Source organism: Microplitis mediator, chromosome 7 (genome assembly GCF_029852145.1).
Source record: "Microplitis mediator isolate UGA2020A chromosome 7, iyMicMedi2.1, whole genome shotgun sequence".
Taxonomy (NCBI): Eukaryota; Metazoa; Arthropoda; class Insecta; order Hymenoptera; family Braconidae; genus Microplitis; species Microplitis mediator.
Window position 1 is genome coordinate 435,408 of NC_079975.1, and position 144,179 is coordinate 579,586.

The 144,179-nt window shown below is 33.4% G+C and overlaps 4 protein-coding genes, 1 long non-coding RNA gene and 1 other non-coding gene across 11 annotated transcripts; 3 read left to right on the forward strand and 3 right to left on the reverse strand.

The window, feature by feature from the left end:
- Positions 1-4,836: 4,836 nt before the first annotated feature.
- LOC130671019 (frizzled-2-like) lies at positions 4,837-72,637 on the reverse strand. Of its 3 annotated transcripts, none has more exons than XM_057474694.1 (2): positions 72,486-72,637; positions 4,837-10,361 (listed from the first exon to the last, which is right to left on the reverse strand). In XM_057474694.1, the coding sequence occupies exon 2, from the start codon at positions 10,310-10,312 to the stop codon at positions 8,000-8,002; it is 2,313 nt and encodes a 770-aa protein (XP_057330677.1). In that variant the 5' UTR covers positions 10,313-10,361; positions 72,486-72,637; the 3' UTR covers positions 4,837-7,999. The 3 variants fall into 3 exon arrangements, with proteins under 3 accessions (XP_057330677.1, XP_057330676.1, XP_057330675.1); XM_057474693.1 differs by lacking the exon at positions 72,486-72,637 and adding an exon at positions 47,408-47,906; XM_057474692.1 differs by lacking the exon at positions 72,486-72,637 and adding an exon at positions 25,709-26,072.
- Positions 72,638-90,596: 17,959 nt separating this feature from the next.
- LOC130671481 (kelch-like protein 17) lies at positions 90,597-104,407 on the forward strand. 4 transcript variants are annotated; one of them, XM_057475399.1, is made up of 9 exons: positions 90,597-90,759; positions 91,793-92,011; positions 97,868-97,988; positions 98,101-98,266; positions 100,497-100,690; positions 103,221-103,390; positions 103,471-103,732; positions 103,888-104,066; positions 104,184-104,407. In XM_057475399.1, the coding sequence occupies exons 2-9, from the start codon at positions 91,818-91,820 to the stop codon at positions 104,386-104,388; spliced, it is 1,491 nt and encodes a 496-aa protein (XP_057331382.1). In that variant the 5' UTR covers positions 90,597-90,759; positions 91,793-91,817; the 3' UTR covers positions 104,389-104,407. The 4 variants fall into 4 exon arrangements, with proteins under 4 accessions (XP_057331382.1, XP_057331381.1, XP_057331383.1 ...); XM_057475398.1 differs by lacking the exon at positions 90,597-90,759 and adding an exon at positions 90,839-91,137; XM_057475400.1 differs by lacking the exon at positions 90,597-90,759 and adding an exon at positions 91,199-91,695.
- On the reverse strand, positions 92,995-93,483 carry LOC130671484 (uncharacterized). Its single transcript, XR_008990525.1, has 3 exons — positions 93,452-93,483; positions 93,268-93,389; positions 92,995-93,184 (listed from the first exon to the last, which is right to left on the reverse strand). It is a non-coding gene; the product is annotated as an uncharacterized LOC130671484 (long non-coding RNA).
- LOC130671483 (probable small nuclear ribonucleoprotein E) lies at positions 99,633-100,290 on the forward strand. Its single transcript, XM_057475402.1, has one exon. It carries the CDS (start codon positions 99,741-99,743, stop codon positions 100,023-100,025), a length of 285 nt encoding a protein of 94 aa, XP_057331385.1. The 5' UTR covers positions 99,633-99,740; the 3' UTR covers positions 100,026-100,290.
- A 4,598-nt stretch (positions 104,408-109,005) lies between the features above and the next one.
- Positions 109,006-119,509, reverse strand: LOC130671480 (knirps-related protein-like). The gene is made up of 3 exons (XM_057475397.1): positions 118,576-119,509; positions 114,323-114,400; positions 109,006-110,792 (listed from the first exon to the last, which is right to left on the reverse strand). The coding sequence occupies exons 2-3, from the start codon at positions 114,398-114,400 to the stop codon at positions 109,725-109,727; spliced, it is 1,146 nt and encodes a 381-aa protein (XP_057331380.1). The 5' UTR covers positions 118,576-119,509; the 3' UTR covers positions 109,006-109,724.
- Positions 119,510-121,696: 2,187 nt separating this feature from the next.
- Positions 121,697-121,768, forward strand: Trnap-cgg (transfer RNA proline (anticodon CGG)). The gene has a single exon. It is a non-coding gene; the product is annotated as a tRNA-Pro (tRNA).
- Positions 121,769-144,179: the final 22,411 nt, after the last annotated feature.

The window sequence follows — 144,179 nt, forward strand, 5'->3', positions numbered from 1 at the left end:
AGTCGATGAGAAAACATCGCTCGTGTGGAAGTTTATTTATGTGGTTTTAATAAAAATTTTTTTTCGCTTTAATTTTTATAAATAAATCCAGCAGTAAAATAATTATAAATAATAATTGTCATTATGATTTTTTAATACTTTTTTTATTCCTTAAGTCACGTTATTCGCTGAACTGGTTCCTATATCTGTGTTTAATGGATTTGAGAGACCCTATTGAAATATCTTGTCAAAAAAATTTTAAGTGATTATAAATGTCTAGTTAAAATAAAATAAGAGATAAATTTAAGTTTTTTGACGTTTATTTCCTCCATAAAGTTAAATAAACTTAAAGAAAATTTTAGACGGCTTAATTAACTTGGAGATAAAATTTTTTTGATCAAGTCACTTTCAGAAATTTTTTATTTTTGCCACTAAATTAATTTTATATAAGTTCTAAATTATTACTGAGATTGACAGTAAGTAGAGAAAACTTGATTTCTCATCAGTAATTCCATAAATCACGTAATCCAAAAAGAGCCATAACGTTTTTGGGCCTGTCAGTGGTCAAATATGGAAAAAATTTTTTTCTTTTCAACGAATTGACCTGGAATGGATTTTATTCCATTCGTGAGGTAGAAAATAAATGGAATAGATTGTCGTAGGTGACCTCGGTTCCTTATCTATTTTACCTCCAGCCCAGCATCCTTCTATAGATAATCGTGATTCTCACTTTACCACCAGCCTTCTCTTTGTTATCAGCTATCAATAAATAATCGCCTGGTAAAGTTCCTCCCCCAAGCATCATTCACCAGATTAAAGATATATCTATCCACATTAATACAATATGAGCATTGAAATAGAGCTAAAATCTGGCATAGAAACACAAATATACTAAATTACCAGACGCTGATTCGAAGCACTGTCCACGGGGGATTATCGGAAATCTCTCAAGTCCACTCTCCATGGCATACACATATGTTACTACATGTTATATATATTTATGTGCACAGTGGACTTGTGTATAATATTCAGTACTCTGGCAATATTAAAACACAAGCTCTTGAAAAACAATGCAACAATCTCAGATCGGCTGACCCAGCGTTTGATCCCTGGACTTAAATATTAAAACATTCTCTTCACTTACTCTTTACTTGCATGTACTGTAATATACCCAGCAAACCACTTGCATCAAAGCCCAATGATTTTATAGTCACTTTAATCTTTAGATTATTCTTAAGTATTTCAAAGCAAGCGGACTTGAGATTTCTCTCTATCGATTATATTCTTCCTTGGTACTCAACAGACACGAATTAACGGTTTATTATGTAGTAGTCGTTGTCGCAGTCGTAGTTGTGATAAAATTTTACAGCATCAAAAAATAGTTCAATAGATATGTGTATTTGTAACAAAGATGAGTTTGTATTATAGATCAGTTGCATTATGAATCTGTTGGGTTCAATTGCCGTCGAGTCAATGTCCGCATTAAAATCCACCCGTGCTTCAAAGTCAATTGATTATTTTGCTATACGTTAATAATGATTTATACATTCTTTTTTTTTTAAATTAGAAGGCGCAGAAAAAATATTGTCCACAAATTACAAGAAGAAAGGGGTGGAAGTTACAAGCACGAGGGTTGTAGGGGAGACCGGGGCAAGACGGCCCACCTAAACCGGTTATTATTATTTGTGGCTTTTAATCATCAAGTCGATTTACTCTTGTCCAACTTGAACTCAATTCACCAAAATTTTGGTGAAGCTCCTGAAAAAAAATTTTTTTTTTTTGGGACAAGACGGCCCCCTCCGAAAAAAAATGAAAAAAAAAATTTTTTTTTTTTAATTGTAAAAAAATTTCCCGCGTAACAAATGTTTATATTTTTCTCGTTAACAACTGTATTTACTTTAATATTACTCGAAATAACCTTTTTTGATATAATACGAGTCATTTTTTCACTTCTGTAGAAAATTGATTATTGGTTTTTTTAACTTTTTCAAATGCTCTACTTTAATCCAAATCCATATAATTAACCAAAAAATGATATTTCTATTAAATTAATCATGACTAGGTTATAATACTATGAAATACATTTTCTTTTAGAATTTTTGAGTGGTTCATTTTGCCCCAAGTTTCACGTATCGGGCTAAAAATGAGTAAATAATCTAAATTTGTGATAATCAAAAGAAAACAAAAAAAAAAAATTTTGGTTAATTTTTGAGGTGGGCCTTCTTGCCCCAGGTGGGCCGTCTTGCCCCGGTCTCCCCTAGAGAATTTGAAAAAAGAAAAAAAATAGGGCTAGATGAGAATGAGAGTAAGATCATTAATAAGTCAGCGGGGAAATAAATAAATTTAAAATAGTTAAGTGTACCCCTGAATAACCTTGTCTTGGGAATAGTCTGGGTTTAGTCTAAATACGTCACGGTTAGGTCATGTCTTGCACTCGTTTTATCGTTAACAACAAACATTTACAAAGATATCTTGTCTTACTTTTACTTTACTCTTTTGTGGAATGCGAGAGTAGACTTTAAGGTATTTGAGAGGCTGTAAATTAAGTTTAAATTGGTATACCAACAAAATTTATTAGTTAGGAGAAAAAATATATTGAATTAGTGATTTTTATTTGTCTGTTTGTTTTATTATTAGCTGAATGGGATTGGTGATAGCGATAATAGCTAAGTATTAAAATATGAAACGGTAGTCGTACGAGTGGATTGTAAATGGTGCGTGGAAAAAAAATCAGGGATATTTGTTGCACAAATCCCCGGGCAGCCTATAGCCCATGCACACTAGGACCCCTTGAATTTTTTTTATTCCTTTCATATTCCACTCTTTCATTTATTTATTTCTTCCCTTCCCATCTCTTTTTTTTTCAAATACTGCGCGAATAGTCCAGGGATGTTTGCTCTGCGCTCAACTTCCCTCGTGTGTGAATACTAATTAGCCGACCGGCCACTGAATTATTGTGGGTTTTTATCATCATTATTATTATTTTTTTTTTTTAGTTTTAAACAGTTACTTTTTCTAAGGTAAAAAAGGTATTAGGGGAAGGGGGGGCAAAACGGGATACTTAACGAAAAATTTAGTTTTTAGGGACATAATTATCGTAAATTGGCTTCATTTTGATTCTATTTGAAATAAATATAACGAATTTTAGACTGCCATCAGAAAAAAAATTTTTATTTTCTGCGGGCAAAATGGGATACCCCAAAAAAAAGTAAATTTTTTTTTTTTTTTTTTCAAGTGAATAAAATTGATGTAATAATGTCTTTCTAAATTGATGTAAGTAATAAAATTTACTCTCAACATATTTTTAAAGAAGTTTTTCCTTGTTATTTCTTTTCAAAATTTGAAATTGGCGCCAATATTATACTTTTCGCAAAAAATATAAAAATGTTTTTTTTTAGCTTTTAATAGTGTAAAATGATACTAGATGTCATTTTTGACCATTTTCGAAAGTTTTTCGAAAAAAAAAAAATTTTTACGAAATTTTGAGGGTATCCCATTTTGCCGGCCTATCCCGTTTTGCCCCCCCCCCTTCCCCTAAATATAAATTATGTAATTTAAATTGTTGTATAATATTTGTGGTTAATTGATTAGGTGATAAAATATATGAAATGACAATTAAAAATAACTTGTGAAAACTACTACATCAATATCATTATTTTTATTGTGATTATAATATGATAGTGGTTAGAAAACAGTTAAGTTAACGAGCATATTTATCTATATATATGTATATATTTATAATAGGAATGAGAATGACTAAGAGAGAGATTGGTATCTGGTCTGTTGGGCCAACTGTGGGCGGTAAACGTCAGACTGCCGTGCGTATAAGTTGTTTATGGCAACGATATAGCAACTATGCTATAAAGTAATAGTAGAAGTAGTAGTAGTAGTAGTAGTAGTAGTTGTTGGTGTATGACTGTATAGTGTCAGAAGACAAGTAGAAGACCCATTGAATATATAAACTATATAAGTATAAGTCGAGTAACAGGAACCGAATAACGAAGAGAAGAAAAGAGAAGTAAAGAAGAAGAAGAAGAAGTAAAGTATAGTAGAATGAAGTAGATAGAGGAATAGAGGAGTATAATATGGGATGGAAATGTAATGGAAGGAGTTAGGCAGGAGAAAGAACAAAATATCCTGTGGGCTATAAATTTGATCCGATGTCTTATAGTCTTTGTCCTTGTTGCTCTTACTTGTGTCTGCAGACCCAAGTATGCTCCCTGTGAGGGTGGTTAAAGCTGATTTAAACATTTCTCTTGGCTTCCACGTAGCTTGTGTCCTTGATAAATTTCCGAGACTTAAGGACATGCCTGAATTTATTTTTGAATAATCTTTGATAAATATTCCCATTACTTACCCTACCACTTTTAACATTTTTATTTTATAATTTTATTTGTTTCAATAAAAAAAAAGTGTAGCTGGGATTCGAACCTGCGACCTTAAGGTCTAAATACATAACAAGGTATTTTTATTGGAAGCATCAGTTGAGTTAAAATTTTTTTGAATACTTGTTACATCCTATGTCTATAAATTTTATTTTTAAACAGACGGTTACCTACCTCATGGTAAAATAATATATTTAATACTTTACACTCATAAAAATGTTTTGGTAAAAAAATTTTTAAAACAAACTACGCGATAAACTATTATATTTAATGACATCATGACCTAATAAATTCTACACTTTACTGCGTTACAAAATATAAAATAAAATTATAATATTCGCAACAAAAAGTAAACCGTCAAAATTTATTCTCCACTGAAACTAATTTTTTTTTTCCATTATGTTTATTAATAATAGGAAGGATAATTTAAAAAACTGCAGGATAGGGTTAAAATAAAAGTATAACAAGCATGTATAATTAAATAATAATAAAATGTATTAAAAATCGTATACAATTTTGATTTACGTATGGTAAAAAATCCTCGGCCTCAGCCGACACTTTTTAATTATTATTTTTTTCTCAATAATAATAATTAATTATATCAATTATTTTGGGACAAACGAGAGAAAAAAATGGCAGTTGGGTAGTAGAGAGCGAGAGAGTTTTAAAAAATAATTACATAAGTTAATTAAACTTTTTTTTTATTATTTTTAATTTTTTTTATCAATCGTGACAAAAAATTTTACAAATTCAAATATGCGTACATTTCTCCCTCGTCTCTACGAATATCTACTCCTCTTATTTTTTTTTTATTCCATTCATTAATCTTTTTTTTTTTTTTTAGTATTTTCCTCTGAAATCTATTCGTCTTAATATCTAGTTAAATTGTTATTTATATTTTTAAAAAGTTTATCAAGTACGAGAATTATATCCTAGTACTTATTTAAAGTTTTAATCTGATATGTGAGACTAATTCTCCGTGACTTTTTCCTACTCTATACGTTGTTCTTAAATTTAAAATTACAAATACACATTTAATTATCAGTTAATTAATTTTATTTTTTCATTTACTCACTCAGTTGCGTGTTATTATTTCCTCTTTACTTTTATTTAATAATAATAATTGTTTATTAAATGATTTTTCTGCATTTGGCAAGTAAGAGTCTAATGACAAGACGTTTGCATTGAGGCAGGTATCGGTTAATTCAATTGTTTTATTACTCATTCATTTTTTTTACTAATAAATTTTCGTATAAATTTTAATAATGCAATTGAAAAATTATTTTGTCATTGTAAAACACACGCACTTTTTTTTAGAATTGACTTTACACACTTGGCAGTTACATGAGTCAAAATATTATTGTTTTCTATTTTTGTCACTTTATTGTTTATTATTATTATTTATTTGTAATTTAACTGCTGACTTAAATGACTTATTTATTTGATAATTGCATTTTGGTCTCTACAACTACAAACTCTTTTATTTTTTACACGGAAAAAAAAAATTTATTTAGAGTCGAAAATCATTTTTCAGTTTGGCTTCACTTATTTCGGCCCGAAAATTGTTTTATTGGTCTTATAAATCAATTTTTTTATTTTGGTCACTTTATTCAGTCCCCGATAGTTCGGATTAAAGAAAAATATTTTGAAAAATATCAATTATGCTGATTCAAAAACCACGGAAAAGTCTTTGAATTTTTCGCGTATAATTTGATACTCAGACCGAAAAAAAATAATTATTTATTTAATAATGAAAATAAAAAATCTATCACATAGTAAAATTAAATAAAAAACAAAAGTAATTTCTTGATAAATTTAAATATCCTTGAAAAATTTTAAAGGTAATAAAGACTGATAGTCCGAACGTGACAAGTACTTTAAGCATAATATATTAAAGCGAATTTTTTTTCCGTGTACTCTGCGGAGATCATAAAAAAATCATTTTACATTATCATTATTATTAATAATTATTTACCATTATATTATTATTATTATAATTATAATTATAATGTCTCCAAGACTACAGATCTCACGCATACACGTTACATAGAGTGTGTTAACTACGGTGCACGTGATAAACGTTTTTATATTTTTATTTAATATTCAATAATTTAAAAATCAATCTCTTTCTCTCCCTGTCTTTTTGTCAACTATTATTTTACTTAATCATAAGTGGAATTTAAAAAATTTTAAAGTACATCGGAGAGTAAAGATTTTATTTAAAATTTTTTTATCATTTCTATGGAATATGAAACAATGACCAGTTATCTCATTAGTTATTAATCTCATGGTAAAAAAACTGCTCTACCATCTTTATACTTATATATTTTTTTTATAATAATCACACTTTATTTTATGATAATTTTCTCACCAATTATCTTGCCAAAGATTTCTCCCTTAATGACTCGAATTCTGTACAAAAAAATTTCTTCCTCGTTTATTACTTTTTTTATTTATCATTATTATTATTATTACTTATTTATTTATTTATTTACAATGACACTATACCCTAAGTTATATATTTATATTTATATATACTTTTGTTTCAATATTTACATAATAATAATGACAGTAATATTAATAATTCTTTTTTTTACTTTTCGATATTAAAATCTACCCTATACATCCTTACGTGACCAACTTTCCTTCTATAATTTAAAAAAAAAACTCCGGAAAGTTTAACTCCTCATACTAATCAGTAGACCAAGTAGCTATATATATAGATATATATATATATATTTAATTTAAATAGAGACGGACATGCACTCGAGCCTAGTGTTTAATAAAATATTAGAAAGACAGGAGAAATCTTAGAGCTTAAAATTAAAAAAAAAAAAACGGTATTATATTATATCTTCATTCTCACTTTACATTAAATATATTAAACATACAAAGCATACAAAATTTTTTACACTCTCAGTGTACTTAGTACTAGCCAGAGACAAAGTCGTGCCATTTTATCAATTTTTTTAATTTTAGTTTTTTTATTTTTTGTTTTAATTTTAGTCTCACGCGGACGGTAAAACTTTCCCCGGCGTCGATAAAAAAATAAAAGTAAATATTTATATATATATATATATTTTTTTTAATATATTATCGATTAAAGAAAAATAAAATGAAATAATAATAATAATAGTAAATAAAAATCACTGCTACATTGACTCGATAATTATCGCAAGTAATCTTGATAAGATAAATGCATTTTTATACGTATATGCGGCAATAGTATATGGCAATATTTTTTACACCCACTGGATTGTTTGTTAGTTAGTTAGTTAGTACGTAATGATAATTAGCTACCACAATTGCTGGTTCGAATAATAATTATTTATCGTGGATCAGACGTCGGTTGCTTGAGTATAAGATGGCGCAAGACCGTGAGCTGGAGTGAGAGGTCCCGTAGTTGAAGCTAACGAACGTCTTGAGTAGATGGTGGCAGCACTGTGGGGCGTGTGTGGCGCAGTGTGTGCGGGTGTATGCCTCCGGGACGAGGCTGAGGCGAAGGGCTAAATGGGTCCGTAGTTACTGAGGGCGGAAGGCCTTTCATTGTGCTGCTGTTGCTGTAACTGTGACTGCTGTTGCTGCTGTGGATCGCAACCAGCTGAATTCATGTCGCCTCCCGCCGACTGGTGACGTCATACGTGCGATAAAGGAGGTTGTTTGAGTACGTGATGATGCAAATGGTGTTGAGAAGCGCTGGCAACGCTACCAGGTGGCAGTAGAGCACTTCCGGGTCCAGATGCTGCGTAACTTGGCATCATTGACCGCCCGACCCCTTTCATGCTTGCGCTCCCGATTCCACTGACACCCGTAACTCCAGCAAGTCCAGTATTGCCGCCGGCAGCGACACCACCACCAAACAAGCGTCTCCACAGTCGGCGCCACGAGTCGAGAGTTTTTCCACTCCAGATCCACACACCGGAAGTTATTCCCACTGCCAATGCCATGAAGTATTTTAGCATAAGAATCGAGTAAATGGGCTTTGATTGAGGCCTGCATGGACACGCTAGATGGGCAATCCACTCGTCACGCTGCGTTGATTCATAAAGATAACATCCCAAGACTGCGCTTGCTGGTACTGTGTATAGTACAGAGAATACACCAATACGAATCATAAGTTTTTCCAATTTGTCAGCTTTAGCGCCTGGCTGACGTTTTATTACCGAACGTATCCTAAAGAGACTCACAAATCCGGCAAGTAGAAAACTTGTGCCGAGTAGTAAGTAGACTAGAAGTGGTACGAGTATGAATTTTTGAACACCTTCGGGTGCTACAGTGCAAACTCCTGCGACTGGATCACCAGCAATTCCACCGGCCAACAAGGCCCAAACGGTTTGCGCGGTCGGTGCTAACCAAGCGGCTAAATGGAAATATTGAGAGTAAGAAGTGATTGCTTCATTTCCCCATTTCAAACCGGCGGCCAAAAACCACGTAAATGCCAATATTACCCACCAAACTGACGAGGCCATTCCAAAAAAGTATATCATCAAAAAGACTGTGACACAAGTGCCGGGCCCTTGGGCGCCAGATCTCAAAGCTGGTCCATCACACGCTATCTCTTCGTGACCCAAAACACTTCTTGCCAAGTACCCCAAAGACACGACAAAGTAGCAGGCGGACAAGAAGACAATTGGCCGTTCGGGATACTTAAAACGCTGCGTGTCGATGAGAAAGGTGATGACGGTTGTTAGCGTGCTTGCGGCGCACAGGCCGCTCCAGAGAGTTAGCCAGACCGCTGCGAATCCTCTCTCCTCGGGGGACAGGAGTACTCCGTGGCACGGCAGAGCGCAATCTCTTACCCCGGCAATTCCCGGATAATTCAGATTGTTGCTGTTGATTGTCATCGTGTCCAGTCCGATTGGTGGAACTGGGACCCCGACGATGTGGGTGCTTCCGGCCCCCAGGATTCCCGCCGCGTGGCCGCTTGTGCCTATGCCGCTGCTTGTTACCCCCAGAGGCACGAGGGGAGCTTTGCATCTGCACAAGCAATCCCTTGCCCTTTCCCCTGGAGGATGCTGACAGTTTTTTGAGTTTTTACCTTTGCAACGTGACGGCTGAGATGTTTTTGTTGGACGTGTGGGACGAGGTGGCCCCGGAGGCAGTGGTGCCATGCTCGCGGAACCACCAGCACCACTACCGCTGCTAGTATGATTATCTTGTTCCATGCATAAATTCTCGGGATCACCGTGATTAGGTAGACGTTCACAGGCCATACGCTCGGGCCATGAGAATCCGTACTGCTGCATTAGAGGCGCACAACCCGCACGTGCCCTTTCACAAACACTGCGACACGCCGGCAAGGGTTTGCTATACTCTGGCAAACATATCGGCGTGTACATTGAACACAAGAAAAACTTCAAATCCGGGGAACACTTGATCTCAACCAGTGGCCAAAATTGATGCACTTCCAAGCCTGCTTCATCTTGTGTATCATGATTTAGCTCATTGGGCATCGCTGTCAAATTATAACCGATCCCGCGACACATCGGTATCGTAATGTCCTCACATCTGCCATTTCCATTAGAACTAGAGGCCAATATCGATGACGAGTGTCCTCCAACTCCTGACAGACCATCCCCTAGACCGACACCTGGGCCAGGAATAGCGCCGATTGTGCCACTCGATGAAGTTGATGATGAGGAAGATGACGAGGATACTGCCGATGATATGGATGACGAGGCAGAACCGGCTGAGGGTGAGCCCGACGCGCCGGATGAGGACAAGGATGAACCAGAAGAGCCAGAGGAAGAGGCGGAGCCCGATGATGGAGCTCCCGACAGTGGATTGACACTATTGGCAGGTCCCGTTGCTGATTCCGATCGTACATTTGGTACAGCTAGCACTACTGTGGATGTCGTTATACTGAGGAGGACTAGGGGGAAGAGAATGATGAGCAAAATTGCTGGCATTCCACCACTGGTTTGCGGAACAACTCGTGTCCGTACCATTGCGTCCTCCAAATAGTTTATACTCTCGACGATGGCATCACTGCTCTGTCTGCAACACATACAAAAAATACCATACATTAAATTCCATTAATTGTTTCCACTCTCGAGGTGTTTTTAATTAAATTGCACAATGTTTTTTCGGGTTTATGACGTGTGGACGTTATTAAAGTCTGCTTTGGAATTTTTAATCGGGTAAAATATATATATGTACATAAATATTTATTTATAGTTGTTATATTTTCTTAACGATCGAGTCTTAAAAACTAAACGGCGGATGACGATATTATTAATAGTCCCATGCACGAAGCACGAGTAGAGGTTATTGTAATAGTTGTGCTTGGCACACGTGACACGTGACCGTAGCCAATGAGATGTTATTATTGTAGGAGGGCTCGGTCGGCTGGGTTTTTGTTAGTTTAACCGTTTGTTAAACTGACTGACGACTGGCTTAATATAATAATGTTATTCAGTATTAGTCGATTACCAGCTTTTTCATCATCACGCTAAAGTATTTATAGGGCGTAGGATGCCACGCCGCGCCTCGCCTCTACTCGCCAAACATTAAACAGTAAGTAACCATGTATTTATAATAAGCTTGTGCATATGCAGCGTGTGTGGTTCTATTGTTGATTTAGGAGTTTAAAGTAATTAATTTGAAGAGGAAAAAAAAACACCATGACAGTTGTATGAAGACGAGTATCCAATGAATCAAACGGTTTTTGTTTTAATTGTGACAAAGCATATTTCTTTTCTTAAACTTTTTTAAAGTTGTAACGGCCCACTCGAGTGTTGAGTCGTCACACTGTTATGTGCTTCAGTAGTTGTTAGTAATAACGGGATAAAATAAAACGTATGGAAATAAATAATTGGGAGAATAGAATGTTGCTGTGTGCCAAAGAGAGTTGGCTCGGCCTCTCTTCCACTAATATTACGAAAAGGAAGAAAAAATATATCTGGCAGGTGGAATGAATTTTTTTACATTGATGAGGGTGGACTTTTTTGGTTAAGTAAACAGTCGAGGATGGAAAAAAAAATATATTAGCAGAGGAAAAATTTAAAAAAACAATTTACTGTAAGGGAAAAAAAGAACGAGCTCATAATTCGTTAAAAAGTTTCATTTTGACGTGACGTTTAGCAAAGAGTGTATATTTTGGTTGTGCAATAACTTCCCATTAGGCGGTGAATTTTTTGTTGGTATGGGATGAGCAGTTTTGTGGGCGAAATGGCCTGCGCAAAAATAAGTAAAAAAGGAAGGGAAGGAAAAGAATATCTGCTGTAAGGATACGAGATGTAGAAACATATACGGCAGACAGGAGAAAGAGGGAGATAAAAGGACACGGTGATTCAGAAGAGTCTATAGGAGAAAGAGAAAGAGGAAAAGACGGATAGGAGGGAAGAGGGAACTGCTGAGGGAACTCTGCGAGCACTCCCGGCAATGAATCAGTTTTAGAAGCCCGCCCTGCCACGGATATACGCAGACCGTTGTTTGGGTTATGATATACACTTCTTGTATGTAAATCACGCTCGCATGGCTACAGTCCATTCAAGAAATATTGCCCTGGCTTCCTGTTCACTGTACCACACATTGCATATAAAAAATTATATATATATCTATATATTTACTCCGTCTTAAATACATTTTTTTAATTTTACAAATCTATAAGTCTGCAGAATAATTGTAATGGCAAGTTATGGAAGCGTAATTAAAAAAAAGTACAATAATAATAATAATGGTTGGATGGAGGTGAGTAAATTATGAAACAACTAATTGGGAAATTAAAACCAACATGACCGAAGACTTGAATGGCAAATAAATTTGCCAAGACTTAATATTATTCATTATTTATTTTATAACTCGGTGTATCTTTTACTAACCAGTGTCTTGTGTGTGTTTGTGTGTGCGTTTTATTTTACGCATAAATTATTTTCTCTCTTTTCCTACTACTCCTACTACTGTCGGAGTATAGCTTAGATGGTGGAGGGAAGTGAGGGGATTCAAACGAGGCAAAAAATATTTACGTCTGACGAGCTAAGCAGTCAAGTGAAAAGAGGAAAAAAAATAAATATAAATAAAATGCAGAAGAGCGAGAGGACTGGAGAATGGAAAAGGTTAGAGAGGAGAATCTCCTCCGATGTCCCGTAGAGTTTTCTTAAATAAACTACAGGTAGGCGCGATATTCCTCGTGATGTTGCAGTCACGACCCGAGTAGACGGCGGTTGTCCTCCATCTTTTACTCTTTAACTTTTGCCTCCTGGCTCTTTGGCCAGCTCTTTCACTTCTGCTTCTTCTTTTGCCTCTTTTTCTTTTACTTCACCTTAAAGACCTCAGCCGAGAGTTCATTACCTCGCGTAGTTACGATAAGAATCTAATTTTTATACCATTTGACACTTTTAATATTTATACTTTTTTTAATTATTATTTTTTTTTTTTTTTGGAAATTTATGAATAAAATATAAATCATTAGCAGACTCGAGGTTGTGATAAAATTCCCTCTAGTTTGAGTACCCACACCCATATGTTTGCGAAATAAAAATTTCAACCGTGAAATTTTCAACAAAAAATTTTTTTTTCAAATTTTTTACTAAATTGACAGTTTATCTTTAGAGACAACGCGATCTCGAGTGAAATGAGTACCCGCATCGATATATTTTAGTGAAACGCATCCAAAGTACAAAATAATCGATTTATCAACAATCAATATGACAAATAAATTGAATAACAAACAACTCGTCGCAATATATTGATGTGGGTACTCATTTTACGTGAAATTACATCGACTGCAAAGATATTTATTCTGTTTTTCTCCAGACCATTTTTTCCGTTAAATAAAATATTAAAATATGATTTTACTTGATTGTAACAAATAAAAAATATTTCCAGCGGATTAAGTGGATGAGTGGCACTGGTCTAGGGACGTAGACACTAGAGTTGATAAAATATCCTCGAGTCGAGACAATTTTTATATCGCTGCCGTAGAGAAAAGGGTAAAAGTAACAGAAGTAAAATAAAAAAAAAGAATAGAAAGTAAATGAACGAGGAGAGAACGCGAGGACGCAGCAGCATCGGCGAAGAACCTCCGGGAGCTGAAACTAAAGAGCTGAGAGTTATACACCGAGTGCCGTTTACACACGCGATATTTTTTTTATTTTTTTATTCATTCGTGTATTCTTTTAACTCTCTTTTTATTCTCGTGTGTACCTATGCAATGAAAAATGGACCCGAGTTGAGTCTACGGTCTCTCCTTCACTCAGACTTGTGTGTCTTCTGCTGGTGAATTAAAAAACCCTTAACCCTCACCCTCATTTTCATTTTTATTTTTATTTAGTCTCATATGGATATACAGATATATACATATACATATACATATACATATATTATCTCTGGTTATTTATTTTGTTCCTTTAGCCTCAACTGTCCCTCCTCATCATCCACTCATCCATTCGCAGCCCAAGCAAATGTATTTACCAAAGAAATAATCATCCGAGAGGAGAACTAAGTGAATAAGATACTACACATAACACTACATATGTACTACTACTTTCGAGTCCATACACAAATATATACCCACTCCCGTTAATTTTATTCACACAGGGGAAAAATTAACCTCTTGCTAAAGTGATATTGTCCAAGTTTAATAACTTCATATACACACACTGCCACGATACAGATAACCGGAACAATTTATTATCAACACCCTCTTTGTCTATCCGTGTCATGGTTTTTTTTAAATTATTACGCGCCATTAAAATTAAAAATACTCTTCAAATTTTTTCTCGAAAAATAATTACTCCAAAAAAAACAATTAATTATTTATAAAGTTGGACTTTTGATCCTCGTGAAAAAAAAGTCTTTCAAGTAATAAAATTTAATTTTCAATAAATATAAAATTATAAACACCCGATTCACTTCTCTCTCTCTCTATATATATATATATATATATATATATATATATATATATATATATATATATATATATATATATATTTGTATATTATAAAAATATAATCTTTTAGTTGTAATATCATACAATATCAGTCTTTATTCTGACGGTTGGCTGCTTGGCAGCGTAGCACGTCGATACTTCAACTACACATATATGTGTATATAAATATATACATATATGAAGGCAGCAAGAGCAAGAGCAAGAGTTTAGTTTTTCTCTATTTTAGAGTAAGAGACTGCTCACTCTACTCAACTTGTATTGCATTAAATCGGATCCCTTCTATTCCCGATACGAGTAGGCCGCGACCGGGAATAGAACCAACGACCGTCGACCCTATCCCATATAGTCTATTGGGTCGATACGTGAGAGTAAGCAGGCTACACACCTGTGACCGATAATAATTTTAAAAAATACCTACACAGCTTACAACAAATTAAATATTACTCATTTTAATTAATGCCTAATGCTTGACACACTTAATCGATTGCTTTTACTGCATATTAAATCTTTCAGACTAATTATAATTACTCCTTAACTTCTGATAAAGAACTTGATATTTATTTATTTATGCATTTAGAATTAATAGATTATTTAAAAATAAATAATTTAATAGATTGCAAAGTTGGCTTTAGTTTATTAAATTAATGCTCCGTACTTGTAAATTCACAATTAGTAGATTTGTTTCAATTAAATATACAGTGGGAACTTGTTTAATAATTTAAAGTAGCAAACTCATTAGTTAGAGCAGTTGCCAATTACGTATGTTGATACAGGTATTCATATATATAATATTAATAATTTAATATACCTAGAAAATTAATCCAACAACTAACAGTCGCTATATTTTATTTATTAGATGAATTTTTAATTAAAAATTTCAATATCATTAAATAATTTTCTTATTGTGAGTTCCCATACAGGAGCTGCCAGAGTTGAACAACGGGCCCCTACTTGGCCCAGAACTGGGGAACCTAGCTTTGGCACACCTATATTGGCCCAGGCTTGGGCCAGGACTGGGTAACCTAGTCTTGGCTATCCAATGGCAAGCCAGGACTGGGTAACCTAGCCTTGGCCGTTACAATGATTACCCGGGCTTGGGCCAAGACTGGGTAACCTAGCCTTGGCCGTCCAATGGCAACCCAGAATTGGGCCAAGGTAGGATTACCCAAGTTTGGATATACCTATGGTTTATATAAGTAGATCATATAAATGTACCAGTTCAACGTTAGTAGGTTCGTCCAGTAGCTACCGTTCGGACCCAGTAATCAGAAGGACGGCAGTTCGCGCCCAGATTCCAGCAGAATTTCCACCGAGTTTTTTTCACATCATTTACCTCCTTTAGATAATTAAAACGTTAATGATCATGAATTCTACGAGGTTAATAATAATAAATTTTTTTAAATTAAATTTATTCGTTTCCTGGAAGCCTGGGCCAGGTCTGGCAACCAGGCTTGGCCCGAGATTATCATTCCAGGCTTCTGCCAAGACTGGCTTACAAGCCTGGCCCAAGGTTCTACAAAGTTGGGCCAAGTCTGGGCCAAGCCTGGGCCTGTGGTACTTTCCTCTCTGGGTTAATATTTATAATTATTATTTAATTGCATCGAGAGCTTGAATTTCATTTTTTGTCATTCAAGATATCGAGACATGAATTCGCGGATTAAAAAATATTGAAAAAAAAAAAACTAAAAAAATGAGGGGTGTTTTTTTTTTTAATCAAGATCGATTAATAAAAAAGACGGTAAAGAATATTAATAAATAAAAATAAAGTAAAATATTGTAAGGCGATTGGAGTATGATGATGATGACGATGGCGAAAGAGAATAAACGAAAAGAGTTTGTGATTCATCGTCCCACGTCAAGGATTACTGAGATATCTGCGGAGGAAGATGAGGAAAGATTGATGAGACTCGGATAGATAAAACCGATGGAAATAAATCTTTTAATTTTCTCTTGTGTTAAGCTCAACCCTTTCTATATACTGGGGATATATATAAATATATATATTTTTATTTATATTTGTCGTGGCTTTATCTCATAAGGATCGTCGTAGCCGACCCACGCTTCCTGCCTCTGGTATATATGTATGTATGCCATATATTTATATATATAGAGGAGAGGAGAAAAATTATTGAGTTTACACGCCGATACTGAGATATTTCAGGTAGCACAGCATGTAACAAGTGACATGTGCATAAATCATCCAGAGAATTTTCTTAGCAGATGATAAAGAAAAAATAATAATAATATTATTTTTATTTTATATATATCTGAGACATTTCGAAAGACACTCTGTAACACGATGACATTTGTACATAATTAATTAATCTTAACTGTGAAACTGGTATTTTATAATTTAGAATTTTAAACAGCTCGTTTATTTTATTAAACTTTTTATTTTAGTTCTCATGCTGAATCATTGGAGAAATTTTTTAACGATTTATAAGACAGTTTAGCTATTTTTAACGTGACAAATTGTGTTATTTATAAATTTGTAAATGTATTTATTAAACAATTTCATTTAAATTATGTAACCAACTATTTTTATATCCACGTTATACATTTGTATAGTTGTCTGTCTATGGGGAATTAATAATAAAAATTTTTCGCTTAAAATAAACAGACGTTTAGGGACATCACTGTAAAGGAAATTGAATTATCTAAAACTTTGATCTCTTTAAAAGTTATTGTAGAATTAATAATTTAGGAGATGCAGCCATTTGTACTCTGGTTAAAAATAAAAAATTTACTTTAAATGGCTGTAACTTTTGAAGGGTCAATTTTACCCGATTTTTCAAAGACATCAAAATTGTACAGAATTAAATCCTCTACAAAAAAGCTCCTGATGACTTTCAACATAAACTCAATAGCCTCGCCATAATCAAGACTTGAAATTAAAAAAAGATAAAAAAAGTGAAACCTCATTAATATTTTTTTAAAGCAAATAAAATTTTCACCGCATAATTTATAAAATAACTATAATCATATAAATCTTGTAAAATAGAATATAATAACGGTATTTAAGTTGTTTTCTTGACACCAATGCAGATTACAACTCCCGATGTATTATACGAAGCTGTCAACTCGTTCGTTATTTCGCGATAAACTTTCCAGTTCTCACACCGATACCGCGAGCACACAAACACACACACACACACACACTTGTTTACCCGTACAGAGTGTAAGTAAAGAGAGTAAAGTATTATATCTAAAGTGTTAATGTATGTACTTGTGCGCTGGTACCACGCGGAAACTGATCGATCTCTAGCGAGTAAATAAACATAATAAGAGTCGCGGTTTAACTTTTATTAAAACTCGTTAAAAAGTAACATTGTAGATCCAAGAGTTTGCTTGTAAATATATCAGCAGCATTATATATTTAGCAAACAGCAATACCGCGTCGTGTTCAAACTTTTCCGTAGGTAAAACAACCATCTTGCTGTTGTCAAGCTGTCTATCACGTGCTAAGTCCTTAGCAAAACTAAACTCGTATTTTATTTTTTTCCTCTCACCGCGACACCAACAAATGAATTAACAAAAAAATAAATAATTTAAATAAATATATTTATTCAAAATCCAGGTGTTTGTTAAGGAAACTTACACGTGTCTTTTAGTGAATATGATTAAAATAAATGTCGTTATAAAAAAGTTGTTCTAGGGTGAAACAAGTTGTTGGTTTTTATTTTTATTTTGAAATTTTTTTATTTTTATTTAGTTAAGTATTAAAAGTTATGTACGCTCGTATGAGTATCAGCAGCAGCAGCAGCAACAACAGCAAGAGCAGCAACTGGAATTTTGCAGACGTGACAAGAGTGTAGAGAAAGAGGATGAATAAAATGAGGATGAGAATGAGGACGGAGGAGAGAATAAACGAGTGCTGTAAAAGCTATCGCATTTTATTCGCGACAAAGTGCCCGCGGGTGTCGTATCCGTATCCATAATAGCGAACTATATACTAAATAAAATGTATCGAGAATTGAGATTAAATGAGATGAGATGAAATGAGAGACCAGAACAAGAATAAAAACTCGAGTTACACTGGGATTGATAAATATGTAGTAGTTTGTAGTATTATTATTCTCACTACTGGTCTTTTTATTTTTGGTTATACTTTTTATTCTTTATATTTAATGCATAAGGATCAACGGCACGAGGTTCCGATTAATTTGTCGGGAGCTTCTATTGATAAGATAGTGTCGGGATTGGAACGTGTTTACTTTTTTTTTTATTTTTTTGTGTATTTTAATATGGGAAAAAAAATTTGTAATCTCTACATATGTGTTGGGCGAGAGAATTAAAATATTCATGAATGGATTTTATGTAAATAAAGAGTATAATAATTAATATAATACTATATTTTGGTAGTAAGTCATGTTTAATTAATTGACGGTTTAGATTTAAATAAAATTTTATTTCTATTTCGTAATTGATTGGATCGAAAATTTTTTCAACGGATCGACTTGTTTTTTTTTTTTTTTTTTATTGGTATCTGATTTGATTTATTGACAGGAGAAAAATGGTGGGATTTTTTCGACGAAGAAAAATGATTATTTTGTTTGGTGGATTTATTATTAATGATGTAAATATTGTAGGTAATGAAGAGTAGATTTTATAAAATTGATTGATGGTCGGGTATTTATTTAAATAAAATAATTATTTGACGGGTTAATGTTGGACTTTATTCTGAGAAGGATCTCTGGGACATTCTCGCGGAATTAAAATTTTTGCAAATAAATAATTAATTATTTAATTTAAAAAAAAGTAATTGGATGTGATAAATAATGAAGTTAGTGTGAAATAAACGTTGGGCGTCGGTCAATATGGCGTGTGTTGAACGACCACTGAAAGTCTCCCTACATTGTAGGTCTCTATATACATAAATTGTACAGAGCAGAGTAAGAGAGATTGTATTGACTAGTACAGAGATAAAGAAAGAGGGTTGGATCGTTTATGTATAGGAAAGAGAGAGAAAGAAAGAGATTGCCTACTACTTGGTTGCGTTTATCGATCCAACAGCTTCCCAGGAAGGAGTAGAGGGCGATCCGCTGATACTTGAACAGAATTTTCTCTCCCTCGGTTGTTTTATGTGTACGTGTATGTGTTGTATGATGCGGAATCGGTAGAAAACTCAACGCGACTCGCTCTCCAGCATCTCGTGTATTAAATGGTTGAAAGTGCAAGGAAAAAAATTTGAAAAAATAACACCCGTGTAAAAATAATTCGTTCCAAAAAAGTTCCGCATGTGGAACTTCTAAACATGAGACAGATTAGAACTTCGAATGGAACTTTTTTGAAACGTTAGTAATTTAGATGGTAAAAAAAAAGTTTTAATGAGCAAATTTAGAGTAAAAAAGGACGTTTTTGGAATTTTATTACATTACATTCCAAAAAAGTGCCAGAATCACCACTTTTGATTTTTTTATGGACTAAAAAAGGCATTCTTAAACATTCCAAAATCACTACATTTGCATCTTTTGTAGACTAAAGACGTTCCAGAAACATGCCAAAATAGTTCAAAAATCACTACTTTTGAATTTTTTATAGAACAAATAAAAAACGTCCATAATAAATTCCAAAAAAGCTCCAAGAACGTCCTTTTTTGACTGTAAATTTGCTCATAAAAACTGTTTTTTTACCATCTAAATTACTAACGTTCCAAAAAAGTTCCATTCGAAGTTCTAATCTGTCTCATGTTTAGAAGTTCCACATGCCGAACTTTTTTGGAATCTTTTTGGAACGAATTTTTTTTACACGGGCAGAGGAGAGGAGAGAAAAAAATGTTGAATTAGATGATTGAGAAGACGGTAAAAAAAAATTTTAAAGACTTGTAGGTGAACGCGTTGAAGCGTAGGAAGGTAAATCCAGCTCGTTAACGCGCATTTACTAGATTTATGCATGTATAATATGGAAAATAACGCCAGGAAAATTACCGGAAGCTTTATTTTATAATATTAACTTTAAGTACCTCTTTTTACTTTACTTATTTGGATTAGGGTTGGATTTAATATTCAGAAGTACCTTCTCTTCTCTTTAAATAAATTTCTTGTTTTCTTTGGTAATTTATTAATAATTACGGTTATTAATTATTTTTAAATTTAAATTATGGAACGAGCTCATGGCAAATTATTCACTTTTATTTTTATTTATTGGATAAACTTTAGCTAAAGTTTGAGCTGAGATAACTTGCGAACTATCGAGTCTACGCAAATGTTTGCGGAGATGCTTTTTGTAGGAAAATTTATTATCTACAAATTTGTTTGTGTGCGTTCTTATCGTACCTATGATAAGAGAGCTAGTATTTTCATTTTAATTAAACGGTGTATAAGTTTCGAAAAAATAAATTCCCTTAAATTTTACTAAATCTCAGATCAAAATTCTGGCTGAACTATCGAAGATACGATAAAAGTTTATAGAGATTATTTTGTAGGAAATTTAATTTACTACAAATAATATAAGATCGAGTTTTCACGTAAATCCAATAGTTTAGAAGAAATTTCGATGTGAAGGAAGATACAAATAGTTTATAAATTAATTTCAAGATTTTTTTTTTTAGTTCAACTTGAAACTGGAGTAGTTACTAAATTATAGGAGATACAATAAAAAGTATAAGAGCAATTTTAAAGGAAATTAAATTTTCTAAAGATGATATTCATATGACATTTTACGTAAAGTCAATATTTTAGCTAAAATTTAAATTCAAACACATAAAAATGGTATACATAAATTTTGTTTAAAATATTTATCAACTTTCAAAAAATGTGAACGAAATTCTCCGTAATAATTTCAATATGTAACGTGAATTCAATAATTACGTCTAGACAGTGAATTATTAAAACTATTAAAATTAAAAATTTCGATTCCCAGAATACTCTACTACCAAATAATAATAATAATGATAATAAACTTTTGTCATTAAATATAATATATAATTTATGTCAAGACGCGATCGGTGATGTAGATAGTGACCTTTTGCCGATTAAGGTATTGGCGAAAAAATAAATTTAAAAAGTTTTAAATTTAAATGCCTTACACCAGAGAGTACTGAATACAAATAAAAGAGAAACGCGATAAATCGGTGTTTTGGACACCTCAAAAATAATTCCGTCCTCTCTTTATAAAACCGTTTCTTTTCAACACCCATACATATACATATGCATATACATAGACATCAATACAGACCATACATAAATACAAACTATATAAAGTAGTCTCTGTAGTTGGTGTTAGCCATCTCGTGTTTTATCTTATCGACATGCTCGAGCCTCGAAACCGGCTTTCTATTATCCATAACCATATTCCCACTACCTCTCATATATATATATATATGTACATACACTCTATACTCTGTACTCGGTACACAATCCCATACAATTCCACCAGCACCACGTGTCGTAAGTGCTAGAAGAGCAGTTTACTTCCAATGGATTCTAAGATTACGTCGCAATGCATCGCGATAATAAAATCTAAACTCTGCAAACATCCACACAACACACACCTCATTTATAAACCTCACCCATTTATTATAATAATAAATTTATTTTACTGCATATTATATTGCTTATGTACTCCAATAATAATAATAATGATAAATTTGTAAATAACTTTCACGTAAAAAAGGGCAATTGTTTTCTCGCAAACTATCGATGTTAAAAAAAAATTTTATCTCACTGAGACGCATCTGTTTTCCGCTCACTTGGACCCAAGATAATCTTATTCTCAGATAAATATAATGTCGGGCTTTAATACTGTCAAATAAAACTGATAAAAAAGTTATTTCGACGATGAATTAATTTTTCTGCTAATTAATTTTATTGGGATGAGGAAAAAAAATTTTAATAGGACGAACAAGTTGCAGTTGACGTGAAAAAAAATTTTTGTTTTTGCGATTTCAATAAAACTGATTTTTTTTTAGGTTTGCAATTGCATTTGAAATGTTGGGATAGTAAAAAATTTTAATTGTAAAACCACTTGGTAGTAAAGGTCTTGAGCGGGAGTCGAACTCGGATCCTTTTGGTCGCGCGCGGGACCTCAATTTAAATTATTTGTTGGAGTTAATTAAGTGCAGGTATAAATTTTATTATCAAAGAGATTTTTATGTAAATTTAAAATGAAAATTAATAAATTTTTTTTTATGAGTAATTAAAAAAAAAAAATAATAACAAATGAAAGAAATGAATAGAAAAAAAGTACAAAGATGAACGGCGGTATAGCAAACTAGTGTTTGTATTATTGGCAAGGCGCGAACTACACTCGTGGGCATTGTCGCTAAATGAATTATTTTTAACGAGCCCGCATTATGTTCCGAACGACAATACTACAGCAGCCCGATGGAAAAGTTGGCCAGCGACCCCGCCGAGACAAAAAGACAAGAGGAAATGCGACTAAAACAACCAACAATACTCAATGTTTTTTCTTTTTTCCCTTTTTTCCGACTCTACATTTTTTCCGAAGGTTTTTTTCACAGCCCTTTCCTCGTGACATCACCGTCGAAAATAAAGGAAAGGAAAAATAAAAAAGGAGCTTCGGTGCCGTGCAAACATTCTTTTTCTTTCCACTGTAGCTTTTTTCCGCCCTACAGATACAGCTAGTCCTGCTTTGCAGCCGGTGTACATCCCCTTTGTCAACGTTTTTCCACCGTACGCTCGGGAACATTTGCCTTTAGTTTCTCGTTTCCCTTTTTTATTTTCCCTCTCCCCTCTCCCCCAAAGGGACCTAAATTTAAAATTAAGGCTACTAAAAAAGTCAATACCTATTTGCGAACCCTAATGACTCTCAACCTCCTTTTTTTAAGCCATAACTTACATTTTTATTAATTTATTCAAATTTATACTTTTACCTAAAAAAAAAATAAAACCAACTCCAAATTATCATTGAAATTAAGGGGAAAAAATTTAAAGCAAATTTTGGATCCCCCATTTTGCCCGAGCCTCCCATACAGGAGCTGCCAGAGTTGAACAACGGGCCCCTACCTGGCCCAGCACTGGGGAACCTAGCTTTGGCACACCTATATTGGCCCAGGCTTGGGCCAAGACTGGGTAACCTAGCCTTGGCCGTTACAATGATTACCCGGGCTTGGGCCAAGACTGGGTAACCTAGCCTTCGCTATCCAATAGCGAGCCAGACTTGGGCCAAGACTGGGTAACCTAGCCTTGGCCGTTACAATGATTACCCGGGCTTGGGCCAAGGTAGGATTACCCAAGTTTGGATATACCTATGGTTTATATAAGTAGATCATATAAATGTACCAGTTCAACGTTAGTAGGTTCGTCCAGTAGCTACCGTTCGGACCCAGTAATCAGAAGGACGGCAGTTCGCGCCCAGACTCCAGCAGAATTTCCACCGAGTTTTTTTCACATCATTTACCTCCCTTAGATAATTAAAACGTTAATGATCATGAATTCTACAAGGTTAATAATAATAAATTTATTTAAATTAAATTTATTCGTTTCCTGGAAGCCTGGGCCAGGTCTGGCAACCAGGCTTGGCCCGAGATTATCATTCCAGGCTTCTACCAAGGCTGGGCCAAGACTGGCTTACAAGCCTGGCCCAAGGTTCTACAAAGTTGGGCCAAGTCTGGGCCAAGCCTGGGCCCGTGGTACTTTCCTCTCTGGGCTCTCTCAAATAAAAATAAAAATAAGATTGTTAGGTAACCGATAATTAATAGACAAATAAAAGTGCAACATATATATTAGAGGCATGGAGGTTGTTGGATTAAATTCTTGAGCAATTTATCACCGAGTAATTTAATTAAATTTGTCTTAATGAGTACAATCTTGTTTGTAATGGTTAACTCGATTTATCATGTGAAAAAAGAGCTATTAAAATGAAATAAAAGGCAAAAGGCAACTGAACTCCTTTATATGTATGTATGTATTAGGTAAAACAAGATTTAGAACGGTCAAGTTAACTCTTTTGGATCCACGAGAGTTGGATCGGGTCTTTGGAATACATTTACCCGCGATGGGATTCGATTTATCCATAATACGAAAATATACGAGTTTAGTAGAGAGAGAAAGAGGGCAACTGAAGAAAAGAAAAGGCGAGTCAAGGCAGACGATGTAGAATACATAAAATCATCGAGTTAAATCCGTGACGCAATAATAACCTTACCAACTTGTGTTCTGCTCCAGACTATCGTTTCTCTCTGTTACAGTTCTTGGAATTTATCCGGGAATAGTATTCACATATGTATGTATTATATTTATAATGTTGATGTATATATATACATATATTTATGTAGTGTGTTATTACTGTATGTATGGGATCGGGAATTAAAGAACGAGGAGTCGAGCTGAAGAAAAGAATCAAAGGCAAAGTTAAACACGAGTTGTTTTAAACACCATCGGGTATATCGCCGTGGAGGACCGAGCACGTGGCTTTTTGCAAACATACACTACTATTTTAGAGTTTTACTCCGACTTATTTTACCGGGGTACACAAATAAGAGGCTAAGAAAAACATTTTGATTTCGTTCGCTCCCATTCTCGCCTTGACTCGGGAGTCAAATGTTTTAATTTCTCCCGCCAGTTGATATAAAACAGTTATTTCAAATAAAATACTTACGACTTTACTTGTTTTCGTTAAACAATCGGAACCAATGCGCGTACTATACACAATCGTATTCCTAAATCTCCTCAATCCATTTTTTTATTTTCGTTCTTTAGATTTTTATCCAACTCTACTCCGGTTTGTTTTTTTAATTTAATTTAATATATTCTCGATTTTTTGTTTCCAGGAAATTTATTTAGTTACTCAACTGTTTATCATTTCTATTCAACTTAATTTTTATGAGTAAATTTTTATATAAAAATCTAATGCAATTTTGATACGGAAATTTACGTCTGTATTAATGTAGCAAATGTTTAAGTAAAAGAATGATATTGAAATTGAGCTTGGAAACATTCGATTTTCTCGATCGGATAAAAAAAAGTCTTAGCGTATACTAGACCTGGATACGAGGAGAGTTTGAGTCGAAAAAGTGTCCGGCGAAATGCCGAAAGCCAAACGAGCCAACGATAGAGACAGTCGTGGTTACGCTGCTCGTGCAGAAGAGAGCCAGCCTCAGCTAGTTTGTAACCCTCTTGAAATAAAACCAAGATAGACGGATATACACATAAATCGAGAAAGTAACCGAGTGAAAGACTGGACGGAGAAAGATAAAGATAAAGGATAAAAGACTACAGCCGTTCATTTCGTATTCGGTCTACGAATGTGGGGGTGAAACCCGGGGTGCCTGCGTACACACACGTCCCTTACATACATATACACATACATATATATATCGCATTCTCATCGTCCTACACACACACACTCGCACTCAACTCACACACAGGAGGTTCGCCATCAGTCGTTCTTTGTATCAAGTTCGACCATAAAACTACTCGGCAGAAGTCACTCCAAAAAAAAAAAAAATCGAGAATTGTAAAAAACAAAGCAGCAAAAAAAATTGCCTCACCTAAGTTCGTATTTGCTGGTTCTAATCCATTGTCACCACAATCCAGCGTTTATTTATTTATCAACAAAACTCCCTTTCTTCTCTTGTCTAAAAACTCCGAAGCAACAACAACATCAACAATTATTTTATCGATTATTTTAGAACAGTACCGAGGAAAAAGGATTTAATTACACATTAAATACACCAAGAGGACTTAATCAGTCTCTTCCCCGTCCCACACGACTCCTGTTCAATAAATCAATCACACTTGTCAATCACGAGTATTACAGAGTACAAAAACACGTGACGCGAAATAATGATGGGGACGAGAACCAGCAAAATTTAAAGTTTACTCGACGAGAGTCGAGCGCATACTGAGGCGACCGTTGGCGTCTGGAGATCGAAAAGCGTCGCGGTGGAGCGCCCGAGCAGGAGTGGGGAAGGCGCCGCGGATAAGCGCTGGTGGGGGGAAATTTAGCTGACGGGGAGGGGGTAAGGTACGAAAAGAAGTAGAAGCAGACGAATGGTGGCAGACGGATGGTGGGGGAAGGGTTTTGCGTGTAACCAGACCACGGGCTTAGTAGTTGTTAGTTGTGTGCATGTGTGTGATGTGCGACAGGACAGTGTCCTTGTTTCAATATCATCTTACTCACTCTCGTACACTACTACAATGTCCCCGAGTGAACTCGTCTCAATTGGCTATGTGTTTTCAGGGTCCATGTGTGTGCGCACATACGAATATGTGTGGCCAGGCTGAGGCTGGAGAAATGTGTGGAGCCACTACTGTTCTCTGGAGTCGTTTGCACGGGATCAACTTGGTGCCGGTGACGTCAGATCGGGCGCCGTGGATAACGAGATGGTTTTTTTTATCTTAACTCTTATTCATGCCCTGTCTTGTTACAATCGCTAATTATCGAGCTCGCGCCCGTATTTTTCTCAGGATCTTATATCACATTTATTAATTTTAATAATTAATTTTTTTTATCGGCTCGCAAAATTGAAATTTTAAATGGAAAGCAAAAATTTACAAGGGAATAAATTACCTGAGGATCGAGTAGAAGAAAATAAAAGACGTTTGGGTACAAAGGGTTGGATAGAATGGAAGGAAACAAAATGGAGTAAGACGGGGAAGAGCGAGAGGACTAGTATCGTAATCTGTGCCTGAGGATCGTCGAACGAAATAATGTAACGAAAAGGATGTCTCGGGAGTTCGGGGACTTGTTGATGGTAAGAGTTAACCTCTGGTGGATTTCGTTGTCTCGCTTTCTCGCGTGTGTATATATTATATAGACTCGAGAGAGTCGTGAGTCCCCGTGAATCGGGCCCACGATCTTGGAAGAGTGTAAGAGGGCCTCTTTGGCTGGCCCTCGATCTCGAGTCTCTCGAGTCTAAAGAGCAGAGAGGGAGCGGAACCGGTCACGGGCGTTTCTCGTGTGTATACACACATTACCGATGCCACCAGCGTGCACGCCGAGTCACGAACAAGAACTAAACCCTTGACCGTAGACCGTGGTGTTGTTACCACCGTACTATCTTATACTGAATAGTCTGTAGGTATATAAGTGCCTCCTCATCTTCATCCTCATCCTCATCCTCGTCCTTTTTCTCTTCCACTCCTGCTAAAATTCCCTGTGGCCGGACTCGGAGATTTATATCTCGAGCGATGAAAAAAATGTAAATAAATAAAGCCAAAAAAAGTTTAAGGAGTAGACAGTTAAATGAATTAATTTACTCCTCTTTGTTTGCTTGGGATACTTAAAAAATATAGGATTACTTCATTAGCGGGTTCATTGTTTCTGCTTTAAATATTTTCTATTTTTTTTTTTTTTTTTTACGAGATTGTTTATGGGAAACTTAAAAACTTTATGGGAAATAAATAAAATTAGTTGTCTGACAGTCGACAATGGCGTCCAATGGATTTGTTACGTCTGAAATATATATAAATAAATAAATAAATAATGTGTACAGTGAGTAAAAGTATAAATAAAAAATAAAAGCCAGGCCGTTAAATTGGTGGCAGTTAATCCGCTCGTGTCTTATTCTTTCACGAGCAATAAAGCTAAACGTCAACAGCGTAAAAAGAGACTTTTCAAAACATGCCAGTCACAGAAATTAGACACGAGATTCCACATAATTGCACCCTGCTGTTATGAGAACTCGAGTATAACCCTCTGCACACACTCACGCACACACAACACACATCAATGGATAAATGTATATTTATTGCCATGAAATTTTCGTGTATATAGCACTCGAAATAGATGTAACAACCCAAATGTTTTAAAGAAACTCGAAATGTCTCGAAACGTGTAAATGACTTTGAGGGAACTGGTTTTTTTGTTGTAATGGGAGGGCACCGGTAGCCGGAATGACGAACGACCATCAGGCAAAATAAAAACCCGTCATTTGGATTATCATCTCACACTAAAATTTTTTTTTTTTTTTTACCACATGCTTTATCCTTCGCCTCGTTTATACACTTTACTTATACTTCTCTGTCCGCCCGGTTCGTCAAATAATAATTATGATAAATTAAACCGACAATTATCTTTGCTATTAAATAAATAAATATATAAAATATTATTTATAGCCCATAGTTTGTGGTTTATTAATTTATATTTTTATTTTCACTAGACATCAATTATCGGATGAAGAAATAAAAATAAAAGATTCTGGATCAATAAAGTTTCAGACGATAAATTCAAAGTTTTAATTCAACTTGTAGAAACAAATTTTTTAATCAAAAGAACCGAGGAAAAGTATGACAGTGATAAAAGATGTATGAGAGGTATATAGATAAGTAATAAAATGAAATGTATAAAGTCCGAGGAAAGTAAAAAGAGAACATTAACATACGTATTATATATATTCATCACATTTTGAGATAAAACTTTGGGAAACTATCCGGTCTTTTGTCGTGAGTGAACGTCTCCCTGAAAGGAGGTAATAAAGTTGACGATCAACGTCTTCTTTGCTATTATTATGACGTGCTTTGAGGGTTGCCCGCGCCTTTGTAACCCCCGCCATGTGATGGCGATTCTCGTGGATGTATAATATAAAAAAAAAAGAATGGAATAGGAGGAATGTTTGCAAACTTTTAGACCCGCCTCGAAACTTGAAATAATACGGACAATAAATATAGCAAGGACGGACTTTTTCCATCACGACATTGGCTGTCTGCCGGCAAAAAATAAAGTTATTACGCAAATTTCATGAAATTTTATTAAGACATTAGGGTGGGTACAATTGTAATTGTTGTTTGACTAGCATAGCGGTTAAAGTTAATGAGCTTATTCAGTACTCATTTTGAATTCATAATAATCACCGCGACTCTTGTTATTTTTGTAATTTAATTTTGAGGTAAAAAGTTACCTGAATCTTTTCTTTATAATTTTATTTGTAACTTTGTTCTTTCAGAATAAAATATAATTTTATTATTCTGCTCTTCTTTGAAGACATTTTTTAAATTTACTTACGTCTACAGTTAATTAGTTATTAATTTTTTGTACATCTGAGTATTTGATAGACGAGAGGGAATAAAAAACGAAATTAGTACAGTGACGCTACCGCAATCGGCGCTAGTGACACGTCACTTAAACTGTCAGTAATCTCTCTGAGATGACAGTGATATTTATTAGTCAAAATGAGAATGTATGAAGGTCTTTCTGTCAGAAATCTATTTTAACACATCGAACAAAGTAAAAAAAGTAACAAACGAACCCTCGCAAATACCTAACCCTATTTCCTCTCGTTCTTTTTTTTCCTCTCTCACATTTTTTTTTTTTCTACCATTATAGAGTTACACACTCAAGATAAATTGGTTCCAAGGGATTTCCAAAGCCGTAGGCTGAGAAAACCCATGGGCTTTGGCTTTGTTAGAACAGATTCCGTCATTCTTTACTTTACTTTTACGTCAAAGGACAGTCATCGTGGACACACGTTTGTAATTTTAACTCTCACGTGGGTCTGAAAATTCCAATAAACGTATCCCTAAAAAAAATTCAACTTTCTCTTGGTTTGTAAACGAGTAAGAAAATAAATACAAATAAAAATAAAAATAAACAGAAATTATCTTGTTAAACTGCAATAATAAATTCGTTAGGCCGTCGGAAATATTTCAAGAGCTAAAGTTTAACCGAGTTGAGTAGTTTTGTACACTTTTGCGGAAAGGAGGAGATTTGTCGGTTTAATTATTATTCAAAAGTTTATGGGGGCCGTTTCCGAGCCGCAAAATAGTATCCTCTTTCTTCTTTCAGCTGCAATTCTTATCCATTCTCAAACTCCCAACCCCAGTCTCAATTCTAACTCTTGGTTAGCTGTTTTATTTTGACTATACCGAGCACGAAACTCCTTTTCCCTTGCGGCTAATTCGATTTCCCGAGCACTCACTCTAGTTATATATTTTTTAACCTGGCTTTTTAAAAGTCTAGAGACATAACAATTCCAACAATGAGACAAGAAACACTAAAAATACTTATAAATATATAAAACTTGTGAAATCAATTTCGATAGCAAGTTAAAGTTATTGTTGCCGATTTTATTACAACTTTTGTCGAGATATTGGAAGACGTAAAAAAATTGTTATTGAAGTCTGTTACAAGTTATAAAACTTTATAAATTGTCTGGAGCGATTAAAAAAAAAAGAAAAAAAAATTTATTTTTATTCTTCCTCCCTTTCTTTATTTTTTTTTTACTTAAATGGTAAACGGCCAAAAGTTAAATATTTATTCAAATGTGTAGAGTTATATAGTTTCCAAGTGAGTGAAAGACGCGTGGAAGCTGATCTACCAGCCAGCAGAAATGACAACAAAGGGAAAAAGAAGCTAAAATTTAGTTTGAGCCAACGGTACAAGGAAATACTGGAATATTGTAGGCAGAATAAGGGCGCCGGGTAACTCGATACAAGACAGCAGACTTAACGCAGAAAGATCTCGAGTAGAATAAGATTTAATAAATGTCTGGAGGGTTAGAGTGTAAGAAAAAAATAGAAAGAAAGTAAAATAAAATAAGAATCTGGTTTAATATTATATGAGTAAGTAAAACGACACATCTTTTTGGCGTTAACAAAAAAAGGATCCGAGTGGAGGGTTCGCCGGGTTTCGTTCGACGCCATAATCGCGTCTTTCTTCGTAACAATAACCCGAGGAATATCAAGTGCGAACAATGAGCTACATCCAGCATATGTACGTTGGCACAATAACTGTTTTTTTATTTTTTTCAGGTGTCAAATTAATTTTTTTCACCGTTTTCAAGTTTTCTTTCTTTTTTTATTTATTTTTTCACACATTTTCTTTCAATGAATAACTAGAGCTTGGATCCTAATTTAGATTATCTGAAATTTTCCGGATCATTTCTCGTAAAAATAAACGGGTGAAAAAAAAATTATGACAGTTGATAGGATCAACAAGAATTTGTTATTAAGAAGCTTAACTGATTATACTTGGAAAAATAATTAATAAAAGTAAAATAATATCTCTGTTGTGGTTATTTATTTGAAAACAAAAGGGAAAAAACATAAATACTGGTTTAAACAGACGGTTATATGGCGAATGATAAAAATGAGTAGGCCTCACACCAATAGTGTCATAATAAAGTCGTTCTACAACATGACGATAATAAATTCATGAAAAATATCGTCCCGTCTGGTATAACTACTATATACTCTTTTACCCAAGACTCGAGTCTCTACTCGTATTTCGTTTCCACTTGAATGCCGTAATCGTTGTTGAAATTTACTGGCATCGTCATTTTTATTTCATAGCCTGCCAACCTGCCATAATATGTATACCTGATTCCTGATTTCAAATTCTCCAGCACTACACACATTTTTTAACACTACCTACACTCGACTATTTTATTCGGTAGTTTCAAATTTCAACTAAAATATATGACCTGCCGATAACTTTTATAGCCAAACAAAAAAAAAAATTCATGAATATTTTTAATTCAATTAAATAACATAAAATATATTAAAAAATTTAAAAAGTTTTTTTGGGTAATTAGTGTCACAGTTAAGTCGGAGTACGAGTGACATGAAGCAGCTGTATCTAAAATCCGGCGCTAGCTGGTTGTATTCCATTAGATATGTGGCGCTAGATCCTGAACGCATGTCGGATAGAGGGATAGAACGAGGCGGAAGGCGAGTGGGTTAAGCTGATACGATGGAACACATCATGCATATACTACTGAGTTAGATCCGGCTTCTCTATACATCTACTGCTATCACTATATCTACGTGCTCTCTCTTGAAACAAGAAACTGATTAAGCCAACACATTCGTCTGATGTCACAAGAATGACACGTATGCTTTTAATGTAAATGCATTTAGAAAAATAAATTATCAACTTATTTTTATCCCCCATCGAAAAAAAAATTATTTAGGGGAGGGTGGGGCAGAGCGACCCCCCTGAAATTTTGATCAAAAAAAAAATTTTTTTTTTTTCGACTAATTACTATAAATCCGATATGTTTGCGCATTTTTACCCCTACGCATGACATTTGGGGCAAAATGGACAAGCCCAAAATTTTGAAAAAGTGATTTTTTCATATTTTTATCGTCAAATTAAAAAAAAATTATTATAATTCCACATTTCTAGCCCTACGCATAACACCTGGGGCAAAATGGACCAGCCGAAACTTCCGAAAAAATTATTTTTTCATATTTTTCGGCCGTTTCTCTATGTAAGAGGCAAATTTGGTCACTAAAAATTTATAAAAATTAATTTTTTTTTTTTAGTCGATAAATTTTTGAAACAAAGTAAAACTATAGAATTGATTTTTTTTTTTATTAAGTAACAATTAGTAATTAAGGTAATCGAGAGTGAACGATTTATTACACTTTAAAAAATTTTTTTTGAGTAATATAAAACCAAAAATAGTTGTCAAGAGAAAGAAATACATTCTTAATGATGAAAACAATTTAAAAAAAAAAAAAAAACGAAAAAAAAAATTTTTTATCACTTTTTGGAGGGGGGCCGCTCTGCCCCACAAAAAAAAAAATTTTTTTTCAGAATTTTGGCAAAATGTCCATAAATTTGTTCGAAATAGGACAAAAGTAAAGTGATCTTATGGTTGAAAGCCACAAAAAATAATAATTGGCTTAGGGGGGCAGCTCTGCCCCACCCTCCCCTACTTTATTTTGGTCATTAGAATAATTTTATTTTGATCATAAAAAAAAGTTATCACCAGAAATCAAATAAAATAAATAGAGACAAAAAATGTATAATCAATTATTTAATCTTTTGTCATCATAGAATATTATTATTATTATTTGAATAATTCAAGCGGACTGTACTTTGTGTAGTCTTGATGTCTACGGCTTAAACGTGAATTTATTACTAAATAAAATTTGTTATTCAATGAGGTCAGGACATGAAACATCGATTTTAACTTATTTTTATTTCTATACTTTAATTTGTATACAATTAATTCTTTTCGTCTATTGAACAATTGACCCATTATTATTATTGTTTTTTTTTTTTTAAGTTTGAATAAACACTTTCTGTATTTTGTTGGGATAAAAGGTTTTCATTTTATAAATTAATTTTTTTGGAACACATTTGGATCGAGGGCTCATTTCCGGCTGACAGAAGCCGCTCGAGTACGCAACAAGCAAAGAGGGCGCGAGAGGGTGCGATGAGAAAGTATACGGAGAGAGGACTGGATAATAAGTTTTTTGGTTTTTAAAACTGAAATGCTATTCAACGTGGCATACGGGAATAATCGTGAGAGTTGAAGACTCTGGCGAGCGTGGCCTGGCATAGCATGTGAATATGAAAATGTAAGGAGAATTAAAATAACACACCGGGCACGATGCTACTGACTGCGACCTTGAATTATTCATGGGGACAGTGGAACTTGAAGAAGAACAAGAACAAGAATAAGAAGCAGAAGCAGAAGCAGAAGCATCACCAGCATCCTACATTCTACTCTGGCCTATGTTCTTTTATACTTTTCTTTATTTTATTTTTATTCTACATATATTACTATTGAATATCCTCAGTACTCTATCGGATGATCATGCACCCTCGTCGAGACATCAAGGCACGTCTCTTTAAAGAATAATATAGATTTTTTTATATTGGTGAAAATTTTTTAAATATTTTTCTTCCCAACCATTTCTTGCATCAAGATGTCACATCTTAACCTTTTTTTTTTCTACAAAAAAAGATCAAAAGACCTTTCCGTTAGAAAAATAGCATTCATTATTTCTTAATTTTTTCCGTCTAAAAAAAAATTAATTATTTATTTAACCATCTTTTAAAATGTCATTTCAAAGCACCCTAATATAAAAAAATCCATTACAATAAATTTTCTGATGGCACTTGTCATAAAAAAATGTTGTTTTATAATATTTAAAATTAAAAAATGAATCGCAAGAAAAATCGCGTAAACAATAATTAAATCAACAGAACAGCTCGAAGAAAAATTTATTAAATAATGGATTTTTTACGACATTGAGGTATCATCAGCATCAGTAGCGGACGTAAACATTTTGTTCTCTCCATATATTTCTCTCATCGTCGACGTCTCGAACCCACGCAAAAACACTATATAGACACAGACTAAAATACATTCACCCAACACGACATGCTCACACGGGCATCGATCCTACATACATCTAAAAAGTTGCGTGTACAACTGTATAGTAAACTACAGCCCACGACTTTTTTTACACTCCCTCGTACATTTCCTTTTCCTATAATACATCCATCCATCCGTCTTTCTATACATACATACATAAATACAAATATATGTAGATATATGGAGTGAAAAGAGAGAAAGGGGAATAGAATGATATGAACGTTTGTCATGATGGTGTGCGGCACAAGGGGGTTGAAGTTGAAGTGTTGAGTGGTGTATGTATCATGTTTGAGCCAAAAGAGCTCAAGTTTCGGTTTAAATTCTTCCCCACCCATATCTACATATACATTTAATGTTTAGTTGCTTTTCAAGACAAATGTTTCAGTCTCCGAAATAAATGTAAATAAAATATATTTACGAATGTATCGGTTCTGCGAATCGAAAAGCCACACGAGGATTTACGAGACATTGGCTTGGGGCTATCAAGATCTAATTAATTAAGAAAAAGGTCAAGCGGATCCTAGAACACGACTCCTCAGATCCACCAAACAAGCTCTCGGATTGTGATACGTCTTTCGGAGAAGCTCAAATGATGCTGATGTTGATGCTGGATATCTGATATTAAATAATTTGTGTCTCTTACTTGCACGTGGTTCTCTATACATATATAATATGTAAATGTGGATGCAAACCTTCTGCGAGTCAAAAGGGAGAATAGAGTGGATGAAGTAGAGAAGAAACGGTGAGGAGGAAATCGGAGCCCGTGAGTCGGGCCCAGCGGGATACGACGCGACGTCCTGGTGTTTGGACATGCACCAGAGTGTTCGGGACGTTACGTCGGAGAGGATTCTTGCTGGTGACTGGACCGCATAACATGCAAGTCAGTTACAACTGCAGGACACAAGACAGGGGATAAGAGACAGGAGACAGGAGACAGCAGACAGTGAGTCAAAGTCAATAAGATACTCCTCGAGTCGTAAAGAGAAATATTGACGAGTGTATAAAAGGTTTTATAAATTAACCAGTCAACATGAGCTACACTAAGAACTCCGTACGCTGTCGTTGAAAAATAAACTCGAAATTATGCCGATAAATTATTTTTATCTATTTTTTAAATCGAAATTACGAGATGATTATATTTTTTGTTTAATTTTTAATTCTGTATTTTTTTTTTTTTATTTAAATAAATTGTATAATTAAAATTTATTTTTTGTAAGCTGATAAATGTACGACAATAAATTATAATAAATGAATAATAACACTGCTAGATATATGATTGATTGAAAAGATTTTAAAAAATGATAAAACCGTTGGGTAAGTTTATATTCTACCGGAATACGCTGGTGGAGGCGAAGGACCAGAGTAGCACTGTCTGTAAATGGGGTGGGAGAAGGTCCCAAAGTCAGCAGAGGTCCCGAGTGGGCTCTTAGTGGGGATGGGACTCAAGCAGTCCCGAGGGCTCGAGGAGAAGGGGTAAGGCCCGAGCGTGGTCTCGACAGGGATAAGCACGCTGAGTGACTTACGAGCAGCTCACCAGTGGTTCTCACGTCGTGGAAAAAAATGACACAATAAAAAAATACGGCTGGCATGTATAGAAAAAAAAAAAAATAAATAAAATAAACAAGACAAATAATAAAATAAACGGGGGGGAAAAAATTAAAATTGAAATAACAGTTAAGGATTGTGTTGTAGGTTTTTAAAAAACGTGTGGGCTGTAAGTAGGTACTCGAGGTGATCAGTTAGTCGACGGGTCTCACAGCTTGTATCCCGGATAGGGGGAGTAGAAGGATGAGGATGAGGAGAGTTTATTTTAAATACACGTTTGTTTAATGAGAAGTTGAATTTTTTAACGGGGTAGTTAATTAATTTCTCGATTGAGTACTCTCTTTATCTCTTTCTCCGTCCAGCAGGCAGGTGTAGTTGAGCCGAACGTGTCTGCGTGCATCTCGTTTGAAGATGAGTGCTGGAGAGCTGGAGAGCTGGGAAGCTGGAGAGCTGGACATCCCGTATTTATATACGCCAACAACTACTATACACCACAGAATATTCAGGATCGGACAGACAGATGCGCACACACAATTACAATGTGGATTCATGGGCGTACCTCGTGTTGTATTTCGTACGTTAATCAATCTCGATAATATTTTTTATTTTCTCAGTACCTTTCATTATTTAGTTTGCTTATTTTTTTACAAACAGTGATTCGGATCTCCAGAGAATGGAACACGGACAATCGGTTCTGCAAATCACTTGGGACTCGGGATACATCGGGCATTATTTTCTTTATATATCTATGCATCTATATATATATAAATATATATACATGTTATGTGGATATAAATAAAGCATATCTATAATCCTGTATCAATGACAAAAAAACGTCAGAATTATAACCGGGAGAGGTGAATTAAACCCCCTGCTGATGTGTCGTAGTAGGAGCGTTTGTTGAATTTATTATGCGTGATTCGTCCAAAGAATTATCGCGTTTTACTACAGTCACGCTATAACCGTTTGTCATTCTGATTAAACGACCAGGATTATAACCACCACGTACGATACCTTTTTTTTTACGGTTAACCAATTATTTTTATCGCTCCTTTATTTCGGATTTCAAGTACGTTTTAATTTTTTTAAACCACCGAGACGTCTTTTTGGTTTTTAATTATTTTTATTCCCAGTATTTCAAACTTTAATTTCATTATTTGTAATGGCGACGTTTTTTTTTTTTTATCATTATCATTATCATTATTATTATTATTATTTTTGTCAAGTGCAACGGACTGTTTAGACTCTCGCTTGAAATGTCATCCCTTTTCGACGCTAATGGAGACCACAGTAGTAGTCCAAGCAAGCAAAACCAGACGACGCTTATTTGTGTCTGCATTTTTTATTTTTATCACAATAATAATTAAAATATTTATTTTTATTTTTTTCACACCAACCACCATTTTTTTAATTTATCTAATTAACGTTAGATTGCGGAATATATATAATAAATTTATTCAATAATTTCAATGAAAAAAATATAGGGGAAGGGGGGGCAAAACGGGATAGGCCGGCAAAATGGGATACCCTCAAAATTTCGTAAAAATTTTTTTTTCTCGAAAAACTTTCGAAAATGGTCAAAAATGACATCTAGTATCATTTTACACTATTGAAAGCTAAAAAAAAACATTTTTATATTTTTTGCGAAAAGTATAATATTGGCGCCAATTTCGAATTTTGAAAAGAAATAACAAGGAAAAACTTCTTTAAAAATATGTTGAGAGTAAATTTTATTACTTACATCAATTTAGAAAGACATTATTACATCAATTTTATTCACTTGAAAAAAAAAAAAAAATTTACTTTTTTTTGGGGTATCCCATTTTGCCCGCAGAAAATACAAATTATTTTTCTAATGGCAGTCTAAAATTCGTTATATTTATTTCAAATAGAATCAAAATGAAGCCAATTTACGATATTTATGTCCCTAAAAACTAAATTTTTCGTTAAGTATCCCGTTTTGCCCCCCCTTCCCCTATAATTATTTTAAAAAACCGTGACCTGGATTCGAACCTCGAACTTTCGGTGCGTAATAAAAATCCCACGTGAAAAAAAAATCTCGAGTAAGCATAATTAAGGAATAATGAATTTTATTGGTAAATAATGTGCAAAGTCAATGGCCAAGACTTCAGAAGCGTTGGAAGAGTGTAAAAAGTAAAAAAAATAAAATAATTTGCCAAGGTGTGAACGAAGAACCGCAAGTTCACTCGTCAAGGCGCAACCCCAGTAATTTGATTCTTCTTTGCGCAACATATATATAAAAGTACATGCAGTAGGTAAGTAATCTGCACAATATATATGTGTGAGTGCATATGTATGCTATTGTATTTTACAGCGTGACACCTTTCCATTGGGTGTCGCGACACCCTTCTTTTCTTTAATCAATCCTCACACACTCGATCGGCAACGACACCCCAGGCTCTTACATGTTTTTATTTAACTTCATCCTCTGCTCGAGATATCCGTTACTCGTCTGTGTCTTGTGTCTTGCGATACTGCACGAGAAAATAACGTCAATAAAACGAGTTCGACTGATGGTTAAACAAATAAAATAAAGCCAGAAAACTAAATGAAAATGGAAATAAAAATAAAGTTAAATAAAATAAATAAGTAAAGGAGTAACTGGTACTACACGGTGTGTATGGACCGGTCTCTGGGAGCTCTGGCTTACAGCCAGAATCACACGGGAGGTCTCATTTTAAATACGTGGTGTGAGATGTCAAAAGTCAGTTTCAAATATCCACGACATGACAACGACTACTCTTTCTCTCTCTCTCATATTTTATTTTTTATTTATTGATACTGTCATATTTTATTAAGATTTATCGTGCTAATTTATTACAGTAAAATATTTCATTTTAAAAAAAAATTACTATCAAAATTTTTTATTTTGGCCGAGCTCGAAAACGGCGGCAAGTTTTGAACTGGCCTGTGGAGTCAACTTTTAAAATTTTTTCTGTACAATCTGACGATGGGATCTAAGATTCAAAATTTTGCATTAAATTACCTATAACATATATTTTGATCAACAGAAAGTCCAAAAAAAATTTATTTACTTTTTACGGTCGATAAAATTTTTATTCCCACAAGAATTAGCGATTAAATCTTTATAATGGAATATTTGCGTAAAATAACCAGCCATAAAATTTAATGTACTTGAACAAAAAAAGAAAACAAGCCATCACGAAAAAATACGAAAATAATTTATTTAATATTTTGAATGCCACAATAAATAATAATCAGATGATTGGGGCACTGAATGTTGTGGTTAAGAGATAAAAATAAGTATCCGTGGATATTAAAATGGCAAAACCGTTTAATAGATAAAAACGAGGATACAATTGGCGTCTGTAGAGTTGACCGTAAAGATCAGCACCGTCCATTGGCCCCGAATGCCAATACAGTAGTATAGCAACAGTGGATATGAAGAATAATAATATATGTATGTACTGTGTATGTGTACAAGCAAAGTAAGAGAAGTAGCGAGTAGCAAAAGTAGAGAGCAGAGAGCAAGAACCAAGAAACTCTGCACGCCGTGGGCCAAGTGAAATGGCGCGTGCCCAGAGGATTTCACGGCGCGTTAGCTACGCCTTCCCTTTCTATAACCCCTTATATATATATATATATATACAATATATACATCTACAACCACACACTTTTTTTATCCTTTTTCGCCTATCCCATCAAATATATCTACATCTATGACTCCTATTTCCACTATCACTGCTCACATTCACCCAAATATATATCTATATATATATATATACATGTGTATCTAAAATACGATAGTGAACCGCGGAAAATCTTTTTACCCTCTAACTATATATTCTCGCGCCCCAGCAGATTCTCCATCTACTAAAATCCAATACACGATGGATGAGATATTAAATTGGCAATATTGGAAATTTTTTTAGTAATCGATATTTTTTTATCACACATTAAATTTTTTTAATAACCAAATAGTAAAGTTTGCTCGATACTTTGTAATTTAAAATGAATTATATTACACAGAAAAAAAGGATTTCTTGGCGCAAAAAATTTTTTCTTCATCTAAGAAAATTTTTACTTGACCCAATAAATTTTTTGTATTATAAAGTGAAAACAAAACTTTTCTTGGGGTAAGAAAAAATTTTCTCGGAACAAGAAAAAAAATTTTTAGGCGAGAAAAAAATTCTTGAGCCAAGAAAAATTTTTGTCTTCAATTCATAATAAAAAAAATTTCTTGCGCCAAGAAATTATTTTTTTCTGTGTACTTCTGGACTAATCAGTTAATTTTTTTATTGGCTACAGGAGAATGACAAATTGATTTCTTTAAATATATGCATAATTATTTACATAAGGCAAACATTAAATTTAAATAATTTATTATCTCATTACCTTATTCGCATTTTATTAAACGAGCAATAAATAATTATTACTCAGAAATCAAAGTGTCTAATGGTAATGACAGAATAAAAAAGTGTCTTGTAATGAATACGGTAAATAAAAATAAATTATATGCAAATAATTATTATTTAAGATAAAAAAAATATACGAGTGAGCCAATGAAGCAATAAAATAAACATACGAATAGTAAATAAATAAAGAAGTAGCTGACAAAGACAGAGTCGATAAGTAATAAGGACTTAAAAAAAAAAAAAAAAAAAAAAAAGAGTAGAGTGTGGAATAAAAAATAAACTTTCGAAAGACTGGAGAGCTCTTGGTCTGGACTTAACTCTTATTGCAGACTATGTAGGCTCTAGTCTGTCATGTAGATGTATGAGAATTTAACTTTGTATTATTTTGTGTCTATAGTAATAAGACACATGAAGTAGGTGCGATAACAAGAATTCTCGAGTGACCTGGTGTGGTGTGCTTGATGGTGTGCTTACTTTCTGACTACCTGGGTGTGTCTCCATCACATATATACATATATATATTAACACTCACGGTTATTTCTCATTCGGTTTAAGTGTTTATTATTTCCATACCAAGTACCTTATACTTCTACTGTAAATAACATGCGTTACAAGTGAATTGCGTCGAGTATTTTTTTTATTACATATAATCCTAATATACACACATGCGCACACAGCCATACATACATACATAGATAGATAGTAAGCAGAGAGACAATAAGATCCGCGTTAAGAATATAAATAATGTCGATTTATCCTCGGTCACAAAGATATTCATCGAACGACTCTACTGGTAGTTGTAACATAAGACGATTGAATACGAACGATGCGGAGGAAAGGAAAGAGATAAAAAATAAAGAAAATAATCTAACAGAATAAACGTAACGAATGGAATGAACAGCAATCGCGTTAAGAGGTTTAAGTATTGGTAAATAAGGATATGATTGTAAGATATATTACGTATGTATATCTTGGTATGAATGTATCAACGGATCGTGGGTGTGTGGGTGTGCTTTGGAGTTATGTTTGTACCAGGAGTATCTCTGTAATTCTCGTGGGCTCGATCAGCTACGCAGATTACTCGTCGACCGCACAAATCGCTTCGCACGATCATGTCTCCTCTCGCCCAATTTCACTCTTATTACATTTACCTGTATACACATATGTATGCTCGCATGTATATACTTGCGTGCACTCTGCGCACTGTACCTCCGTAATGTATAATTTATATTAATGATCTGATTCAACTGCGTATACTTGTGGAACTAAATTGGCTAAATTATTTAGTTGATTAAAATTTTTATCTTCTCAATTTTCATTTAAAGTTTATTCAATTTTTGTAATTTATTAATAAATATAGCTGTTTATAGGGTTACAAATTATCTAGTTAATTTTTAACATACACTGCAAAAAGAGCGGTGTTAAAAATGGACTCAATTTAACTCCGCCCGGTGTAAAAATGAAATTACACCGGTGTAGGAGGAGTAATACACCGGTGTTAAAAATACCGGTGTTAAATCAGGGTAACCGGTGTAAAAGTGGAGTAAAACCGGTGTAAAAGCGGAGTAATGCTGGTGTAAAAGCGGGGTAAATTGCTTCCGCTTGGATTATTAACTTTAAAGATCATAAAACACAAAAAATGTCAGTTCTTTATGAATATTAATAAAAAATATCATTTATTAACAAGTATAGTGATCGAGTCAGTAAAAATATTCACAAAATTAAATATTTTAACACCGGTCTAGAATATTTACACCGGTGGCGGCGTTATTTTAACACCGGTACAGAATATTTACACCGGTGGCGGCGTTATTTTTACACCGCTTTCGGGGGTAAATTTAACACCGATTATTTTAACACCTACACCGCTTGGACTTACCCCGGTGATTTTTAACATATGGAGCCAGTCAAATAATTAAGAAATTTCGTTTTAACGAGTGGAGATGCAACTTGAGATTTTTAATTAATTCTTGCTACGAAAATTAGAGTCAAATAATTGTTTTTTAATTTTTTATTAGTTAAATAGAAGTGAATTTAAAGATTTTAGTAATTTAATTGATAATGACATTAAGTAAATTATTTTGTTCGATTTTGAGATTCGAAAATTTTGATAATGGAGAATTAGTATAAAATAAGGTTTTACTATCGAATATATATGGATCGACATTAATGTATTAGTCATAAAAGATGTCATACTATTTTTAAAATATATAATTAATGTAAGTAGAACTCGATTTCCCTTGAGATTTATATTTAAGCATCCGATTATTATTATTTTTTATCTTTGAAAGGATAAATTTTCAGAGATTGAAGCATTGATGGGCTGGAGGATGGAAAACTGGTGGATTAACGTCAGAAATAGGTGGCGAGGAAAGGATTACTGTCGATTAAATCGACATGGAACTTATTGATGATATCTATAAGTGGAATTGTCGGAAAAGAGAAGATTGGACGTTGGTACGACAACGAGTTGGGAGAACGGTTTAGTTGTATTTCAAGCATAGTCGAATATATATAAAAGCGAAGGAGCTGAGGGAAAGATTATTTGAAATCGCGTTGGGACATAATCCGCTTTTCGTTCAACCAACGTTCACCCGGCGCATATCACAATATATAAAGCCCGATGATATATCTCACGCATCGATGAGTATCTCTCCCGATCGAGCGGTATAAATTTTATCTTTTCAGTCATATTCTACCCTTATAAATTTTTTCAGAATTTATTCGAGAGAAAATTGCATTTTGTTAAAAAAAAAAAAAGTGGACAGGTGAAATTTACATTTTAATTTTTCGGTTACGGTGAAAGTAAAAGCCAGAAGGGAGATGAAAATATTTACTATGCGTAATACGAAATTGATATGAACGAATTTGTAGCCATTGGATGGGAGAAAATAAATAAACAATGATGATAAAATAAAATAATAAAATAAAATAAAGGGAAGAAGCAGAAATGACGTGATAAAATCGTGGAATTTCGACAGAGTACCATCTAGTCGGCATACAAAAACATTTTGATGCTTCTTTCGAATACTAATCCACCCTCAAGTGTGTCTGATGCCAGTGGAAACTCAAAAATAAAAAAATTCACACGAACTTCCCCCATTTACATAAAAATATACAGCGCGTGATTTCGTGAGACGTGAATCGTTTCCAACCGTATAAATATATATAAGATATCTACATATATATACCTATATTTTTACTACGTATACTTATGATTTTAAGTATATGTATGTAGATATATGTGGTCGTGTGTTTAAGACTTTTGAGTGCATGTGATTATGTCCGCGTCATTTCGAGGTGTGAAGGTGTGCAAAAATTATTATGCGTGCTTGCAATTGTGCTGTACCCGTTTTTAAAATATATTCTCATTAATATTTAGCAAAAAAAAAAAAAAAAGTTTCACTGCTAAAAGTTTAAAAATTATTATCGTTTATAGTTGAAAAATTTTTTTAAAATTGCATTCCAGTTGACAATCGTAGGATTTATTTTTATTCGGGATATCCAAGTAAATATATAAGAAAACCATAGCTTAAGGTGGTCATTCGAAAGGAAATTTAATTTTCTACAACTTTGAACTCGGTATAAAATACTTTAAAGTAAATAGTTTTGAAGATAAAGCGATTTGAAGTCTGAAAAACTTGTAGTCTGGTGAAATTGTTTAAACGGCTGTAACTTTTGGACAATTGATTTAACGATGATCCTTTTTACAGGTACCAAAGTTGTAGATAATTAAATTTCCATTCAAATGGTCATTTTTCTCATTAATTCCAATGATTTAAATTTAATTATCTCAAAATACGTGATTAAATAAATTTCAATGAAAGTAGAAAAATAAATAAAAATATTTTGGTGCCTCAGGCAGCAATAAAGAGTCTACTTTGTAGTTTCAGTACTCTTTGTGAGTATATTGAGAACCAAAAGTATCACAATGATCCCAGATGGACAGAGAAAAGCCCCGAGGACAAACGGCGTTCTCTATTTTTTTATCAAAAAATAAATCACAATCCCTCTCTATCATCTTATCCAAAATTACTCCTGAACCGGGTGTTTCATAAGCAGCATTTTGCCCAAATCAATACGCATGTTTAATGCATTTTTAAAAAATAAAAAAATTTAAGGGCATTTGCGAATATCAGAATAGGGTGTAACCGTCTCCGTCTCCGTTTTGTATATATATACATACATAAATCGGGCTTAAAAGTTACGACAGTTGAGCACGCCACACTGGCAACAACAACGCCCTGGATATTTCCAGCTCAAACACGTGTGCTTGTACATTTACCTTTGATCTCCAGACCTTTGTAATATACACTTTGTCTAATTCACATTTCATTATTATTATTATCATCATTTACTTTTTAATCCTCGAACTTTAATAATGCACCCAATCTACTCGTTACATTAATCACCGCTTCATCAATTGTTTCTATTAAGCGTTAAAAAAAAAAAGAAAAAATGCACAATAGACAATAAGCTATGGTGGTTAATTTAATTACAAGTTGTTAGACAAAACGTGATGTTAAATTAGTACATAAAATTATAAGACACATGGAGGGATAGAAGCAAGTCTGGGGGCATAGAATGAGGGAATATAGTTTTAACCTAGTGTAGCAATTACCCTAAAGCTATGCATCACAATTAATTCGTAATTAAATCCCCGCGACAGAGAATGAGGGCGTGGTACACGCAACCTGGCAGTCTGTAGTCGCTTGTGTAGTCTATTCTGTTCGGTTAGAGGTAGAAAGAGAGAGAGAGAGGATGGATAGATGGATGGATGGATGGATAGATGACTGGAGGAAAAGAGGAGAGACGAGAATGAGAGAACAAAAGAGAGTGTTTAAGAGTGAGAGAGACGGTGACTAAGGGAGAGAATTAAAGATTGAGTGGGTGGGTAAAGCGTATTATAGAACCTATGGTGACAGCCGGAAATAAAGGGACGGCTCTCTGCATTAACGTAACGCTCGGTCAAAGGGTTGCTTTCTCGTTTGTCTCTTATTGCTCTCCTGTATTATTATATATATATAAGAGCACTAATATACCGTTCGGTATAACTTCTCGAGAGGGCTACAGTGTGGCTCTAAAGACATAGGGGTCGTCGACAATGTGACAGCACTAAATTGCCATTTATCGGACCGCGAAAACTCCGTGACTCAGTTTGGCCGAAGTCAGTTAACGTATCGAGCTCCGTTACAAACTCCGACATATCGATTTATTGACATTTGGATTTTTATTATTGAACTCGGTGTGTTATCTTAAGTCACTTGTTTCATTATTTTATTTTATTAGTGTTTACTCATGTTTTAGCTATTTAAATATTTAGATAACTTGATAGTCGTTATAATTTTTAAACTCGATAAAATTTTTTTTTGTGATAGACACATAAATTGTATGTAAATATTTCACAACATTTATTATTTTTTGATAATTTATTGTCGTAAAAAAAATTAAAAAACTAGTAATTACACGGAAAAAAATAAACTTTGAAAATTAGTGTTTGAAATTATAACCCGGAACCCGGGTGTCAATATAAGGAATTTTAACATTCAAAATAATAAATTTTATAATACGTGTCATCATTTTTCTAAGGATCAGTCACGATTTTTAAAGTTCAAATAGTAATTTTTCTTACAAAGACAATAAATTTTCATACACTGTAAAAAATTCGCGGAGTGAATGAATTTTTAATTATTCACTCTCCGCGGAGTGAAATTCACTCCGCACGGGAGTTTTCGCGGAGTAGATAATTTTTTATTAATTTAGTCCCTCCGGAGTGAAATTCACTTCGGAGCGGAGTTTTGAAAATATTATTAATAAAATATAACTCCACATAATAAAATCGAAGTAAAAATTCGCGTATTACATTATTGATCAGCTGATATGCACACACATACACACATACATATTTAGGCACACACGCGCATTCGCACACACACGCACGCACAAATTTGTACACACGCACAAATTTGCCCACATTTTCACACACGCACAAATTTGCCCACATTTTCACACACGCACAAATTTGCACACACGCACACATTTGCACACACCCAAACACACACATGCACGCAAACACACACTCGCACACACACACATTGTTTAGCAGTTTCATATAAATTAATATAAATTTATTTAAGTATTAAAACTCCGGACCGGAGTGAATTGGGAGTGAAATAAAATCCGCGTCACTCCGCAATCACTCCGCTAAAAAAAAACTCCCAATTCACTTCGCATGCGGAGTGATTTTTTTTTAAACTCCGGAACTCCGAGTGGCGGAGTGAATTCGGATTTTATTTCACTCCCAATTCACTCCGGATTTTTTACAGTGTACTTATCTTGTAATTATTAACATTTTAATCATAAATAAAAAAATTACTACTTAGAATGATAGTATTTACTAATCACTTTATCATTATGTAACTTGTCGTTCTCGATTTATATAGTTCATTTTTTTCCGTGTAATAAATTTAACACACGAAATTATTGTCGCATTTAATACTTTCTAGTGATTTCTTTCTACAATGAATAATTATTCTGAATACAAATTTTTATTTTAAATAAATTAATAATCATCAAAGGCTCCGTAAAAAATGATTAATTAATATAACAATAAAAATCTATTGATGATTTAAATTTAAATATCTATTTACGTAGAAGTAGATTTAATTAAAATGATAAATTAAATTTGTATGACCGTGACGTATTATATATGATAGAGCGTACAAGTTTGCAGAGACCAGGTGTTCATGAAAGCCAAAATACAATGTTCAATATATTGAATTTAATGAAGCGACTCGAAAATATGATTACACGCTTGGCTCTTCATGTCACTCAGCTTCATTTAAAATACCTCATTATTGTTATAACTTATAAATAATACCTTTTCTGTTCATCATAGCGCGATAACGCTGTTACGTCTAAAGTAAACATCCACACATCCACCTAATAGTACCAATACTTATACTAATATCACGATTTCTCGCTCTAATTTTATTCCGTCAATTTATCATTTTATGTTTCGACACTAAATAATATCTCAAATATTTATTTTAAAAATTATATGTAACTATTTTTCAATACTGGGTAAATTAAAATCATCAATCATGACTCCACTCTCTAACTAAAATTATAATAATTATTTTAAAAATAATGAAATTAATGAAACATTAAATAAAATGAGTTATAAATGTTTTACCTGATTATCTCATCAGATTAGATTAAAATAAATCCTCAAGTCTTGTTAGCAATATCTCTTAATCAACCTCAAGTTTAGCAATTAAACGTCACAGAACAGTATTTTATTTAAAACCACAAAATAAATTGAATTTGTAATTGTTTGCGACAGTGCACTTCACAAAAAAATAATTGCCGATTCGACACTTGTTATTATTTAAGATTCGTAAAGTTTTATACCGAGGTTGTAAAAATTACTTATTCATAGTGAATAAACTTGTCACACGGTTTTATCAATGGGTAAATAAATGTATGAATGCAATTGAATTGATTAAATGCGACGATGTGGCGGCAGAACGATGTTATGGTTTGATAAGTGGGAAAGAAATTGGAGTTTAATAAATTTCCGCATGAAAAAGCTTTTCAAGTTTCATTTTTATTATCATTGTTGTTGTTGTTTAATGATAATTACGATTGGCTTTGTTTTTACTCTTTTTTTTATTGTTAGTATGAACTAAATAGCAGAGTAGACACGCGAGAAATGCACGGTTGCTCGAACGCGTTACGCTTTTATCGATGCTGTGAGACACGCGCGCGCATGTTTTATAGACTCGCGTCCGCGTCGTCTATCCCGACGACAACACTATAAAGCTGTGTACGTCATATATATATAGATATATCTATATATGTTTGGTGTCTCCTTTTTTCTCACTTGCTTTATTATTCTGTACTCGGTCGGTTGGCATGGTATGAAAGCTCTGTATTCTGTATTCTATATTCTGTATTTTGTATTACATGGTACCGGCGAACGCGACTGCGTGGTGGTTTGTCCATTCTCACACTACACGTACCAATATAGTAGAGTAATATACATTACTGTCCTAAAAATTCAGTTGTAACCGCAGCAAGAATTCACGCATGTGCGATCACGTTGTGTGGATTATTCGCGTTCGACGTATTATACAACTGCGGGAGAACTCAGTTTTCATCTTTCTCTGAAAAGAAACCCAACGAATAAATATTCTGATGGAAAAACCTTTTCAATGTCATCTAAAACCCTTTTGTTGATTGAACTTTTCTTTATTTCACGTACATTTTTTATTTCAGGTTTAGTCGACTCACTTGACATTTTTTAAACTTTTTTTTTTAATTAATATTCAAAGCGATATTTTTTTTTTGTCAGAACAGAACAAGTCAACCCAGAGATTCATCTGCTTTTTTTTTTGTAAATTTGTCAATATATATTTTTAAAAAAATTTGTTTTCTATTTTCATAAATATTGAGGTTGAAAATTTGACTGGGTGCCACCTAGAATTTTCAAATTATTGTTATTATTAGAATTCAGGCTGAAAAATCATTTTATGATTTTTTTCTGTTGAAATGGAAGGGAATTTATAAGTTTCAGTGATAATTATTCAAATTTTCTATATATTTGTTGAAAAATTTAGTTTTCATTGAAAGTGAGGTTAGAAATGGAGTCCAGGGGTCACTTGAAAATTATGACTGCCCACAGCAAACACAAAATAATTTATATAAATATCTCACTTGAAATATAATTAAGAAATAATAAAGTAATTTTTTTTTGCTTGTGTAATCTCAAGTGTTAAATATTTAAAATATATTTTTCTTGTCAACCAGACGCCTTTGCAAAAAATTTCCAGCAGTCATGTCGCAGTGATTAAGATATTAATAACATAGTCTTGATTTCTTAATCGTTTGGCTTACATCCTCTCTCTTTCTATCGCTCTCGGCTCGTCTTACCCTCATTTTATTTAGCATTCTCCATTCTTCATCCTACATTCAATATTATATATTCGAATTTTTTTTCTTGTTCATTCTTCTCCTCGTGCTCTCGCTTTATCTTTTATTCTTGATTCTGTCGTCGTGAGAAGAGACTTCGACACAATTTTTATCTCCGCTCGTCAATCTTCTTGAGAGATTGATCCGCCAGCACTACACATTCATTTCAATTCCCTTTGGAAATACTTCAAGACTCAAGTACGAGTTGAAATGAATTCATAAACTACGACGAACAACAAAATATAAATATCCATCTATTAAAAAAAAAAAAAATAAATAGAGAGCTTGCCAACATATTTTTATTTTTATGTCCTCATTTCTGGAAACTTTTAATTTTCTTTTTAATTTTTTTTTTTATATTTTTTATAAAGTAAATCACACTCGTAGACGTGCTCAGTTTATCACAGCACCAGTATCGTGGTGTCTACTCGTTGGTATTCTTGTTAAATAACAACGATTAATGGTAACGACTCTCGTAATTTCACATGATGATAGTATTCTAGGGCAGAAACATAAAATTCCGAAGTTATATAGTCCTAGTTAAAGTACACAGTGTACAGTGTGTTAAGATACAATGTGCGGTAGAGAGAACAAGATACCGAATGAATTATTGTTTTTCCTAAAACACTAAAACTTCAGTTATCTCTGGCCCCTGTAGGCAACAGTAAGCGGCACTACTGCTAGAAAGAACAAGAAAACTTGAATTATATCGGCGAATAAACATTTAACCTCTTAAGTGTTTAAAACTTGTACCAAATAATGAATTGCATGGACATTTTTTAATATTAAAATTCACAGCTCTTGTATTTATGGAACATTTGGTTGACAAAATTTTCCAACGGAATAAAACCAAACAATTTATCGAGATTTGTATGTAGAGTTTCTATGGCGAATGCTTCACAAGTGACAAGAATCACACGGTTCCACTCAGTGTAAATGCTGTAGTAAATGCAGATAATGATCTATCTGCAGGCAACTAGCTCGACATTCAGTTAAAAATAAACATCCAGATGCATTCAAGTCACCAGCAGCCTGCAGGCACTCCACCAAATCGGAAATGCTGTCGTGACCACACTCCAACACAATGGACTTTCAGTCCGAAGTTCTCTTTCATTTATATTTCATCCGTACTCACATTTTCATAAATATATTTTTGATTTTACAGTGAACCTAAATGTCCTTTATCACTTCAATTCAAACTACATTAAGTTCAATAGAAAATAACTTTTCATCAGCAGTTAAATTTTATTTTTCCTCGTGATATTTTATTATAAGCTACTAATACTTCCACTCACTTCCGTCATGCATTTATAATTAACTTTTTGTTTAAAAAAACATCACCCTTATCTCGGATGTACTGTTTGCTTAACCAATAAATTATTGACTATTACTTTTAATAGGAATAATTAAAAATGTAATTTAGCATCCGGCTGGCGAAGATTATGAGCGTTATTACACAAGCAGCTTTATTAAAAAAAAAAAATTGACAATAATTGGATGAAAGGGTTCTTTTGCCCAAGACCATAAAAATTAATTTTCCATGGGCAAAAACACTTTTCTCATTGAGAAAAAATAATTATCCAAGTTAGCTCAAGATTTCTTATCATGCCCATAGCTCTCTAGCCCTTGGAGCCCGCTAATGTAATGACTTGCATAAAAATTTTCTTTGTTCTCAAATGATCTTTACATCTCCACTCAGCAGCCCCCAGTGTACATTTTCATATACGGAGCCTTTTGATTCGTATTTTTCATTTGAATGTTGAAAACACCATCGAAAGTTATGACGCAATGCTCGAAGAGCAACATTGTCACAAAAGTAATCATCAGAGTCCAAGTCCCTGATTCGCGCACGTTGACGGTGAGGTTCCCTTGTGAGACATAAGGATCCAACATCTAGTACATCCATCCAGAGTAGCAGCAGAGTTGCATCAAGCATCAGAGTCGGCATAAACAACGACTTTGACTCTTTCTCTTTATCTCAACGACTCTAGATTGAAGGAAGACGAGCTTGTACGTTTGTAGGTAATCAAAGGGATTTCGCGTGTGTCGTTGGATTCTCCAGTGTACTTATTGAAGCACACATACAGTTGGATAAAAGCAGTGCACTAATGTAGAAATGAGTCGAGTAGAGTAAAACAATTGTGTTCGGGACTTTGAAGTTTGTGCGCGCCTGACCCTGATGAAGCCGCGGGGTTTCTATTCTCACCCCTTTAAATCCCCGCAGAACCTATTTTAGCTTTTGTTTCTTCGAAGCCTCTCGTGCTGCGATAATGTCAAACGTCAAAGAGGGCTTTTAACTCGGCTAATTATTTGGTGATTTTCCTGGTTATTCTTTTTTAACAATCACTTACTATTTACGATGATGACAATTATGTAAAAAAGTTAAAAGAAGAAGCCGAGGGTTGAACTCGTTGCTGTTGAACTCGGTGGTCATCATTGAATATATGAAAACCCAGAGATACTTGGTTGCACTTTAATTTCCTTTGTGGGTTACACCGCCGAGAGTCTTCACTCCCTCACTTGGCTAATCAACCAAAAGGAATCTTCACAAGCATCACACACATCCACAACAGAGAGGGTACTTTTTCAACTGCTTCCCTTTTTACTCTGATTTTTTACCGCCACTTGTCGACGGTGATGTATATAAATGTGTGCTGTGTGAGGCTCATCTGATGGATGGCTTTACTTTTGCGATTTTATTTTTTTGTTTCTTTTAGTGGGTCTTGTTTTTTGCCCACAGCAACATCTCAATCTCATTGGATCTAGATGATGCACTTACGATGAATGTGAGCCACTTGTCGTGTAGGAAAATATGAGTCAGCTGCCAAGTCATCACTTTGATGACGAGTAATTAGTTGTTAGAAGTACATCGTAATATTACTTTGTGATGAAAACAGAACAGGGAAAATTACACTTTGTGGGCTACTTTATAGTTATTTATACTGAAAATGTAGACCCAGAGTGAGAGTATGGGCTCTCCATGCTGGAAGAGGGTTGGGTTTCGTATTATACTATACTATATATCTAGATATGTGGAAGATGTATGTGCGGACTGCGTAATGAGTTAACCCAATAGGGGGCGAATGGAAAGAGCGGTTGGCGCAAGCTCTCGTATCGCGAGCAGAGAATCCAATTACTATTTTCCCTTGTACGTAAATTCGATTGCGTATTATTTTCTCGATTCTTCTGTGTCACCAATCGCGCAACTTGGCTGATAGTGTGTGCCCGCGGATGCGGTTTTCGGCAGTGAGTGTGTGCTGCGGCCGATGAAGCTCGGGGTCAGGGAGCTGCGAGAGTGGTTGAGTGTATTGCGGGCTTTGGATAAAATAGATAAGTGAGTTTTGACTAACTAACCTTTTTAAATTTCAACTCTCGTGGTTGTTAAAGTACTGAAATTTATTTGTCGGATTACTTTTTTTTTATTTACTCCGAGTTCCGAAAATCGAATTAGGGGCGATCGGAGCAAGGCAATTTTCTAATTACTTAACCACCATTTTCTCATCATTCATTACTTTTTATGTATCTTTGCAATACATATATAATATCATGCAGCAGTGTAAAATAAATATAAATATATATATATAGATTTGAGTGATGAAAAAACTTTGAAAATCCATCTTTTTGTAACTCACCCTTTCAACTTCTCTCACCCTTCACCGCGTGTCTCATGTACTTGGGCGCCTTGCTAAAAAACACAAAAAAGGGTTGGTACTGTGTATAGAGAACGCGTGTAGTATAGGTAAGTAACGCAAGTAGTAACTCGCAGGGTGCAAGGGCCACCGCCGCTTTTGCACCCTCCCTCGTATTTCTTTTGCTTTTTTCTCCAGCCGCCTTCGCTCAGCTTTCTCACCACCCCCACACCTTCTCTGCACCATCTCCTCCACCAGCGCCCCTACATCATGGCCCTTCACTTTTTCTTCTTATTCTTTTTTTTTTTTTTGGTTTTTTTTTGCTCCCTTTCTCACGCACTCACACGCGTGTCGGCACGTCGATGAATTCTTTGATCCACACTGTAATTAGTTGGTGGCAGAGCTCTACCTCCCATCATTACCAACATATACAGATATATATATATATATATATATATATAAATATAAAAGGGGGTGGCAGCAAAAATGTTTGAGTGGCGATCAAAGTAGTGCTTTGCTGCTACTCATACGCTACTCATTTTTTCTTTTACATCTTTCTCGCTTTCCTGAGGTCTTATATGTCGCACTGAGGCTATACTTCATATGTATGTTTATATATATATAGAAGGGGGTTGACTAGAGTTTCGCAAAAGAAGGAATAGAAGGGTGTATGTGACTTTACGAATGCTGTTTACTACTCACCGACGACGAGCGAAACTTCACAGAAATTACATATATATATATATATATATATATATATATATATACATGGCTTAGCAACTACTTATGTGTATGTACATATATTCAGTGCATATATGATGATGCTTTGGAGTTTACCAGAAGCTTGGATAAACAACTATACGAAGATGATACACGGATTTTCAAAGAGGGTAAAAGCTTTAAGGAATATCTAAAGATTTAGTTTCATTTATTTTTCTTTTACACTCGAGCTATTTTATTAAATATCTTAATACGTATGTGACGTATTGTATTAGCTGTCTTTATGTTTTATGCTTAAGAAATTCAATTAATGTGGATTTTTAATCATCGTTTTGATAAACGCGAGGAGGGTAGATTAATTTTTGTTATTTATTATTGAATGGCGCTGTTTAATTAATTTTAATTGTCATTGTTTTGGTTGAGATTAAAGATTATCGAGCTGGTTGAGAGATTTATTGACCTGGGGTCAGAGAGCCTTGATAAGTTATTCAATAAAAAATATATATGTATAGGGGAGACCGGGGCAAGACGGCCCACCTAAGCCGGTTATTATTATTTGTGACTTTTAACCATCAAGTCAATTTACTCTTGTCCAACTTGAATTCAATTCACCAAAATTTTGGTGAAGCTCTTGAAAAAAAATTTTTTTTTTTTGGGGCAAGACGGCCCCCTCCGAAAAAAAATAAAAAAAAAATTTTTTTTTTTTAATTGTAAAAAAATTTCCCGCGTAACAAATGTTTATATTTTTCTCTTTAACAACTGTATTTACTTTAATATTACTCGAAATAACCTTTTTTGATATAATACGAGTCATTTTTTCACTTCTGTAGAAAATTGATTATTGGTTTTTTTAACTTTTTCAAATGCTCTATTTTAATCCAAATCCATATAATTAACCAAAAAATGATATTTCTATTAAATTAATCATGACTAGGTTATAATACTATGAAATACATTTTCTTTTAGAATTTTTGAGTGGTTCATTTTGCCCCAAGTTTCACGTATCGGGCTAAAAATGAGTAAATAATCTAAATTTGTGATAATCAAAAGAAAACAAGGAAAAAAAATTTTTGGTTAATTTTTGAGGTGGGCCTTCTTGCCCCAGGTGGGCCGTCTTGCCCCGGTCTCCCCTATACAAAATAATTAATACATATGTCATGGGATTGTTTAACATTTATATGGAATGTCGGTTTCGAGAAATCAAATATATCGCGTTTGATGGCGAATTTATTTTATATTTTTTAGTAATATACGTGTGTTGGATGTGTGCCGGTAGCAGAAAGGTATACTTTATGAAAAAAAAAAAAAAAAAAATGAGAAAAAAGTGAAGCTCAAGTGGCTTACTGGGTTTTTCTCAAAGCCAAAGTCGTTTCCGTCGCGACGACGTGGCGCACAGAATCTACTCCTGTGTCCCTTGATCGTCGCAGACACGAAATCTACAGAAAAATTCAATGCATTGCCAACTGGCAGAACGGGGAATGGGAAAAATGAAATTCTTTTCTGCTGACGAAAAAATGCCATGGCTCTTAAAGAAAATGACAAATGTGAGTCTTCAATCCAATTTCTATACTGTATTACTTAGTGGGTAATTTTTATTCTTACAATATAAATGATAAAATATACGTTATAAATAAATGTTCACTATCACTTCGCATAAGTATTAATTTTTTTTGATAAAAAAAAAAAGCAAAACATGACGCCCGCAACGTTGGTTCGAACCCTGACTATTTCGGTAGTAGCCAGCGATCTTGCCTTCACTACGGACGATGTATGTCTATAGATATAGTTGATGTTTGCCGCACAAATGCTGCACTGAGCTCTGCTATTTTTTTATTCACAAACTAAAAATAATAATCCGTGCTTATTAATAGCGTCGAAATAATTCAAATTGAATGAAATATTTTATTATTTTTTTTTTTTATTAATAATAAACTAAAAATAAATTATCGAAGGTAATATAAATGGTAAAAACTTTATCGAGTGATATGTCGGGGAAAAATAAAATATTATCCGACATATATGTTCTGAAGATTAAAATATATATAAATTATGATGGTATTCATATCAAGTGTTATTGGAGAGACAGAAATGAAAAGCATAGAGAGATATTTGTCTAGTATACAAGGGTTGAGTTTAGTGATTTAAATGCATACGTAAAAAATAAAAATAATAAAAATTCTCAAACAGATGGATTTGTAAGTGTGCGATTATTGTGAGTACATTTTGCATTTCCGTATATAGTTTTAAAAGGGGTTACGCTTTGCACAACACCCCCTCTGCTGTGAAGAAATAAAAAAAACACATGAGTTTTCAAGGGTTCCAAACACTTTTAGACGTGAATTTTCGAACCCCAGAATATTATCGCTAGGCTGCGTTCTCTGCTCACATGAATCCTCACCCACCCCTACGCCCACATTAATATATATATATATATATATATATAATGCCAGTAAACGTTTTCCCGTGATATCTCACTCTTGAGATTTAACTCCTTTCTCACATTTGCTCTCTCTGGTTGGCATGATCCCTGTAACACTCTTGCTCCTATTCTCCACTCTGTAGCAACAACTCCCATGATGGCATAAAGGGCACAAGTAATATCTTAATCCGCTTATAAATGCAAACCCAAACATATCCGCACACCGCCGGCGGCTGAAAAAGGTTTGCTCGTGGCAATGTTTGCAAACTACCAATCCCTCGACGATAAAAAATAAAAAAAATAAAATCCGCAGCACGCTCCCTTGCCGATTGGCTGCCCTTGAATCGAGGATAAAAGTCCAATGGGGCGTACGCCCGCCGATCCGTCCAATAATTCGGTGCGTATCGAGTTTACAAATAACGGAGAATAAAAAATATAAAATATAAATAAATAGAGTGAATGAAAGAGGTTTATTCTAGGCCCTTTTTATTTTTTCCAGGTAAAATATATATCATTTTTATAATATCCATTAAGATAATTAAAATATATTTTATGCATATACCTACTCGATACTCTTTATCCTCGATTCTCATATAATAAATTAATTTTGTGACGTTTAACTTTTTTTTACCGACCGGTGAAATTGTCAGGTAAAATAAATTATTTAATTGAATCTGTCAATAATACCTCGAGTATCACAATTAAAACATTTTAACTGATTAAATAAAATGTTTGAATTATTATTATTGTTATTGAAATAATTTTTAATATAAAATGTCGATTAAATAGTTTGTTAACCCAAGTTAGTTAATAATATTTAAATGTTAAAGAGGCAATTTAACATTTAAATGAAATCGAGCGTCAGAGTATTAGTTCTTGAGTTGCCAAAGAGCAAAGCTGTAGAGCAGACATGTGTATGTATATGTATAGAAGTTGGTTGTAGGATACAGTCAGTTGCTGGGTGATAGCATGAGATAGTAAGCGAAAGAGGAGAGTAGCTTTCGTTGATCGATTTTCCATTCTGGGAGCTGAAATTCCGTGAGTTGATCTGGCGTACGAGTGATCGAGACAGCTGCAGCTGAGCGTGATAGCAAGTAGAGAGTTCAGAGAATAGAGTACTTCCCGAGCACTGATGCACCGAAAATTTCGTTACAGTTTATAACTAAATTTCACGAGGGTGGCGAATATTACGGGGGTGAAAAGTGAGTACTGGGTACTGGGAACTTGGAACTGAATGCTTGCTGCTGGGTGCTGGGTCCTGGCTGTTTCCAAGAGCAAGGGGTTCTCTTCTCTATATATTTGATATATAGATATATATGTGTTGAGGTATATGAACTCAAGTGTACTCGTACATAGAGAAATCGATGACTACATGAATGTCATCAATGACCATCATGCCAGGGTGTGTCCCCTCGGCTTCCATCTTCACTCCTCAACTCGACCATCCATCTACTCAACCGACCGACTGACGAACCATCCACCCACGTCCCTCTCGACTCACCCCAAAACATCTGTGTTGCAATTACTGCAAATACATCGCACATATGCGTGTATGTGTGAGTGTGTGTATAGCTGCTAGCATGATGACTGGATGATGATTGACGTTTCACTGGACAAAATTCTGTACAGCAGTTTAATTCAGTCCCTTTGCTATTGAGTCCATGGCTCACTCGCGAGGACAATAATTCACAATCTACTAGTGGAAGCGACTACAAATTTCATCGAAATAAGAGTTAATTTACCAAACTCTACATATGTATATATTCAATAGCACATGATAATTTTTATACATCAAGTATTATTTTTATTGTTGATAGAAACATCGGTGCTGTTATTTTTTTTATGTCACGTTAAATGGAATCTGGCCGAGTGTCTGATCCTTTTGTTAGCAACATGCACTCTGTCATGTCAATTTAAACTGGATAGTTTGTTGTATATAGGACATGTGTAATGGAGAGTTGTAGAGAGAGTATCCTCATTGTCGTATTGCCTCGACGTATTTAAATGTGTCACGTAAATCAAGTGACAGCTTTTAATTTATTGAATGCGTTTAATTTTTATTTGTCATTTCAATGGCTCTAAATTAGGGTATTGTTTTTTTTTTATTTTTATAGATTTTGTTTGGGAAATTGATCGGCTGGCAAACAACCGGGTCGGTTCAATAAAAAAGTTACAGTAGTCTTTTTTAATTTTTTTACCGATCGTTTTACGAGTTTGTGAATTTTTAATTTTCAAATATTCGGTAAAAAAACTCGATCAAAGACTTATTGAAATATAAATTACTCTATTAATATTCAAAAATAATCATCAGCAGTATTATTGTTTTTAATTTTCCATTGATAAAAGTAAATTTGAACTAAATTTAATGTTATTTTCACTTGATAAAATTTAAAAAGTTAATTGTCGAGCACTTATTTCGAGCATATATAATTAAGTACAACTGTGCATAATAATACGATCGTTAAGTCTTTGATTTAAATGGTATCCCCATGGCCATCAGCGTACAGCAGTCAGTTGAACACGAATATTGTTAAACATTGTGTCCCCAATTGTCAGCTATATATATAACGATATGTGTGACGGAAAATACAGTTTAGTCTGTGCGCAATAAGGCCGAATCTGTTATTTGGTATATAGTCCGGCTGCAGATTGTTCGGTATCTGGTGATTGGGAGCGAGTGTGCGTGCGTGTTGTGCGGAAGGGTGAGTTTGATAGAATTGTCCAACTGGATATACAAAGGAGTGAAAGAAACAGTTTATAAGTGTGTGCTTATAAATGGGTGGAGATAGATGTTGGTATATATAATATGTATTTTGGTGCAAGGGAGGGAGAAAAGTAACCCCTGAAATACTGCGCGGAATATTGATTGACACACAGTGACAGATTTCACTGTAGTTTGCCACTATACTTGTACACTCTGGCGCACACCATTTTAACTGCACACCCTTCTTAAACCATCTTCGTATATATCTTTTGTTATGTTAATTCAATACAAAGATACTTTGGTATAAATTTAAGTGCTTTGTTCACAGTACCGAGGCTTTATATATATGTATTAATATAATAGTTTGAATTTAAGGATTTCAGATTATGATCCTAAAGGCACAACTGTTGGGTTTTTCTTCATTGTTTAATTCTTTATCTGTTTATAACCCTCTTTTAAATGATGGATGATTGAAAAACAAGAGAAATATGTGCGAGATATATTACAGGGATGGAAATGGACCAGCAAGAATTTGTGGTTATGCTGACTGGAGGTTCAAGGGCTTTATGAGTGGTGAAGTTAATTGCGGGCAATATAGGGGAAGGGGGGCAAAACGGGATACTTAACGAAAAATTTAGTTTTTAGGGACATAATTATCGTAAATTGGCTTCATTTTGATTCTATTTGAAATAAATATAACGAATTTTAGACTGCCATCAGAAAAAAAATTTTTATTTTCTGCGGGCAAAATGGGATACTCCAAAAAAAAGTAAATTTTTTTTTTTTTTTTTCAAGTGAATAAAATTGATGTAATAATGTCTTTCTAAATTGATGTAAGTAATAAAATTTACTCTCAACATATTTTTAAAGAAGTTTTTCCTTGTTATTTCTTTTCAAAATTTGAAATTGGCGCCAATATTATACTTTTCGCAAAAAATATAAAAATGTTTTTTTTTTAGCTTTTAATAGTGTAAAATGATACTAGATGTCATTTTTGACCATTTTCGAAAGTTTTTCGAGAAAAAAAAATTTTTACGAAATTTTGAGGGTATCCCATTTTGCCGGCCTATCCCGTTTTGCTCCCCCTTCCCCTATAGGGTATGTTCTGAACCGTAATTTTATTTTTTAAAAAGACGTTAAGCTCAAGCTGCAAGACAAGTTTACATCTTTTGTAATTATCATTAAAAAAACTGACTTGTGATATTTATTCTGAATGTGTTTGTTTCCATAAAATTTTAATTGCATAATAAATGATTTTTTTTTGTTTTTAATTGGGAAATTGATCAAGTACGATAAAGAACAAAGACAAAGAGGTCTTTGACGGAGCAATAACTCTCAGTACAATGTAGACTATTGTTACGCACGGTTTTGATGACGAGAACCTCAAGTTTTAAATTCCGCAAGATTTATGTTTTAAATTATGCTCCCATTGTTGTACTATGATATAAAATTCTTTTTATCCATGCAATTCTTTTTATAACGATGATTCAAAGACAAAAAAAAATAGCGTCCGAGAATATTTGATCCCACAAATAAATAATTAAAAAAAAATATCAAATGATAGTTTAGCGATAAAAAAAAAGTGATAGAGTGTATAATTATATTTTACTCGTAAATAGTGTCACTTAACCTGTCATCACACCTACATGGATAAACCCATGCATTAGGGTGTGCACACAGATAGTGAGAGACAGAGAGACAACAAGTATTGTTGATATTTACCCATCGATTAGTGCTCCTTCTAATAATTTATGCGGAGCATCGATTTTAATTATAACCCGGATGCTAATTGCCCGTCATTGGAGACCAGTCCTCGAGTGGCGAGCAAACAAGCCTACGGTTGGTCCACGATGATGATCAAGTAGAAGAGTAGTACTGAGAACTCGAGATCCAACCAACACAACCATCCGTCGTCTGTCGTCCGTCCATTCGTCGGCTATGTTTATTTTTAGAAACCTCATAACTGCCTTTTCTCCACCTTCTTTTACGTTTTTTATTTTTTTTTTCTTTACTTGTCTTATGTTTTTAATGTCTATCATGCCACGAAACTACTTTACGATCTACAGAACCACACAAATGTGTGACACATCTGCCAATGAGGCATAATGAGCCAGTTGATGGCATTTCACTGCTAGTATTTCAGAGTGTGTGAAATCACCGATAGACATTAAGTGTCTTCAGATTGTCCATTCAACTCAATGATTACTGTCATGACGTGTTAACGATCGTTTTACGTGTCAACATCTATTTGTCGGGCTCTTCTTCACGCTAGATAATAATACTATTATTATTATTACTATTACTATTATTTATTTTTATTCATCTGACATAAATGCTACCAAATAAATATATTCGAATAATTGTAACAATGTGAGGATCATTAAATAGCACATAATCTTCAATGAAAATCTATTTATGTCTCGGTTATCTTTCTAAATGACCCACATATCAATTTAGATTTACTTATAATTATTGTTGTTATTCATTCAAGTTTATAAATTGAAATGCTTGTTGATAAATAACTTATATTTAATAAGTAATTGAGATAAAATGTAAATTATTGTTGAAGCTGCTGATAATTTTATTATTTTAAAATTTGACCTAGAGGCGAGTGGAGGGCAACGGGCAATTGATAAAAAATTTTGAAATTAATATGCAATGGTGTGATGAGTTTCTGAGATAGGGGAGGGTGGGGCAGAGCGGCCCCCCTAAGCCAATTATTATTTTTTGTGGCTTTCAACCATAAGATCACTTTACTTTTGTCCAATTTCGAACAAATTTATGGACATTTTGCCAAAATTCTGAAAAATTTTTTTTTTTTTTGTGGGGCAGAGCGGCCCCCTTCAAAAAGTGATAAAAAAATTTTTTTTTTTCGTTTTTTTTTTTTTAAATTGTTTTCATCATTGAGAATGTATTTCTTTCTCTTGACAACTATTTTTGGTTTTATATTACTCGAAAAAAATTTTTTAAAGCGTAAAAAATCGTTCACTCTCGATTACCTTAATTACTAATTGTTATTTAATAAAAAAAAAAATCAATTCTATAGTTTTACTTTATTTCAAAAATTTATCAACTAAAAAAAAATTTAATTTTTATAAATTTTTAGTGACCAAATTTGCCTCTTACATAGAGAAACGGCCGAAAAATATGAAAAAATAATTTTTTCGGAAGTTTCGGCTGGTCCATTTTGCCCCAGGTGTTATGCGTAGGGCTAGAAATGTGGAATTATAATAATTTTTTTTTAATTTGACGATAAAAATATGAAAAAATCACTTTTTCAAAATTTTGGGTTTGTCCATTTTGCCCCAAATGGCATGCGTAGGGGTAAAAATGCGCAAACATATCGGATTTATAGTAATTAGTCGAAAAAAAAAAAATTTTTTTTTTGGTCAAAATTTCAGGGGGGCCGCTCTGCCCCACCCTCCCCTACTGATTCTTTTATAAATAATTAAAAAAATAAAATAGCGCCTAGAAGACTTGTAACAAAAATATCTAATTAATATTAATAAAGTTAAATTTATACGCAGTAAAGATATTAAAAATGCGCATAAATAATACCCTATTAAAGTTTACGTGATAATTTATTATTCCATTATTATTACAGGATGAATCCTGCGATAAAGTGGGATTGAATTAAAGATAAATAAACGAAGATTATCAACTGTCGACTACTTTGGCATACACTCTGCTCACTGTGTGCTTGTGGATCTGTATGTACGTACATATATATCTATAGATAAATGGGTGTATTGTGTGTTGTAGAGTGAAGAACAAAACACACGAGTACATGACACACAAAAGGTGCTACGAGCGTAAGCCATCTCGAGCGTTTGCACACCCGCTAGGCGCCAGGATAGTAATTATCGGCAGAGAGAGAGACGATGGAGCCGTGTCGAGGAATAAATTTCATTTAATCGTCCTATTCTCTGATGCCACGAGAACAAAAAAAGTTAAGGATCGAATAAGAGAGCCAGCATAGACAAAAGAGGCGGAGGTATGAGATGAGGACGAGGATGCTGCTGGGAAATGAGGGAGAGCGAATAAGAAGACATAAAGGAAAGATCTCCGCGGGTGCAGGGGCGAGCAGGACTACCAAGTGGAAAATGAAACCAGCTTGGCCCGATTACCGCAAACTCATCGAAAATTTCCCTGATCCGGGTTGGCTTTAATCGATCCACCAGACCCAGCATGCAATCCAGACGGAGATAACCTGCTGGAGAATAACGATTACTCCCCTCTTGTCTTTTCTGCTCTCCACTTTACTCTCTTCACTCATATACACTCTGTCACTGTACTTGGGAAGGCTACAGCTTCTATTCCTCAAGTCTGGTGTTGTTGTGTCTTGGTCTTTTGACGTCAGACGATATTAGAGTGTATATTGGCAACGTGGGCGTGTGGGTAGAGTTGAGAGAAGAGAGTAGAGAGTAATAGAGCAAAGAGAGTTTAATTGTAAGAGCGGAGGACAGCAGCTGGGTGTTTAGATGTGCGGCCTGGACCAAGTGCCAACATGAAGACGTAATTGGTCGAGGCTTTATGACAGTCGCCGTTTCATTTGACGTGTAACATGATTCAGAAGCACATCCAGTCCTTGTCACATCTTCAATTTCCTCTGACATATCAGTCCAATCATCGCTGGCTACTGGTTTATTATATTGTTTTATAAATAGGAGGATGCCGATGTTTGCTGTGTTTTCAACTCTATTAAATAGAATATTTTAGTGGGAACTTTTATCAAGAACAAACGCGCCCGGGGTATTTAATTTTTTTTATTTTTCACCCATTATATTTATTCATAATTTCTCATATTTATTGAAGAGTTTTAGTCGTAAGCAACCGATCTCGTGTTCAAATTTCGGGCAGAGATATTTTGTTAATGAAATTTCATTATAATTTTAAGTAGATTATATTTTATTTTCTATCTATAGCATAAAATTAACTCACGTAATTGGTTATCTGTCGAATTACGCGTATGATAAAATATTAATAACGATATTATATATCTGATGAGCTTAAACTAATAATCAAGTGCTTTGTAACAGAGCCCCACACACTTGCACATTAGCTGTGATGGTGATCTCGAGGTAAAACTATATAGCGAGGAACGAATCTACAATACTCTGGGTACGATAAACTCCGAGTACTATACAAAGTTACTCAACGCTAATATGGTTTTACCACAGGCTAATCTCCTAACAGCACTAAAACTAATGTATATGCACATATATATGCTTCTAAAATTATCACAGCATTTACTACAACTTACATTATGCTCTCGAGCAGTAAGCTGCAACTGTCATTTGGATGTAATCATACCCGATTTAATTCACTAATGACATCATGTATATAATAAGTAGTTTTTGTGTAGCGACTCTGTTATAAGGAGTAGAATTAAATAGCAATAAAAAAAGGTGTACAGTCACTCGAAGAATATTCGCCAGAGCGTGCACGATTTTGATGACGATAGATAGTGCTGACGGTGATGGAGATGGTTATATTAAAATTACCGGTTTGAAATGTTAATCTACGACTGGTATATTTGGGATAAATAAACGACTGAGAGTGTAAATTATCAACACGCAGGCGTGAACGTGTTGCACCTGTCTGTCAGGGTCGCGTGGCTCAAAAGCCCTGAAATTAAACTGCATTTGTGTGTTATCATGTATTATGGATGAGTATATATACATTCATACACGATGTTTGTACAGAACTGTATCTATAAATGTGTGTAGAGATGATATAAATAAATAGACAGAGGAAAGGAGGGTGAGGGGGTGGGGAGGGAGGGAGTAAACGCTACTGGAATACGATGAACAGGATGTAGATAGAGATGAAAGGTTGTTGAGCAATAAACCGGTCGTTAGAGCGATCGTAAAATGGGCATGTACCCTCCGGCTAGCTGGGGGTGATGCTCGCGACATTCTCGTGGTTTAGTTACCCCGGGAATTATCTAAATCTAAATCCTGATTTATTTATCTCCTTTCTTGAATTTTTATTACTGTTTTATTGTACAATATGTTTGCAATAACTCTAATATGTACACGGAAAGAAAATTATGGCAGCGGTTCCCATAATTTTGGGAAATTTTTTCCTATACCATCATAGGAATTACGACCATAAATTATGGGAGCGGTTCCTATAATTATAGGAATGTTTCCCATAATTATAGGAATAGTTCCTATAATTATGGGAATGATACCCATAACACTATAGGAATGGTTCCTATAGTTATAGGAATGGTTCCTATAATTTATAGGAATACTTTCTATAATATTATGGGAATGATTCCCATAATGCAATTGGAATGGTTCGTATACTATTATGGGAATGGTTCCCATAATGATATGGGAACAGTTTCCATAATATTATGGGAACCATTCCCATAATGGTATGGGAATCATTCTCATATCATTATGGGAACCATTCCCATAATAGTATGGGAACTATTCTCATACTATTATGGGGATAGTTCCCATAATATATGGGAACCATTCCTATAGTAGTATAGGAACTATTCCCATACCATTATGGGAACCATTCTCATAATGCATAGGAAAACTTCCCATAATTTTCTTTCCATGTAGTTGTTTGTTTGTTTATTTGTTGGTTTATTTAAGGGTGGACATGTGTAATTTATTTGCTGATTATTTAAATAATTAATGGGATAAGTCGGCTGAAAAGAAAATAGTGAAAAATGAAATATTATTAAAAGTTTAAGTTGTATAAAAAAATAGCGTTTAAGATTTAAGAGCCGGTTGTCTCTCGTGCCCCGAGCGGAAATGAGAGCAGAGCGCTATTCTCAATGGAGTCGTTAGTTTAAAACAAAAAGAATAGAGTGAGTTGGTAGGTAGAGATGGATATGGAGATGGAGATGGAAATAAAGAAATTCTTAAATGTAACAATTCGAAGACGACTTGTGTTTTATTATTATTTTTCAGCCGGGATTGCATTTCTCAGAGCTTTTCCTTGGACATTTTTCTTTTGTCATCGTAAAAAAAAAATTAGAGTGGAGGAAAAAATAAAAAATCGATGTAGCAAGACGAGTTATCGCGGTCGAGGTTGAAGAACAAAGCGAGTGCCCTCTTTACTTTGCGTATCGTAATGACAAAGAGGTAGATTCGTTGCAAAAAAAATGAAAAATTATACAGCAGAAAAAAAAAGTTGTGTAGAGATGAAGAGGTAAAAATAGACAGAGACGGATAAAGAGAAAAAAAATGATAATAATAATGAAAGATTGTTTTTGTTCATGATAATATCGGAGCAGAGTACCAAACAATGAATTTCAATCGGTCCTTTCCAGGACGTAAAATTCATCTTTACGAAGATTAATAGAGTGTAACGGCCCCGGGGAAATTGATAAAAGATAATTGGTAGAATCTGGGAAGAGCGTTAATTACGAATAAATTGATCTTTCACGATCTTCTTGACGGTATGTCTGAATTTATATCAGTGAAAGTCTGGTTGTGTGAATGTGTGTGCTGAGTTAAAGTGAAGGAGTCAATGGTCTCTGGCTACGAGATGGGACATGAAAGTACGCATAAAGTAAAGGGTAAAGAAGGGCAGGCAGAGAGAGCAGGGAGGAGGCAAAAGAGTTTGGGGTTGCCAAGTCAAACAACGGGTGGCACGTGAAATCCAACTTGCGGTTGAGTTGCTTCAAGGGGTGATTCTACATCAGGACATTCGATAATTAACCTCCCACTTAATATTATTGACAATCTGTTAATATCTTTTTAAATAACCGATATCAAAATATTTTTTTTTTGATAAACGCACTGTAAAAAATCACCGGGGTAAGTCCAAACGGTGTAGGTGTTAAAATCGGCGGTGTTAAATTTCAACACCGAAAGCGGTGTAAATATTCTGTACCGGTGTTAAAAAAAAATCTCCGGTGTTAAAATAACGCCGCTGCCGGTGTAAATATTCTAGACCGGTGTTAAAATAACGCCGCCGCCGGTGTAAATATTCTTTACCGGTGTTAAAATATTTAACTTTGTAAATTTTTTTACCTACTCAATCACTATTCTTGTTAATAAATGATATTCTTTAATTATTTTCATAAAGAACTGATATTTTTTGTGTTTTATAATCTTTACAGTTAATACTCCAAGCTGACGCAGTTTATCCTGCCTTTACACCGGTATTACTCCGCTTTTACACCGGTTACCCCGCTTTTACACCGATATTATTCCGTTTTTACACCGGTTACCCCGCTTTTACTCCGCTTTTGCACCGGTTACCCCGATTTAACACCGGTATTTTTAACACCGGTGAATTACTTCTCCTACACCGGTGTAATTTTATTTTAACACCGAGCGGAGTTAAAATGAGTCCATTTTTAACACCGCTCTTTTTACAGTGCGTAAAAAAAACCAAATCTATTACATAAAAAATTTTTCATCTACAATTAATTACCGTGGGTTAAAAAATGGGTGAAAAATGACTTGCATGAAACAAAAATTTTATCTAAACAAAACACATCAATAACTTATTATTTTTAAAGTCTCTTATTTTGTAAATTTGTTTTAATAAATAGAGCAGACGATAAATAATCCCGATGTCCGATCGCGACGAAGGATAATTCAAGTGTGCTTTAATGGATTACTTTGCATCGCACACTAATCGATCAGCAGGATAATACGAAGAATGATGAGGAGACAAGGAGGTGCCGATGATGATGCCGGTGGTAATCACTCACCACCCACGGTGTTATCAACCCACCAGAACTACCACGCATCCTAACCTCTAGTTGGCAAATATTGGTCCATTAAAGATCACAATGCCGTGTAGGAGAACAAACATTGCTGGCTATAGTTATACCAGAGTGAGCTCGTTGATATCACGCGGATAATGACCTCGAATAAACACACTAATACTAATCCTAGACGAGGTGAACGTGTAATTTAGTTCATCTTGACGTCAACAAGTGCTCCTCTTTTATTAGTATTATGTCTGTTTTATAACTATAATATTTTTAGCGGTTATATAGAATGTAGTGTGTAGAGTGAACTGTGTACAGAAGAGATGGGGTATAGTACGAAAGTAGTATTGATTTTCGTTGGCAGTAACGCGTTGCTCTCTGCTATCGCGTGACAAGAAAAATTGACGTCTCCACGGGATTCCCCTCTTATACCTAAACTAAATGTGGGGAATTCGATTCAACGTAATGACATCTACGATATATATATACACAATTACTACTGCTACACACAAATATCCTGTTATTGTCGTTTGACATCGATTAGAAATGTAATTACACATCTTCATCAATTCACTCTATTATTTTGTATAACTAACTATTCACTATTTTTTTAATAAAATTTTTGTTTGTCGCAAGCAAACGGTTCATGGACAAGTAATTATTTACGGCCTTGTTATTTGTAAGATAAAATAATAAGAGCTAAAAAAATTTGTTAAATAAAAATCTAAATTAAAATTCTATTTTTTGTTTTTCAATTGATGTCTTTAAAATAAAAACTAGAATTTATTTTTTACAGACTCGAGTGTAAAAGAAATTCTTGTTCATTTAAAAGAATAAGAAGTAATTTGAAAGTGATTCGATGGTGAGGTTTTTTTTAATTTTTTTATGCTAAAAAGTTTTAAAACTAAATTCGTATCCCATGAAAACCGAGTCCGAGGCTAAAGGGAAAAATTTATTATATACAGAGGGATAAAAATTTTGTATGTATATATATTGTTGGATACTATGATCAGGAGAGTGGGGGAGGGGGTTCATCGGCTACACTCATTTAGTCTCTTTTTCTACTCGCTTATAAGGGGGTTGGTTTTCTTTCAGGGGTTGGCTCGGGACTGTCACTCAGTGATGGATGATTCTACCCCAACGCGATCAATTCACCGAGACTGAGAAGCCTCTTTTTTTCCCTTACACCACATATATTGTTGTATACACACGTATATTCTTTGGTGTTGCTCTGTGGATAGAAGCAACGTACAATTTCACCCTCCGACACCAGGAGATAGTTTGGAGACAAGATAGATTCATGACTTTGGTTTGCTTCCACTCTCGTCTCCGCAACTTTAAAAAGGGTTCTCATCGTCTATTTTTCTTGTCGATCACACATCCCGACACACCTTTACAAAACAACTACTCGCCGTACCGGTTCCACTCAAAGAAATTGCTAAAAAAAAATTAACCAAGTAAAAATAAAATCCGGTGAAAATTATCTTGACGCCGTGAAACACGATCAAACTTTTCTTCCACTTGACTTTAATAAAGTTTCTTTTACGGTAAAAAACTTTTTAGATTTTTTCTTTGTTTTACTTTTTACAAGCTACTAATTGACAGCAAGTGTTGATAGATCGTTAAAAATAATTATCTGACAGCATCATTTTTTTTTTTAATAAAATAATAAACCACTCGTTTTTTTGGAATTCCTAATCATGGGAATGAATCAGAAAGTTCTTTAATTAGTTTTTAAGACCGAATACTTGGATCGAGAATTTTTTTTTACTTGAAAAAAGTGTTCCATTATGAACACACTAGTAAAAATAATAAGCGATGTAATAATTAAAAGAATATGTCCCGCTAACGATTTAATTTGTGTAACCAATTATAATCAGTTACAACTGGATGCACCTAAATTAAAATACTTGCTCAGCGAAAAGCTGGGAGTCCATATATATAATCTCATTTATATACACATATATATGTATTATATAGCAGACATTTATAAAGCTTTGGGTGTAGTTTGCAAGTACGTTCACTAGCCCGTAATTACTTTCCTCTGGTGGCGCAAACGTTAATTCAAATTGCTTTCGAATTACTTGATGCTGTATAAACGACTTGGGAAAATGTACGCGCAGCAACATTCTCAGTTAAAATAATGTGGTGAAATAAAAAATTATTAAGGTCATGTATGTGTAAGTCTATGTATATTATACATATATATTAACGGTCCTCCCTTTACACGGATGTGATGAGCGTCGCGACGCCCCGGTCGTTACTTTTGAGTTGCGTCGGCCACGTAACAAGCTCGAGAGAATTGTTTGATGGCTTAAGTTTCACTTTTTAATCCCAAACTCCACGCTACATATATAAACACATACATATGCATGCGAAAGATGATGGATGCTCGAATTATTTAATTAGAATAACTCAAAGATATTTCAAAAATGCTACTAGAGGGTGTTCAAGTCACTTGAGTTTGAGAAAATTGCAGTAAAATAATTTATATAATACACTGTAAAAAGAGCGGTGTTAAAAATGGACTCATTTTAACTCCGCCCGGTGTTAAAATAAAATTACACCGGTGTAGGAGGAGTAATACACCGGTGTTAAAAATACCGGTGTTAAGTCAGGGTAACCGGTGTAAAAGCGGAGTAAAATCGGTGTAAAAGCGGGGTAACCGGTGTAGAAACGGAGTAATATCGGTGTAAAAGCGGGGTAACCGGTGTAGAAACGGAGTAATATCGGTGTAAAAGCGGGGTAACCGGTGTAAAAGCGGAGTAATACCGGTGTAAATTGCGTCCGCTTGGAGTATTAACTTTAAAGATTATAAAACACAAAAAATGTCAATTCTCTATGAAAATTAATAAAGAATATCATTTATTAACAAGTATAGCGATCGAGTAAGTAAAAATATTCACAATGTAAAATATTTTAACACCGGTAAAGAATATCTACACCGGCGGCGGCGTTATTTTAACACCGGTCTAGAATATTTACACCGGCAGCGGTGTTATTTTAACACCGGAGAATTTTTTTTAACACCGGAACAGAATATCTACACCGGCGGCGGCGTTATTTTAACACCGGTCTAGAATATTTACACCGGCAGCGGTGTTATTTTAACACCGGAGAATTTTTTTTAACACCGGAACAGAATATCTACACCGGCGGCGGCGTTATTTTAACACCGGTCTAGAATATTTACACCGGCAGCGGTGTTATTTTAATACCGGAGAATTTTTTTTAACACCGGAACAGAATATTTACACCGGCAGCGGCGTTATTTTCACACCGCTTTCGGGGGTAAATTTAACACCGATAATTTTAACACTTACACCGCTTGGACTTACCCCGGTGATTTTTTACAGTGTATGTAATATTTGTATTTTATTTTTTTCTCTTTGTTTCGATTTTCGAGGAGTAATATAATATGAGTATACCCATGTATATATATGCTTTGATTTATGCTTGTTATATTTTATTTAGTCAAGTGTGCATCATTAAGGGTTGCGATGGGACTATAAAGGGGGTTGATTATATAAGGGGTTTGACTGACCTACTTCATACTGAGTAATTCAACCGAGTAATCATTATATTTGTCCGCTATTATTTTTATATCCGGTTTTATTTTTTTATTTCATTTTTATTTCCGACATATTTTTTTATTACTTTTCCTCGTGTTTTATGATAATGTTCTCTGTTTATGTCGTAATAAAATTTTATACTGTACTTAATCGAGTGACATTATAAAATTTATAACTTTTACTATAGAGTTCAAATCAATTGATCGCATTATTTAATGACGCTAGTCTATTTTAAATTCCAAATGACTTTTTTTTTACTGCGAAAAAATTAAATTTCTGTTTAATTAAAAACAGAGGTAGAGCTAAATGGGGACGTTAAAAAATGAATTAAAGCAAATGTGGGGTTTGAATGACTTGAAATTTTTTTAAATTAAATTTTAGGATAAAAGTATATTAGCTAAAGTATTTAAAAAATTTAATTAATGTCTGGATGTTAGAAATTTTTTAAATTAATATTGATAAAAAATTAATATATAATTAATGAATTTTAATTGACCTTTTCTAAAAATTAGGTTAATAAAAGTTTAATTTTAAATTTTGAATTAATTCAAATAATGTGACAGTAATCCAATAAAATGTAAATTCTAATTGAATTATTTAAAATGGCGGTGACCTCAATAGACGTTTTAAAAATAAATAGAAGACAATTGTCTGTGAATGTGATAAATTATTGGCAAGAAAGATTAAATGTTAATATTGATTTAATTTCTTTCCGGAAAATTAAAATGTAATAAATTTTTTTTAGTCTGCAAGAAGTACAAAAGATGTTTACTAATAATTTACCAGCAGTGACCACCGTCCAAGTATTTGAAATTAACGAGGCGCGTATTTGAAAGTGCAATCGCGCGAAAGCCAATCGCGCTAATTGGCTTCTAGGTGAATCGGGTGTGCCGTGACCTCTTGTTTAACCCTTTTCGACAACCGAACGGCTCTGCTCTCGACAAAATACCCCATACATACATCCGTGTATTTATTTATATTTATATATAGATATAAATATGGTTATATAGAAAAGTATCCTTTAGCGGGTATGTCGAAGCCCCGACGTGACTGCTGGGAACTGATACCAGTAAGCTTGACGAGCAGACGTAAGCGAAATTGCCAGCCGCTTTTGTTTCCTTATCCACTTTTTATTTATATTCATTTTTTGTGTGAGCTAAAAAAAATACTACCGCCGTAATCAACGGTCGCTATATGATCAAAAGTCCTTTCAAAATGCGTCGACACCAGCACAAAAAAATGAAACCCAGCACACTCTCAAAAGCGACCCACGTGTATTCATATCGCTAAAATAAATAATCTATTGATATATATATGGACAAAAAATTTTTGTTTTATCTCTTATCGATAAAACCATTTTTTCAATAACGGAGCATTCATTTCAGCGGGTTATTTTTTAATTATTAATAAAAATTTTTTTCATCAATGTTAAAAATTAGTCATTGATTTTTTTGAATATAATAATTAATTTTGATGACTATTTAAATTTTTTAAGTTACTGTTTAATTTCAAACTCTAAAAATTAATTTTATTAAAATTGAAGTTTATTTTATTGACTTACCAATAAAAATGATTGATAATAATTGTAGGGAATAAATTTAAGCACTAGCACTTATCAATTATTTAATTTAAAGTTTTTTTTTCTTTTTCAATTCCTTCAATTATTTTTTTAAAAATGAAATTCCAGAAAAAATTTTATAAATCACTCACAAAAGTCTATATCAGATAATAAAAATGAAATAAAATAATTTTAAATAATGTGATAATTATGGTGTAGAGTTTTTGTCGAATAAAAAAATAATAGCATAAAAACACCTGCACAGAAAAATATATATGTGGGTTAACCTTGAAAATCCACCGGCCGCAACGTTACGCGAAAGTGTTTTGGGTTAACAGTCAGGAGTAAAGTAGTATATAGAGGATGTTGGCAGGCAATATTTTGGGGGTGAGCGACCCCTGGCGTCGAGCTTCTGAATCTCCGGTAAATCGATAGGGTGCACGACGCAGGCGCTCTAAGGGCCAGTGTGGGGATGGAAATGGAATAAGTGAGGGTGAAAAATAAAAGTGAGACGGATAACCTGGGCTGTTCGAGACTCCCGACGTAGACGAGGATGAGGACGAGGAGGACGACGATTGCGAGCCCCTTGACGATGAGAACCAAGAATATACTCGCTATTACTCGTTTTCTCCTTTTTTATTTTTTTTTTTACGAAATAAATGTAATGGCAATCTCTCTTATTCTTCATCTGAACCCCCCGTAAATAGTCGCCATCTAACATCACAAAATTCTTACATCATTGAATATTTTTTTTATCTACTCGAATTTTTCACACTCGTGTAAATCTATTTTGTCTTTATCATAGCCAGTCATCTGAATTTTTTTCATAAATATTTTTCTCTCCAGATTCTTATTGTTTTTTTCTTTTTTCCTTTATCAAGTGAAACATTTCATAACTACTCTGAAATCAGCACAATAATCATTTCGAAATTAGTTTCAAAAAAATAAAGTGTTGGTTATACCCTCCCCCGTGGTCTTTAACTCCATTTTTTTTTTTTAATTAAGCCTGCTTTTAATAATAGTATCCGCTGACAACGGTCCAATCACGGTAGAAAGACATGGGGTTGCATAAACAGCGGCTATAACTTTTGAAACTACCAGTTTCAAAGTAACCATGATGTTGGTGACATCAGATGAGTAATTATCTACTATGCATTATTCATAGATTCTCAAACTAAATTTACTAATTGTCGGTTTAATTATATAACACACACCAACATCCTACATCGATTAAGGGCATTCTCAGACAGTGCCCCCCACTTTTTAAAAATATGCAATGAGTTTCAACTGTCATAACCGTATCAAAATTTTAATAATTAATTAAAAAAAAATTAGAACATTAATTGAAAAAAGGACAACGTAGTCGTAATTTCGTTGAGGTATAGAATTTAAAAAAAATTACTTACAATTGATATCAATTGGGAGTTAAACGAAATTTGTTGAATAAATTTTAGCCAACAAAATTTAAAAATTCGAATTATAAAATTGACATGACGATTTTACTGAAATTTATTTAACGAATTTTGTTTAACTCTTAATTGATATCGAGTGTAAAAAAATTTTTTTTTAATCTGTATATCGGCGAAATTACGACTACGTTGTCCTTTTTTCAATTAATGTTCTAATTTTTTTTTAATTAATTGATAAAAATTTGATACGCTTATGACAGTTGAAAATCATTGAAAATTTTTAAAAAGTGGGAGGCACTGTCTGAGAATGGCCTTAATAATTTTCGCAATAAATATTTTTAAAAAATTGAGGTTGATTCTGTAGATGCAAAATTTTTTGAAGCTTGAAACATCAAGTGTGAAAAAAATTAGAACATCTCACGTAGTTATCTATAGTAGAATCTATTCATTTTCCCACCCAGAATTTGAGTTTCCCACAGCAAACCTGTCATTCTGACGTACAAAAGCCTAAAGTTACTCTTAGAAATTGTATGAAGCTCGAATGGAAGGAGCATATATATATGAATGTACTCTAGCTCTTTTCTGTGTATGATACACTCACCGAAAAAAGGATGAAAAACTGAGTAAAAGAGTTGAAAGAGACCGACGTATCGACATTTTGCTGTCGATCGATTTCGGTTGGTCTATTTGCCACGGGCCAGATAAAAATAGAGTTATATATCTAGAGAGGTCAATGGTCGGCTAGAAACATAAAGAATGCATAAAGTTTCCTCAAAGCTATACACTATACATCCACATTTTGTACGTAAAAGTATATACATGTATACGAGCTAGAGTACATACTACTACAAGTTGGATTGTCTGGAATGCCGGGCTAAAGAAACCAGAGAAAGAAACTGGGAAAAAGCCCGGTGGCGGACTTGAAAGAATAAATAAAAGGAACATAAAATTTTATATAAAATAGAATAAAAAAAAATAAACAAAGTTGCATGGGTGTAAGTACAGTAGTGCTGTAGAGGTTTCGCCCGCGTGTTTCACGCCATAATGTATCCACATCAGACATCTATATATATGTTTGTATATATATATATATATATATATATGTATAGATGGATGTACGTGCGGATGAGGTACGTTGCATTAGACTCAAAAAGACTCCTGGAGGATCGCCAAAAGAGCCGCGAATCTAGACTTAAAATTTCCTGGAGGTTTGTTATACGCCCGAGGAAAAATAAGAATACTTGGGCATAAAAATTCTCGAGCACGCGATTTGGCAAGCTTCACTGAGCTCTTTTAAATTTTTTGTTAAATATAATATTCTTTTTAAAATGTCTAAAGTTAAATAATATTATAAATTACTCGTACGTCTGCACCTAGGTCTATTTGTACCGCTGTCTGGGCCGAGGAAATATTTTTTTATTTCATTTGCTTTCCTAGAAATACCCGCAACTGTAAAATAATATATTATTCGTATCGCAGTCTGACGCTGGTAGAAAAATTCAACCAAAGTCCACTCTAAGCGTCACTTGAGAATTTTTTTTATCAAGAAATGTTCGTTCTGAGATGAGCCAAATAAATTGTAATTAAGTGATTGCACTCAAATTTTCCGCTAGGGTCTGTGCTGAGATTAGTTAGAGCTACACTTCTGAGATTTATAAAGAAATATGTCGAAAAAAGCCCCGGACTCTTGAGGAAATTATTACAAATTATTGTGTCATTTATTTTTATTAAAATTAATTTGTACTTTGGTCTGTTTACAGCAAGATTTATTTTACGGTCTGCGATATCGAGTCAAACTTTTGTAAAAAAAAGCTCGATTAATTTTACTGAGGCTTTCTGGTGGTTCAACTAAATGTTCATTAACTTTTATAAGAATTTTTTGAAAATCTTTTGATACTAGCCATTTTTTGACGTTTAATTTAGGGGTCTCGTTAAGGTAATGACCAGGGACTGGGAAGTAAAGAAGTAACGTTAGGTAAACATGAAAATTTTTTAACCCGTAGGCAATTAATATTCAGGTGACCCTGCTCCAAAAAAAAAATACTCTAATGTCGTGACTCAAAATTTTTAGATATTTTCTAGAAAAAAATATCCAACTAAATTTTTGAAAATATAAAAAAAAGAAAATCTAGAGAAATTTATTGGCACTGTCGTTACTAATATATATGGAACTTTTTTTTCTTTCTTTTATGTAAGTACGTACAAAGTACCAATATATCTAATAGCCTGCAAGCAAACATTACTTCACAATGTTTTACAACAGTGGATCGGGCATTAAAATTGCTCAACAATCCGTTTTATAGCCCGAGCAATAAAGTTTGCCGTAGGGTCAATTTGACTTTTGGACACTCAGGTCTCTCTCGAAGCGTGATCGGTTAAGTGCACGATGAGTATAACCCACACCTCTCTCTCAATAACTCGGATGGCTGCCAAACTGGGCGTTAAAATTTTAAAAAATAAAGTAAAAGACATTTAATGATAAATGTACAAGGATTTTTTGGGCTCCTATAAAATGACTCACGGCTGACTAGACTTGGGGATCTTGAACATCTATCCTATTCCAATATGCGAGTGATAGCGCCAGGTCGGATAAAAAACTTTGATGGAAATAAAAAAACAAGTACACTAAAAGGAGAAAAGGATTAGGAAGAGATAGAGAAACTTTTCGTTATGGATAGTGCAGGAGGGGCGTAATTTCCCCGAGTATCACGTGATTCTCGTTCACTGGGGGTGTTGAACGAGAGACGCACCACCACCACTACTACCACCACTGCTACCACCACCTCTAGCATCACCATTACTAGCACTAGCTACTGCCGGCACCACTACTTGAAGTTTTCTATACGACTACCACCACGATACGACGCCCGGCTGGATTTTGCTGGGGTGAAAAGAGTAAGAGGACAAGCGATATAGAAACGGGGTGCGTCTTTCATGGTGTCATGGCAACACCCGTCTCATCGCAATCGCTACATGTATACACACAAACTATAAACCAAGGGTTTTACTCTGTAGATATATATGGACTGTTACTACTCTTTTACACGGTCAGAGTTGTTACTGTACGTTATGGTAGATTTACAAAGAAAACTGACTACCCAAGATTCGAAAGTTACAAGTACTGCGATTATATATCTAGACATCTTGGATATTAGGGATAGAAATTTTTCTTATTTATTGGATGTCAAATTAATATTTTATTTATATTTTTGATAATCGTTTAGTTGTATGTAGCAATTGGTCTGTAATTTACGAGACGCATAAAACAGCAGGAGGTGACACGTGTGTATAGGGTAGTGGGGCAGAGGGTACTGTCGATGACAAGGCGATTGTTGGCCGGATACCGTGATTGGTGACAAAGACGATGATGGATCCGCACGGAAGATCGATTAGATTTAGAGTCCTGATAGAATTACGGGGTCGAATGATGGGCGTCCTCGTGCTGTTGGTTGACGGACCGCAAGCTGGATTCCGTTCGCGAAACTCTTGATGCCATTCGGTCCCCTGTCCCTGTCATCTAAACTGATGTCCGTGGCAAACGGCCCAGCTAACGGTAATTAACACTGGGGAGCCTCTCAACTATTTTTCTGGGGTCCAAAATGTCAATCGTGGAATTTAATACGGACGGGAATTTTATTTTTAACGACAGATACAAGTTTCTGCAGTTACTCCTGTGAGAATGAATTTGAAATTTTCGGTTAATGTAAGATTAAAAAATAAAAAAGTTATTGTATAAAGTATTATATTAAGAGGAAAGTAAATTTGAAAAGTTTCCGATTCAATAAATCACGATTATTCTTGATCAATATGAAAGCCGAATATCTTTTGCCTTGCACAGAATATATACCTGGTGGCGAGACTACTCGCCTTGGCAAGCTTGCCGGCAGTCTGATGCATAGAGAGCCAATTAAATTCGATTAGAGTTTACGGACGGATGAATAAAGAACCCCGTGCAAAAAGGAACAAATCAGTATCTTTCAATATTACACTTTTTTACTAAATTTTATTTAATTTCAGCAGTGAAATCACTCTCAAGACTCGCTGCTAAAATTAATTCGTTATTCCCTGGATCCGGGGAAACGTTTTTCTCACGGCTACGAAAAGCTTCATTTATTTATATTTATAATTATAACTCATCATTCGCATTTACTTTTTATTTTTCACAGGCTCGGCTCGGAGCATCTGCGAGAATCGGGAGTTACGAAAAAGCAAAGGGGTTCGAACAATAGCCAAAGTAATGACTCGATAGTAGAACTAGGATGCCCGTACACTAATTACCTCTTGGGTTTGTTAAAAAAAGAAGAAGCAGTATGTAGAGAGAAGAGTAAAAAAGTAAAAAAGATGAAATTGGAAATGACAGTAGGCAAAACGTACACATGAAAAAATAGTGTAGTATGTATCTGTTAGATGTCGATGTATAGATGAGTGTGCTCGTAACCAGCAACAGATATTTGAATCCAATGGGTTATTGGAATGGAAAATGCGTTGTGGCTTGGGTCTATGCACTTGGCTAGATATATAGACGGATGGGAACCACGACCACTCGTAGTTGAGCGATCGACGACATATCGACGTATTAACCAGAGAAAATGTTCTGAAAATTCCCCGAATAATCCGGCTTCTGATGAAACAATCATAATAAAAAAAAAGAACAAAAATCATTTGATATTGATTGGAAAATTTTTTAATTAAAAGTATATTTTTTTGTGCCTTCCCAGGGATATTTGTCTAAGAAATTTTATTTATTGCCGAGCTCCAAAGTCGTATTGAAGAGATCGATGTAAAAAATGTTTAATTATAAAAGCACTTTGGTCTTGTTTGTCAAGACTCTTTTTTTTATTTTTCTAGTGCTTTTCTTTTAATTAATTTTATCTTGCGAATGTGATGGATACAAGAGGCTGAGTTGTAAGTACGTGATAATTAATCCACTTTAAATGTAGACTGTTAACAAACTGACTTATGATATTGAATTGAAATATACTTTTATTTAAAAAGTCGTCTGAGATCAAAAGACACTCAAGTATTAAATAATATTTGTAGTCGACAATTATTGATTGCACATTTTTCACAAATCGCATTTGATTTTAAAGATTGAGGACATCGATTGGTTGAATAATTAATTTTAAAATCTGACTCGATAAATATTTGTTTGATTCAAATTAATATTTTTTTTCGTAAAGTCACTTTGAGCAAAAAGTAATGGAGTTTTGAAAAGAAATACTCGTTAATGACTGAATAAAAGAGCAAAATTTAGCTTCGGTGACTTGTTTATACTTTTTTATGGAGACGTAGTAAAAACGAATGCTTTTACTTCAGATTTGTACTTCATATTTTCTACCGCATTCAAAGTACTACTACTGTATGTAGACTTTTGATGTTAAAAATACGTTTCGACATTCACAGAGAGTTGTAACAAAGCCGAGTTTACGTACTATGGATTTTATTTTAATCAAAGTACGTTACAACAACGAATACTTAATTATTGAGCGAGCTAATTTGATAATTATTTGTATATAGGGAGTGATTTATTATTATTGAGTGAATTAATTAACGCTGATGTTGAGAGCGGAGGAAAAAATATCTATATATATTTATATGAGAGTGAGATTGAAGCAGCGGAACAAAAAATTAATATGACGCGTACAAAGTAATTTTTACAAAAACAAACGTATGAATACAAAGAAAAATGTGTGAATGGTACACGTGCTCGGTGGTTTTGGGTTACGTTCTACTTGTCTCAGATTTCCGTTTTAACTTTTGACGACTACCGCGCATATTTATTTTATATATATATATATATATATATATATATATCTAGTCTTATGTAGAGTCAAAATTTTGAACAAAGAAAATATGTCTCTTTAATTTTTTACTCTGTAAAAGTCGGTTTAATTATTTATTTTTATTACCAGAATTAAAATTCATCCTCGTTTTATATTTTATTTATTTTTTATTTATTTATTTATTTATTTATCAACTTATTTACAATAATAATTTTACAGAATACAAATTTATTAATAGTAAATGTAAATAAGCATAAATAATAATAACTCTAGGAAAATACCTTTCAGAGCCATTTAATAAAAGAAAGATGCATCATAACATATTCATTTCATATATAATTTAATAATTTTAACTATTTTTCTCTAATACCATTAAATGCCTATAGCATAATTTCTTAAAAATACTCAAACTATCAGCTGATGTTATATTTTTAGGCAGCGAATTCCAAAATTTAATACCAGTTATTAGAAATGATTTCTGATAGTGATTACTATGACATGGTGGTACCCATAATGTATTAGTTTTATTTGGATCTACTCTCAATAAATACATATCATGTTTGAATATTAATTTATCCCACATTATTGAATATTTTAAGTAATAAAAGACATTAAAAACTTATTAAAAGACGGAATTAGTGTCTTTGGATAAGACAAATTTAATATCGATGGTCAATAATTGATAAATCGATTAATGGAGTATTAAATTCCTGAGTAGTCGAAATGAAGTGACTCGGAAGCTAAAGTTGATGGGACAAAAATAATTTGTGAAGACAAAGTATTTATGAAAAGTGAGAGAAAAAAAAAGTTTTTGAATAATACTCAGATGAATAGAGGATAGACAAGTGGAGAAACGCGATAAGAATAATTATTTGAGCATAACTATCTGCACGTTGTTCGGCTGGTAACTTGTGGAACTGCGAACGCAGTTGCCCAGCTAGAATAACAAACAACTTTGTATGTACATCTAACGTATTACATATATATTTATATCTATATATCTATCTGTAGTCTGCAGACTAAACTCAAATATGTAGTGTTATGTGTGTAGTAAGTATAGTTGTGTTATGTAGGAATATAACCCGCACCGCACACGGTACACGGTGGATTATTCCCTTTTGGTTCGAGTTGGCTTACGTCGTTGTAAAACTGTCGAGCACAGCGGTAAAACTCTCGTCACCTCAACGCGTGGCTTCCAACTTCCAACCGTCTTCTACGTTCACATCCACATCCACATCCACATCCATATCCACATTCACATTCACATGCGACATCGAAGAATAAATTATACATGCCTACATATATGCATGCATATAATGTTATAATAATGTAGTGATAATACTAGATGGTTTTGTGTGTCGATAGTAAAAGCACTACACGAGTAAGTTTAGTTTGTATTAGGTGACAGTTTATACTGGTCTTACACATATATTACATTCACAAGTCAATAAAAATGAATAGAAGACCACTGCGGATTCTGCTGAGTGTCAGACATACCACCGGATGTTGTTACTTTATTCTGTCTTATGTTTCCGTTTATCTCTTTTCATTTTTTTTCCTATTATTCATTTTATGAATCAGCGATATTTATTCATGTTCACTTCCCGAGATGGAAATCGACGATTGTCGAGAAATTCAGGGAGGAACGTTTTCCCCGGATTTTTGAAAATTGAGTTTTTAAGATATATCGATGATTTGAGGTTCGAAAGAGTTATGCTGCCTATTTTGAGAGTATTGATTAAATGACAAAGAATGAGTATATGTGTGTGTGTAGTGGAAGAAAACCAAAAGAGCCCCGAGAAAAATTTTTTTCGGACTTATGACGCCAGGTCAGGCCAGGAAGGAAACAGGTAAATGCCGGCTATACATTTTTATGAAGTTGCCTGTAACTTTGCTCCTGTTGGGAATGGCTCATCACAATATAAACGTTTTTTGTTCATTATGATGTCCTCTAGTACGAACAACCCGAAAAAGTCCTAAGAAAAATTTATTTTTTGAGTTCAGAACCATATGAGGGTGAGTGGACATGGGCGGAGGTGGGTGCAGATGATTCTCTATGAAGAGTGGCCTGTAACTTTGCTCCTGTTGGGAATAACCCACCACAATACAAACGTTTTTTGTTCATTATGATGTCCTCAAGTAAGAACAACCCGAAAAAGTCCTGAGAAAAATTTATTTTTCGAGTTCAGAACCATATGAGGGTGGGTGGACATGGGTTGAGATGGGTGCAGATGATTCTATATGAAGAGTGGCCGTAACTTTGCTGCTGCTGGGAATAACCCACCATAATATAAACGTTTTTTGTTCATTATGATGTCCTCTAGTAGAAAACCTCCGAAAAAGTCCTAAGAAAAATTTATTTTTCGAGTTCAGGCCCATATGAGGATAAATTAGGATGAATTAAGATAAATGAGGATGAAGCAGTTCATGATTTCCTATGAAGAGTGGCCCGTAACTTTGCTTCTGCTAGGAATAAACCAACACAATATGAACTTTCGTTTATTTCATTATGCCATCCTCTCTTTGTCTCATTTGGTTGCTGTTGATAACTTATGAAAAATATATGACAAGGCCTCTAAGAATATCTATACACAATTTCATTTTTGAGCTCCGGGGTCAGCCTCTAGGGTCAACTGTTCCAGATTTTTTTCAGTTTTCTTTCATATGTCGGATATATGCGTAATAATAATAATGTTATAATAACGATCGATACATTACATTATTATAGGGTTTCTCTTTTTAGCACACTCAGTCATAATGTCAGCGACATTGGAACTTTACGCTGGGCAAGTTTGATTGACGAATAATTGGACGCGATACCGCATAATCATTGGGCCGTGACGGTGCGGTTGTGAATAACGGGTGTTGGTATAAGAGAGAAAGAGTCTGCTGTAAATGCGTGTGTATGTGTGTGCGTATCAACACATGCGTAACGAATACAAGTGTAGACGAGGAGAGCAGAGTGGCAGAGGGTGGTGATATGCCGATGCCGGGAACACGAGTCTCCTAGTGTCATGTCGTTTTTGCTGTCATGATGCCAGATCATTCATCCAGAATGGCTAATTGTCAAGCTCTGGCGTTTGATTAATCGATTCATTTTTCTCTAACGTATATTTAAATAAAAAAATTTTCTATTCTCATTCAACCGAAAATTTTCGAGCGACCCCTAGTAGAAATGTTCAATTTTTTACTCGATTAAGTCTAGTATCTGGCTAGCGTTCATATCTAGTAACTGGCCAGCAATCTTATCCAGTAACTGGCTAGTGAAACTAGGTAAAAACTGGAAGTTGCGCCACCTATAACTGAATCGTAAACATTGGTCACACTGATGTTCTACTTATACTAGTGTATGTGTATGTTTATTTTTTCACTTTAACCTGTAAGTTGAATAATATTTAGTAAACATCAAGAAACAATACAAATAATTAACAAAAAATAAAAATTGTGTCTTTCAAAATAAAAATAATCGGTAATATATTTTAAAAAATGGATGAAGTTAAAAAAATCGACACAATAAACGAATTACGGTTGTGGGCAATCAAAACAAATACTCCAGATTGTCATCTGGACGAATTATTAAAAATTTTACGAGGAGTTATCCCAGATTTGCCAATGTGTGCAAAAACATTTCTAAATAAATGCAGTGTATCATTTGAAAAAAATAAATATCATTTTTATTGTTTTATGTTATGAATGTTTCTCGTTTTATATTTAAAAATATAATATAATAAATTAATAAATAAATTTTATAACTTTTCCGTGTATTATTATTATTATTATTATTATTATTATTATTATTGTTGTTGTTGTTATTATTATAATTTTTAATTGTAATAAAATCAATATTTAAACTCAATAACCTCAAGATCAACAAGAGTCGCCATGTTTTATTTGCTATCTAGTAAAACTGGCCAGTTACTAGACAGTTACTGGATATTATACTAGCCAGTTCCTAGCTTAAGTCTAGTTAAACTAGCCAGTTACTGGCCAGATACTTGATAACGTTTCTACTAGGGACTAGACATAATAAATGTTAAATGTCATATAATTTATCATAATATATTTATAAACTCCTTTTGAAAATAATTTTTGGAGTTTTTAAATAATAATTTTGAGCTGGAAAATATGGAGTGAATACAAACGATATTTTATTGACAATAAAACAAAGGTTATTGTGGACACAAAGGCATAAAAGTAATTTTATAGGTGTCAAGAGTGTCCTCGTTATCAACTCGACATTATTCTTGCCGAGTCGACTACTTCTCTCTTGTCTCTTAGCTTCTCGGCATTTCATCGGCATATACATTTTACTGTCCTGGCACGGGTTATAAAGCATCGGTCGTCGAGCAGAGACGTAGTGAAGAATAAAGTAACACCAAGACATGGGCTCTGTGCTCGTCATTGTATTATATGTATAGTACTGGGTAGGATATATATGACGAAAGAGTGCAAGTACGAGGTGACTGAAACGCCAACGAAGAATAAAATATGGTGTCAGAGTAAGAAGAAAAGACGATGTAGACCGTGTGCCGGAAATCGATACTGGCATGCCACAAAAGACTGCTTATACTGTCCAATATATATATCTATATGTATACAGCAAGAAGGGACGTCATGTTTGATTACGGTTCCCATAGTATGCCTCCGTTTCGCACCCTGATTCATATCGAATTGAAGTAACGCAATACGTTTTCGGACTCGTATTTGCACTACGTGCGTCACTATCATCCACATATATGTATATATAGACAGTCCTTTTGAGATTTCCGTAATGCCCACGTGTACCCTGAGGCCACAATTACGTCCCTTTTCGCCCTTCACTTATTCTCCGATACACACATATATCTAATCCATACATATGTGTCTACATACACGCACGCACATTATTATCAACTTTTATATTATGTCCGTCGACTTTTGGACACGTTTCTCCGGCGATCAGGCCTTGAGATTATTTTTCCGGCGTTACAAAAGTACTCAATATTTGTGCCAACGTCTACACTGTGTCACCAGAACATTCTATATATATACACATATATATTCCGTTTTTAGCTTCCTTTCAGTAGAATAACAAACTCCCGGAATTTTAATCGCTGATTTTTTTAGATAAACATTATAATTTTTTTTCAAAGATTTAATTTTAATAAATTAATTTGTGACAGTACAAACGTTTTCAGATTTATGTCGAGTAGTTTTTAACGTTTTGACCGCGAAAATAATTTTTTTAATATTCCTTTCTATTTAAACTGCTCTCGGGTCACACGTTTTCTTCATCATCGTGACTTGAAAAGTTTCCGTGTGTCAAGAAAAAGTATAAAGAGAAAAAAAAGTATAAATAGAGAAAAAGGTATGGAGCTTTTGAAAATGCCAGGCTATTCGTAAGAACGTTTGTCTTTATTACTTTTAATACCCACATACATATATAGATGTAAATATGTTCGCTAAGATTCGCTTTGAGAAAATTAAGCGGTGAGAATTTACGTAAGGCTCGCTAGACTAAAGGATTAAATATTAAAGGACGTACGTCAACGCTTTGACGTTCTTTATAATTTTTTTTTATTCAAATAAAACCTTCCAATGTACACTTAATTTTTTTTACTTTCCACATTTTTATTTGTCAAGTTTTTATTCCGCATTTTCACGTCATGAAAACCGATTACATCGTTTCTTTTTTCTCACTCGCTTCTTATTACTATTTTATTTCACTTTATGCCAAACGGCTTTCACTCATCACCAGCGTCTTCATCCTCATGTTTTTCTTCAAAGACTCGAAGAAGGTGCAGTGAAGAAATGCCCACTTATTTTGCGCTCTTTTTAACCTCAGAGTTCCAAGACGCTAACTGTGACGCACAAAAGACCAAGTTGAAAAAACCAAAATAAAAAATAAATAATCTTCTCAAATAAAACGTTTTATTTTTATTTTTTCTCGATTGAAAAGACATTTTTCATCTCTTTGACGTAAAGTAGACGATAATAAAATAATAAATATATTTTTTCTTCCTCCCCGACCAGTAGCACACAATAAAAAAAAATAATTTTTAACATTTGAATAGCTGCGTTTGATTTTGATTGATTTCTCGTCACATCAACACACTGCCGGGGAGACTTTTTTAATTTCCTGTTGGTGAGGTCCAAACGGTTTTTCAAGTAGCCAAATATATATAGTCTGATGTATTTAGTCTATATAGCGATTAAATAGAAGTGCTAGTAGTTATTTAGTACGTGATGGCCCCCCATCGAGAGCCCTAGATTATCGCAACAGACGAAGAAGAAATTTGGTTCACGAGTACGTCAGAGTTAGAGGGGCCGTCAAACGTTTCAGAAACGCGGCGATGAAAATAGTTGTGTTTCTTTTGTGGACATACTCACTTGAATACCGTTCAAGTGCTCTCTCGTAACGCCCCTTCAGTTCTTTAGATACATTCATATAATAAGGGTGCTAAAATGGGGAGTGTCCTATCCCACGGTTTTATTGCAAAAAAATATTATTATTTCAGTTATTTATTTTTCCTGCGTGATATTTATTCGTTATTGAAATATGTCGCCGACTATTTTCATACTGGAGAGCCGGGCGAGATGGACACGTCGAAATTAGGTACCCGAAATTTTGGAGAAGGAAATCGCTTTGAATTATAATTGTAATTCATAACTTTGAGTATGTGTGAAATTATTGTACATATGGAGTATTACGGGGAATGGAAGAAATATTTAAATTTGATTAGCTGACAACATCGATTATCTTTGCAGTCGAGTTGATGCACAATTTCCCGAGGTGTCGAGGCTGTTTTACCAGGTAATTCGCGTTTCAATCCGCGTGCTAAAACCACTAATGCCACTTCCATTATAATGTCACTTCCGATTTAGAATTCGTGGACTAGGCGGAACAGGGAGAGAGGACGCAGAGGTGACACAAATGCTGCGAGACCACGAGGTCCACATGGCGCCATTTACTATTCTACGCTGCTCACTCTTCGTAATCTGATAAATTTTATTTTACGTTTTAATTTTGAATTTTTTTCTTCTCGTTACTGTTCATGCGTCAATCTGACTGTGACGATTTTTTTTTTTTGAACAGTCTACATTGTCGGGCAGCAAATTATTAATTGATATTTTTTTAAGGAGACCGTAGTATTTTTGAAAAGCTATCGGCATTGAATTCTATCAGTGTAGATATTATTTTATAAACGAAAATTGTCGAGGAAAATGTGAACGTCATTGTAAATTGCACCACAAGCATAATAATTCACACGTCACGATGGGTTTTGTGTCCATAATATCACTCGACATTTTCTCATTTCCTTTTGCAAATAGTTGGCACGTTCGCTCTCGTAAACGACAATGACAATACAACGCCATTATTTCCGCGAGTCATTGCCCAAAAAAGCTAAATAAAAAGTATACAGGGCGGAAATTCGATAAAAACTATTTTTATCACCACGTAAAAAAAAAAAATAAAGCCCCAAAAAATTGTTATTTTTTTTTCTTTTTGTGTAGATGACAGCATAAAAGATCGCGCTTCAATTTTGTGGCAATGGAATTACAGGGACCGTGGAATTCAGCGAGGCCACAAAAAAGCCGCGAATGGTCTCGAGTCTACTCTGTATGTGAGAGGTGTGTGAGTGTGCGAAAGTGTGAAAAAAGCCTCGAAAAAAGCCGCGAAAAGCTCCTATATAGGCGTTAGGCATTGAGTTTTAGTTCCTTCCCCTCTATGAATGTAAACTTTTTTTTTAAATTTATTTTTTGTGGCCGAAACGCGCACTTACGACAATGTGAATTGGTATTAGTGCGTAGCCGAGGGGATGATAGCGTACACGAGACTAAATTCGCGCAGTCTGGAAAAAGTACACACGCTTATACTCTGACGCGTTTCCCTGCACAGTCGGTCTGCTCTATACTATTACTTAACTTGTATTTTACTCTTGCATATCAGAGTCTACTTCAACTCTGTCTTTCTTCCTTTCGCGTATTATTGTCACGTGAATGAGCTTCATTCGATACAAGAGAGATTCGATTCGACGGCGGTCCCCTACTATTTGAGCTGACACTTTTGCTTCTTGTCTGTTTCGCTGTCTCTATATCTCTCTACACATCTATATAAATTTACCATCCATACATATCTAGCTCTGCTTATAAAACGAGATAGTATTTTTTTGCAACGCTAATAATAAAGTAAAAAAAAAATTTCAAATTTTCCGACGAAAAGTCAAATAGAAAATCACAAATGACAAAAAAATCTATTTTAAGCTCTAGATATATAGTATCCTCGTAATTCTAATTTTGGGAAATTGAAAAAAACATTAGACGTCTAAATAAATTTATATTGTACTGTTAAACGATAATATAATTTTATTTTTATGTTCGGGCGATAAAAACCTGTATTATGAATCGATTGACTGATAAAAAGAGTAAGGAAATAAAAAAAACCCGAATCAAGATGACGGTGACAAAAAGAGTAAGATAAAGATAAAAAAATACATAGATATAAATGTGTGTATATTGTTGAAAAAAAATATATGGGAGCAGGAAAAAATGGGAAACTACCGCCCGAGGCGTTGACTGTTCGATAAACGATAAAAAGAGTGGGTATTAAATGTCGAGAGAAACTTTTTCGTTCATTCTTCATTGAACAATCCGAATGTGGCTGATTGTCGCGACAATTTGTGAAACACGCCGCGAAGTGTTACAATTTCATTTTATTTTTTTCGAGACCAACACGCAGGAGTAGAATAATTTTTGATAATTAAAATTATTTAATTAAATAAAATTTTAATATTTATTGTCACTGGTAGTGAATGGCCGGCATTGTCGTTAGTGTTAAAAAAGGTGTATTATAATGTCAATTCCGTTTGGATTTGTGAGCCGAACATACAATTAGTAAAGCAGTAATTATTAACAACGGGAATTGTCGACGCAAGTATTATTATAATAATGAGTGAAGAAAATACAAGAAAACAGGTAAAGGGTGTGGAACTGAAGGAGAAGCGGGCGAGAAATAAGTCTTGATAAGAAATTACGACAGTGAAATGCAGGCATAATTTTGTATAGCTGAAAAGATTTCTCTTGGGGGAAAACGCGAGTTTAAAGAGAGAAAGAGAGACAGAGTGGAGGTGGACTGAGAGCTGAAGGCTGAGGGTGGAGAAAAAGATTGCCAGGGAAACGATCTTTATTCGCTTACATCGCGTTCGCGCGTGAAATAACCAGCCTGTAAATGAAACTGACGAAAAAGAAAAACTCGATTCAAAACACGCTTTTACTCTCATACTCCTGGTAAATTTTATCCATTATTATTTCTCCTTCGTCCACTCTATTGTTAATCATATTTCAGTCTATCCTTAGTCTGTGATCATTAATTACTTTCTTGCTTTAATACTATTATGTTAAATAATTATATTTCCGAAGAAATATTGAGGTAGAGAAGAAATTAGATGGCTAAACCTTTTTGGCCACACATTATTAATGTAAATGTAAATTTTATTGGATTGCAGATAAAAAGCTAATAATTCAAACAATTCGCTCTGAATAATAATAAAAAATTTTTTTCCTCCATTAGCATCAAAAGTCAATTTTTTTAAATATTATGTCTCTATAGTAATAAAAGTGTCCAATTTATATTGAATTATATTAACATAAATCTCTTAATTTTTTTTAATAATGTTCAAAAAACTATTTTTTTTTCAAATACTTCATTTCACAGCTGCGACATTTATTTAATGTTCCCATTTTCCTTTATTTTCGTCTATTTCTACACTATTCTCTTATTTCTACAAATTTCTTTTGAAGAAGAAAGATAATAATGATAGAAAAAATATGTATTCTGCGGAATTTTGAGAAAAAATTAATGGATTTTATCGTGCACTTGACACATTTCAGCAAAAACGATAGAACAATAACGGATCTGCAGAATGAGTAACAAAGAGGAAGTGCGAGAGAGAGAGAACTTGGAGCACGTAAATAGAATACTTTAGTTATTTTTCGTAAGAAAGCATTTTACTATATCGTACAAACAATCAAAAAGTTTAAGTAAAACCTTCAAGAACTACAATCTGTATCTGACACTCACGTACTAAATCTGGCTTTTCGTGTTATATAAATCCGATTGTGCGGTTAAATGTATTTATTTTTTAGTATTTCGTATTTACAAGATTTTATAATAATTCTGTAAACATTCACAGTTACAGAAATACGATAAAATCCGCATGGATTTAAAATTATTTGTGTGCATACAACCGTTTAATTGAAATCGTGTGCAATCATTGAGTATCCTCATGCTTTGATTACCGATTCAATTGTTTTGTTATACTCACACATGTATATATATATATATATATATATATATATATATATTCATCATCATCACGTACACAATAATTTCACTGTTGGATTTATTATCACTCTGTTTACTATTCAAAGTAAATTTTCGTTTACCATAAATCAATTAAACAAATATCAAACAATAGATACACGAAAATTAATTAGTCGCTTTTTTTTAGAAATTTTCCTTCAATTAAATTTTTTAAAAACATTTTATCATAAACAATGAAAAATTATCAACTGTTTATTGAATCACGAGTAAAGTATAGTCACTTGCATTTTATTAATATTGAATATTTTAAGCAAATTTATGAATATTCAATTCGAAAGTAAATTGAGTCAAAATTTGTTCGTTTAATCAACACTAAAATAAACTCTTCATTAGTTTAACTCAATTAATTGTTAAATATTTGATGAGATATTATTTATCATAAAATTTTCGACAGAAATATCATCGATCAATATAAACGAGAATGGTTCTGATAAATATTCTGTTTTATCATCGAGCGAGAGATCAATATCGATTTTTTTCCGCTTTGCCATCTAAGGCTAGTACAGAAATTCTCTTTCCGCTCGAGAAGATTCTCATATACCTGAGACACCTGAGTAGGGATACAGATTGCGGCGAATCTCATACAAATTCCGGTTTTCTCATCAAAAATAAAACAATTCCGAATTTTCAGTCATAACCACCAAAAACCCTAAAGTGTTTTTCAAATTACAATTTATAACTTTGGTTGCTGTCATTTTTTTTTCTGAATTGAGTGACGAAAGGTATGTTTACGTGAAATATTTATCAAACTTTGACGTCAGAGAACAAGTCCTTGGAGGTCGTTATACCCGGACCTGAATCGCGAACCTGCGTTAGAAAAGCGAGCGCGTCCTTTTTATTTTTCTTTCGGCCGCTTTCGTTTCAAGTCTCTCGAGTTGTTCTCGTGGTTCTCATGTTTGTGGCACAGATTTGCTCGATCTGGCAACGTCGTTATTGTATTCATTTATTACTCAGCTAATCTTACTGATTATTAAGTAATTTTAAAAAGTTAAGTGCTGAAAAAAATATAATTAATTTGTTTTGGTGTGAAAGTTTATTGAGTCAAGTTATTTCGGTGACTTTAATCAAGAGTGAAGTGTGTTTACTATCAAATCCACGTGGTAAATAAATTTTGATGATAATTTTATGAGCGTCAGTTATTACTTAATCAACTGGAGATAATTATTTAAATGAAATTAAATTGAATTGAATAATATCGAATTATAAAACGAGAATATTTAATTTATTTGTAGTGTAGGCTGGATAATTGGGAAAGAATAAAAACCGCTGATGAAAAATAAATGAAACCACGTAGCACGTTTGATAGAGTGCCGGGTTATTTGGTCTAGTCCAGAGTAGTGGTAACCAGTGACCAGAGTAGAGAGTCTAGTCACAAAAATTCAACTCATCCCATTCCATATCTATGAGTAGGGTTTTATTTCGCGCGTTTGCCCATCACTACTTCACTATCTACACAACCAGCGCTTTGTGTCGGTGTAGTTTTTAGCCGTGTGCATATGTGGTGAAATGAAACATTGATAATGCAATTAGCGACGATTGTACTCTGATCTTTTTTTTTTTTTTTTAATTTATTTTCTGCAATTTCGAGGACAGAGCGAAATTGTCGGTTATAATTGTTGACAGATTTTACGTGAATGACCAATAAATATTGCCTGTTTGTAATTATATTTATTTTATTTCAGTTTTATATTTTTCGGTGAATTTGAAAAAGAAAAGTTTGAACTGTTTTTTATTTTTGGGCGATTATTGTTGTAGGTTTGAGGTAGAGTAGTCCATAATAATGGGCACTAGAGCTGTAGGATTAGGAAGTGCTGGAGGAGCTGGAGTGCTCGGCGAAGCTGGTCTTGCTGGTGTACCACGACTTCTTGAAGACTTGACGAGACTTTCTGAGGACAATGAGTCTGCGGACATTGTTTTTTTACTTGGGAGAGACGAAACTCCTGTTTATGGTCATCGCATTATTTTACAAGTCAGGTTTGTTGAATTTTTTTATTTATTCTACTCCATTTTTCAATTTATTGTCAGAATAAATGGTTATTTATTCGATCATGAAATCTTTATTGACACAATAGTGCTTGAGGTATGAGTTTCTGAATTTTATAAGCGGTTTTTGAATTTAAACGAGAAAGTTATTCGCGCTGAGATGAAACAGTATCAAATATAACGGTCTGTATTAAATATCAATATTATGTCTCTTTGAAGATAATATTTGCACAGAATTCCATTACTGTGCTTTGTGTGTCTGTTGATGTCTTTAGCATCAACAGCCAGAACATCAGAACGTCATACGCACGCGTTTAATAGTACGAATTTTCCGAGAGTTTCTTGTCTTGCAATCAAGCCCCTAGTATCGAGTGGTTTGCCAAACAACCGATAAAGCATCTCTATTCCACCGCGATCCATTTCTGTCTTTGACTTTCACGTCACTTGACAATTCACCCACTATAAATATACAGAATGTGTCGCGGGAAAATTTTGGAAATTCGTGCAATTGACTCGGTAATTAAGGGACTATTACCACGTAAAATTGCCTTGATTCGGAATTTATTGAATGTTATTGTTTGCGTGGGTGGGGTTTTACTGAACCAGCATAAACCGATTACCAAGTGAAAGTTTAATTATAACCTTTACAATTGATGTTAGAATCCCAGGATTTTTTGCTGTGGGTTTACTTTTCTTTACACAAAAAGCAGCCTAAGAAATTTGAGCGATCATTTCATGATAAAAACCCAAAAAAGAAGTATATGACAACGATCGTCAAAGCTGTCGACAGTAATTTCTTTTTTAAAATTTTTTACGATTGTCTGGATCATACGTTAAGTTCTTTTGTGAACAAAATCTTTAATTTAATAGCCTATTGTTGTTAGACACTGGATGATACTTAAAAATTATATTTTTCTAAAACATTAAATAAAATATCGACAGTGTTCCAGAAAAAAACAATAAATTTATTGGGTGATAAATTTATATTCAACATTACGAGATTTTTAAGATACGTTCAATGTTTTAGTTATCATTTTTTCAATAAGAAGACTTTGGTTTTTGTGAATACCAACTATCCGATAATATTTTCCACGATGGATCATGACATTTATGATCAGAGTGGGAGCATCTATGGTAATCACAGCAATCATCTGTAGTTTGACACTAAAATAAAACGATTAATAGAGATCGTGAGAAAATTTTTTGGATTAGATTCAAAATAACCATATAACTGTATCAATACATACGTCTTCATTTTCATTCTTGCATGCTGATTTTGAAAAATCAATCATAATGACCAAAAACACCACCAGCACAAAAATAAATAAGCTCTTCGACATTTTCCCTTAATTCAATTGACCAAATAAATCTATAAGCCCCAAATAATAGAAGTAAAAAAAATTAAACCACGAAAAAATATAAAATTCTTACCAGAATTATTAGAAGTTGCGTGATAGCAGTCGATAATTGTAATGAATTTTTGTTTTTTAAGGCGGTATATATATACGGAAAAAATAAAGAAAGAAAGAAATAGAATGATGACCTCAAACTTATTGACGACTATATATAATTTCAAATATTTCACAATTATCTATCTACGCGTAATTTTTATAGACGTGGAATGTTTTTAATTGAATGCCTATTATTATTATATGAAATATACGTTAAAAAAATAGATTTGTTTAAAACGCACAATACGTTATCAATTAATTGATCTAAAAAAAAAAAGTTATATTAATAAAGCTTTGTGTTATATTTGATAACACTCAAAAAAACAAATTTTTTTTTTATAAATAAAAATTAATTGGTATGATTATTATTTTAACTATTATTGGACGTTGTTTTTAGTTAATTACACGCTGTTACAATATCACGGGAAAAAACGGTCATTTAAAAATTTTTTATTTAGGGAATGGCCGAAGAGAATCTTTCTGTTGAATTTTAAAATTTTATAAGAAATAACATTTTTTCCTTAAGCTCAAAAAGTAACTACTCCATTTTTAAAACTCTTGTCAATATTTAAAAAATGGAGGATCAATTAAACATGATCATTTTCTTAATTAAAGATAGCAATTAACTTAACATGGCGATCTACTCTCCTCGAGACGCAATCAAAACGACAAACCTGAACGGAAACCACTGAGTAACGGAGGGTAGAAGTTGAGTAGGTTTATGTATATATATATATATATATATATAAATAGATGTAGGTATCGAGCTAACCAAAAGTAGCGATCAATCTGTCCTGGAGCTATTACTACAATTGGAGTCTTTCTCAATCCTCTTCCCTCAGTCTTTGGGTCTTTGTTTCCCAAAAGAGACAGACTATAAATCGGATAGAAGTAGAGTAGGAAAAGAATAAAGAACAAAGCGGAAGAAAAAACGCCCTCGAGCGGTTGGTACGTGTAACGGAAAACTCCCGCGGTTTTTTCGCACAGATCGGTTCTTCTGGTTCTTCTTCCCGTTCGGGGGCGTATAATCGTGTGCTTGGTCGTTAGTGCCAGTACACCCTCAGGCAACATTGAACCCTTGCCACCGACCACCTTTCCCGTGTGACAAGCCCCAAACCCTCGAACCCTTATCACTACCTCTTTAGCTTCCTCTTCCTCTCTCTCCTCATTCTCTTTGCAACTACCTCCGCTCTGTTTTTTATTTTTTTGCTTCAATCCTCGCTTATTCTCTTTGTCATAACCAAGGCCTATTGTCGTCATTTTTAATTTTTGGTTTACCTCCAATGCGTTACTTTTTAAATCCACGTGATTAGAAAAGACTTTTTTATAATCTATATAAATATTTTTATTTTTTAATGAATTTTTTTTTCTTTGCTATCTACACACCTATTATACTTATCCTTCAACAATTATTTTTCGCTAATGAATTTTTATTTTTTTTTTTATTTATGTATTTAGTATTCGAAAAAATTGAGTATCGGCTTTGTAAAAAATTTAATTCTTAATAATTCTATTTGTTGTTGTATTATCAGAGGTGTCATTAAAATTGACCCACAACCGTCATTGAGAGACGTTGAAAATAGTGAGGTGTAAAAATAAAAAAAGAGGAAAAAAAAAATTGCAGCACTTAAAAAATACAAGGGATATTGCGCAATGCGGTTGATGTTGAGGCATTGAGAGGTAGGAAGTGGCGAAGGTGGATGGGCGGACGGGAACGGGAATATATGGGAGGGAAGGAGTGAAAGAGGTGGACAGGGGGTGAGTTTTTTCCTCTACGACACCCTCGTTGGTGCTCTCGAGACTTTGGAAGGGTTTGTCCTTTTGTCTTTGCATCGATCCATACATGTAACACTGAAATCAAAACCTTATGTCTTTTTAAAAATAATAAAAACTTTAGGTACAGAGTAAGGAGTCGGTTGTGTGAGGCAAAACTTTTCCAAATAAAAAAATTACGGCGAAATCCGATAAACTCGTGAAAGTTTCTCGCCTGACTTTTTTTATTTTATTATTATTTTTGTTTGGGAAAATTATTTCACGATAAAGTAAACTAACTTTGGGGGATGCTGTTTAAAGAAGTAGTCATGCGAGAGGATGATAACGCTTGGTAGTTTTTCTTGTAGACTGTACAAACTTTTTTTTAATCCACCAACTGTGAACATTAATTTTTAGATGTGACAGTTTTCGATTCGAGTGTATTCAATCGACCGTGACTTTGATTTAATTTTTATACAAAATTTCATTTAATAAAACGATATATTATTTTTTTTTCTATTCAATTATTCATTATTTAATTTATATTTTTTTGAATTTCACGAGATCAGAATTATTTCTAAAAAGTTTCGTCGTTACTTCAAACGACGGAAACCAGTGATGGCGTAAAATTTTTTATCCGTAAAAAATTACGCACAAATGAGTATAATTAAATAAACTAAAAACAAAAGTCTTTTGAATGTTACTAGCTTGATCTTGTTAGTCATTCATCTTGAATGTTTTGTTTAAGTTTATATTCAGTGTAAGCATAAACGTACAAAGAATATTGAGCTCTTGTAAATCTGACGTGAATGTTCTATTCGTTATTCAAAAGTTTTTGATTTACAGCAGTTATAAAAAGTGTCAAAGGTAAGCAAAGCCTCGCGTTTGGCAAAAGAAAAGCGCGAGAGAGCGCATTAAGATAGAAAAAGAGAGACGGGGAGAAAAATCAAGAGCCGTATATCTTCAAACGAACGAAAACGTTGCAATTTTTTTCGAGTGTTTTCTGGTATTTTTTCTCGCATTAAAATATAGAAAAAACACACAGCCCAACAGTTGCTCTGCACATTTATATAGATATATATATACACGTATATTTGTCTATTTGTCTACTTTCTTTCGTATCAAAGTACACCTCTACTTCTCTTTCTCTTTATTTTTTATATATTTTTCAGCTTGTACGCAATGCCAGCAACAACCTTACAGCCTTTGACACATTTCTTTTGATTCGATACTACTCGCTTTACATATTACTTACTCCTTCTTTCAATAGCTTTTCTACCTTCTCCTTTTATTTTCCTTTGCTTTCCTTTTTTATTTATTTATTCATTTTTCCTTTATTTTTTTTGCTTACGTTTTTCCTATTCATGAAAATTCTGAAACCCGACGATTTTATACTCATCATCTTGGCTTTCATGGTATCCTGAAAGACTTTTCGATGGCTTAAAGAGATATTCATTTAAAATCTAGTCAAGTACAACATCTATTGTAACTCAAGTTACTCAAGTGTTGATCAATTAAACAAATTTTAGCATCTATTTAATTATTTCGTTAGAAACTCGTTTAATAAATAATAAGTGCGCTAATTTATGAATAAACTACTAAAAGTATCTATTCATTTGCCATTAGACTGATACAAATAGCACGAGCGGCAGATAAATTTTCACTTAATCCTTATGAAATATTAATTAATCCTCATTATCAATTCAAAGTCTCTGCCTACTTAATAGTTAATTAAAAAAGTAATTCATTGTTCGAAGTTATGAAAAAAAAAAAATTCATTATGTTATTTAACCAAAGAAATTTGTAGAAAATAGTATATAGTACAAGTACTTTTACTTTTCACCCAGCAGAGCATTGTTTCACTGACGAAGTCAATTAAGTTCTTTTGTTAAGAGGACTAGAACAGTTACAAGTACTCGGTGATGATGAACAAGTCCGTGCTATTCTCATCCTTATACATACATAATCCATGTATACCACCAAGAGTTCATTACATCAAAATCAATGTTAATAAAATTTACCGCAAAATCTCATCATGTAAAAAATATTCCCTCCCTTATCTCAAATCAATAATGATAATAAAAATACACTGTAAAAAATCACCGGGGTAAGTCCAAAAGGTGTAGGTGTTAAAATTATCGGTGTTAAATTTACCCCCGAAAGCGGTGTGAAAATAACGCCGCCACCGGTGTAAATATTCTAGACCGGTGTTAAAATAACGCCGCCACCGGTGTAAATATTCTAGACCGGTGTCAAAATTACGCCACCGCCGGTGTAAATATTCTTTACCAGTGTTAAAATATTTTACTTTGTGAATATTTTTACTTACTCGATCACTATACTTGTTAATAAATGATATTCTTTATTAATTTTCATAAAGAACTGACATTTTTTGTGTTTTATAATCTTTCAAGTTAATAATCCAAGCGGACGTAGTTTACCCTGCTTTTACACCGGTTATTCCGTTTTTACACCGGTTACCCCGCCTTTACACCGATTTTACTCCGCTTTTACACCGGTTATCCCGATTTAACACCGGTATTTTTAACACCGGTGTAATTTTATTTTAACACCGGGCGGCGTTAAAATGAGTCCATTTTTAACACCGTTCTTTTCACAGTGTAATAATAATGTTTTTTCACAGGTGTAAAAATTTTACGGCACCAAAACGTATGGGGACATCGGGAAACCCAACGGCCATAAGAATGCCACATGCTCATCCAGAGACATTTCGACAGTTTATTCACTACGTCTACACCGGAAAAGTAAATATTAAGCATTCCTGCGCCTATTGACTGGGAAAAATGAAATTATCAACACGTGAATGAATATAAGAATCCATCGATACGATAGATTATTAAATCTCGTGTATTTCAGATTATGCTTCAAGACAGTGGAATCTTTGAAATGCTCGCTTTGGCCCAAGAGCTAGGGGTCGAGGAGCTCTGGAGAAGTTGCGAAGAGCATGTATCAGCAACTTTGAGTCCCGGAAACGCATGTGCACTTTTGACAGCAGCTTTGGATGCTCAAGATCGAGTACTTGGTAAGAAAAACTTTTTTTTAAACAATTTAGAAAAATCGTAAAGGAACAGACTATGAAATTTATTGGATTATAAATTTGAATATATCAAGTCCGAAACAGACTTATTGACATTAAGGTAAATTTAATCTTGTAGTATAGAGTATCTTGTTGAATTATTTATCGAATCGTGTCTCGATATTGCCTCTAAGAGAGTCTTCTCTAGTTCTCTCACTCACTTTTGCTATTTTTTTTATTCAACATTGACGTTACTCTCTCAAAGTTTGCCCGGTTTATATTGCATGCTTTAAATCACGAGCGAATTATCGATTAAAGCTGCACGTAAAAGCGTTTTGCTTGGTTAGATTTTTTTTGTTTTTTCAAGAAAGCAACAAAAATAGCCAATGAAATTGGCTTGACGGTAAATACCATTAGTTACTGTATAGACTAGTGTCTGGTGATACGATCGCATAATAAAAAATTCAAGTGAGCTTACAGCTGGTGCTGTTGCAAATAAACTTCTACTTGTGTAGAATTCTGTCTCTTTGACAGCCGGCCATTTAATTAATATACTGAGCTGCGCGGATCATATCCTCAAATAAATTGTACACAAAAATAATAGATATTTAAAATTATACATTCCCAGGTTGTCATCAATCTTCATTATTTTAATTTAGATTTACGTTTACACCCTATTCTAGTAACCGGAATATGGATCCCACTGGTGGGGTAGAATTGCGAAAATTCATGTGGGGGAGATTTTATCCGGCTTATATAGTCTTTTTAGATGTACCTAGCTATCTTTCTGGCTTCCATATACCAAAACTACTATTTAGCTCCTATAAATTGCTTTATTCTAATTGCCTTCAATTATTATTTATTGCTCTATTTTTTTTTGCAATGACGTATTTACATTTTATCCTTCGCTGTCTAGACAAAAGATTAATGTCAACATGTTTTGCATAGATTATGTATTGATATCAATGCAAAAGGTGAGAGAATGACACAGAAGATTTTAATTTTTGATAAAGGAAACGAGTTTTTTTTTTCTGCCAATTTAAAAAAAGTTTTCTTCGGTGCCTTTGACGGATATTATTTTTTGACGGCCCGATTAAATTTTTTTCAGACAAAAGATTTAAAAAATATTCAAATTTCCTTCAAATAAAGTTTATATTTATAACAATCAATGAATTCATTGAATTTAAATATCAACTTTTATTTGAATTCAAATTTACCGCCAAAATATTTGACAACTCGAGAGATAAAATATCTTTCTAAAATTCCTGCAATATTGATATTCGATAATTCAAAACTTTCTTGCCCACTACCTTATCGACTCTAGACTTTGATCTCCGGTGTCGCTTCGGTCTACAATATTTTGCACGAGCACCAAAATCGACTAGCGTCCCGGTAATAAAATCTAACCAACAAAAACGTATTACACGCGTCATAGTGACACTGTGGTTATTTTTTATCAAATAAATAAACTGCGAGAAAAATGTCGTACAAGGGGCCTCAGAAAGTGCAAAAAGTGATGGTGCAGCCCATCAACCTGATCTTCAGATACCTGCAGAACCGTTCCCGGGTCCAGGTGTGGCTCTTCGAGAACATTAACCTCAGAATCGAAGGACACATTGTCGGTTTCGACGAGTACATGAACCTGGTGCTGGACGACGCCGAAGAGTACTACACCAAGACCAAGACCAGGAAAACACTCGGCAGGATCATGCTCAAAGGAGACAATATAACTCTCATACAAAACACAAATCCTAATGGGAATTAGTATCCAGTATCCAGTTCTCCAGTACACAAATATTTATATTTATTATCTACATCGCCACCAACATCTAGCTCAAGATAATAAATAAAACATCTTGTGAAAAGACAATTTAATTTAATTTAACTAATTAAATATATTAAGTAAATGAATAATTGTAAGCAGTAATTTTGTAAATGAGTTTTGAAACCTGAACTTTGATCACTTGAATAAAAAACTAAATGTTGTTATAAAAATTAATTATCACCGCAATTAAATCGATAAATTTTCATAAATTACTAGTGTTTTTTTTCCAAGCCTCCAAACAAATTTTAAATTAAGTTTAATGTAATTATTGATAGCTAGTATTAAGTGTTTATATTTTTTTTTTCATTCTAATAGGTACCAAGTTAAGTATCAAATTTAAATCCCTAGTAATTGAAATTTATTTAATTAATTAATCAGATTGATAAGAAAATAATTGAAATTGTTGGACAGGTGGAAAAGGAGCGTGTTCATCATTCATCGAACGCTGCTTTTCTTTTATAAGCGACAATGCAATTGATACTGTAAAGACACCAGCGTTCAGTAACTTACCCAAGGATGCTCTGGTTAAGTTGATCTCCTCTGACTACTTGGGCTTGGAAGAAGAAGATGTTTGGCGAGCTGTCCTAAATTGGGCTAAATATCAAGTACGGTTTTTTAAATTATTTTATTAACACTCCACTTTTACTGTTTATTCACTTCACTTGACTGTCGTTAAATAAAATTATCACCACTTTTTTCACTCACATTTAAATTATTTCTCCACTGAATTTATTTACTTGCACTCATTATTATGAGTGACGATCCTGAAGTTAGCAGACGATTAAAAACTTTTGGGTTTTTTTAAACAATTACATTTGAAGAAAAAAAAAACTAAAAATATGCACATGCAGAAAATTAAAAAACATGATACTGAAGTTAACAGACGTCTAATAATTTTTGGATTTTTTTTTAGACGATAAACCAGAAAAAAAAAAATATTTGAAAAAAATGCATCTGTAGTTTTTTAAATTTTCTACATGTGCATATTTTTAGTTTTTTTTTTCTTCAAATTTAATTGTTCAAAAAGAAAATCCAAAAATTTTGAATTGTCTGCTAACTTCAGGATCATGCAATTTTTAAAAATATTTTTTTAAAATAATTTATTGTTTCTAAAAAAGTCCAAAAATTATTAGATGTCGTCTAACTTCAAAGTCATTTATGAGTGTGGGTGTAGCAGGCATCAGACAAATTTTAAATTATTAATAAATAGAGTAAGTAATTAATAAAATTAAATTTTTAAAAAATACTCACTTGAAAAATTTAGGAATTAATAAGTGCATTTTTTATAAATACTATTTTTTAAATTATTTACTCTATTTATTTATAATTTTAAATTTATCTCGTCTGCTGCATTCATACTCATCACTTTTATTGTTTATTCACTTCACTTGATTGTCATTAAATAAAATCATCACCACTTTTTTCACTCACATTTAAATTATGTCTCCACTGAATTTATTTACTTGCACTAATTATTATAAGTGTGGATGTAGCAGACATAAGACAGTTTATAAATTTTAAATAAATAAATTAATTAATTAAAATAATGAAATAGAAAAATCCGGGTACTGATCTTTCAATTATCTGAATATGCATTTTGCAATTTTTATTCTACTTACATTTTATTTATTCTAAAATTAAAAACATTGACGATTGTCAGCTACATTCACACTCGACTAATTATTTATTTAATTTATAAATCACTTATTTAATTATTTAACTCATTAAATGAACAACAATTTCACTTTGATCTACAATAGCGTCCTTTTGTTAGTCTATCCGCCATTTTGAAATTGTTTAAACTTTTAAAAATAACGATAATCGATATCTATCGATTCAAATTTGAATTTCGCGACTGTTTCGAACAAAGGACTAGGGGAGGGGTCAGTTTGCAACAGGACGCCCGTCAACTAGTTGGTAATTTTTTAAAGCCGCGATTGCTCGTCGTAATTAATTATTTTGATCAACTCAATTAGTCTATTTGCGTTATAAAAATATTTAATTACTTTCATTTTTGTATCGCGCAGTTACTGAGTAAATAAAATCAATTCAATAGTCAGAAATGAATTAAAAATCAATAATAAAAATTTATGGTCTAGAAGTCGATGCTTTCTTTAGTTCAGCCGCCATTTTGAAATTATTTAAACTTTTAGAAATAACGATAATCGATATCAATCGATTTAGATTTGAATTTCTCGACTGTTTCGAACAAAGGACTAGGGGACGGGTCAGTTTGCAACAGGACGCCCGTCAACTAGTTGGTAATTTTTTAAACCCGTGATCGCTCGTCGTAATTAATTATTTTTTTCAAATCAATTAGTCTACCCGCGTTATAAAAATATTTAATTACTTTCATTTTTGTATCGCGCAGTTACTGAGCAAAAAAAATAAATTCAATAGTTAGAAATAAATTAAAAATCAATAATAGAAAAAAATGGTAAAATTTTATGATACTGAAGTTAGTCGACGTCTCATAATTTTTTTAAAACGATACAGTATTAAAACAAAATATTTAAAAAATTGCACCTGCAGTTTTTTCAATTTCCTAAATGTACAAATTTTTTTTTTTTTTGCAATTTTTTTGTTGAAAAAAAAATCAAAAAGTCGTCAATTGTCTGCTAACTTCAGTACCATACAAATTTTATTCTCGCGACCGTCTTTTTTTTTTTTTTTTTTTTCAATTCAATAATAGAATTAATTTGAAAAATAAATTTAGAAATCAATTTCGATTAAATCGGCTCGGTAAATACGTGACAATTAATTATAAATTGTATAAAATAATTGACAAGTGATTTGCTTCCCGCGTTTTGCTAATTCTCAAAATGGCCGCGGGCATTTAGCGCATCGATCAGCTAATTTTTATATTGACTCAAGTTATTCGTGTTTAAATAATTATTTGTTGAGTAAATTAATATCCCGGATCGCGCGTGATTAAAAAATTAATAAATTAACCATAAATTATAATTAATCGTGACAAAAGGCTGGTTGTCATAAACGGTTAGTTCATGAGCTGGCTCACCTTTTTTAATTCAAATAAATTATTAATTATTAATTATTAATCAGTGAACAATTAATTAAATAATTACTTCTATTATTTAGCAGATATATTTTAATATGATTAATTAATGACTTCAGGCAGGAGTTACACAACCGACTCAACATTGGACGGAAGAAGAACGTGCTCGTGTTTGTCAACATCTTGCTGGTGTTATCAATCACGTCCGTCTGTTATTAATTGACAGTCATGTATTTGCTGAAGAGGTCGAGCCAACTGGTGCTGTTCCCATCGAATTGTCTCTCGAAAGGTTAATTTTTTTTTTTGTAAACTCAAATTTAAAATAATTAAATAAATTGACAAGTAATTAAATTATTTCTATTTTTCTAGATATCGTTATGCAGCAGTACCCAATAAGTACTCAGAAATCTGCGCTGACAAACGATTGCAGCCTCGTATTGGCCCTCTGTTATTCCCAGGATCTCAGATATTGTCCAGAGACAAAATGGGGTACCAGCGTCTGTTGAATCAGTGGTACGGGAACCCCAAGCAAAACTGGCGGCTAATTTACCGCGCGTCTAGCAATGGATACTCGGCATCAGCATTCCATCGTCATTGTGACGGCGTCGCTCCAACTTACACCATCGCCTTGGTAATTAGCTTATTTATTTAATTAGTTAATTAACAGTAGACTAATAGATTAATTTATTTCGAGTTACAACTGATTTGATAGTTGAAACTCATTAGCAACTGGTACATGAGTAATTATAGTAAAATAATAAAATGAGACTTTCTCTTTGCCTCCAGGGTGCGCGAGGTGAAATATGCGGTGGATTTAGTGATGTGGCCTGGGACAAAACAAGTGCCAAGGGTCACTACATATCTGCTGAGAAAGCATTTCTTTTTACGCTTACTAATAATCAGGATGTCCCGCCGACAAAATACGACCTTATAAAAAAGCCATTCGCTATTTGCTACCATCCAGAGTACGTAATTATTATTTTAATATTTAATTTACTTTTAAGTGTTTACGTTTATATTTTGTTTCTTAATATAATTAATTGCGTAATAATTATTAAGCATTAAAAATTTTTTTGTTGCAGTATCGGTCCCATATTCGGCGCAGGAGCGGACTTGCTGATAGCAAACAATTGTAATGTTAATTTAGAAAGCTACAGTAATTTACCTCACACTTACGACGGTGAAAATGCCTCAAGTACAATATTAATGGGCGATTATCACTTCACCGTCCTTGATTATGAAGTGTTTACACTCAACGGTCCCATTTCAAAGTCCGAAAGACATTGAAACCTTAAAAAAACAAAAATTCCTTTCCTCAAGATATCGCTTCAACCTGGCAATACATTACTGTAAATAATAACCTTGTGCATCCATCCATCTATCCAGTTTTATCCAGTCCAGTATGTTTTCCACGGAACGTAAGTCACCTTATCTTCCTTAATCATTATCGTCATTGTCATTTAAAATTTTTATCAGTCTATTCCTTGCCACGTTCACTCGGTTCTTACAAATCGACTGTCGTTAAATTAAATACAAATAAAGTGTGAGGATCAGTTGGACTCAACAAGTCTCATAATAATCCATGATTGAGAGGCCCATGATGTTGGGGATGTAGAGCTCAGCAGGAGCTCCGTCTTTAGGTTGATATTTATTTTAACGCTTCTAATAAATTTTTTGCTAAATTGGTACGACTCTATATACAATAATACAAGAGGATGTAAACTGTGAAAATAAATTAGAAAAGTTGGGTAGAAATTTTTATTTTTATTTTAAATCGTACGGTATCAGGATGGCGAGACCCCCCGGGAGGATCTGCAACGCCTTTAGGGCCTATAAATCGGTTTAATTGATAAATAATAGTAGCGGCTGTGGCCGAATCTTGTTCGCCTTTTTTTTTCTCGCTTAATTTTGCTCGGTCGTCGTCATGTTTCTGGGGAATGCGCCCGACTTGTAACTCAGTCTACATTTATTTTACCACTGGCACACCACCAGTTGTTACTCAAACTGGAATCTTGTTGTTCTCTTATACATTTATGATTTTTTAATTCACCTGAAAATTTTTTTTCTTTAATTTATGAGACAAATGATTATGAATAATAATTTTTTTTTATCTTAAACAGTACTCCCTTTTAAATAATAGTAAAAAAATTTTTTTAAGTGGTTTAAGAATAAAAACCTCAAATAATTTAAAATAAATTACAGTAATTTAGTCTTTTTTTTTTTTTTTTTTTTTTTTTTAACTAAAGATATATTTATATATCGATTTTTATATTTAAGTAAACTCCCACGATGATGGATAAGTATTGTGAAATTAAATGGAGTAAAATATAAGCTAGGGCTTTATTAGTTTTGCCAAGGGTTATAGAGTATACAACAGCATCTGAGTTATAAGTTGCATGACATGCAAACGATAAATAGCTATCCCGTAATATTAAACTTAAGACTCTAGGCACGATATACATATTTAAATATCCATGTATGTATATATTTATTATTGTTATTATATATGTTGTGTTATAAAGGTGTAGGTGATTATTCGGTAGTAAGAAAGTTGGTTGTAGTTTAGTAGTCTTAACACTGACGGATACAAAGTATTATATGTACAACAACAACAACAGCAACAGCAACAACGAGTATCTTTTACGGGCAGGGGTTGAGGAGTAGGTGCATGAGCGTGTTTGAGGTGAGGTATTACATTCAGCAGGGATGAACTGTGTGGTTTAATAATAATAAGAGGTGAACCGTAACTTAGCCGTGGTAACCCCGTGAACCGCGGTCACATAAACCACGGATTTATATGCTTTGAATACTACAGAGCTGAGCTATAATACTATTAAACTCAAACTTATAAGTCCAAGGCTCGGGTAGTCTCGGTGCCCGAGAGGGTACGCGAGCTGAGAATAATATCGGTGTTACTAAAAATTAACTGCTTAAATAATGGCCCCTATTTGCGTGATTAAATTATTAATTGTTGCTGATCCGCAATATTATGTTACATTATTTTAAATTATCTGCTTTTATCGGGGTAGGGGAGACCGGGGCAAGACGGCCCACCTAAGCCGGTTATTATTATTTGTGGCTTTTAACCATCAAGTCGATTTACTCTTGTCCAACTTGAACTCAATTCACCAAAATTTTGGTGAAGCTCCTGAAAAAAAATTTTTTTTTGGGGGCAAGACGGCCCCCTCCGAAAAAAATGAAAAAAAAAAATTTTTTTTTTTTAATTGTAAAAAAATTTCCCACGTAACAAATGTTTATATTTTTCTCTTTAACAACTGTATTTACTTTAATATTACTCGAAATAACCTTTTTTGATATAATACGAGTCATTTTTTCACTTCTGTAGAAAATTGATTATTGGTTTTTTTAACTTTTTCAAATGCTCTATTTTAATCCAAATCCATATAATTAACCAAAAAATGATATTTCTATTAAATTAATCATGACTAGGTTATAATACTGTGAAATACATTTTCTTTTAGAATTTTTGAGTGGTTCATTTTGCCCCAAGTTTCACGTATCGGGCTAAAAATGAGTAAATAATCTAAATTTGTGATAATCAAAAGAAAACAAGAAAAAAAAATTTTTGGTTAATTTTTGAGGTGGGCCTTCTTGCCCCAGGTGGGCCGTCTTGCCCCGGTCTCCCCTATTTAATTTATTGTTATTCTAAAGGATTTTTTAAAAAACTGGTTAGAATTTTTTTTTTTTTTAATTTCCATTGCAAATTATTTTAATTTTAAAATAAAAAATTGAGGCTTTTATTTCTGATGATAAAATTTAATAACTCATAATTTAAAAATAAAATATTAAAAAATAATTAAAACCGGCAATTAATTAAAATTAATATATTTATAAGACATCTGGTATACGGCGGACCTCTCGATAGTTAAATGCAAACTCTAATTATCCATTAAACATCACCAAAAAAAAAGTAAAAAAAATTTGTACCTTTACGAGCGCATCTATTAAAATTGATTACTGTAGCATAATAACAAGGATTCGTCTATTAAACCGTTAAGCTTTGTCTCGTCTCCTGACTAATTGATATTTAAAACTCAAGCAATTTATTCTCACGTATCGCGTATTTTTTACCCGATACAAAATACATAAATATAAATATAAATACAAACATACACATGTACATAAAATAAAAATCCGCGAGATAATCTCCGAGTGTGTGTTATGATAGAGCAGAACAACACAACACCGAGAATAGAATAGAAGAAGAGATGAGGGCAGGAATTTATACTGCGTGTACGTTGAATATTCATGCCCCTCGACCGCCGCCGTACATTATAACTCACTACCTCTGCCTCTATCTTTTATCCCAGCTTCATTATATTGCCTATTTATGCTCGTAACCTTTTCTTACCGAGTTCACACGCAACCTCGGATTTTTATCCTCCTCTAAATTCATTTTTCAGCCCCGTTTCGCTAAACTACACTGTAAAAAGAGCGGTGTTAAAAATGGACTCGTTTTAACTCTGCCCGGTGTTAAAATAAAATTACACCGGTGTAGGAGGAGTAATACACCGGTGTTAAAAATACCGGTGTTAAATCGGGGTAACCGGTGTAAAAGCGGAGTAAAACCGGTGTAAAAGCGGGGTAACCGGTGTAAAAGCGGAGTAAATTGTGTCCGTTTGGAGTATTAACTTTAAAGATTATAAAACACAAAAAATGTCAGTTCTTTATGAAAATTAATAAAAAATATTACTCTCTAAAACTAAATAAGTGAAAATTTCACTAATTGAAATAGTGATCTTAAAATTCACTACAAAATTAGTGATTTTGAATTAGATTCACTAATTCATTAGTGATTCCCCGGATTCTACAATGATTACTAGTGGCGTCTCGCTTAAGGACTTTTTATTCTATCGTTGAATTATCAAATTCAGGGCAAAATTAATTACGATAATTTTTAAATACAACTGAACAGTATTAATTAAAGTAAGTTAATTAAATAAAACCTAATTTAGTTGCTAAATAATACATCTTGTTATTTTTTAATAGCTTTATATTTTTACTCCAACTTTTTTTACCGAACCTGAATCAAAACCATCATTGACTATAGATTCAGGTTATGAGTTATAATTATGATATAAATATTTACCGTATGAAAGTAATTTTAATTGTTAATTTAGTCGATCAAGTTGCTAAAAAAATTTTATAATCAATTACAAATAATAATCATAATAATAATAATAATAATATTTTGATACAATATTATTAGCAACGATACAATATTTTTCCAAATAAATCCTCGTCAACAAGTGAATTAGTACATTTTTGACTAATTCAATCAGTGAAATTTTCACTAATTCTATATGTTGTTTTTTTTACTAATTCAAAAAGTGAATAGTCACTAATTCATAGTCGTATACTTTGGACAATTTAGATTAGTAAATATTCACAAGTAATTAGTGGTTTTTCACTAATTTAGTTTTAGAGAGTAGTTATTAACAAGTATAGTGATCGAATAAGTAAAAATATGCACAAAATAAAATATTTTAACACCGGTCTAGAATATTTACACCGGTGGCGGCGTTATTTTAACACCGGTACAGAACATTTACACCGGTGGCGGCGTTATTTTAACACCGGTACAGAATATTTACACCGGTGGCGTCGTTATTTTCACACCGCTTTCGGGGGTAAATTTAACACCGATAATTTTAACACCTACACCGTTTGGACTTACCCCGGTGATTTTTTACAGTGTACCAATTCAATGCCGCGAAAAAATAAAAACAATTCAAATTTTTCACTATATTATTTAATATCTTATACTTTTACAAAGTACCTGGGTAACAATAATCATTACATATTTTTTAAATCAATATATTACCCTAAATATACATATATATATGCCTGTATATATATTTATTTACAATAGTTAAAACTACTGGCTTCGGTCCCATTTCAATTATTAAAAATAAAAAAAAAATCAAGTAACATAAACTTGTACCTTAAATATTTACAATTTTTTCAAATCTTAAATTCAATTGCGCAGTACAAAGTTGTACAGTAAATTTTATAAATTAAATAATTGCACTTGTATTATTTATTTAAATAAACAATAATAATTTAAACTATAATTCTTATTATAATTTAACAATAGCAATAATTACTGGCCTTTAAAATAATTAATACAATTATTTACAACAACGTGAAAATTATAAATTCTTCAAAATTCACTATAATATTGACCGTAGAAAAAATAAAAAAATTTTTAGTTTGTACGCGATGCCAAACGATCAATAGTCTCCAGTAATTTTATTTAAAACTCTTCGAGTTGAACCTTTTTTTTGTTCAGTTTTTTAAATTTATTGGTAATTAATCACCAATGACAAGCCAATCGTTAACTCGTGTCAATTTAAAATATAATATAGACAACAAAAGGTGTATCAAAGTCACGCGAAGTTAAAAAGTTAATCCGACAGTTTCACAAAACATCGACATTATTATGTTAATACGTTATTAACCGTAAATTAAATGTCATAAATTCGATTAGCATTTAACAATGTTATCCTTCAGAGTAATCTTAATCTTTAGATTAGCTTTGAGACACGGTGGCATTCATTATTTATTATTTCTGATTGATTACGTATAAAAATACGCATAAATTACGATCTTGTGGTAAGATCGATCGGCGCTGGCCGTCTGATGATAAACGGACTCCCGCGGTCGCTTTCCAAATCTACATCGTCCTCGTTGTGGTTATCGTCATCCGAGTCCTCGCTGGTGACAATCACGCTGGTTGTCTTCATTGACAAGTCAATCGGCGTGTCTTGTGGCGGCAAGCAGTCATCAGGTGAACTGTTCTCGTACCGGTCGGAATCTTGTTCGAGGCTGTCGTCAAATCTCGGCGAGCTTAGACGGGGTTTTTTCGCAGCCGGCAACAGTTGGCTCTTGAGGACGGCGTCCAAGTAAACTCTTTTTTTGTTTGGTAACTCCTCGACTACGTTGTGGTTCGCTACGTATCGATTATTATTATTATTGTTTCTACAATCGTCGGTAATTGATGGCGGCGTGTTTTGAGAAATTGAAGGATTAAGTGAATGGGAAATGAGACTAGGATTGTGTGGGTATGAGGCGTATAGATAAGGAGAAATCATGGACATTGAGGGAGGTAAGAATGAGGGAGGCATCATGGGCATGCTGCCGAAGGGAAAGCCCAGAGGTAGTCCCATCATGTCTTTGCCGAGAGTAGAGAGGTCTGGGGTAGCCAGATGTGGATGCAGAGGCCTGAACCCCGGGTGTAGACCGTAAGCTGCGCGTCTCTCTGACACCTCGATCGAGCTGTCGCTGTTGTGGGACTCTGGGGAACTGATTGACGGAGATGTTGAATTCTTGTAGTCGTCTATGCCGAGCATGAGCGAATCTTCTTTGCTGCGCGACTGCAGTCCCTGAAGACTAGGGTTTTGGGCCGCGGGTCTGCTTGGGAGATTTTGCTGCTGCTGATGATGGTTCTGCTGCTGCTGCTGAGCCTGCTCTTGCAGAAGACAGTGGATTTTGAACCAATTAGAGCGACGGCCGTACCGTGATCCAGATTTTGACATCCCTACCAAAAGGCATTTTCGTAACCGACAGGCTTTGCAGGCTGTGCGATTTTTTTTGTTGATCACACACTCTCCGCCGTTTTTGCACTCGGATATGCTGCTCAAATTGTTGTAAGATCGTCCAAAAAATGACTGTAACAAAAAGATTAGTTTGTGTTAATTAACTTTGACCCTTGAAAAAATTATTTAATTTATCAAGTCTTTAGGCGGGAAATTGTTACGAACTCTTTGAGGTTGAGTTTCTTTGTATATATTATTTTAATATATAATTTTTTATTATTTAGTAGGAGTAGTTTTATTATGACAGTAAGGTGGATTGTGGCAATCGCGCTCTCATTGTCTCATTCATCGGACTCTACACTTGTAACGTTGTAATGTCGAGACTACTGTAGTGTAACAGTTAAAATTATACTGTGGGTGCACGGTATGAGTTTAAATAGAAGGGGATCAAGGCGCGTGCGCGGCCTACTACTCTTTCGCCCTCTAATCTCTAATTGTCAGCGGTGGTGAAATATTTTTCCATGATATGATGCCAACACCGCGTAGTGGTAGACACAACATTACCATTATTGTCGCTGAGAGTATAGTACTTTTGTCGGTATTATTATTTAAAAAGGAATACGACTAAATAGAGGTAAAAGTGGAGGTGGATTTTTACTTGATACAAATTGCCGTGCGAGTGGTAGCACACGCGGTAAACAAAGTAATTGCAGTTTCGTTTTCTCGGTTAAGAGGGACACGGTCGCCGCTGATGGAACAATAGAACACAACCAGTTGTAATAATGTTACGAATAAAGAAATCCAGATGAATATCTGTTCTGACTCTACCGTCCGACCCGTCGTGTCCTGGTGCAACACACTCCTCATAAAGTTGTACCTCTTTTCAAATTTTTTTTTCCTCTATTACCATAAACGGACTCATGTCGTCATTTTTTGTACGTTTTCATTTTTCGGACAACAATTGAATTTTTTTTAGATCAACTATTTATTAAACCTTTGAATTATTCACAGAAAAAAATAATTTCTTGACGCAAGAAATTTTTTACATTATAAATTGAAAACAAAAATTTTCTTGAGACAAAAAAAAATTTCTCGGTTCAAAAAATTTTTTCTTGCTCTGAAAAAATTTATTTTCGCTCCAAGAAATTTAAAGTTTTCAATTTATAACTCAAAAAATTTCTTGAGGCAAGTAAAAATTTTTTGGGACAAATAAAAATTTCTTGCACTAAGAAATCCTTTTTTTCTGTGTTCTCAAAATAACATACAATCAGAATATCTGTTCATATAAAAAATAATTTATTTATTTTTTTAATTCGAATTTAAAAATTTCGTGATGACAATAAATTATTGTTATTAAAATATTAAGTGTGAACATAAAACATTTAGAGTAATTACATGTATATATGATATATGTACAAATAGGTAAAAAAATATATATATACTAAGTATAAAGATAGCCTCGACGTTTTCCTGCGCTTTCCCTTTTTTTCCGGCCACGTGGATTATTATATTAATAGTTTCCGGTCGCCCTGGTAGGCGTCGTCTTAGTCCTCGATGTTCATAGACGCGTGCGAGTTAATACTTTGTTTATTGTAGGGCGTACGTATATATATATATATATTAATCCAAAGGATACTAGGTAAGCAAGTGAGTATGTATGCAACGTAACTTGTTTAGGTAATATAGCGGCATATAGAAATAGAATAGTAAACTTTTTTGTAAGTTGGCTTCATCGATGCGATTAAAAAAAAAGGCGGTAATAATATTTTCTGTCGTCAGTCCTCGTTTAGCGCTCCAGGTTTTAGGTTTACACGCTCGGTAGATGTACACACGAAAGCCTTATTTATTTTAGTGTGTATGACCATTGCCATTGGGGTAATTTCAGCAGGATTACAAGAGTGCATCGTCAACCACGACGCTCTTCGGACTCGACTCTGCTCGACTCGACTGATGGCTATAGCGATGACACAATCCCCGGTGTCGTGAAAATGCCACCATTATGCACAACCACGCTCTTTACTCCTGTACTCTCTTTTACTCCTAACACTATTACGCAAGTACTCTTGCTGTGGTGTAGCTACACATTATATTGTTGCTGTTGTTGTAGTAAGTAACCTCGTGCCCGAGTTTACGGTCGCGATTCGCTGCCAAATTTAATGACCACCACCGATCAGTGAAATCGTTATTTCATTTATTATTCTCTTTCAATTGCTATTGCGTACTTTTGTTTAAATCACTGTCTTTCATTTCACTACAAATATTTAGTTAAGAAAAAAAAAATTAATTTACCTCCATACTACCCCAATTGACAATAATTTTTTTCAAATTGAAAAATTTCAAAAATATATTTTGTGGCTCATCTTACCCCGTATACTCGATTATTGATTTTTTTTTTCCCATAATATAAATTCTGTGGGTTCATTTTACTTTCGTTGTTTAAAAAAATTTCAAGGCTCCAAAATTATCAAACAGTTTTTTCATAAATAAAAAAAAATGATGATAATTGAGCGTAGAAGATAAACAAACAAAGATAATATCAGAGAGAGAGAGAAACTAAATAAGTGGATTTGAATCTATCCGGCGCTTCGCACTTGCCCGCCACAATTGTTTCCGCCCTAGTTAGCGATTACATAACCCGCGACATTGTTTCGTTTCGTTATTTTCGTTTTCAGGCCCATCGTAGCATGTCACCTCCCACCATTAGCATTTACTATTACATTGCATTACATTACTCGACTCCCGTTCTAATCTGTTTCGTTTTTTCCTCCGCCACTACCACCTCCACCGAACCCGCCGACGCGGCTGCGATCGACTGCAGACGTCATCGGAACCATCACCTACCACACGGCTGTGGATTTAATATTTTTATCCTGCTCAAGTTTTTACAATCTAACGTGTCCTACATGCTTGTACACACACGTATGGATCATGTACTTCATTTTTATTCACTCGCTCGTTTATTTTTTATTTTTAGATTTATATTTATTGTTATTCTCCTTCTCCCTGTTCATGGTACACAACTCCCTTGGACACTTTCGGACTACTCGCGGGGTCGCTGCACGCATGCTTAACCAAACGTTTAACCTCGGGTCGTGAAAGCGATTGCCTTGTGGCTTTGCGACATCGACGGGAAATCATCAGCGGGAAATGTACATTCTTAATTCTCTTTTTTTTTCATCATTATTATTATTATCATCATAATTTTTTTTTATTTCGTTAATCTTTCCTCTGTTTATGTTTCTCATCAAATTCATTTGACACATATTTCATCTACGCAATACTAAATGTTATTTTTATAAAAACTCTTGAGTTTTATTTTAAATCATAGTCTATTTAATTCACGAGAATTTCTTTAATTAAATTTTCCCTTGACTTCAATTAATTTTTTTAAATCACAAAAAATTTTTTTTTGCCCAAATTTTGTAGATCATTAAATAACCTTCGAAATGATGTATAATTTAGGTATCTTTTGATCGCAAAAATAAAAAAATTTTTTGTTCAATATTCAGATTAAAAAAAATTAATTGTGAAGTCATATTAAATTTATATCTGGAGTAAAAATTTTTTTTTGCAAAAATAAATAGATGGTCATTCTAGATAATAGAATTCCAGGTAAAATGACACAGCGAAATTTCAAAAAAATAAAAAATAAATATACAAACCTTGCAGCCCTCGCAAGTGAACGCTCCAAAATGAAATCCCGCGGCCGGTTCCCCGCACACTTTGCACTGCTGGTTCATCTGCAATATCACAAGAAAAAAATATAACTTTTCAACTCGATAAAATTAAATGAATCGACAAGTCCATGGACTTTTTGTTCAAGTCTATTAATTCTCATGGCAACTGGACCGTGAACTGAAGAATTATTACGACCATCAACAAAACCATTAAAATACAATAAAACATAACTTGGTATCCGATCGGTATATTTTTATACTATAGCTAAATAAAATCCTTATTATTTATCCATTATTTAAAAGAACAAACATCGTGTCACTGTAGCTCGTGGCGGTTAAAGTGAGTGATCGCGAAAGAGAAGAGGACGCCGCCGACTTAACTATACAGGGCATATATATATTGTGCAATTGGCTCTCTCGCTTGGTCTACTCGCGAGTCACTCAATCGTGGCGATATAAAGTTAACTACTACTATACGTAAATAAGTGGGGGCGCGTGTTACGTTAAACAAGCGGAAAACTCATCCTCATATATTTTCTTTATTATTTTCGTCAAGCTTTACAACCAAACAATAAATTATCTTATCAAAATAATATCAGTCAAGGTCTCATCGAGTTCTCTGCACACTCTACTTTCAGCAATAATTATAATAACAATAATAATAGACAAACAATAAAATGAGAAATGACCTAGATTTTATGACTTTCATACGTGACAGCCGATCGCTAAACACTTGAGCAAATTTTTTAAAAAAATTATAATGGACCAACAAAAGTAAACAGTCTCGGTTGTTAATAAATCCTAAAAATTCACTGCTGACCTATTCAGAAAAAAAAAACAATAATAATAATAGGCAACGCTTATTTCAAAGCATCTCGACACGGATATTCAATAGCATCTGCAATTGTTGTATCGTAATTATTTATATTTTTCTATTTATCCGTAGAATTTATACCTAAAACCACATCTTCAGGGTTAGAAGTGAAGTGGAGATGTTTATCGAGCATCTGAGTTCATCGTCGATAAATTAACGTCTTCCCGTGTGTGTATACTTGCTCACTGTTGAGCTGAGTCATTCTCGGTTTTGTTAATATGTAGATAAAAATATATATGTTATAATATATGTTTGTTCTTTCCGTACATTTCTCAGACCCGGCTACCGCAAATAGTTTTGCAACCGTTACAGCCCAGGCATTATTTTTCGATCTGGAAAAGCGGACGCAGGCCCATGAGCCACTGAGCTAATCTCTGCGGTTTTTCCGCGAGCTCTCGATCTTTCTTATTGCGCGAGTCTTTTATTGTCTAGTTGGTACGTCAATATCGTTAATTAATTTATAAATTAATTGCCGTGAAAAAATTTTCAGCTGAGGAATTTTCGAAGAATGTTTGAAATTTTATTAAGGAGTCGGGACATTTGTCAGTAAAAGTAAAAAAGCTAAGAATTTTTACGGAGAAAAATAGTTTTTATTTTAATCCTCTGAGCAAATAAAAAATAAAAACTCTCTTTTTAAGCCTCACATACTAAATCATTTTATTACGATTGTGTCCCTTTTGTATAATTACCTGGAGAAAAAAAAAACTTTGACCTGGTATTGCTTGTGATGGTTCGAGTTTCAAGCAGATACAAATAACAACAGTAAATACAGTGAGTAGTAATCTCGCTGGCAATTCTCTTTACTACTTACACTTACAGACTTAGTAAACTGTACTAAAGTGTAAGTAGTCAGTCTTTTATACTTATACTTAAGTCTGCAGTATCGGCTAAATAGTGTCATAAACGAAATTACGGTTAAATACAGATTTTTTTTTTTCCCAGCCGAGACATTTTTTTACGCTCGCAATAAAATGACTAAAAAACTTAAGGAAAAAAATGTGTACTAAGGGTAGACTGTACATAGTATATATGTATAAAAAATAAATTCCAATAATGAAATGCTCTTTTTTACTTTTAAAAAACTCTACTTCAAATTATAGGGTCAATATAATTTATTTTTTATGCTTTTTCCTTCATACTATTTTTTATTTTCTTCATATTTCTATCAATATAACGGTAAAAAAATATTTTTTAACGTTTTACTTTTTTAATAGATCTCTTTTTTGAGTAAAAAATTTTTTAGAGTAAATGATTTTTTTTACAGTTTCTCTTTTTACTGCTAATAAAATTTTCTTTACAATTTTCTTTTTTATTCGGAAAATTTTTTTGGAGTAAAAAAAAATAAATAAATAACAACCGTTTAAAGTTAGAAAAAAAAAGGTAAATAAATTTGTCCGTGAGCTGCTTAAGGCATAAACGAGAAAAGTAGCTGCTGGTACGATTCTCTCACGGCTTGATTCTTAAACTCGTCGAATATCTGTCTGTTAGCGTCGGCGAGGGAATATCGCGCAACCGATTTTCTACATAGATCACAGCAAACCAGTAAGCGCAGCATATCACACAAGTTAAGAGCAAGAGCCAGTCAGCCAGGCTCATTCCGAGTTCTGCCTCGTGGCGATTCTCGATCTCGATCATCGTCGGCGGCTTCTCATTCTTTTGTAAAGCGATCGACCGAGATCCGTGTGCCGGCGTCGGCTGCACGCCATCATCACCAACACACCTCACAACCACTAAAGACGACTCGGTGCCTGTATCATATCGTATCATATCATGTACTGAAAATACCCGAGCTGATGCTAAAAACCATCAGGCTCGCTCGCCTTCATCCACCGATCCTCACACTCAGCACTCAGCGTATCCTTGAATCCTGCCGATAACAATGAGATTCAAACCCCCGAGTGTTTGTAAAAAAACGTTTTATCTTCTGATGAACTTGTACTTTTAAATTATTCTCATTTTAAATTTTTTACCGCGACTAGCAATACCGCGTGTGTAGAGGATACATCCGCGTTCGAAGTTAAGACACCTGTAAAACTATGGGCTGTGAAAATATACACACCGGATACACACCTGTTAAATGCACCAGAGTGCGGGTCCACTTGTCTTTAATACCTTGGATATATTTTTAAAATAGAAAGTCTGTTTATTTTTAAAATTTAAATGCTAATTAATCTAAGCATTAAATAGAAGTATTTTACCTCAAACAATAGAGTATTTACTCAATTGTAATGATAATCAAATAAGTAATTATAACTACTCGAAATTGTGCTGTGACGGCAATCACTTTCTAAAAAAATATTTAAAACTCCCACTAATTGTCTGAGTAATTTATAACTAATCTAATCTAGTGATAAAAAAAAGAGGAAAAAACAGTAATTGACAAAAAGTCGTCACGGATGATCGACATGAGGAATAATTGCGTCATTACCGGGGTGGTTAATTACGGAGTAGTCATTAGCCGTGACAATCGACTCGTTAATCATGTCTCTTAATGCCCCGCGCCCCCGCAAAATATCTATATAAACCCATCGTCACGATCTGGTTAGCCCGTGTGTAGCTCATACTCTATCAGCATAACTATAGTAGTCTAGTATCTACATATATATATGTATATATTAGAGTAGCAGTAAGAGTTGTTTCCGTTCTGACGAAATTTCGATGTTTCGTGACGCACTAGTAAGCGCCATCACCATCAGAGAGATATTGTTGTTATGGATTATGGCATTTGTTTATTATTTCCCATTGTCTTAGTCTCTTTGCGTTTCATTCATTTATAAATATATAGATATATTTTCAATAAATATATTTACTCTACACATACCTTTCACTCGATATTTGATTTCGCGTGCAATTTACTTTAAATATCGTGCGATTCAATGATTTGTTGTTGATCTATTATTCATGTGCGTTTTCATATAAAATATATATATATAGCTTTGAGATATTATTCATCGACTTGACGCATCCGATGTGATGATAATTAAAGTCTTCATAGTTCAGAAATTATACAATTACCAAAGTGTAATTTTTTTTAAAATTAAAAATAATAATAATTTTTTTTTGTTGACTTATTAAGTAAAAAAAGGGCAATCATAAATCAAATCGAAAGCGTCTAGGTGTTGCAATCAGAGTAGTCATAATAAGACAACTTTAATTTTTTTGTTACTATTGTAATTATAATTTTGATTATTGTTGTTATTAGTTAATGGAAGACCCGGCAGTAGTCCATTAGCCGCAAACTAGACAAAATTAATTGGCGGACCGTTTAAATTAATCTTCACACTTTAAAAAAAATTTTTATTTTTTTAACCGACCAAAGAATAAATGAAATGAAATGAGATAAATTACATGTTTTACTACTGACCTTTGATTATTAATTTTGCACGTCACACGATATCCTCAGGCTTTTTTTAATTGACGATTAAAAACCGACATTAAGGAATCAAAACCACTTTTTTTTTTTTTTTTCACTTCACTCACCAAAATTCGAAAATCCAAAAAATGTTTATTTTAAAATAATAGTCATTGCTTAGCTTTAGTAGTTAAAAATTTATAATAGTCTTGATTTTTTGGAAGTAAAAATAATTTATAAAATAAAACTAAACACAATCACAAGCACTAAGTGTTGACTCAATTCGAGATGATTGAAAAATAAAAGTTTAGTATGGAAATAAATAATTGTGGGAAAATAATGAAAAAAAAAAAAATAATAGTAATAATAAAACAAAGGTGTTGATGCGACGATGACCGACGGGTGAATGACTCTGTTGTGATGGTGGTATCGTAGATTTTAAAATCACCTTAGCTTAAAGTACCCCTTCTCTTGGGTGTATTATCCTTCCCCTTATTGCCCCCACATGTGGACGTATGAACTTCCAGCGGAGTAACCTCTTGGCGAGTAGAGGTGTCTTGTAGTGAGTAAACCGCTGGACACTTGTGGATTTAATTGACAAACTACTACTATACGGAGTAGAAAATAAAATATAAACGACCGGGAACAGGAGCAAGAACAAGAGCACTGATGATATGAGCAGATTCAGAAGATCCTGCACACTAAATAGCTGATCACTGGTCTCACTCAGAGTAAAGGGTCACTCGCCTGTGGATCGTCTCGATCTACTCTTGAGGCCCCGACAAAAATATCGTCTATGTGTGTAGGTAGTAGAGTTGTGAAGAGTGAGTGCGTCGATCGATCTTGAATACACTAGAATACTAGAATCACTGAGTGTGTAGTCGCATAAACGAACAAGTGTGTGCGCAGTGTCGACTGCTGCCACCACGTAGTACACAGGTGGGCCGTTTGGTCCCCGACTGCTGGACCCAACTACTAAGCTAACCTCAGTGGTGGGGATGAATCGCAAGGCCCGGGGTGGGAAAATTCTTCGACGACGCCTCGATTTAACTCACGTGGAACTTACGAGAGGGGGACTTATGGGGAGGGGCTTCTATCAAGTGTTGGCACTCGTTTTAGGGCCTCATCCCCACTCTCTTATTTTATATACAGATTATTCTTTGATGTATATTAATAAATAATTATTAATATGTCACATTTATTAATACTCTAGAGAAAAAATATACTATTTTGTAGAGAACAAGTTTAAAGGCTTCTGGAGTTGATAATATCGATTTTCCATAAAAATTTATGATCATCTTTTTTGTAGAAAATTTAAAGGCCTACAAAGAAGATATCAATAAATTTTTTCATATCTTTCATATTTAAGCCAGAATTTTGAATTTACAATAACGATTATTATTTTTTGGAGTTGAAAATTTTTCGGAGCTTCTTTAGCTTTTGAGGCTCAAAATATCAGTTTGAGGTAAAAAATATCTCATATATATTTTGTAGGGAATTCTAAGCCCATCAGATAAGGTCATTGTAAATTTCAAGATATTTTTGATATTTGTGAAGATAAAATGAAATTTAATTAAAAAGGTTTTTCCAATTTAGAAAGTGAGTTAATTTATTAGTTAATTCAAAGGAATTTTATCGGTATTAATTTTTTATACAATTTAGTAATAGTAATACTAAAAAAGTAATAAAATTTTATTAAAGAAAAATTTTTAATTTCTATCTTAATGACTCATGTAAATTAATAGTAATAAACATTGCCCGGGGAAAGGTCAAATTTAATAAATAAAAATAATAATAATAGTTATTATTATCATTATTATTGATGTTAATGTAATATTAAGATATTAGTCCTACGGCATAATCACTTGATTGACGACAAAAAATATAATCAGTAATACACATAATCAATTTTCAAGTTTAAAAAGCTTATGATAATCAGTTATTTGAAAAAGTATGTAATTATCGAAAAAAAATTTCCTCACCTGATTTGATAATAAAACGGTTGAATAATACTATCAGAGAAAATCGATTTGTAGCTATTGAGAAATTTTAAAGACTAGTCTTACATTAAAATCAATGAAATGGAATTTTTTCCTTTTTTTTTTTTTTTTTTTTTTACGGAAATAAATAAAAAAAAAATAAGTATCGGTGAAGGTCATAGTTTAAGTGCATTCTGAAAACCGTTATAAGTTTTAAGTTTAAGGGAATTTAATGGATTAGACTGGCCTAGTTTACATACTTTATACAAGATGCGAGATAATAATTCTCTAAATATTTTTGTGTTCATAAAATTGACGAGACTAAGTATTTAAGTGACTGATTACGGAATATAGACCGTAGGATAGGCTGGACTGTAAACTGGCGTTTGCAGTCCATAGGGAAAATACTCTAAGACTTGTGCTCGACATTGTTTGCTAGACTGTACTGTTAGTATTCAAAGCAGGTATATTATTTTATGGCTTTTTGAATAATCTGGGTAATAAGTGCTCTTTTAAGTAAAACATCCCCACTTAGCGATAATGTTTTCATGTCATAAAATAACTTCATTTTATTTTTTAATGTTCTTTTTTGTTTATTATCAATCTTAAGGTCTTTTATTGCGGTTTTTACTGACCGAATATATTAAGTTTTATACATAAGTCCAAAATGGACTACTTAAAATACGGATTAAAAAAAATCTCGGGTTCAAACTTTTTTTCGGTGGAAAGATTTCATTATAAGTAGTTTATAATTTTTTTTTTTTACAATAGCTATGATTAGTCTTTCCGCTTTATCTTGAGAATAAATAAACAATTTTAATGACAATTCACGAACAATATGTATAAGTTATATCAAGCCAAACTGTTATCAATAAGCCGACTTAAGGAGATTTTAATGCTCGACCACAAGGTTTTTAGTTGAGCGTTCTTGTCCATAGATGGCGGCACTCGTATCGCGTAAGCACTTTTATGTCGACGGACTGAAAAGTAGCTATATTCATTTTTTTCGCGTCAATAATGAAAATTTCATGCGATTTTTCAATAAAAAATGAAAAATTTGTAAGAAAAAACCAGTTTTGACTCATTTTATTGAGATTTGAGATCAAAATTTGAGCATTAGTTATATATGTATTTAAGTTTTGACGCGTTAACCAGGCTCGTTGGTCTAGGGGTATGATTCTCGCTTCGGGTGCGAGAGGTCCCGGGTTCAAATCCCGGACGAGCCCATGTAACCTTATTTTTTGAAAATTTAGGCATTTATCGATAATGAATATATACGCAAAGTAACGGATAAGAAATATTACAGTTTTATATAATGATACGGTATCGCGGATTCAAAACTGAGAACATTTGACAAAATTTTAGAAAAATTACCGTTTCCAATAAACTTATATTTCCAAACAATTCTTAACGGCAAGTTTTTCAGCTTGAGATGTTTTTCGCAAAATTTTCATTTGAAACTTGAAGTCTTTTTCTATTTATATTCTTTTTTCCGTAAATATTTCTTTACAATAACATTAATAACTTCTTAGAACTGATATAATCAAATTTCAAAATAGGTGACACGATTATTGTTTGTGCGGCCTCATTAGTGTTACATTTTCTATTTAATTAATTTTACAGAATATTTTAAAAACAGATAGGTTATCAACGCATTTTTGAACCTTATCACAACTTATTTAACCGTAGTTTCACTTCTGATAGACATCTTTTAAATATTATTTATCGATACTTAACATTTTTTTATATAATAATTTTTTAGTTTTACATTTTTATGAGAAAATATAAAATTTTAAATTAAAAATCCAGATTTATGAATATATTATTTACTACGAAAATTTAAATCAAAGTTCAATATTACATTATACATTCATTAATAAAAAGTACAATTTAGAAATTTTATTTTATTTCGAGGCATTTATTTAAAAGCGTAATTTAAATTCATAATTCAATAGTTGACATGATTTTAACACCTTTAAAAATAAAGTTGTTACAAAATCCAATAATTTTTTGGAATCGACGGTTTTATAAAAAATTAATTTTTATGAGTTTGTTGACCCAATGACTGACAAATAATAAATAAATGTATGATTGAAGTCAAAACTTAAGCAAAATATTGTCTATAAATAAGGCAATAATAATGAAATATATATGAAATGAATAATTTTTAAATTTAAATGATATTTTTAGCAGAAGTAATTTTATATAAATTTGTTATTTGATTTTTTTTTTCAAAATTACAATATTTATTAAATGGTGTTGTTTTATTATAATCTATTCTTATAATTATAATACTTCCTTATTACGTATAAAATTTTATTTAGCTATTAAAAGATAAAGATAAAAAAAATATTCGAAAGTAGCAGCTAAATTGTTAAAATCACTTGAGCATTTATTATCTCTTATACTAATTTTTTTGGTCGCAAAGTGAATGTTTAGCCGAAAATTGCCGCAATTGAGAAGGCATTAAGACCAAAAAAAATAATTAGTCTATACTACACGTTAACCGCTCAAAATTATTTAATCACTTATAAAAACAATAATAAACAGATAAATATATGAAATTAAATAACCAAATAAATAATTGATCCAAACTGTCTCTATTTTAATTAAATTCTTTAGAGTCGGTAAAAAAAAAGTACACAAAGTTTTTGACTTTATTTAAACTTTTTGAAAGAACCTAAAATATCATTTAGTTGGTACAGGTGAGAAAGGTGAAAGCGTGGAGTGCTCGAGCTGAATTTGTCGAGCCGATGATGATTCCATGTACACTTTTGGAGTCAAGTATTAATTCCCTCGGGGCTATCAGACTCTCATTTTCCCAATGGACCCAAAAAACGACTGCGCTGCAGAGACGATCAGTTACTTTTTATATTTTATATACATACATACATATATATATGTATATATTTATAAGAGTTAACTCTGCCGTGGGATCAATCGATTATACGGTTGATACAGTACTGAGGTGTCGCAAGTACTTGACATAACGTTTCACCTGCGTCATTTAGTTTTATTTATGGATTTATCATATATAAATATCAAATTAATATTACTTTTAATAATTTTTTGATCGAAAAATAAATTGAACGAACTATTAGGAGATAACTGCTCCCGGAAATTGAAAAAATTCTCTCAAGTGCAGGGCTTTGGTCATCAGATTCAAAAATACGAAATTTGTGTGAAATTCGCGAGTTTATACGTCAAATAAATTTCCTTTTTTTTTTAATACAAATTCGCTTTTTTTTCTGAATAAGATTTTAAAGTCTCTAAATATCACCTGCTATAAAATTTAAGATCAAAATTTGAAAAAAAATCCTGGATAAGTTTTAATAGGCTCCAAATAGGCTATCGTTTGATTTGATAAGCGAAAAATATGAAAATTAATACAATAAATAAATAATTAATAATGATGATGATAATAATTGTTGAGGAAGTTTTTAGAGTTTTAAGATGCTGGGAAAGTCTGAGCAAAGATCTCTAAGACGTTAAAAAAATAATACAAGTAAAAAGTTTAAAAAAAGGCACCTAACTACGTCTAGAATTAAGAAGATGATTGAATAACGTTAATAATAGCTTCAGCTGGTCATAACTTTCAGCATCTGACGGGCTTCTAGCTCGAAATTACGTCGTAAAACATCATTTGCCATCTTAACTGTTTTTATTTTTATATATAAAACAAATAAATTTTTTTTATTCTACCTCTCCTCTTATTAACTACCGTCGAGCTAGAAACCCGCGATGCAATGTCACCGGGTGTCCTTTTCAGGACGAAAAAAAAAGTTTTTTTTACAATCGACACATCAATAAAATAATAAATAAAGAAAAAAGTATCGCTTATCGGTTTCAATAGATCAAATATACAATTTTAATATACATTAATTATGATAATTTAGCTGCATATGCGTGTCAGACATTCGTATTCTCAGATATTTTTTCACCTTCATCATCGCAGATTTAACTTTTTTAAACGTTTCATTTTTTTTACCGTTTATAATATTGCACGTTGCGTGTCCACAGCTCATCACCTTTTCTTAATTCAATCTTACTCTCCACTTGCGTATCCTCATCCATACACTCATATATATTAAGCCCAAACTCCTTTTGTATTTAAAATTATAATATCATATTACTTTGCTTAAAAAAATTTTAACACGCGTGTGTTTCTTTTTTACCATTTTTTTTTTTTCAGGTTTTATTGGAGATTTGGAGTAAACAATGTCCTGCTAAAGTGTCCGCTGCATCGGTAAGTGTTTAAAAAATTTTTTACAACGCAAAATATATATTTTTTTAAAAAATCTTAATAAATAGGGGAAGGGGGGGGGGCAAAACGGGATACCTAACGAAAAATTTAGTTTTTAGGGACATAAATATCGTAAATTAGCTTTATTTCGATTCTATTTGAAATAAATATAACGAATTTTAGACTGCCATCAGAAAAAAAATTTTTATTTTCTGCGGGCAAAATGGGATACCCCAAAAAAAAGTAAATTTTTTTTTTTTTTTTCAAGTGAATAAAATTGATGTAATAATGTCTTTCTAAATTGATGTAAGTAATAAAATTTACTCTCAACATATTTTTAAAGAAGTTTTTCCTTGTTATTTCTTTTCAAAATTTGAAATTGGCGCTAATATTATACTTTTCGCAAAAAATATAAAAATGTTTTTTTTTAGCTTTCAATAGTGTAAAATGATACTAGATGTCATTTTTTACCATTTTCGAAATTTTTTCGAGAAAAAAAAATTTTGACGAAATTTTGAGGGTATCCCATTTTGCCGGCCTATCTCGTTTTGCCCCCCCTTCCCCTACATTTATCAATTAACGTCTCCGGTAATAAATTAATAAATTAAAAATGAATGAGTTTGTGAGGTATATAAGTAAATTGCTCACCCACGCGTATAAATAACTACAGATACTCTCGAGAGCATCAAATCAGGGGTGGAGACTTGCAAAGGTAATAATTAAAACGTGGAGGTGGAGAAAATACATGGAACCTTCTCCAGCGACTTACAATATCCCATCTTATAAACTTAATATAATTCAAATAAAACCGATCCACCGTACACCCATTACACATACACTTGAGGATATTCATACTATATATATATAACATAATATAATACAACATTAAAGTTATAATACATTCCCCAGCTGGTATATAACGGTTCAAATGGAAATAAATCCAAGGCCTAAAAAATTTTATTTTCCTCTTGAATTCAATCCCAAAGCAATATACCCACCGTTTTATTTATTATATATATATATATATATATATGTTGTACATGTATGCTATAAAATATTCATCATTTTTTATAAAAGAGATAAGAGAGTTGACGAAATAGTTTCTGGCCTGACGCGATGAGATGCGAGTCTCATTGGCAGACACATTACGATTTAATAAATAAAATAAAATATCTTATTATTATTATACACAAGAAAAAAAAATATGTGTTAATTTCACGGACTTTAATCGATCGTTAAGAAGACTCGATTGGATTATTGGATATCAGTAGCTTTTTTAAACATCTACATAATCCATCAGCCACTTAAATGTTTATACGATTACATGTGTACGTTGGTTATTATAAAATTAAGAAAAGATTAACAACTTTATCGCACGCGATTCATTACTTTTTTCTTTTTTCGGGCAACAGATATCGTGAAAACGTATATACACTTGGTAATATTTATTTTTATTGCTTTAATTGACTATAGGCTTATTTACATTTATATTTTTAAGTTTTTTGGGTTATTAATATATGTAAAGAATTTATTCAATGACATTACTATGTTTAGGGAAAGCAGGTCTTTCTTGTAAAATATATTTAATTTTAAAACCGTTTGGAAATATATTGAATGGGTTCCATGAAATAAAATTCGGTAACATTCAAATAGAGTTTTAAATTTTTTTTTAAATTCGACAAGGCTCATTTGTCAGAACGTAGAAAAATTTATTTTTTTAATAACATTAATTCAATTCCGATCATAAAAAAAAAAAAATTAAATATTAAAATGATTAATCTCGAAAGTATTAAAAAAACAACTCGATAGCTTTTACTTAAGGGTCTGTTTTACAAGATATTTCTTCATATTAATTGATCGGATATTTTTTCTAATCATTATTACTATTATTAATAAATACATATGTATAAAAAAAAAGTGATAGAGCGTTAGAAATCGAATTTCAAGTGAATTATATTAATGAGTGAGACTGAAACATATACAAGGATGATGACGCGGTTGTAATGACTCTGATGGGTTTGATAAAGAGCTTCACCCCGATTTTTCAGCCTCCGTATATAATTATTAATCCAGTAGACTACTCTCTTATACACCACTAATGGTTAAAAGAGGCTATGCTAATGAAAGCCAAGTGAGCCTTTTATCCTCGTACATTTTTCTCTTTCAACCACTCACACACTCACACACTCGTCGTGATTAGCCTCCACATATATACATATTATATACAGATATTACACTAAAGGAGGTGGGATTATTCCTCAATGTCGCGTTTCGATGAAGACCTAACAGTCTACATACATAATATACCACGTGTACTTTCGAGTGATGGATTTATCATCGTAAATCTAATAATTTTCCTCTTTAAAACCCATTCAATTCCCTGTTTCTTAAACTCAATTATAAAGCTACTAAATTCACCTCATACATTTTATTAATTAATATCGATAAATATTATCGTTTTTTTTTTTTTATAAATATAATTACTAATGACTCAATTACCGAACGGACAAAAATACGGTTTTTTATATTTATTTTTTATTTGGCAAAGTTGTTGTCGGTAATTGATGTACATAGACGTAAGTATATAAATAATAGTCTGGGTTTTTTTTAGCTGTAATAAAAGACCTTGATAAATAAAATAAGACAGTGGACTTGAGACATCCGGTTAGATTGAATTAGACCGTGTTTAACTCCAACAAGACCACATATACGGTACAATAATTTTTCTCATCACTCTTGAAGGAATATAATCACATGATTATAAGACCCATTACGTAATGCAATCAGTATTACGTTATAAATATACAGTTGATATATATCTGTATGTATATATGTACCTCAAAGTTGGTATACTTGTACGTATACATATATATATGAAATTCTGAATAAAAGTCGTATCGAAGAGAAAAATAACTCGCAATCCGGTTTTTATTTTCGGGCGATGATGCGACAATTTAATTTTATTATTTTATTTATACTTCCTTATTTTATTTTTATACTTCGGTATTTGTTGGTCCCCTTAATTTAGTGTACCGTGACTGGTAGAAATATAAAAATAAGGTTTATATAGTTTAGTATAAACACCCGATTATTTATTATTTTTTTTTTTTTTGACTCATCGGTGGCATTAAATTTGCAAAATTACTCGATTTATCTTGGCGAGAGGCGCGAAATTAAATTTCATTGCGAGCTCTTACTCTCGCAATTCTCGAGTAATATAACAGTCACCCGAGTTCTTGTGCTGTGCAAGTTGTTAAATGTCTTTATAGCACTTTTGGTAAATTAACAGTTATATGTTCTCTTCGCCCACGGACTTTTTTTGTACTTATTTTTTTTAACTGCCGATTATTTGCTCGCTGAAATTATTTATAAACTATTGGTATTGTCCCCATTCTGTTAATTAACTCAAAATAATAAAATTCAATTTAGTTTTTATTTACAAATTAGGGGAGGGTGGGGCAGAGCGGCCCCCCTAAGCCAATTATTATTTTTTGTGGCTTTCAACCATATGATCACTTTACTTTTGTCCTATTTCGAACAAATTTATGGACATTTTGCCAAAATTCTGAAAAATTTTTTTTTTTTTTGTGGGGCAGAGCGGCCCCCCTTCAAAAAGTGATAAAAAATATTTTTTTTTTCGTTTTTTTTTTTTTTAAATTGTTTTCATCATTAAGAATGTATTTCTTTCTCTTGACAACTATTTTTGGTTTTATATTACTCGAAAAAAATTTTTTAAAGCGTTAAAAATCGTTCACTCTCGATTACCTTAATTACTAATTGTTATTTAATAAAAAAAAAAAAATCAATTCTATAATTTTACTTTATTTCAAAAATTTATCACCTAAAAAAAAAAATTTAATTTTTATAAATTTTTAGTGACCAAATTTGCCTCTTACATAGAGAAACGGCCGAAAAATATGAAAAAATAATTTTTTCGAAAGTTTCGGCTGGTCCATTTTGCCCCAGGTGTTATGCGTAGGGGTAAAAATGCGCAAACATATCGGATTTATAGTAATTAGTCGAAAAAAAAAAAAATTTTTTTTTGGTCAAAATTTCAGGGGGGCCGCTCTGCCCCACCCTCCCCTAATTAAAATCTATTTAACCGGTTTGTCTGTTCTAAATAAGGGTGTGAATGAAACAAAAAATTGTCACACAAACGCGAGTACTTAATAGAGACGTCTTAAATAAAAAAAGCCAACCTATGCCCTTCATTCCCATTCAATTTGTTTTTTTTTAGAGTAGACATATTTATATATATGTATAATAATCCTCCGAAGAGATTCTTCGCGGACGTTTGTCAGGATTAGGTCCCTGGGTCATGGCAAAACGGTTAGCGAATTCGTTGCTCTTTCTTTTCGAGTTTTTTATTATTAAATGTGTATGCCAGTGGCGGTGCAATGAGATCACACGAGTAATACCTTCCAAGAACGTTATGTTATAATACAGAGAAAATTAATACGACTGGGGATTTAGATCCAACCGACGAGCAATAAGCCAAGGACGTTCTTTATTTTGACACTTAAATATTTATAACTCTTTAAAAGTCTTATTCATTATATGTTTTTTATTATTATATATTTAAGACCATGTAATCCGATTCAGATCGGATTTTTTCCTTTAATAATTCTGTGTAACAAAAAATATAAATATAAATTTCAAAATTTTATTATTTGACACTAAAATGAAACCAAAGAACTGAGGCCGGGAAAATTTGATTGAGATAGAGATGTAGCGAAGAAAAGTCATACGTGATACCGGCGGTCGTGGATATGAGGAAAAAGTGAATGTTCCGACCTCGCACGTGCTTCGTTTTCGTTAGCAGAAGTATAAGAGAGAAGAGAATCCTCAATAGTAGAACTAGCAGCCGGGCAGCTGACTATAAATATAAATTCAACCATTTGGTTATTTAAACCTGTATATTATGAATAATACACATTATTTCAATGTACACACTGTGGGTGTATCCTCTCACGATTTTTACCTACGTCCGGAAAAAAAATACTCGACAACTTTTCTTTCAATAATACACATAACTCTCGATATAAAATATGCATAAGGGACTTGTGTCATGTCGAGAGGATACGTTTTTAGTACACAACCCGAATGACAAATAAGTCAATTCCGTTTAGACTTTTAAATTGTCACAGTCTTTCTCACTACTCGACACCACACTAAATACAAAGGGAAGTACTTAAAAAATATCTCACTAAATCCTGAATTATTATTTTTTTTTTTTTTTCATCTTATTCTTCTTAGAAGTAATGAAATAATTTACATTCACATTACTCGATGCTGGTGGAAAAAAATAAAATAAAACGAGTACGTGGATTAGTTTAAAAAAATAGGGGAAGGGGGGCAAAATGGGCCCCTTGAGAAAAAAATTTTCAAATCCTCAGTTTTTTTTACTTGTAATACTTTTTTTTACTCCCTCGCCAAGTATTTGACGTTAATTTGTTCTGTCCATTAAAAGAAAAAAAAGAAAAATGTGGGGCAAAATGGGCCCCCCTCAAAAAATTTTTATAATGCGAGTTTTTCAGCTTATTTCATTTTTTTTTCCTTCTGCTGAGTTTTTGGTGTTAATTTGCAGTGTCTATGAAAATTAAAAAATCCTGAAAAGTTGGGAAAACGGGCCTCCAAAAAAACTCAATGTATGTTTGTCGCTTGTTTTGTGTTTTGAAACTTTTTGCTGTGTGTTTAGTATAAAAAAGAGTTGATAGTGAAAATTTGGACCTAAAAATAACTTAATTTCATTACTTGCTTGCTTATATTTTAATTATTTTCGATTATATAGAATAAATTGTTTTTGAAAAAAATAATAGTTAGTAATGCTGTTGAACTCGTGACCTAGTTTGCTCCTTATCATAATTCTTTAATCATATCTGTTAAAAAAATTTTAGGAACCCGTTTGGCTAAAAAATATTCGTAGGTTTTCAAAGTCTGGACAGCCCATTTTACCCCCTCCCCCCAACACTTTTCATGTTAAAAATTTTGAGGGGACCATTTTACCTCAGTGGCCCATTTTGCCTCAATGTCTCATTTGCCCCTTCTCTGCTCCAAACACTTTTCATGTTAAAAACTTTGAGGGGCCCATTTTGCCCCCCCCCCCCTTCCCCTATTTATATTCTCCATTAATAATAAATAAATAAAATACGATGAGCTGGAGATTAGTCCGCGAAAGCATTATATTAGAAGAGTGTCCTAAGACAATGGGCGTTAAAGTTGCGCAAAGTTTGTTTCCGGCCTATGACTCTGCGACTTAACATTATTGTACATCCATCACACTTAACATTACACTAGTATACGGAGTGCAGTGCCCCGAGGAAATTTCGTAACTAAGCAGGATGTCGGCGAGGCTGCAGCACTCCGGAGACTCGTGGAGTAGATGCCTCGGGTGTAGATGCACACTTATTTAGCATGCAACCGAGTAGTCTGTTGTTCTATTCGGTTGTTTGGTTGTTAATTCATTAAATGCCCGGTTGCTAAATGTCTTGGATCTAGTCCTGTGCGGCTGCGACGAGGATGTCGAGACTAAATCCAAGGTGAGTTCGAGTGGCATTAGAGTGGCTCCAGTCGGCCAGATTATTGCCAATGGAACCGGAAGTGGGGGCGTTTGAGAGCCACTAAAGAGGACGCGGTACTTCCTCCGTCGACACAAGGACGCAATTCCGACCTCGCGCTAGATGCATCCTCCGTTACGCCGCAGGTTCGCGTCCTGTTTACTTGTTTCCGTAGATTACTTTCTGTTCTTTTTTTATCCTTTATCTAAGATCCCGTGTTTTGTCTCTTGGACGTTATTTAATCAACGATAATTATTATAATTTATTTATTTCCCAGCGAGTGAAAAAAAAATTGTTAGTTTGGAGTCTGAGATGACAATTAGATCCGATAAAATTTTTTTTGCTTCGACTGGACTTGGAGCTTTGATTTTTAGCTTTGGTTTATTTTGTTGGGGCTAAAAAAAATTTTACAAATGGAAAATTTTCGTAGTAAAGTCAGCCAGAGGTCAGAAAATTCTAAAATTCCCATAGAAGCGAATTTAAAGTTTAAAATAAGCAATAAAGCTTCTGTTGACATTTAAAAAGAGTTAAACTATAATTTTTGTTAGCATGCTGGTGATGTTTATTGATATGATTTGCCTCTTAGGCGAGATTTATGGTGTGTACCAGTGAGTAGTTAGCTATTCTGTTGTTTTCTTATTCATGTATTCCGCCACGCCCCGGTAGTAGTGCACCAGGGCCTTGTGCTGGGTCCCATGTGTGTTGTTTTATTATACGTGTGTAGATGTATGTATTGTGTGCATGTATATGAGTGGTACACTTTTTGTGTCTGCGTCTCCTCAGCTTCATTAGCCATTGCCTGATTTAACATATCCGAGCTGGGAGTTTAACTTATTAAGTCAGAGTCGAGAGGAGTGTCGTGCTGCGACGAATTAAAACGTCTGGGCAATGAGATACATTCACGAGTCGTTCACGTCCAAGACGACTTTTGCAATAAAAAATTCATTCTAGATAAATAAAACTGAGTTACGAGTATAGACTCGAAATTATCTTAATTATTCAGACGACTGTAATAATTATAATAAATAAATTACATATTAATACCTTAATTATTGAAATTTAAATTAATATTCTCTTTTTATTTTTATTTTCAATTAAACAAAATATTTTAATTTTAAATAAAATCCATAACAAATAAATTCATGTTAATATTTTAGTTTCGCACAATAAAAATGTCGATTTTTAAAAAATACCCGATAAATCATTCCTCGAGGTATTGGATGAGATACAAATCGGTATGGAGATTTACGATTGCAAACCGATACAACAAAAAGTCCACAAGGGAGAGAATAAGAGCTGGGATAAAAATAAAAAATTCTTGGTTGACTAAACAAAAAAATAAAAAACAAAAACAAAGAATGGAGCGACGCGTTTCGCGCGTGCCGGATTGACAGAAGATCTCGATCCGCTTCTCGAAAAAAATCACACGGAACGTCGTATCGTGTTATTGCAATAGCGTAAAACAAAAAAATCAAAGTTGCGAGGTGGGCAGAGGGCTGCCCAGTTATTCAGGTCCCGATCTCGGCAACGCAGTGCCATCTGAACGGCATCCCCGGCACGCCGTGGCTGTCCAGGCCCGAAGATTAATGGGGCTTTAATAACGTTAATTGAAGCCCTCCGAAGAATCGATACAGAGCGGCGATCGTCGAGATACCGATCGATCTTATGATAAATAGTCAGCGGCACTGCGGGCGACCGCTCCGACGCCCTCTATCTCATGCTCTGACCTTTCAAGCCCGCCCTCTCTTCTTTTTTCATTTCGTTTTTTTTATATTCATACCTATTTTTAATCTCAAACTTTAATAGATCACCTCTATCCCTAAATAAGAATGAAGAAAAAAAAAATTCTTTTTTATTCTCGTCATATATTACTGATATAACTAAACTGTAAAAAGAGCGGTGTTAAAAATGGACTCATTTTAACTCCGCCCGGTGTTAAAATAAAATTACACCGGTGTTAAAAATACCGGTGTTAAATCGGGGTAACCGGTGTAAAAGCGGAGTAAAATCGGTGTAAAGGCGGGGTAACCGGTGTAAAAACGGAGTAACATCGGTGTAAAAGCAGGGTAAACTGCGTCCGCTTGGATTATTAACTTTAAAGATTATAAAACACAAAAAATGTCAGTTCTTTATGAAAATTAATAAAAAATATCATTTATTAACAAGTATAGTGATCGAGTAAGTAAAAATATTCACAAAGTAAAATATTTTAACACTGGTAAAGAATATCCAACCGGCGGCGGCGTTATTTTAACACCGGTCTAGAATATTTACACCGGTGACGGCGTTATTTTAACACCGCTTTCAGGGGTAAATTTAACACCGATAATTTTAACACCTACACCGTTTGGACTTACTCCGGTGATTTTTTACAGTGTAATAGTTGAGTATTTGTTGTTATTACAAATACTTTTTATTAGACTCGCCGGTTATAGAGTAAGTAGTATTTTATTTTCTCATAACGATTAATCCGTCGACACGGGACAATGCTCTAGGTACATTGCGTCACGACAATTAGCTAGCTCGCGTACACACATTATTTGCCGGAGGCGCGCGTGCACATTGTCCATTAAGGGAAGCTTGATCCTCTGCATTTGTGCATCAACATCGTCAAGCATCGCACGTACGTTCACCTGCCCTCTTGTTCTTGCTATTACTATTATTATTATTATTATTGCCATTATTGTTATCGTGTTATGTCGTAGTTCTTTTGCTGAAGAAGAGTGTACGACTAGTTCTCCGTATGTGGAGCATGGGATCCAGCATAAAGTTCCAGGCATTGTCTATTGTGTTACTCGGATTATCATTCTTCGGGTCATGGTCTCTCTACGTCCGTTTTAAATTTACAAATTATTATTATTCTTATTATCATACTCAAATTTTTTGCACAAAGTCACTCCCAAGTGATTGACAAAAATCATTTGATTTTTCGGTTGATTTATTTTCAAAAATCGATTAATTTGTTGAAGGGTAGTCATGTTTATTGGTGTACAATAGAGAAAAAAAAAATAATTTCAAGGTCTTAATACAATGGCTGAAGACAATGTACCAGTGAGGGCGCAATTTCTTATTCCCGCGGACTTTATAGAGGCGTCTCATTGCTCTATTCTTACGTAATCTAGGTAAAGAGACTTTTTATGTATGCATATAAGTGATCATGATCATCATAGTCACTGACCCGATGCCACGCGAATGAAAGGAAAAGTGTAGGATCCCAAGATTGTAGAAAAGAGGGCGTCAATTCTCATTATTATTATTCTTATTCTTTTACTTAATAATTTTTCATGTCTAGAATTAGTTGGGTGGAGGGTAGAGGGGCCAAGGAGGTAATAAAAAATAAAAGATGTGTTTGTTGATGCAGGACCCACGCCCGCATTGTGTTCCGCGTCAAACTCCAACTTGTCGCTCTGTGCTCGTTCATTGTACTCGCCTGCTGTTCGCATCCTCCTCCTCCTCCTCCTCCTACAATGCTTCTCGACGTCGCTGGTTTGGAGCTGAGTTGAGCTCAGTCTCCAGGTCGTATTTGAGTACACACCGGATTAGGTGGGCAGAATGACTCACTGCGTTGTGTTGAGTTGTGTTGAGTTGAGTTGAGTTGAGCTGAGGTGAGGTGCTGCACGAGAGCGCCAAGTCGACGCCCTAACCCACATAAATTTGTGCCATTAGCTTTTGTCTGGTTTAAAACACTCGCCAGGGCTTCGATAAATTTTTTAAGTTCATCGCTGCGAATTTTTACTCTGAAAAAATCGGCAACCGCAACTATACTTTTTTATTTTTCAAAATTAAATCGCACAAAAATTGCGTTGCAGCCCTCTTACAAACAATAAAGAAGTAGAAAACTAAAATACAATAAGTAAATTTAAAAAGTTTAAGGGTGAAGCGCATAAAAAATAAAAACGAAGATCTCATATCGATCCTACACGGCCATGAAGTAAAATAAGCATCTTTAAACTCACTCACTTACTCACTCACGAAGGAGAATTGGATAAAGGGAGAAACGTATAGTATTGGAATGAACAAGCGAGCAAACGCGATCCTCGAGCTCTTCACGCGAGACAAATACTGTTTGTGCGTGACCAGGGCGGCAAATAAAAACGATATCGCGATATCTCCGAAGGAGTGCGTTCTCTTCTCGTCCCGAGCAAGCTACAACACGCTCTTTTGCAAATCGCGATGCCCGTGATACACCACAAACACCTCCGAGGTTTTTCAATCCTGCTATTTCATTTTTCACTCTTCTGCGAACAAATTGGACGATCGATAAATATCCCACCGCAACACCTATTCATATATACTTTATATGTATATAAATATGTTTATATTCATACTCACATATATTTTTTTTCTGCCGTATAATCGATCCACACTTTACTGTTATATCGTAATTATTATTCATACTTAAACCTGATGATTGTATTACAAATATTTAACATTTAATTACAAATTTAAATAATTATTGATTGCCACAATTTATTTATATATTATGACCGTTTAATACCGATATTTAAAAAGTCATCTGCTAAATAATTATCGTAATTTATAAAAAATTATCATTTTTAAATTCAGTACAAGCCCGAGTACTTGTTCCATATCTGGAGTAAAAATCTATTTTTTTATTACCAATTCCCACGTGTTAATTTAATTCAACGATTTATCTCGAATGTAACGATTAAGACAACAATAAAATAAATAAAATAAAAAAAAGAAATCAAAGTTAAAATTTAAGTGCCGGTAGACATGATGGAATTTATATTTACAACAGAGATATACAATTCAGAAGTAAAACTTATTATTACATTATATTGAAGCATCGTATCTGGGCAATAAAATGCATTAGGAGCTACACACTGTGAATAGTGTGTATTATAGACAGACACGTCGGCCAGTGTAATAAATTGCGTAAAGACCAAAAGCGGTTTACCGTGTGATCCTAAACACACTTGGACAATAAACCTCGATCATCGTTCCTCTTTCAACGGTATTAGTACTCCCATCTTCACACACACACTCATATAGATAGAGTATGTGTGTAATTTACATTAAAAGCCGAGAGTTGGTCTCTACTTCTCTCTGGTATGAGATATTCATGATTTTAAAGAACAAGAACAGGTGCAGATGAAATAGTAAATGGTTATTCGGCAGGTCATCTCTTCTCTGATGGTATACGCGTACGTATACATACTGGTCCCTCCATTAAACTCGCCCAAAAGCGTTAACCATTAAATTAGGACTGCCTCATTTCATCTGTTCTCACCAAACAGGTATATAATGTACGCTATAATGCCGCTCAAACTTCAGAGATATAGATACGGAAGGATAACACGTGAAATAGTTCCGTGTTTAGTGTCTATGTTACTGCCCAAAAAAACCAAATATCAATTTGAGCCTTTCATTAAACCCAGATACTACATAAAAATAAACTCAAATAATCTCCATAAATATTTTTTATGAATTGACGGCTTCCAAAATTTGGGGAAAAATTTTATTGTAGTTTTAAAAAAATACGGATGCCTTTGAATTATTTTATTTAAATCGATACGGTGACGTGGATTGAGGATTGATTATTGGGCTCGATGAATTTCGATTGCGGTTGGAAAAAACGAAAAGTAAATAAAACAATTGATTGTGCAAGCTGGCACAATGAAATGGAATGATTTTATTGAATGTAGATTTTTTATACCGCAGAATAAAAAAGTAATTTGAAAAATTAACGACATGCGAATTAATAATAAATCTAAAACAACAAGTCACTACAGTCATACAGATACCTTTCTACATGGATCTCAAACTCAATAATCACCAGCAGGAAAAAGAGTGTACAATAATAATATAATAATATTTTCATGTTGTTAAATAACGAGGCCACGGGAATCGCGGGGGCGACATTATCGCGTCGTCGACTCACTCTGCTATATAACTATCATCAAGGAGTGTGTGTGTGTGAGTGTATTTATACATGCATACATACAAAATTGTTAATATTATTATTATTATTATTATTATAATAATATATATATTTATAAGTAAGAAAGAGTATTAAGGCGACGCGCGTCGTACCGTGTGTTAGACCCTACGGAATGAGTAGTCTATAAGGAATAAAGCATACACAGGAGTTGAGAGAAAGAGTTAGAAGCCCACACGGTAGCAAACATTGTTATTCAAATCAGGCATTGTCTCCCGCGCTCGGGCAGATGCTAATTTTGTGGTTCCCCCCGCTTATTACACGATCGGCGTTTCTAATGTGTTGCTGGGATATTATACATCTAGAGCTCCGCGACTGCTCCACGACAATATTATAATGATATGCCTCGGCCCTCGACGGCTACAGCATTCGACGAGGTGGCGAGATAATATCCGATAATCTAGACCACTTATCATTGCATCGATTCGCGTGGGTTCTCCCTCAATTAACCCGAACAATAATTACTCCATCACAATAGACGCCAATCCAAGCATTAGCTTGGTAAATTATTCAAATTCTTCGGCTCAATTCTCACCCACTTTTTTACTTGCTACTTAATGATATTTTTATACCGGATTTATATTATTGTTTTGCGTTCGCTCTCGCGATCCGAGCAGCGAGACTCGTCAAACGATTCGATTCATCGACCCACACAATTCATTCCCATTATTTTTAACCACTCCAAAGGTTATGAGTACATGTATTATTATATTATGGCTACGATATTTACACACGACATGATGCGAGAACCGGGGCTTGATAAATGTCTCTGTTGATTTCAATCCAGGAGCTATATTATATCTAATTCATTGACAATCGGTTTGTTTGCTTTTCATCGATCGGTAATTATGCAGTCTGAGCATAGAAAGTACGTAACGTTCGATTTCAAAAGATAAATAATTATATGAAAATTATTTTTTTGATACCAAAAGAACAGAATACACTGTAAAAAATTCGCGGAGTGAATGCGGATTAAATCCGGAGTGAATGCGGAGTGAATGAATTTTTAATTATTCACTCCCCTCGGAGTAAAATTCACTCCGCAGGGGAGTTTTCGCGGAGTAGATAATTTTTTATTGATTTAATCCCTCCAGAGTGAAATTCACTCCGGAACGGAGTTTTGAAAATATTATTAATAAAATATAACTCCACTCAATAAAATCGAAGTAAAAATTCGCGTATTACATTAATGATCAGCTGATATGCACACACACACACACACACACATTGTTGAGCAGTTTAATATAAATTAGTATAAATTTATTTAAGTATTAAAACTCCGGACCGGAGTGAATTGGGAGTGAAATAAAATCCGCGTAACTCCGCAATCACTCCGCTAAAAAAAACTCCTAATTCACTCCGCATGCGGAGTGATTTTTTTCAAAACTCCGGAACTCCGAGTGGCGGAGTGAATGCGGAGTGAATTCGGATTTAATTTCACTCCGAATTCACTCCGGATTTTTTACAGTGTAAAAATGAATTCCCTTGGTATTAATATTTAGTAAATAAAGTAAATTAATTTTGGTCATTTGTTGGAAATGAATAAAAATAAAAATAGCATTGAAATTGATGGATAATGTTTTGAGATAAACTTGAGAACTGTTTGTTATTTATTTAAAAGTATTTATCTTAAATAAAATAAATAGTTTGAGTGAAGGAATAAAGGTGAATAAGTGATGTGTGTGTATGGTTAAAGAAAATCCTTAGACCCGCAACATATCCTGGGCCACATGAGCAATGACGAGTTATAAATCATCGGCACAAGGATTGCATTTAAATGAGTCTAAAAGGAATCACTCTTGTGTCTGATTGTGAGTGTAAGTACGTATCTATCCCATATCCCATATCCATGGACGTATGTAATAGCGCACATGTGCGTTCGTTACACATGCAACACGCGCGCATCCGGTGCAATTCAAACCGTCCGCATATATCGTACATATCCTATACCCATACTCATACGCAATCCATCTACACGTACTTAAAGTATAGGTGAACTACGAACTTAAAGCCCTGAGTCATTGAATTGTTAATTGAATATTTTATTTATTTATTTAGCCACCATTATTATTATTAATGTTTTAAAAATTATTTGTTTTATTACCCAGGCGATAAATCATAGCTTCTAATCGCCAGGTAATTGACGCCCAGTAGGTAAAAACTTTCACAACGTTGTTATATGTGTGGGCGAGTGTGAGGAATACAATGACTGACATACGAGGCATAACAATATGTATATCATGATTTCCTGTACTCTCCTCTGACTTATTTTTATTTTAATATTATATTATTAGCTAACACGAAAACAATACTAAATACCAATTTACCCCATTCATGTTTTTTCTTCATTAATTAATTCATTTTTTCCTCCGACTCTTGAGTCTTCCAACGACTCAATTTTTTTTTTTATTTAATCATCAAGTCAACGTCCAAACATTTAATCCCCAAAATGAGTTATAATTATTTATCTTTTTGATAAAACCGAAATGATTAAACACAGCTTACAGATTTACTTGACGAGGAGTTGACGGACATGGATTTTAAGACGTTTAAGACGTGGAACGCGTGCCGTTTTTATCATGTCTGTGTGATCGATCCCTCATGTACATAATATATGTATGTATACATAAATGAATATATATACATAAGAAAGGTCCAATTTAAAAGAGTGCGCTCAAAGACAAGCTCAGATTCCATGTACCTTTTATAAGTCTATCGGTCGGTTGGTCGGTCGGTCGGTCGGTCGGTTGGTTGGCTCAAGGCGACGCGCTTAATTGAACGTTTTCACTGTGAAAACGAGTGACAAGGCGTTGAGGGCAAGTGTTAAGTGTCATACAATCTTATCTTTAATTTAAATCTTAATTCTATTTGATCGTGGATTTAAAATTGACGCTTCGGATGTAAACCTGCACTTATATACAGATGAGTTGAGTTGTTTATTGTCATCGATCACCGATCCGATTATTCACTCGATCCGTCGGATCGGCAACACATCTAATCTCAAATTGACTTTATCGGCGATACTGATCTAGATCACGATCCACGATCGGGGATCGAGAATCGACGATGCTATTGACTGGCTGTAAACTTGCGATTCTTTGTCTAATAGGGAGCTTCTGGGTGATTTATTGGTTGCTTTGTATCTCTTATCCTTTATTATTTATTGTTCATACTCGTTTTATTGTTACATCGGATTTTTTCGTGTCGCCGATTGATAAGTATCGAGACACGCACACCTGGATGCAGCGCGTGATGAAGGGTGCGTAATGCAGTTCTCCGAGTACGTGACCAGACGTGCGGACGTTTGTGCGTCCAACAGAAGGCTAAATATATATGTTGTGAGCTGCTGATGCCAGTGTGTATAAACTACATAATAACAACATGGTAGCTGAGGTAGATGATGTTGATGTTGATGATGATGATGTTGATGAGTCAAAAGGTTCGTTGAAATGTCAACTGCGGCGTCGGTGTATGTGCTTCTACGAATACGAATTATCTCTCGGAATCTTCTGTCTCTTATATTTATTTTTATAAAAATAAAAAATAAATATTCAAAGCCGATTTCTTACTAAATAAACACATTTTTTTAGAAAAAGTATATCAAATAAATTTTTGGGGTAAATTGGGTCACTTAAAATTTTTCATAAACGGAATTCAAGGCAAAGTCAGCCCTTAGAAATAAATTTTTTTTTCAATTTTCTAATTTTTTTCCAAGATCAAATATAGGGGAGATCGGGGCAAGACGGCCCACCTGGGGCAAGAAGGCCCACCTCAAAAATTAACCAATAATTTTTTTTTCTTGTTTTCTTTTGATTATCACAAATTTAGATTATTTACTCATTTTTAGCCCGATACGTGAAACTTGGGGCAAAATGAACCACTCAAAAATTCTAAAAGAAAATGTATTTCATAGTATTATAACCTAGTCATGATTAATTTAATAGAAATATCATTTTTTGGTTAATTATATGGATTTGGATTAAAATAGAGCATTTGAAAAAGTTAAAAAAACCAATAATCAATTTTCTACAGAAGTGAAAAAATGACTCGTATTATATCAAAAAAGGTTATTTCGAGTAATATTAAAGTAAATGCAGTTGTTAAAGAGAAAAATATAAACATTTGTTACGCGGGAAATTTTTTTACAATTAAAAAAAAAAAATTTTTTTTTTTCATTTTTTTTCGGAGGGGGCCGTCTTGCCCCAAAAAAAAATTTTTTTTCAGGAGCTTCACCAAAATTTTGGTGAATTGAGTTCAAATTGGACAAGAGTAAATCGACTTGATGGTTAAAAGCCACAAATAATAATAACCGGCTTAGGTGGGCCGTCTTGCCCCGGTCTCCCCTACCCCAAATTTTTTTTTTTTTTAATGGGTGATTTTAAGATGAAATAATTATTTAGTGACCAAGAAGTAGTAGAAGTGAAAAAAAAAAAAAAAAAATAGGAAGTTTTTTCCATTACTTAATAATTTAAAAAAACATAAAATCCCAGCGTCCATACCCAAGTCTTAACTCATATCTCTCGTGTGAATATAATATATAATGCATTCAAATATATTCCCCACGGCGTTTACACGCGACGCTTCATTAACACGATATATTCAAAAGTATTCTCTTTCACTCAATATCTCTCGGCTCGCTTCTTACATTAACTCATCCCTCTCATCTTACACTTGCGTTTCACATATATTTTACATTACCATACTCCCGTCTCCTTCGCAAAAAGTGCCTCTACTATTCACTCACACACTCTGCCGAGTATACGTGTCCCAGCGATAATTTAATTATTACGTTAGATTTGCTAATACAATGCGTGCGCCAACCGGCTCCTCAGACCCCACATTTTTTAGCTCCAACGCCTACTCTTCATTTTTTTTATTTTCAATTACAAAAAAATATCCACCTGCATGTAATTACAGTCTGAGATAATATAATAATTAATTAAACCGTGTAATTTAATTTAAAGAGTAAGCCAGATTATAATATTGGATAAAACATTAGGATTTATTATAACCAAGTCAGCGGTAATCGTGTAATCTGAGACAAAACTTTCTATTCGACAGTTTGAATATAATAATCGTGATAGTCCTTGCTGCAGTTGTTGCTGTTGTTTTTGTTGTTATTATCAAGTGTTTAACTCTCACGCGCTGATCTTTAAACTGTGATATAAATATAAAATAAATAACAATAATAGAAGAATAATAACCAAGAGTACAGAGCTTAGAGCACAGAGCACACAGAGCACACAGAGTACAGAGAGTCGGGATGATACACGAGCCAAATCTTAAGATCGCTAAGTATTTTAAATGACTCGTTAACTTTTCTGTTAAACGAGCAACAAATCTCTTTCCTATTTAGCCCCCGTACCCTTGATCATCGTAATCATCGTCATCATCATCATGATCATGACCATACGTTTAAATATGAATATACGTGTATTTATAAATTTATTCAGCAGAGTGGTGTGTGCACTAGCTGTACATAAAACTTTTATTCAGCTGGTTGTTAAGCTACTTGTAACAAGACTCATATTAAACTCTGGCTGGAAGAGAGCTCGTTAACGTGGCAAAACCCACAGCCGCGTAATCGTCAAGCAATCAAGATGAGTCCGGACTCTGGTTGAGTTGATGGCGAGACATTATAAATGTATTAAGTCGGGAAAACAATTACGATTTTGACGAGAGACAACAAGAGAAAAAGATAAAAAATATTACAAAGTGCGGTTCCACATTTATATATCTACTCCATCATGATCCTTCTTAGCTTTTAGATAATACGTGAATATTGTGGACGTACATTCAACCAACGTACAACACCCCACAACTAAAATAACACAATTGGTTTCGACGACCATTCGAGTGTGTGGTATATATCCATTATAAACTGTTTTACATACTTGCCTTTTTTTTTTTTTTTTTTTTATTTATTTTCAAATTGTTTTTATTTACTTTGTCCGGGAAGTCATTTGTTTCGATTGTTTTTTACGTAAGTAAGCGTGTGAAAAATATTTTCTATTTAAAAAGTGGTGATGAATTATTCGTAATTTAAAATATTCAATTAGATTTTTTATATGACGTTCACTGGTTGAGTAAAAAAAATTAAAGCCCACATTTTTTCCGCAAATTTTATTGTTATTGTACTTTTACAATTTATATTTAAGTACACAAAAATAAATGATCGGTAATAGAAGCAACTGATTGCGACAATTGTAATCCCCAACTTGGAGCGACTATCGTTTTTATTTCCATGTGTAAGTGGTGTTGAGAAAGATCATCTGAAATATCATAACAATTTTCAAATAGTTTGGAATTTTTTTTTAAATTTACCGCTTTTTTTTTCAAACTAGTCTCGAGATTTACACAGAAAAAAAGGATTTCTTGGCGCAAAAAATTTTTTCTTGTTCTAAGAAAATTTTTACTTGACCCAAGAAATTTTTTGTATTATAAAGTGAAAACAAAACTTTTCTTGGGGTAAAAAAAAATTTTCTCGGAACAAGAAAAAAATTTTTTAGGCGAGAAAAAAATTCTTCAGCCAAGAAAAATTTTTGTCTTCAATTCATAATACAAAATATTTCTTGCGCCAAGAAATTCTTTTTTTCTGTGTAAGAATTTTCTATGGCTCAAATTTTATTTTGTAGTTTTTTAATGGGGGCACCGTAAAAATGAATAATGTAATAATTAATAAAATTAGAGGATGTAGCAAAAAGATAAAATTTATCTAGATAAACATTTGTAAACTTTTAGAAACAGGCATTAGAGTGACAGTTGTGAAATTATTGTCAAGGTACAAGCGGCAGTAGATTATACCGTAGTGCACTGAGCAACTGGTAATATATATATATGTATATATAAAAGTATATAAATAATTACTTGGCACA

Bases quoted from the DNA above. Each gene is read 5' to 3' on its own strand.
- LOC130671019 (XM_057474694.1), bottom strand. From the start codon at position 10,312: ATGGTACGGACACGAGTTGTTCCGCAAACCAGTGGTGGAATGCCAGCA.
- LOC130671483 (XM_057475402.1), top strand. From the start codon at position 99,741: ATGTCGTACAAGGGGCCTCAGAAAGTGCAAAAAGTGATGGTGCAGCCC.
- LOC130671481 (XM_057475399.1), top strand. From the start codon at position 91,818: ATGGGCACTAGAGCTGTAGGATTAGGAAGTGCTGGAGGAGCTGGAGTG. The intron at 97,989-98,100 runs GTAAATATTAAG...CGTGTATTTCAG, and splicing joins ACTACGTCTACACCGGAAAA to ATTATGCTTCAAGACAGTGG. The intron at 100,691-103,220 runs GTACGGTTTTTT...TAATGACTTCAG, and splicing joins TAAATTGGGCTAAATATCAA to GCAGGAGTTACACAACCGAC.
- LOC130671480 (XM_057475397.1), bottom strand. From the start codon at position 114,400: ATGAACCAGCAGTGCAAAGTGTGCGGGGAACCGGCCGCGGGATTTCAT. The intron at 110,793-114,322 runs GTTTGTATATTT...TTTTTGTTACAG, and splicing joins TCACTTGCGAGGGCTGCAAG to TCATTTTTTGGACGATCTTA.